The 144,179-nt window shown below is 30.1% G+C and overlaps 1 protein-coding gene across 2 annotated transcripts; it reads right to left on the reverse strand.

Annotated features, from left to right (window-relative positions):
* Positions 1-24,662: 24,662 nt before the first annotated feature.
* Positions 24,663-88,183, reverse strand: LOC129921209 (protein espinas). 2 transcript variants are annotated; one of them, XM_056002945.1, is made up of 6 exons: positions 88,130-88,183; positions 47,677-48,151; positions 35,630-35,743; positions 35,323-35,451; positions 26,449-26,652; positions 24,663-26,380 (listed from the first exon to the last, which is right to left on the reverse strand). In XM_056002945.1, exons 2-6 carry the CDS (start codon positions 48,121-48,123, stop codon positions 25,055-25,057), a joined length of 2,220 nt encoding a protein of 739 aa, XP_055858920.1. In that variant the 5' UTR covers positions 48,124-48,151; positions 88,130-88,183; the 3' UTR covers positions 24,663-25,054. The 2 variants fall into 2 exon arrangements, with proteins under 2 accessions (XP_055858920.1, XP_055858919.1); XM_056002944.1 differs by lacking the exon at positions 88,130-88,183 and adding an exon at positions 79,954-80,322.
* Positions 88,184-144,179: the final 55,996 nt, after the last annotated feature.

The following is a 144,179-nucleotide window of genomic DNA, read 5'->3' on the forward strand; positions in this document are numbered from 1 at the left end:
TGAAATGCTTATGATGCGTTAGATAACATAAACCTTCAATTTATTATTATAATTATTAAGTTTGACATTTAATAAATTGACTTAAATTGCAATTTAAAAAAAAAAAATGGATTCATTTTATTGACTGTAGAAACTCAAAAATCAAAAGTAGCGAAATTGTAACGAAATTGTCTATGAATTTGAAAAGTAAAGAAAAATGTTGCACATAATTCAATTTGAAAATTCACATAGATTAATTGGTTTTAAGTTTTGTTTAGAAAAAGAAAAAAATCTTAACCAACAAAATAAAAAAAATAGTTACGCATACACCACAGTGACCGCATACAAAAATTGAAAATTTTAAAGAAAATTTAGGATTTGTTAAGTGTTTTCTGCTCATTTATATGATAAATTTAGTCTAGATTTAAAGTAAACATACAAAATAAAAAAGGAGTGTGTGTACACAATAGGGTGGGTCAAAAAAATCGAAATTCTTTTATTTTGATTTTGAACTCCGAAAAATCTGTACATACATATACACACCAAATATGAGCTCTTTATATAAATATGAAGGTCCTCCGCTTCGCAATTTTCCATTTTTACGTCAAGTATTCGACCTGAGGATGGAGTAGCAGCTCCGAAACGCGTCGTCGTACAAAATAAAATTAAAAGTTGTAAAATTAAAAATTAAACTTGTAATTTAAAATAAATATAATAATAATAAAATCAAAATAATTGTGTAATTGTTTATTTTATTTTATTTTATTTTATTTTATTTTATTTTATTTTATTTTATTTTATTTTATTTTATTTTATTTTATTTTATTTTATTTTATTTTATTTTATTTTATTTTATTTTATTTTATTTTATTTTATTTTATTTTATTTTATTTTATTTTATTTTATTTTATTTTATTTTATTTTATTTTATTTTATTTTATTTTATTTTATTTTATTTTATTTTATTTTATTTTATTTTATTTTATTTTATTTTATTTTATTTTATTTTATTTTATTTTATTTTATTTTATTTTATTTTATTTTATTTTATTTTATTTTATTTTATTTTATTTTATTTTATTTTATTTTATTTTATTTTATTTTATTTTATTTTATTTTATTTTATTTTATTTTATTTTATTTTATTTTATTTTATTTTATTTTATTTTATTTTATTTTATTTTATTTTATTTTATTTTATTTTATTTTATTTTATTTTATTTTATTTTATTTTATTTTATTTTATTTTATTTTATTTTATTTTATTTTATTTTATTTTATTTTATTTTATTTTATTTTATTTTATTTTATTTTATTTTATTTTATTTTATTTTATTTTATTTTATTTTATTAAGGGCCAATTTTTCAATAGTCAGTTAAACAGTCAGTTAGTACTTATTCCTAAGAATACAGAAAAAATCAATTTTTCAACGGGCAGATATAGCTTATTCCTAAGAATAAAACTATCTGCTTCTTTCAGAGACGAATAAAAAATATTCTAAGGAATAATCTCAACAGAAATATTGTGTCAGTTGTCAAAGCTGTTTTGAAAGAATTTTGAAAAAAGTACAGTGGAACACAAGAAAACAAAAACAATCATGAATAAAAATGACGTTTAATTTTAAATATTTTTGAATTTGACAAATTTTTTTTTGTTATTCTGTAGAATAAATTATACTTGATTGAAAAATTCAATGTTTTTATCTGATTGTTTATGATCCTAATAACTTTATTCGTCGAACAGTTAACTAATTGTTTATTAGAAGATTGAAAAATTGGCTCTAAAACAAATAAAAATATATCTAATTCAACTTGGAGACAAAAACCAAAATCATGCATTTCCGTCAAGCTTCTAGTAAAAAAAAAATCATTTTTCTATTAATTGACTTTTTAGCAAATTTCTTTACATACTGCTGCAGGAAATTGAACACTTTACCAAAAAGGTCTTCTACACATTTTTCGTTTATCTAAACGTTTAATAGATATTTGAGGTCCAAAAATCGAGAAAATCTTTAAAAATTCGTAAAAATAGTACGTTCAACTTCCTTAAATTTTAAAATTTGTATACAAATGAAATGAAACTTTTTTCTTTTGTCAATTTTCATTTAACAAGTAGACATCTATGTCTGTTTAATTTCCATTTTAAATCAATTCTTTTTTTTAGTCACTCGATTTCATTTTTAAGTTGTCGGCCTTTTATCACTCAGATTGTTCAAATTTTGAATTTTATGTTTTTAATTGATAGATAAATTTGTTGATAAATAACATGTATTCATATAAGCTAGAGCTGTAGCAAATCGTATGTATTCGTTACTAAAATGCGGGTATTCACTTCAGTAACGAGTAACGAAACGTTACTTTCTAAACAGTATCGTTACTCGTATGTTTCGTTACTGGGTACTGAAGTAACGAAACAAACGAAACATACGAGATACGAAACATACGAGTAACGACGCGATTCCAGTTTCAATACTTAATCCGATGTAAGAGATACGAAATGAAGTGATACACTCAATTTGTCGCATTTCGGATCTCGTGTCGGTATCGTAACCATAGTCAGAATGCTAACTGCAGATAATTATCTTAAGTTTACTTTTGTCTCGATTAAAACAGTAGTGCCAAGGTTCAATAATCATTGTGTTATCGATAATTTATACAGAAATATCAAAAGAGACGTTTTTTTATTTTCTCTATTTGGCCGAAATATGTATATCCACTACGCAACCAATCTGTTTATGGCCTTGGTGTTAATGGTATTGATATTTAGCTTAAGAATGTGCAAACGTTTTTTGAATTTTCAAAAAATTAGTTTATTTTCGGTGCAAAATTTTAACACAAAAAAAAGCAGAGAAAACGAGGTTGAAAATCACTCTCAATAGAAAAAATAAATGAAAAATTTTTCGACATGGTTGTTTTGAATTGTTAATATTTCGAGATCTGCGCGTTGCAAACAAAGGTCTCTAAAGAATTGTGATAAAATTACTGAAGGAATATAAACAAAAAATTACCAAAGTTTTGTCGAAAAATTTGGAAAAAAATTCAAAAAAGTTTCCACGTTTGATTAAAAAAAAAAACGAAGAAAATTCAATATAGCTACCTTTAAACTCTTATTACATGAGAATGCCGCAACTAATTTTAATGTTTATGACCCTAAAATGTAGTTTAGATTATAGAAATTGTTTTTGGTTTAAAAAAAAAAAAAAATGTTTACACCCTTATACCAATGTACGAAACATACTTAAAATACCAAACATACGAAACGTATCAAGCATGCGAAAGTAACGAAAGTAACGAAACATGCGAAACACACGAAACATACGAAATATGCGAAAAATGCGAAACATACGAAAGTAACGAGTAACGATATTATTGATGCGGGTACTAGTATCAAAAGTAAGCCAATGATAAAGAAGTAAAACTTCTAACACTTGTATGTACTTGACTTTAAAATTGTTGAAGGGGCACTAAAATCAATTTCAAAATATGTACTACAATTAAAAAAAAAACATTTATGGTTGATAGTCACTTCAACAAAATCTGGTCGTATTCAAATAACTTTCAAGAATGCTTTCATTTTAAAAAAACTAAGGAATACTAAAAATAAAAATTACCAAAACACACAAATTTTTCCGAAAAATGAAATTCTTTTGATTTGCACACCAATTTCTCAAAATTTTTGGACAAAAATGCCTTCATCATTCTTGAAAGTAATTTATTATTCCTCCAATTGTGTCCTTACGAAAAACAATTGCTTGAAATTATTCGTAGTAAAACTTTTTTAATTAAAAAATATCGCCAGTCATTTTGGAGAGTTCCTAAATCCCTCGTCAATGTCTGGTAGGTATTTGAATTTCTTTGTCAGGCTTATCGCAATCAGTTAAGTACGCCAAACAGTCTTTCCTCTTCAACAGAACAACAGTGATTTTAAAAATCTCAACCAAGTCTACATAATAAAAAACGGAGAAGAACTTAAAAGTCAGCCACTTACCATAACTGCTGTTGTTCCACCCACATATGCTCCTATTCTCAACACTTCTCTCTACTTTTTTTTTGTTGAATTTTGAAAACTTCTTAAGGAATGATTTTTTTTTTTTGTAAACAACGGTTAAAATGTTTTTAAGTTTAACACTCCCAAGAACTCCATTAAACTTTTTAGAGAAACGCAATAGACGAGAAAAGGAAAGAAAAAAAATTGTTTGAGGTGGAGTTTTTAAAAACCCAAAGTGCTTCCGTTCTTTTGTTGAACTTTCTTCCAGCAACTAGACTAGCCCCCTCCCAAAGCTCTCTCAGTGGATTGAGGTAAGAAGAAGTGTGAAACCAATCGACACTTTTAGCTATCGAAAAATGTTCAAAATAGCAAAATTGATGTTTCATTTTAAGGACGAAGAATGGAAAAGAGTTCAATTCCTGTTACTGTAATGGATTTTCTTTTCCGTTTCTTTTTTTTTTGTATTCGTTCAAAAGGGGTCCTTTTGAAAAGGGGTTGTATTTTCGAGATGAAAATAATTTCCGCCTATTTGAGTCCCCTCTATTCCTACAGGATCCATTATGATTTTAAATACTTATATAAGAATATTAAGAGAGTATGTGTGGATTTTGAATTTCACCAAATAAATATACTCGCTTAATGCAAATGCTGATAGATAGTTATCATCGGTATCCTTTAAACGTTTACCCATTCTGATCAGCTTATAATGTGGTATATCGTTTTGGAATGGAATTGGCATGGTAATTTCGGTAATTAAATTCCATTGGAGTAATAAAATCGTTTACTCCTCCAAAGTGAGAGAGTTGTAGGCAAAAGTTTTGCTAGCAAGCATGAATGTTGGATTCAATTTTCTATGTTGTGTGGTTTTGTTTGTTGAAAAGGAGTTTGTTCGGAGTGCGAGAAGAATTCATTTCTATGGCGAGCCACAAAAAGTTCAAGCGAATTGTTTTATAGAAATTGCTAAAGTTTGAAATTTCAATTTGTGCATTTTTTTACCGATATATACGTGAAGTTTGGAGCTTTATACTTAAATGAGCTTAATATGTTTTTTTGGATGTTAGAAAGTGGGAGGACAATTTAAAAGTAGTCATTTTTTCAAACGATTTCATTATATTGGCAACTTTTTTTTTCATTAGAATTAATTATTATCCAGACAGATAAATGGTTAATAAAAAAAAAAAACTAATACACTGAAAAAAATTGGCTTTATGTCACAAACAAAATTGTCAAATAATGTTAAAATTCGGTCTTGTCTTACCTTTTGAAAGTTTCATTCTTATGAATTAGGGTTAAGGTACCGAAATTAAGCCTTATTCCATTTATTAAGAATCAAGTCAAGGCATTGGGGTATTTTGTCTCTATGTTGATACTAAAGTTCTGTTCAATGAGGAAATAGCTGAATAGCCATAATGCAAGAATTATGACAATTTTTTTTTTTTCAAAATAAAAATTTATTTTTTTCAGTGTAAAAATTATCCTTTTAACACTTTAACCATGGTAATTCCAACGAATTACATAACTGTTTTCCGTAAGATCACCCTTAATTCAATGAGGATAATGACAAAAAAATGTAAAAATTATAGTTTTTACACTGAAAAAAAAAAACAAATTTTGATTTTTAAGAGTTTTTTTTGTCATAATCTTTGAACTAAGGGTGGGATAACGAAAAAAGTGATGTTATTGAGAAAATATGTAAACAATTATTTTTATCAAAAAAAAAAAACAAAACCGACTTCAATGGATCTAAACTCGGTTTTATGGTTTTTCTCATATTTTCTATAGCCAGAACTGAACGAAATTGAAATGGGACCACACTGCAGAGGTTGCTTCTGATATGGTCGAAAAAATCTTTTTTTCGATTTTTTAATGGGACACCCCTACATTATGTTCCGATTTTAATATTAAATTTTAGGGGTCGCTAATATTCACTAAAGATTTAAGTAAAAAAAAAAGATCAATTTCAAAAATTTTTTTTTGCTACAATACAAAGTACCTACGCTTAAGAGCCGATTTTTCAATCTTCTAATTAACAGTCAGTTAACTGTTTGTCGAATAAAGATATTAGGCTCATAAACAATCAGATAAAATCATTGAATCTTTCAAATAAGAAAGATCACTCAGTTAGCTATTCTACAGAATAACACAAAAAAATGTCAAATTCAAAAATATTCAAAATTAAACTTCATTTTTATTCCCCTGTATTTTTATCAAAATTTCTTTCAAAATAGTTAGAGATTTAGGCCCAATTTATTGACTCTCCATTAAACTTAAATCTCCATTAAAAAAGGGAATTTTAAAATTAAAAACAAAATTCGTTTAATTCAGTCTCTGTTAAGAATTTTTTTGAAGTTTGACATCATTAACTAATTGAGCATTAAATTTAAAAGTCCTTTTAGGTCCAATTTATTCACACTCCATTAAATTTAAAGTCGCCATTAAAAAAAGGAAATTTTAAAATTTGTATGCGATTTGACAGTTTTATAATTTTTAATGGAGCCTTTAAAAATAATGGAGAGTGAATAAATTGGGCCTTAGTTAAAAAGCCAAATTCGAACTTTTAAGAGGGATTTTTAGAGCAAATGGAGGTTTAAAAAAGGATTTCTATTTATTCACTCTCCGTTAGCGTCAAATGTCATTTCAGTTATTATTTCATTATTTTTTTATTTGAAAAAAATTTGTTCATGAAATAAGCTAAAGTATCATTTAAACAAAAACAAAAATTATGCACATATGTATGTACATTAACAGTCCAGAATAGAATATTTTTGTAGGGTAGGTATTTATTCATAGGTATTTATTCCATAAATAAGTTACAATTTAAAATGACTACGGCTCGCCAGATATTTTTTTCTATGGCATGAGGGTTAAATAGACAACACTTAATTTATGATTTTTCTCATCTACTTCGCCGAGCGCAGAAGAGTAATAGATCTACCAGAAACTAGATCTTCTCCACTTCAAAAGAATCACGACGTAAAACTAATGAGATGCTATATACATAATGTAATCATCCCAAAACATTGCAATTGTAACTTTGTCTTTGGTTACCACTGATGGTACATATATCGTTACTCTCGTCTGTGTGCTTTCGCCGTTTTACGGCTGAAAAATACTTACGGGCCATAGCTTTTATGTTTTTTGTATTGATTTTCCTTCCTTCAAATCTTCAAATTTAAAAAAATTTGATTTGACAAATTTCTGCTTTTGACAGTTTTATTTTTCAAAAACTAAAAAATCCCTAGGATATTTTTAATGGAGTTTTAAATTTAAAGTTTCCATTAAAAGTAAAGACTTTAACTAAAGAAGAGTGAATTAAATGAATTTTTTAATGATGTATACTTAAAGGCGTCAATAGTTAACAACGCTGTTAACTAAAAAGATAAATTTCAAAATTTAATGGAGGCTCAATAAATTGGCCCTTAATATAAAGTATTTAATTCTGATCACAAATTTTAAAATTTTCTGAGAAAAAAAAACAAAATTTGGTGTATTTTTCAAAACTTGGATTGTGGTAGCGACACCCCTAGAAGGTGTTTAAACTGGACCAAATTTTACCCAATTTATATTCAAGGCAGGAAGAACAAAATGAAAGTTTGTCCCATTAAAATTTCGGAAATTGATTTTTAAGAAGCAGTGCAGACACCAGCTTTCCAATACAAAAAGAAGTATCAAAATTGGTTCCCTCACTCCCTCAGTCCAAAGTTATGAGGTGACAAAACATTTTTGGAAGTCGGTAAAAAAGGCAATTTTTACACTGAAAAAAAAAAACAAATTTTGATTTTTAAGAGGTTGTTAATTTGAAAAAAGTTTTTTTGTCATAATTTTTGAACTAAGGATGGGCTAACGAAAAAAAGTGATGTAATTTGCACTGTGGTGTATGCGTACTGTTTTTTTTTTTTTTTTTTGTGGTGAATAAAAACTAATTCTTCTATAATTTTTAAACTAAGTGTATGATAGCGAAAATATAAGTTGGGTTATCCTGTGCTTACTTTTAAATTAATTATTTTTTTCACAGGAAAAAAATCACAATTTTTAAGGATTCTGATATGAAAAAAAAATTTGTGTTGTATCTTTTGAAAAAATAGTGCAATAAAGAAAAAAAAAGTTGGGCTATCCTGGGCTAACTTTGGGAAATCGAACCAGGCAAGTTTGAAAAAAAAGGATAAATGGGTGCCAACTTCACATAGCCAAAATTAGGCCATTTTTCTTCTAAAAATGGTGGGTAAGACTTTGAAATTGTCCTGGCAATAATCTGAAGTCTTTTTCAATATCGTTTTTTTGGTGCGGGCGATTTTTTCTACTTTTTCGCCTGAAATGTTTTAGCATTGATTGTAAAACGGTGCCAAAAAACCATCTTCAAACTTAAAGTTCATTCCTGTATTCCCTAAAGCTGTATTATATTCCACATTGAACATCATTTACTTCTTTCCAAAAAATAATATCTACTGCCTCATAAAACATTATTTCACAATTTCAAGTAGGTACGGACTTTATGATGTTTAAAATAAAACAAAACAAAAAAAAAAGCTCCTTTCAACCCTCTTGTTACAATTTGAAAAATTACAAAGCTTACATCCACAGATTACAAGAGTGCTTGCACAGTGAATAAAAAAAAAGTATACTAGTCCTTCCGGATTTTTACCTTCATCCCCATGTTTGAATTTTATTGCACACTTATAATTTAACAAACGTGCTACTCCAACAGTCCTGCAGGTTATGAATAATTACACCTTTTAAATGTGAAAAGTAAGGCTATTTTTCATGGCGCAATTAATTATATTGCGTGGCAAAAATGACATCCGGACTGGGGAACTTGCCTATTCAACGCTTATTTAAAAAATAAAAAAAAAAGTTATATATCCTTAAGGCTCCACTCGTGCAAGGATAATTCTTTTTTTATCGTAAATTCTTTCGGGATAACATTGCCAGAGAACAATCATTAACTCAAAAAAAGAAAGTAAATTATTTACCACCCACTGCTCTGTTACACAAAGAAATAAAAAAGTAAAAAAATAAAACAAAACCTTTTGTTGAAGTGATGCACTTGAAACACACTCAGGGAATCAGGTACCAGTTGGGATAATTGCATTACCTTCACACAAAGTCATCATCGGCTTTTGTTATCCTTTTAAATAAGGAAAAAATGTATTCCTGTTGAATGGTGGTGTGAGATGTGTTGTTAAATTTGTATGTCAGAAATTATGCAACAGAAACATAAACCAAATACTTTGATAAAAATTACACTGCCTTTTAGAATGTTTTAAAGGAGGGAGACGGACGCAAAAATCTGAATCCAGAAATCAAAAAAATTCAGAATCCAGAAAATTCAAAATTCCGAAAACCCAAAAACCCAAAATCCCGAAAATAAATCAAAAAAAGTAAAAAAAAAAAAAAAACACTCTATTGAATCATGTAAGAGAAAACTGAACTAAACAGTAATATTGTTTTTTGCGCCTTTACTTTTTAAATCTACATTTAGGATTATTTTTCCTAAATCGAAATACCGAAAAATTATATAAATTGAAAAATTTGAGCAAATTTTTCAATTTAAATAGGACAGGTAAATAAGGCATTAAAAAAAAATTGTTACCCTCATGAAACAGAAAGGGTGTTTTTTTGACTGAAAGAAAAATTGATGGGCCACCCTAATGAATTTGATAAAAACGTTGCATTTGGGATGGAAAGTGAGAATACCTTAAGATTTTTATTAAAAAAAATTAAGGTGAAAGGGTGTTTTTTCAAAGAGACAGTTAAATCTGTAATTGGTCCCAAGAAGCCAATGATTCATTTTATTTTAGGTTTTGATGACAAATTGAACGATTATACTTAAGTTCTTTAGCGTTTTAAGCTAATCATTGACTTTTTAGGACCAATTACAGATTTAACTGTCTCTTCGAAAAAAAACACCCTTTTTTCATAGACTACTTAAATCTGGTTTCTGTTATAAATTAAACATTTTTACCAAATTTTAATGGGGTACCATTTTTGTTCCAGTTTTTGTGGTACTAATTCCGAATTACATCATTTCTAAATTTTTTAGACTCTTTAGATTCTTACTTCTTGAAACAACCGAAACTTTTTCACCAAGTTTGAAAAATTAACAAGATTTATGTCATCAAAAAAAAAAAACACCCTTTCGACAAAAATATTTTTTTTAGAACGTTATGAATCCTTTGTCCCTGCTTTATTTTAAATCTTCATCCCCACTTTCACTTGTGTGTCATGTTTCTACATAGGTTTCGATAATATTTTACCTGTTGAAGTAAAAAAAAACAAGCTCTTTAGTTTTTAATCGGCAATAACTTCTTTTAGAGCAATCGTATTCACTTTATTTGTATGTCATTAGATTCAGAATCAAAAAAATATCTTAAAAACATTTGTGTCATATCATTATATTCCACAAACAATTTTTTTTCATTGTATTTTTGATCTTCACTCCCTCTCTCTTGTCCACGAAAAAACACCCCTCCACACAATTTTCTCAAGAGCAAACTTTAAGCCAAGTTTCATGAGGGTACCAATTTTTTATAGGTATTGGTTGATTTTACGTACTTTTTTATATATAGGTATAATTTTTTGGGATTTCGGGATCCCATTTGGGATTTTGGGTTTTCAAGAATTTGTATCTTCTGCATTATAGACTTTCGGGATTTTGGATGGATTTCACGTTTTCTGGATTTTGAGTTATCTAGCTTTTGACCCCAACCCTTCAAAGGCTTGGTCTAGGTGTCTAATAAGCTAATAGAAAAGAAATGAAATCATTGTACGAGTAAGTCATAACTTTCTCTTATATTCGTTAAATATTTAAAAATTAAAGCCGTAAAAACAATTTTCTCTGTACACAAAAATATCATATAAGTTAAATCTTCTTTTCCAGCTGGTATTTTTGTATACTTCTAAGATTTCCTAGTCCCATTGTATATTATGAATCTTTTCTTCAAATAATCTGTGGTCAAAGTTTTCTTTCCGGCAGTGCACACATTCAACTTTTGTATTTATTATAAAAGATACATTTTTCTGGTTATCCTTAAGTCCGAAGAAAAGAAGTCCTTTAAGAGAAATATAATGTATCCTTAATTCCATTTGTCATGAAACAGAAATACTTTTGCAAAAGTTTTTTCCTTCTTTTCTAAAAACGAAAACATTCTCTCCTGTTGCTAATCCTAAGCTTGTGCAGGTGAAGGAATCCATCCATCATCCTGGAAAGTTTTTCCCCATTTCATGTATTTTTTTTTTTCTCTCTATTTTTGCCTTCATCATGGTGAAGATAGATCCCAATGCGACACAACTCAAACTGAAGGATGAGGGTGATGGTAGAAATATTTTTCGTTTTATTTATTTATTTATTAAAGCCAAATAAGCTTTGAAGAATTTATCCGATTACAAAGAGAATATTTCTAGCACGTTGAAGATTAGGTAGAGGTATTCTTTGTTTAAAGATCTTTTCATAATATTTGTTCTTAAGGTATTTTATCTCTAATGTGTATTTTTAGGGATTTATTTATTTGTACTTTATTTTTGTATTTTTCGGTATTTTTTAAAGCTTTTGCAGTTGTGTTTAATTAAGTTCGTGCCCTAAAAACTCACTTTAAGAGCTCCTACGTAAACCATTAACATTAAATGCCTACGTTGTCCTTTCAACACTTGGTGTGGCAATTAATTTCCTTATTTGTTTTAAAGGGATTCTATGTCAACACCATAAATCATATCGTCTGCTTTGGGGTCATTCCAACTCCAACAACTGGAACGAAGAAAAAAAAAGCACTAAAGTTTTGTGTTTTAATTAACATTCCACAAATGCAAATTTCATTAATAAATTTTTAGTATTTTTTTTTTTTGTTTATTTAAGAATTATAAAAAAAATCTGGGTGTAGATGGTAGCAGAAAAAAAAACTTTTCCCGTTCCTTAATGTGATTTGCACACGCTTTGAGTCTTCAACGTCAGTATTGAATTAATACTGAGATTGATATTTTTATTAGTAGGTAAGTATTTCACAGTGGAAATCCAATCAGTTATGGTTAAAGAAAAGTAATTTTTCATCAAAACTATGTCAAGACATGCAATGAAGAAATTATGTGTTTTATATTAACGAATATTTTGACCCTCATGTGCGTAAAAGGCGGTTAAAGGGGTGTAAGCGAGATAATTTGATTAGGGAAATATTTCGGGCAAAATGGAATGCGAACCTAATATTAGGAACGTTTCATAAAAAAGCTATTTAAGGTAGGTAATAAAGTTATAAATTAGTGAAAAACAATCAGAAATCTTGTACGTAATATTCCTTGGGTTTTTTGGGCTTTTTGTTGTAAGAAATTGGTAATACCTATTCAGCTAATATGTTACTTTAAAAACTATTTAAAATAATTTGCATAAAAATTTTCTTCATTTGGATTTAAGTTCAGCACATCAAAAACTTTCAGAAAAACTTAGTTTAGTTTCTAAAGCGCAATTAATTCACACATCATTAAATTTAAAGTCGCCAGGTAAAAAGGGGAATATTAAAATTTCTAAAGGTTACTTAAAAGTTTAAATATAGGTAATAGGGAATGAAAGGGCCTTAGAAGTTTTGAGATTATCAAATGTGTTTTAAGTGTGACAAATATTCTTTTAGCTGTTGCTGTTTACTGTTTGCTGTTACTGAAATCCTCAGAAATACCTAGAAAGCATAGGTACGGTGAGATCACTCAGAAAGCTAGAAACAAATTCTTAGAACTAGCCTCGCATTGACTGTGAACGTTCTTTTCTTGATAGAAAAATAAAATATAATTTTAATGTACTAAAATAAAAAAAAACTTAAATAATTTTAATTAATTGTATGCAAAAATCAACTACATAAGTAATATGTATTTTTGATATTTAACCAGTTTTCTTGCTCCTTTTTTATTATGTCGTTTAAAAATAACAACAGTTTACCTGATTTCGAACATACTACTCAGAATATAGAGGCTCCGAAATGAATGAATATTCACAATATCTGAGCATTTCTGTTAAATTATATTCAAAATAAACAATTTTGTTTTTTTATTTCGAATTTTTTTTTTATTTTTAGACAAAAATCCAAGGTTAACCCCTTCCTCCAAGTCCATCGAGTGATACATCAAAACAAAGGTCTCTTTAAGGTCTATTGATATTTGAAAACCAAAAATTCCTTAGATCTGTGGTTACTGAGTAATTTGAGCCCAAATATGAGTTTTTTTTTACAATTTTTTATAATTTTTCTATTTTTGATTTTCAGACAAAAATCTAAGGCTAACCCCTTATCGAAAAAAAAATGAATTTTGAAAAATTTCCTCCAAAACCATCAAAAGAGACATCGGAAGAAAGGTCTCCTTAAAGTCTATTGATATCTGAAAACCAAAAATTGCTTAGATCTGTGGTTACTAAGTTATTTGATCCCAAATATGCGTTTTTTCTTACAATTATTTTTTTTTATTTTTTTTATTTTCAGACAAAAATCCAAGGTTAACCAGTTGCCTTAAAAAAATGCATTTTAAAAAAACTGCTCCAAATTCATCGAGTGATACATCAAAAGAAAGGTGTCTTGAAGGTCTATTGATATCTGAAGACCAAGAATTGCTAGGATGTGTGGTTACTGAGTTATTTGATCCCAAATATGCGTTTTTTCTTACAATTTATTTTTTTTTTATTTTATTTGATTTTCAGACAAAAATCCAAGGTTAACCCCTTGCCAAAAAAAATGCATTTTAAAAAATTTCCTCCAAATCTATCGAGTGATACATCAAAAGAAAGGTCTCTTTAAGGTCTATTGATATCTGAAAACCAAAAATTGCTTAGATCTGTGGTTACTGAGTTATTTGATCCCAAATATGCGTTTTTTCTTACAATTTAATTTTTTTTATTTTTTTGATTTTCTTACCGAAAAAAATGCATTTTAAAAAATTTCCTCCAAATCTATCGAGTGATACATCAAAAGAAAGGTCTCTTTAAGGTCTATTGATATCTGAAAACCAAAAATTGCTTAGATCTGTGGTTACTGAGTTATTTGATCCCAAATATGCGTTTTTTCTTACAATTTAATTTTTTTTATTTTTTTGATTTTCTTACCGAAAAAAATGCATTTTAAAAAATTTCCTCCAAATCTATCGAGTGATACATCAAAAGAAAGGTCTCTTTAAGGTCTATTGATATCTGAAAACCAAAAATTGCTTAGATCTGTGGTTACTGAGTTATTTGATCCCAAATATGCGTTTTTTCTTACAATTTAATTTTTTTTATTTTTTTGATTTTCTTACCGAAAAAAATGCATTTTAAAAAATTTCCTCCAAATCCATCGAGTGATACATCAAAAGAAAGGTCTCTTCAAGGTCTATTGATATCTGAAGACAAAAATTGCTAGGATGTGTGGTTACTGAGTTATTTGAACCCAAATATGCGTTTTTTTTACATTATTTTGTAATTTTTCTCTTTTTTTATTTTCAGACAAAAATCCAAGGTTAACACCTAGCAAAAAAAAATGCATTTTAAAAAATTTCCTCCAAATCCACCTGATACATCAAAAGAAAGGTCTCTTGAAGGTCTATTGATATCTGAAGACCAAAAATTGCTAGGATGTGTGGTTACTGAGTTATTTGATCCCAAATATGCGTTTTTTCTTACAATTTAATTTTTTTATTTTTTTGATGTTCAGAAAAAAATCCAAGGTTAACCCCTTGCCGGAAAAAATGCATTTTAAAAAATTTCCTCCAAATCCACCAAGTGATACATCAAAAGAAAGGTCTCTTGAAGGTCTATTGATATCTGAAGACCAAAAATTGCTAGGATGTGTGGTTACTGAGTTATTTGATCCCAAATATGCGTTTTTTCTTACAAATTAATTTTTTTGATTTTCAGACAAAAATCCAAGGCTAAACCCTTACCGAAAAAAATGCATTTTAAAAAATTTCCTCCGAATCCACCAAGTGATTCATCAAAAGAAAGGTCTCTTGAAGGTCTATTGATATCTGAAGACCAAGAATTGCTAGGATGTGTGGTTACTGAGTTATTTGATACAAATTGTTCAGTTTTTCAAAGAAAACTGAAAATCGCGGAAGAACAGACTGATTATTAGCAATTAGATGATATAAGGTGCATTTATCTAAACGGCCAGGGTCTTTTCAATAACTTTGACGAATTGGAAAGCTTAGTGAAAACCGAAAGTATTGATATATTAATAATAACCGAAACACATATTACAGACCCAAGTGAATTAGATTATGTCCAATTGGAAGGCTACTATTCCCCCTTTAGTTGTGAGAGTGAATCTAGTCATACCGGAGGTGTTGTTGTCTATGTCAAAAACAACTTTAAATGTCGCCTTTTAAAAAAATATAAGCTTAGTATGCAATATTGGTGTTTAATGTTTAAAGTGCAATATGAAAACTATCCTGTGATATATCTGTGTGCGTTATATAGATCTCCTAGTCACTTGTCATCTAAAAATATTTTTTGTAATGAACTAGAAAAATGGATAGATTACCTTTCTCAATGCGGTAGTTTCATCGTAGTAGGTGACGTCAATATAGACTGGTTTGATGTGACGGACACTTACACGCGGCGCTTAACAAATATTGTGAATGACAATAATTTACATATGATTATTAACGAACCAACAAGGATAACGAGTAGATCGAAAACATTAATAGATTATGTGATTACCAATTGCACGGACACAGTTAATGCGCGAGTGAACAAAAACCTAAAAATAAGTGATCACGAAACTATAGATATCATTATTAGAAACCAACATAAGAACCCAAATAAAAACAAAATAAGATATTGTGTGTACGATCAAACCCTTTTTCTTTTGAGGTTGTCTGAAATCCCCTTTTTTGTTGATATAAATAACGAAGAAATACTCAATTTAAATGTTTTATGTGATCAATTTGTGTTGAATCTGAAAAATGTGATCAATCCTATGATCAAAGAGAAAATTGTTCCATATAACAATGCAGAATGGTTTAATAACGAACTTAACATAGAAAAATCAACAAAAATAAATCTTTATAGACAGGCGGTTCTGACAAATGACCTAAATGATTGGCGTATGTACCAGCAATTTAGAAATCAGTTTAAAAGAAACATTCGCAGTGCAAAATCGAATTTTATTAAAAATAAAATTGAGACTGCAAGCACCCAAAAAGACATGTGGCAGAAGTTAAAAAAATACGTGCTTAAGAAAAATAAAGATACAATATCTGATGTACAAATAGAAGATGGTTCTGTGATAAGCGAAAGTGCAATATTAAGTGTTAAATTTAACAATTTTTTTGTCCAGTCCATAAATGAAATTACCCAATCTATGATATACTGTGATTATGAAAATTTACTGGAGGAGTGCAATATAGATTTTAAGTTTAGTCTAGTCAACATAGAAACTATAATTTGTGCAATAGATATGATAAACAAGAAAAGTGACTATAATTTCATGAATGTTAGAATGTTTAAAGATTCTCTGTCTATAGTTGGCCCTGTGATTGAAAAAATAATAAATATATCCTTGTCTGCAGGTATTTTCCCACAATCTTGGAAAGAATCCCTTGTAGTCCCTATAAAAAAAATTACAAATCCAAAAACCTTGAGTGACTTTCGACCAATAAACATGATGCCATTATATGAAAAGATCTTAGAAAAATGTGTAGTGATTCAACTTCAACAACACTTGGAGGAACAACACCTCCTGGACAATTATCAATCCGGTTTTCGCGCAAACCACTCATGTGAAACTTGTTTGAATTTTGTTATTAATGATTGGAGGAAAGAAATAGATGACAAAAACGTTGTGATTGCTGTTTTCTTGGATTTAAAACGAGCTTTTGAAACAGTCAATCACGACATTTTACTAAAGAAATTAAAGTATTTCGGTATAAAATCAACGGAATTTAAATGGTTCAAATCTTTTTTGCAAGGAAGAACCCAACGTACTTCTGTAAATGGAAAAATATCATCACCAATTCATGTCAGTGTAGGAATACCACAAGGCACAATACTGGGAGTGTGGTTATTCCTAATGTTTATAAATGATATATCCAAAATAATAAATTCGTCAAAACTCATTTTATTTGCTGATGATGGTTTACTCTACATTACTGGTAAAAACATTGCGGAGTGTTTAGAGAAAATAAATCAAGATCTGGAGAGGATAAATACATGGCTGAAAATGAATAGACTAGTGTTAAATGTTAATAAAACTAAATGTATGATTTTCAAGTCCAATCCTGTAAGTTTGTCAATAAATGTTAATATATGTATAAACAATGAGCAAATTGAACAAGTCAACCAAATAAAATATCTTGGTGTTATTCTGGATGAAAAACTTAGCTTTAATGAACATATTAATTATATATGCAAAAAAGTGGCAAAAAAAACTGGTGTATTAAGAAAAATAAGAAAAAATATATCTATGAACACTGCTGTAAATTTATGTAATGTATTGATTAAACCTCACTTTGATTATTGTTCTAGTTTATTGTATATGTGTCCACAAAGTCACAAAAATAGATTGCAACTTCAGCAAAATAAAGTCATGAGAATAATATTGAAATGTAATAGATACACACCAGTACAAAATATGTTAGATACGTTGATGTGGTTAAATGTAAATCAAAGGCTTTTTATGTTAAGTATGATATTTGTATTTAAGATTAAAAACAATATGTATCCCGGTTATTTATGTGAAAATGTTCGTACTAATGAAGATATAGAATACAATTTAAGAAACAGTGGTGACCTTAGAATCGAAAGATCAAGAACATCCAGAGGTCAGAGAACAATATTTTATATGGGGTTCAATAGCTTTAATAATCTTCCTCAAGAAATAAAAAATATTAATAACATAAACGAATTTAAACGCAAAATAATAGAATATGCTCAAACTATAACTATATAAATATAAATTATTATCAAATGATATATACAAATTAATACGAAGCATAGTAACTGTGATATTAAATTAAGTTAAGGTAAAAAAAATGTAAACAATCTAAACTAAATGGCTTATTAAGCTAAATAAAGTTAAATTCAAATTCAAATATGCGTTTTTTCTTACAATTTATTTTTTTTATTTTTTTGATTTTTAGACAAAAATCCAAGGTAAACACCTTGCCAAAAAAAATGCATTTTAAAAAATTTCCTCAAAATCCACCAAGTGATACATCAAAAGAAAGGTCTCTTCAAGGTCTATTGATATTTGAAGACCAAGAATTGCTAGGATGTGTGGTTACTGAGTTATTTGAGCCCAAATATGCGTTTTTTTACAATTTTTTGTAATTTTTCTATTTTTGATTTTCAGACAAAAATCTAAGGCTAACTCTTTATCAAAAAAAAAAAATGAATTTTGAAAAATTTCCTCCAAAACCATCAAAAGAGACATCGGAAGAAAAGTCTCCTTAAGGTCTATTGATATCTGAAAATCAAAAATTGCTTAGATCTGTGGTTACTGAGTTATTTTAGTCCAAATATATGTTTTTTTTTTTACATTTTTTTCATGGAACGTCTTTTATCGATTAAAGATTAGTTGACTACTTTATTATAGTTAATACTTATCTGTTTTTTTAATTAAGTCCAAAATATTTCTATTTTACTACCTCCATAACATGGGTCAAGACCTAAAAAAAACATATCAAACAGACAATTATTCTAATGTTCTTTTAATATTTCCATTCCTACAGCTTTTTTGATAAGAAAATCATATAACACTAAAAACATCGGGATCCTAAAAATATCGTAAAACATCTCGAGAGTGACTTCCTCCAATACCATCTATACCTCTCCCTACAAATGTGTATCTAAACTGTCCACATTATCAAATCTTTTAGTAACTTTGTCTGCTTTTCATAGCTCCTAAAGTTTGTCGTAAAAAGAAGATTTATTCTGAATGACGACGACTCCAACATTCGAAGTCGAAGAACATCCACCCCTATATAGAATCATCAGCCATTACTTTGAAGTACGAAATCAATAATTCCTTGGCCAAAATGATGTTGCTATTGCAACCAGAGGAGTGTCAGAAAATTGGAAGGAGAATGAGGAGAGGTTGTTTCGGGCAAAGTTAAACCAACTCGAACCTCGAACTTGCGTGTCAGCATGAATTCCACAAGGTCGTAAATTACACCTTTTCACCAGGTATTGCGATGGTGTGTCTTCAAGAATCACCCAAGAGATACTTTATGTCAGTCAGGTGGTGTTGTTGTTTGGGTTAGATACCTGACTGCCTCCTTTATATAGCTTCGCATATAGTCGACAACGACTTTTTGAGGACAACTTTTAGCTACCACAAGTGTATGAGTGTGTATAAGAAAGGTGCTGATGAGCAACACTAAGGTTGAGGAGGATAAATTCTTTTATATACATTCCAAACTCCTTGCTCGTCCTCCCAAAAGTCGAAAGTAAATATTTTATGAGGCAATTTCCAAAGATGTCGTGATTTCATCTGCGGGCGGATGAAGATTGTGTCTCTTCATAACGCAATTGGTTAAACGTGATGTGACTTCGTCTTTACTTCGTTTCGTTTAGTTAGCTCTTCAGGAATGATGACAAATTTAATTAGCTTCCAAAATGAAATATCAAACGAATAAATATATATTCCTTTCCAATAGATTCTGACTTTATGGCAGAGATGGCACGCCCTACCTCGAGGGAACGGCTGATGGACTCTGGCTGACCCTCCTCGAGGTCAATCGAATTGTTTTGTGTTATTATTGAAAGGCCAATTCGCATACCGCATCATAAAGATATTCTCAGCACTTGAGTAAACTCGTCCCGTTCAATAATAATTTGTTGTTGTTGTTGTTGTTGTTCAAATGTTAGGTCCACTTGACTGACTTCCCTTCGGAAAAGACTTGACCATTATTACTCGTGTAGTGGAGAGGAAGTTGTATGTGCAACTCTCATTTTGGAGTCTCTTATGGCAACGAAAATTCTCGTTTGTAACTCGGTTGGTTAAGCTTTTGTTTGTGGAAGTCAGAAGAGAGGCCAAAGGATATCCCCGGCGACTGACAGACAACCCAGAGTTGGTGCATTCTCCTGGCAGACTCATGCGGTTGACGTATCAGCAACGAGAAATCTAATTTGTTACTATAGAGCTCTCTAGTCTGCTGCGCTACATGATGATGATGATGATGATGATGATGATGGTTGGTTTTGGTTATATAAAACAAGACCCTATACGTTTACATGTTTATATTCTTTGCATTTACCACCATCCACAGTATAAAGGACAGTGTGATCTATTATTCTGTCATAATGGAAATTTCCGATTGTAATTTTTCGATAAAACCTTTCCAAATTGAGTCGACAGAATTTCGGAATTCCGGAATTGGATTCGCCCGACTGAATTCTGGGCGTTTGTAATGGAGCAAATAATTTGATCAGTTGCAACATTTTATCGTTTGGTTCAACAGATTGCTTTTTATGTTTTGAGTTTGGTTATGTTCAAAAGAAAGATGGTGAGTAGAATTGAAAATATTGTGACATTTTGTTTTTTTTTTTAATTTCATAAAGAAGTTCAAGTATTAAAGCCAGAAACTCTTTATGGCAATGATTAAATGGTAATGTCAAATTAAAAGTGTTAGTTATAGTTATGTATTTTGGAAAGAACAAACTTTTCTTATCGAAATTTATCTTTGTGTATGTGTAAAATATACTTCAAATTAAAAGATTTTCTAAAGTTTCCGCAGAATTTTATTTAATTCATGTATATAAAACTGTATATTATTATGGTGCATTGCAGTTATAGGGTTTTTTTTTATCAATAAGGGATGGTTGCCATTGATATAAAAATTAATCAACTATTTTGATTACATTAAAGATTTTAAACGCGTAACTTGAGTTCGACTACTCTGATCTGTTAGTTAAAAGGAAACTGAGGAAAAAAACAACTAAAAACACTAGCAGACTTTGAAAATCCATATCTCAGCCATTTTAAGCCAAATTTCTCACCCATCAAAATAAAATTTAAGTACACTATCCCAAATTAAGGGAACAAAAAAATAGTGATTTTTTTCTCAGTAAAAAATAATGGTATCATGACAAAGCCAAAAACATGTGAAAGCTACATTCTTATTATTTTAGGATTTTATGATAAAATATTTTATTTCTAATGGTATAATAGTTAAATCGTTTGAACTGTTAACAAACCAAAATTTTCCAATTTTTTTTTTTTACTTTTCTCTTAAGAAAATGGGAAAATTTTTTCTGATGAAATTATTATTATTTCTAGAGAGCTATTTAATTAGCTTCAAGATTCTGTTTGTTTCAAGCTTCTCAAAAACTAAAGCCAAAGCCATATTTTTGAATTTGACTAATATCTCAACAAAGGATCATTTTACAGAAAATTCAAGGATACATTTTAAAACTTCATTCAATTCTCTACAAAAATTTAAGTTTACTTTACTTTTTGTTTTAGAAGCTATTACGTTTTTACGTTTTTTTAGAAAATGCACCACTATTTTATATCTATGGATGATAAGACTAAACTGAGGCTTAATTATTGAAGATTAAGATACCTGAAATTAATTTGCAAGGTTACAGATTTATTCATCTCACAGTTTTTCTGTTGTGAGGGTTTGAACTTTTGAGATGAAATAAAACACCATATCTCTGCAGCTCTAAATGTCTTACTTCTAATCACTTTTTCATAAGCAAAATCAAATTCTTTTGAATTTTTTTTGAACATTTTATTAATAAATATCGTTTAAATTTTAGATAAACCAAACAAAAATACAAAATTTTCAAAAATAGGAAAAATATCCAAAAGTTGTATGAAAGGTTTTTTTTTTCAAAATTTAACTTCTTTTTGAAAACTTTTAATTTTTCCTGGTTTTTTAAGCTTCAATACATTAAGTCTCAGTTGTAATAGGTCCTTGAAAACACTCATACACCACAGTGAATGCAATGAAAGCAGACTTTTTATTTTTTAATAAAATAAGTTTGATAAAAGTATTCGTGAACTTCTAATGTCAAAACTTTTTTTGCGTTAATATAGTTTAGAATGTTTGTTCATTTTATAATAAAGGAGAATAAGGGAATCAGTCCTATAGTAATAGTGACATAATATGACTGGAAAAGTCTCATTCAATTAAAAATAAGTCAGTTTCTCGTGCAGGAAAAATTCTTTGGCGGTTTTTATTATTATACATATAATTGGAAACAGTTATTTTTACAAGAAAACATCGATGATCAGTTTGTAGAGATCAAAATAATGTTACTTTTCATATATCAGGTTTTTTTTCTAAACTAAACTTTTCGTTGCCATATTTCGTCTATTGTTATAGGTTTAATGGTGTTAAACTATGTTTACAGCTTGTATGGTACAAAAAAAAACTGTGACTTTTTCGGAAATTATTTAGTTTTTCAAAAGCTGAATATTGTAAGTAATAAACTTACATTTCATTTGATACAAAATAATTTCACGTAAGAATTTTAAATCATTGGTCTTTGGTTCAAAAAAATGTTTGGCAAAGTAAAATATTTAATGTCTTAAAATTGGAATTTGGGTTCCCGAACTGCGCACAGTGGGGAAAAGGCGAAAAAAACCCAACTTTCGGAAGTACGATTTATTTTGATACTGCACGTGTTTCTAACAGTAAATTAGTTGAAGAATCAGAAAATGGAAACTGTTTTTCAAAAAAAAAAATGTGGGCCTGGAGATTATCGCTCAAAATTGAAAAATAGTGAAAACTGATAGAAATACAAGTAGTTTCAAAATGATCTATTTATCGTATAATTTCAAGGTTTGAACCAACTTTTTTTTTTAAATAGGCTTAAAAGAAATTGACAAACAATATGGTACATTAGTTTAGCGAAAAAGAATTGAATACGATTTTTTTGACAAAAAACATTCCATTTTAGTGACTTTTTATGTTCACATAAGGTTTTAACTACTTCCTCTGTTGGCGGATAGGTTTCGTTAGATAGTGTTAAATCTCAGCAATAGTTTTCAAAACTAATCTCACCCGAAGACGTCCGCATTCGGTTTTTATAGTAATTTCAATCTGAAAAAGTCATTCCAAAAAAGCAAAAAAAAAATAAGGCAAAAAAAAATAAGCAGCTATTTTCGATAGACAAATCTTTCTAATTGTATTTTGGTATGCTAAATCTGAATGTGAAGTCCGTTTTGCGAAACAACCCAAAATTTTTGATAAGATTGCAAAAAAAATTTTTAAACCCACAATTTTAAAGTTTTTCGCAATTTAATCGCTGTTGGGATCAGGAGTTTGTGTTAATGAAACCTGCATTGCACATTTACCTATTAAAACAAATGTTTTTTCATTAAGCCACTTTTTTTACTTTATTTATAACTATCGGAATACAGTAAAACTGGTTATTTGAAGCCTCTCTTATCTTTGGTTCCACTTGTCTCAAAAAAAAGATAGAATGATTTAATGGAATGTTCCGCTAATTGAAGGAAAAGTTTAGGCTTGGTAGCCGTTTAAATTTTAGAACTAACCAAGGAAAAAAGTTTCCAAAAAAATTAAATTTTGAAAAAAATGTTATACCTACCGTTTTTGGATATTTTTCCTTTTTTGAAAATTTTTAATTTTTTTTTTCGATTTATGTAAAATTTAAACGGTCAATAAAGTGTTTTCAAATGTTAATTTAATAAAAATTTATTGAATTTCAGAATGTGGAGCAAATCGATTTAATAAGAGAAGCACCCATATGATGTTTGAAAAATAAAATCATATATCTAAAATAGTACTCATACACCACAGTGTACTAATATGTAATAATAAGAAAAACACAGCTATTTTGATTAAAAGAATTTAGCAACTGTTTTTTTTTAGTAAATGGCGAATCGATGCAGAAGAAAGGAGAGCAAAGGGACATATCCCCCGAATTAAATTTTGGTAGGGGCTATAATATAGAGCCGTAATTTATTTTTAAATATTAGTTTTTGGAAAAAAAAAATTGCGCACACATCGAACATTTTTCTATTTTTATCGATTGAACTTTGGAGCAGGACTTATACAAATTTTAATCTGTGCTATACGCTGCTGCTGCTTCTCAGTGTTATGATGTCACGCTCTATTTCAAAGAATTATTTTTTTTTTTTCGGTTGTAAATTGTCCCACTGTTGGCAGCTGTCACTAGTTTTAACCTTTAATATAAATTGTAAAATGATAGGAATTTCTTTACATCGACGAAACTTCCAGATTTTCAACAAATAATACTTATCTCTTTTTGAATAATGCTCTTGTAGCGTTATCCATTTCTTTTTCTCTAAAAATCCATCTTCTTTTTCCTTTAATAAAACAAAACTTTTCCAATAAATTTAAACATTTATTTAATTTATCAATATTTTATTATCAAAAATGATGTTTTTTTCGTTTCTTAAATACTTGTACGCGCGTTGTGACAATTCCTATACAATAATTTTATTTAATATTTTTATTATAAATTACAATTCTATACAAAATACAATAACTGGTTTGCTAACTGATATGGATTCTTTCTATATTAAAATCAACATTACATTACAGGATTCTTTTCAAAATTCGATTAAAAAAAATCCTTTCACATTCATTTATATTTTACAAAACTACACAGTTATATAATGTATTAGGTTTTCCATTTTCTTTTTTTTTTTATAATGCTCGATTTTTTTGTGCGATATGAGGTTAACAATGATAAAAGTTTATTACTTATTGGAAGCATTTTTTATTTCGTTCGTTTTGGTTTTACTTCTTTTATTTTTTTTCTTCTGGAATAATAATTAAATTGGATCCTTCTTAAATCCTAAAAAAACATGAATATTAAATACAAGGACCTACAACGGTTACACATTACACATATATAGAATTTACTTTTATTTTTATTTGTACATTAAAATATAATTTTAAATTTAAATAACTTAAATGTTAAAAAAAACGAACTCAACTTCCTTCTTATAACAGGTTTTTTTTACTTAAAATTAAAAAATAAAATATTTACAAAAAAAAATTGATATGATGACTGTTTATCTCTTTCTCTCCCTAAACCGAATGTATTGGATCGCAGGGTTTTTGAAATAATTTCAAAATCCCCTTAAAACACCCCGTACGACACGAACAGGGTTGTTCAAGAGGTGTTTCAACCAACAAAACAGGTTGTCATGATATGATACAATTTTTATTATCCACGTCACTCGTCGAATTCTGTTTCCTCTTCCGTTCATATGCAATGGCGTCATTTGGAACATACGAGACTCGAACTCCGCCATAATGTTTTCTCGCTGGAATTCTATAAACATATTCGTCCAAACTTGACGAACTCGAGGAACAAGTTGAACAAACACTCGAAGCATCTGTTGCATTCTCATAGACCGGTCGTTCATGTTTCGGTTGGGAGTTATGATGCGTTAGGTTTTTTTGATTTATTTGCATTTCCGAAGCACTACGATTTTGATTCCTCCGTCGTCTACGTCGGCGAGAGCTGGAATTGTCGGTGTAACTTTTTGACCGTGACATTGTATCATGTCCGCTATGGAATCGCACCTCTTTTGCAAGGTTCTGTGAGTGCTGATGATGTTGATGGTGATGGTTGTGATGTGGATGGTAGTTATTTTCATCATCTCCTTCGTCATCATCGTCATCAGCTGGACTACCCCGGGAATCATGTTCCAATTCGTTGTTGGCATTTTCGTTGTGGTCAATTTCTTCGTTGTCATTCTGAGTAAGCTCCTGAGTGCTCTGCGTCATTTCAGAGGCACTCGGAGAGTTGATTACTATTTTATCTATACTTTGGTAGCTGTGAGAGTCTTCGGCCTTCGATAACAATAATTCCGGTAGAGAAGAGGTTAGGTTTTGATCAGGAAAGTCAGTCCGTTCACTTGATCGCAGGTTATCCAGACTCACACCTAATTCGGACAGATCAATTGGCTCCCTTCTATGATCTTTTAGGGGGGAATCGTGGTCCAGAACTGACTTTTCCATATTCCGTTCAAGTATCAGTCTATCGAGATTTCTGTTAACGGAGTCTTTTTGGTTTGTATTGGACCTTCTACCAGCTCGGGGTGACTTCGCGCCTTCGGTATTCGATGAAGACCGTTTTGTCAGTCTTGGTCCCGGGCCTGAACTATCCGAAGGTGTTGGTGGTTCACCTTTACTGCATGCAATCGAACAATATATCGTTCCTCGTCGAGGAAGAAACGGTCTTCCAAGAAGTGAACACCGACATGTACAGCAGGAGAAACATTGATCCGTTGCATGCCAGTGCTGCCCATCATGACTCATTTGACCCTGATCTACCCCAATAACTTCCCCACAATAGTCACAGTACTCAGCAAACATAGTATCGAAGCAGGTTAGACAAAAAGGCTTTCCATCGCGCATAATGTACCGCTGGCCCCCAAGTTGATGGTCACATTCGAAACAGGCGAAATGTTTCATGTGCCATGTATTTCCCTCAGCTTCGGTACATTCATCGGAAAAGATAATCTACAAGTAAACAATGAATGCGTGTATATAAAAGACTCTGAGGAGTTTAAAGGTTTTCAATGAATTACCTCATCACAAGCTGAACATCGTGGTTTCATGGTTTCTGCATGATGCCTTCCACAAAATAAACTGCCATCCTTGTAAAAATATATCAAATCCACAAGGATTTCCTTGCAAACTGAACATACGAAGCATCCTGGATGCCAGCAAACATTTGCTCCAAGCCTCTGGGCAAATACAACAATATCACCGGGTGAAAGTTGGTCTTCACACTGCAAATAAAAAGTATAAAAAAATCCACTTTAGAGAAGCATTCAAAAATACAATGAAACGGTTTAAAAAAAAAGCCCCTAAGGAATCACAGAGTCCCAAAGCTCGTTAACTGTGCCATATACCTTCAACCGTTCAAAAAAATAAAGGTCTTTCCTCGAGCTATGAACGTGTAATATATTCTTCTTCTTTCCCCAGAAGTGCAATTCTCCTTAACCTAAATGATAATATTTTATTTTCCGCTTTGTTTAAACTTTTGTTTAAAAAAATAAGTAAAATTATCATCAAAATCATCAGCGAGAAAGTGAATAATGTCTAATAGCTGCTAATTAACAAAACCTAAGGAAAGAGAGTTAACAAACAAAAAGTTAATTGAGTCCTCGGCCCAGGATACCTACTTTACTCAAAATCTCTCCCTCTTTTCACCAAACAAATGGACTGGGTGATTACCCTTAACCTGCGAATGGCTTAATTTGAATGACCTCTCTTACCTTTTTGCTTGCATGAAAGAGAGAGAAAGAAAGATATAGGTCTTCGTGTATAATATGAATAGCCTCAAAGATTTCCAGACTATTTAACCTAAGTCATTTAAGGCTGGGAGGCACAAAAGTTTATACCTACTCTATACTCGCTTTTCCATACCTATAACGAAAGTAATTTACTCCTTAAACTTTAATAGCGAAGAGGGTTTTTTGTGAATGGCAAACTACTTAGTGTTTTCTTTCTCATCCTTCCTTCCTTAATTTTTTTTTCTCTTGTATCTTTAAGTCCTTTTTGAATTGAAGCTCCTTTTGCTGCAGGGATGTGCATGTAAATAAAAAATGACTAAAGTACCAGCTACCAGGGATAGAAGATAGGAGAGAATTTGGGATGAAAAGGCGGAAACCGCTTTCGAGGCTTCCGTATCCGCTATTAAATTTTCTTGAAGACAGATTTTACTTTGTGATAAAGACAAAAGGATGAATTGTTTTTTTTTTTTTTTTTGTCTATGAGAAAGGTTTTATAAGAAAGAAAGGAAAAGAAGTTTAGAATTTTTCAAAGATTTCTTTTGTTTTGTGTAACATCAATTCTTCAACAAAATTGATGTAACTTTGAATACTTGTCTTTTATTTATGATTTTTAAATTTATTTGATAGAGTTAAAGCACTTAAGTTAACTTTCATTCTTCTCATTGTGAGATAGAATAAATGACACGTTTAGAAAATACAATTTTTTTTTTTTTTTGGAAATTTTGAATTTTATTAAATAAATTTTTTTCGATTTAATGTGGTTGATTTTTAAAATGGTTGTACATAAAAAGGGAAATTATAACTGCAATTGTCTAGAAGTGTTTGGATAATAGGTCAGTATTTTTTCTGAATTTATTTCACTGTAGAAAAATTGAAGAAAAAACGTTGATAAAAACACTTTTTTTTACTTTATCTTGATTAAAATTGTGAGCTTTTCAGTGCAACAAAAATCTTTCTCATTTATTTTTTTCGAATATTCAATAATAATATTGAATATTAATGGAAACAAAATTGACTTACTGGATAAAATTAAAACTCTATGGTTTTTTTGTGTATATACGCTTGTAATGATTTAATTTTGTTTTTAAATCGAAAATTTGTTTTTTGGAAACCATCTCAAATTTACTGTCCGATCATTGGTTGCCAAAATGTTTATAATTAAATTTCTTCAAAGCCCTATTATCTCAGCAAAAAGGTAGAGGTCTTTAAAAGAAATTGGAGCATCTGGGCGATAAAAAGGTGAAGTAAAAAAAAAAGAAAATTTTTTTGCCAGAAATTTTCGAACAGTTGGGTAGGTAGTAAAAATAAAATAGTAAAAAAAATTAAAGTTCAGATCCAAAAACAAGACACTTGAAGCAATAATTTGCTTCAACTAGCATTTTTCTTCATTGAAATTTTTCTCAGTTTGAAATTTCGACATGCACTGAACCAAATCCTTACGTAAATACAACGAAAAAATTCGTTGAGCCAACGAAAATTTAATTAATTTTCAGCCGATGAAAAATTTAATTGGCTTAACGAAATGGCTTTCATACGTTAATGAAGAGCTTCATCAATCAAGGAAAACTAGTATTTCAATGAAATTTTTCCTAAAATTTTTTTATCGAGAATTAATGAATTTTTACATCATTTTACGAAATTTTTTCATCGATTAACGTAAAATTTAATTAACAGCGGTGATATTTTTCGTTAGTCAATATATTTTTTGATTAATTTATGAAAGGAACTTTCGTTAGCTAACAATTTTTTTCGTAAATTTTATGAATATTTTAACTAAATTACGAAAAAATATTTCTTTTTTTTAGTAGATTATACTTGCATTCTTACGAATTTTTTCGTTAACCTACGAAATTTTTCATTCATTTCATATAAAAAAAAAACCTGAAATTCAGAAAATCAGCTGAAAATAAAAAAAAACATATTTTGAATTTTTTAATAAATTGGCGTTTCGTCCCGCTGGAGCTCACTTGGATTTATCAGTTGACTTATCGTGAGACACCTTGTCAATACGCAAATATTTTTTATATTCAGCTCAACTTACATAGATTTTTAAAGAAAAACCTAATGTGAACTATATCCAGCAAGATTCAATTTTTAATCATTAAAACAGAAATGGACCCATACCCAAGTCTAACGATTTTTTTTGCGTTAACTGATGTATTTTTTCATAAGCCGATGTAATTTTTCATTAGTATACCTATAAAGAATTTTTATAAGTTTATGAAGATTTTCGTTAGTTAATGTTGAATTTCATAAGTTACTGAATTTCTTCGTTACTTAATATTAAAACTTTAAAGTTAGGAAAAAATTCTTATTTTTATTCTTTAAAATGAGTATGAAATTTTTCGTTAATCGATGAATCTTTTCATTAAATTGGATTTTTTAGCACTAAAAAGGGATAAAAAGTGTATGAAACGTTTTCATTAATTGTTGAAGGTTTTCATATTACGAAAAAATAAATATTTTCGTTGAGCCAACGAAAGTTTTGTTGGGCCAACGAAAATGTAGTGTATGAAACGATTTTCGTAATTTTACGAAATTTTTATTTTCAGTGTGGTTGGCTTTAAAAAATTCTTACTTTTTTTGTAGGCATGGTAGAAATATGATTGAAGCGTCATATAAAAGGTGAAATAATAATGATATAAGATTTATTATAGGTTGTCTTTTAAAAAATGGATTTAATGGCGTTAGAAGAGAAAAGAGATTTTTTTATGAAAACTAATTGGGTTAAAAAAATTCCAGTTCTTTTTGTAGATGTTGTATAGACATGGTCGATATAAATATTTTGAGCCGAAACAATAAGCTTTCATATGGTATAATATTGTAGGTTGTCATATAAAAAAAGTGACGGAATAAAAAAAGTTATATTTTTTCGAAACAAAAATAGTAAAAAGTAAAATACCCAAAAAAAAAAACAAGAAAAATAATGAAAATTATTCGTTGTTTACGTTTTTCTTCTTCGGAATTTTCAAAGTAAAATTATTATTTTTTAAACCGGTATTAACAGTAAGTATCTGCCACAATCGTTTTCTAATTTCTGATTTTTTTCTGCTAAAGCTGATTTCAACAAAAAAAATTTGATACCGTATCGTTAAAGTAACTTTCATATACATTTTTCACAAAATTTTCAAAACATATTTTAAATTTGATTTTTGGAGGAAAAATTTTTGTAATGCTGTTTAATTTTTTTTTGTATGTTAGAAAATTTTTAACCTACCTAAATTTTTTTTTTTAACGAATCTAACAATTTTCAAATATTTTTTTCTATAGAAGAAATAAAATAACATACATGTTCAAAATTTTTTTTAAAGTAATTTTTAAAACAGATATCTTAAATTTTTAATTCTATGAAATTCATTAATAAAAATCAAATTCTTATTTCATCCTCTTTTTGCGTCGAAATTGTTTTTGTTGTTTGTTTTGGATATTGTTTTTTACGTTAAAATGCGTTAAAATATTATGAGAACACATTGCATTTATTTGAATTTTTACTGTCGCATAGATATTGCGTAAAGGCTCAAATTGTTCTTACAGGTCTGTATTACGACCAATTGCTAAGAAATTAATGAAAAATATGAAATTTCTGAATTTTTTTTAATCCTTCATTTTTATCCACTAGTGTAATTTTCAATATTAAACCTCTGTCGGCACATGGGTGCGAATTTGGCAGGACAAAAATTAAAAGTGGTCACAAAAAAGTGTCTTTATAAGCGTGAAAATAAATTTTTTTTAAATTGTGAATACAATATTCGAATTCCTCGGAATATTCTACATCAATTTCATACATGATTCTTTATAAAACAGTGAGACCGAAAAAAGTTCTAGCGACATGAAAAAGTATAAACCAAATTCGCAAAAAAGAGGTGTGCCTACAGAGGGTTAAAAAAATAACAAGGATTCCTCCTATCATCTAGTTTTCTGTGTTGGATTCTTTTTAAGTTTTGTTTTCTTAATTATGAAGTTAAAATTTATTGACTTTTATGCGTGAATATTACAAGATCAGATTTGATTAAAAAAGGCTAAAATTCTTCAACAAAAACAAAAAATTTTGGTTTTGTACAAAAGTTACTATAGGTATTAACTCAATTTCTATATTAAATTGCAAGTACAAATTGAATGTTTTTTTTTTCGACTTTCCAAAGAATTCAAATCAGTGAATGTTTGTATTTTCATTTTCCACATAATTCAATTTGAAAATACCCATCTAAAATCTGTGACCTAAACTGCTTTGGTTAAATTGTGTTTTTTTTAAAGAAAATGTTATCTTCTCAAGAATGAACAATAAAAATCTCTGTAAAAAAAAAAAAAACTCAAAGGAAAAAAGGGACCGACTAACCAACCGGTCGCCTCGTTAAATACATTTTTCTCTTATTCGGTTCAATTGCGCACTCATGTGTACTGAAGTGAAGACGCTGTCATTTGGAACAATGAAGATAAGAATGGTTTCCCCACGAATCCACTGATGGAAGAATCCATAAAGAAAATGAAGAGCACAATGTCGTTCGAAACTATAAGATGGAAAAAAAAAGAAAACAGTCCCATGGTGGTGGGATTAAGTAGCCCTTTAACAATGTCAACGGGCCAGGCGGTGTTTCAGCAGGTTGATGTTTTCTTCTTTTTTCTTCTTTTTTTTTGGGAACCGAATTTTATGTACCGAAAGGTACGATAACGAGTCTCATTAATAATTCCAACGAATTTGGGGAGATTGGAAATGGAATCGAAAAGAACAAAAAAAAAAAAACGTGCAGAAGCGCCTTTTTTAAGGGTGTGCGGAAGAACAAAGTGTCGATGCTGTTTTAACAGGTTAAAGAGATAAAATAGATATGCGCATCAGACCTATTATATTGATTGTTTATTGAAGTTTATAAAAGGAAGTGAGCCCTTCCAATTGTTTGTCGACTAACAAAAGACAATGAGATAAATGTTTTGTATTATTTAACATTTCAACATGTTGTGTCATTTGTGTCATTTTGTAATGCATTCTCATTTGTTAAAAAAAAAGTAAATTGAGACTTGAGTAACAGATAAGAGTAATTATTGTAAGAAAACCAAATAGTACTACAGTGCATTTATGTGTTCATATTATGGGTGACCCAGCACTTTGTACCATCCCAAATTTGTTTTTTAATTCGATAGAGAATAGGCTGAATATCATAACCCTGATTGTTCCCACTCGTGAAATGTACCTTTAACGGTTGCCACTTCAAAATAAAAAATTGTAACCAAGATTGTAAATAAAAATGACCAAAATAACTTGTTTCTAAAAAACTTTAAACTAAAAAAAAATCATGTGTGCAATTCACACGTGGTTGAAGTGAAACCTTAAAAATCATTTAAAAAAAATCGAAAAAATATTACTTTTTTTTATTCCATCACTTTTTTTATATGACAACCTACAATAAATTTTATACCATCTGAAAGCTTATTGTTTCAGCTCAAAATATTTATATTGACCATGTCTACGTCTATATAACATCTGCAAAAAGAGCTAGAATTTTTTTAACCCAATTAGTTTTCATTAAAAAAAAACCAAAACAATCAATCTCTTTTCTCTTCTAACGCCATTAAATCCATTTTTTAAAAGACAACCTATAATAAAATTTATATCATAATTATTTCACCTTTTATATGACGTTTCAATCATATTTCTATCATGCCTACAAAAAAAGTAAGAATTTTTTAAAGCCAACCATATCGAAATTTCAAACTGAGATTACGGTACTTCCTCTACTGCTGGCTGGTCATCGGCAACAAATCTTCACAGGTGTTTTGAGGTATTTTTCAAGTTTTTCAATTAAAGATTATATAACTTGTAGAACACGTACCGTTATGTGTGATTTATTAAATTAAAGGTAATATTATCAGCATGCGTATTAAAGTTAAATAAATTTGTTATGTGCTCTAGTGCAAAAGATATAACGTGTTTAAAAACAGAACATCTTTTCACCGTTATCTCAGAATTTTGAATATGAAATTAATTGAAATTTTGCACAATCATAATTTATTTTAATTACCTATCTACTGTATAAATTTCATTCACCTATCTATTAAAACAAAAAAGTTATGATCAATTGATTTTTCATGTCGCTTTTTTTTCATCTTGTTTTAAATCACTACGATACTAAAGAAGTTTTCACTTCAAAACAAAATTATATAAAGAATATTCGTAAGGGACAATAGAACAGTAACCATAAATGGAGGGTTCACAGCTATAACAGACCAAGTCAATAAAAAATAAATTTAAATCTAGTAGGTACCACAACTTGCGCAAGGTTTAAGATCTGTCATTCGTTTTGTCAAAAAGTGTTTTGTTTCAAATTGTCAGTAAGTCAGTAAATTGTCATTTTTTGAGGACATGAAAATTGAAAGTAGATTTATACCTTATACGTGGCTTTCACGTGAATAAGCTTACACCCAGAAAAATTATATATCACCTTTCCCTTAGGTACTCTGAGCTCGAAAAGTTGTTTCCGTTCGGAAAACTCCCAGTATTTCGAACTTTATTTCTGGCTATATGCTCACATAAATTTTGGTGACACCCAAAAGAAAACTAGTCGAACAAAAATATTTCGGGTAAAAATTTTCACTGGAAACTAAAGATAGCTGATACCTACTTTGTTCATTTCTTTAGAAAAAATGAACATATGGAATAAAAAGTGACCAAATGACCAAGTGAATATAAAATGACCAATTTTGGTCATAAATGACCATTGTAGAAATTGTGCTACCTTTTGGTCGCCATCTTGGATATTAGTTTTTATTGAATATCTCGATTTCTGTTCATCCTATGTAAAAGTTGGTGATACGAAAAACGTATACAATTGAATTTTGCATCTTTTATGTTAAAAAAGTAAAAAAAAAAACAAAAAAACGTTTAAGTTTTGTGCACTTTTTATCAAAAATTAAAAAAAAAAACCTTCCGAGAAAAGATTACTTTTTTGTTAAAAAAAAATACCAAAAATGGCTTCAAAATCTACTAAACTTCGATGGCCTACATCTTCAAAAAATTTTCACGAAAAATGCTATTCCGCAAATGTTTTTTTTTTTTTCAAATATTATTGACAAACTTTGCTTGATGAAATGAACAAAATATTTTAAAACATATTAAACTTTAAAGGTGCCTACTTAAAAAAAGATCAAATGTCATCTTTAAAAATTAAAATATTTGTTTGGTGAAAGGAATTTCACAAAAAACCATCAAACCTTCATAAAATAAAATATTTTTGTTTTTTTTAAATTTCAGCGTGGTGAAACGAAATTTGGCAAGTATAAATCAGGACTCGGGTTTTAATATTTTAAAATTCTCATTAACGATTGTTACTTGTATGTACATTATATAAAAGGAAAAAGAAATACATTAAGAAACATTTATTTAAAAACTTTTCAATAACTTAAAAAAAACTAATACCCGACTACTCTTATAAAGATTTTCATACAATATTCCTATTCATAAAAAAATATTTTTTTTCGAGATTTTTTCAAGTTGGATTTTATTTTTTGGAGATTTTCTATCAATGTGATATTTTTTTTTTTCTTTGGAATTTGGTACGAATCCCTTAATATTAGTATAGGTATGTAAAAACGAGTAAAGTTAAAAGCTCGAAAAAGCTCAGTAGCTAGGAACTTTTCAAAAGCCTTTATTTTATGAGTATTTCAATCTTCTGTACAAATTTTCAATAATTTAATTACCTCTTTAAACTGTCACAACTTCTTATTCAATCTTTAACACAATACCCAATCTACTTGAATAATTTTTCGCTGATTTTAAAGAAACTTCATATCTTTTCAAAATTTTTTTAACAAAAGATTTCTATTCAGCTCTTGTCTTATAAAAAAAAATACTATACAACAATGAAAAAAATTACCCAACTAAACTCCAACTATACTGCGAAAAAATGCCGCAGAACTTTCAAAGAGCAGCAGCTAGCTGCTGCTCTCAATATATTAAAGTTTTCCTTTTTAATCAAATTTGCATTGTTAAAAGTACCAGACGCAGTCTTTGGCAAGAAAAAAAGTTATTAAAAAGTTTTTCCTTCCTTTTTTACTGAATAACAACCAACAACAGCTACAACTAATACCTATATAAAAGGAAGCAAAATTTTATACAAGTTTGGAATTTAGTCCCGTTTTCCCGTTCCGTTCGTGTTCTTTTTACACTCTTACCCCTTTGCATGGTCTCTCATCCGAAAGTAATCGCACTGCTCCACGACCAAGAGCTTCGCGTTTCCTTTGTGCTGAAAATATTCGCAATTCCTTTCGCTCTTCATCGCTCAACGAATGGCAATATCGAACCTTTAGTGGAAAAATGAAAAGAAAAAGAAAAAATAAAAGTTACTTTAAAGGATTTTTCAAGGATTAACATTTTTGTATATATGCGAGACGCGTCGTTCTTATTCTTTTTTAGAAAAAAAAAGTGCTTATAAATACAATAGCACAAGCTTAGATTACAATTTTTCAAGACTCTACTCACTTCGTTATCTTGCGGCGGGAGTTGATGCAACAATTGCTTCACTCGATACTTTTCGCCAGCGCTATTAACGTAAGGAACTTTATCGTCCGGAAGTTGCGAGAAATACAATCGAACCTGCAAAGAAAAGAGGAAAAATTATATTGGAATGTGTCGTGTCTCTGTGTTTCGGTGGGCTATAAAAGAGGGAGGACAAAAAGTTAGAAATGGTCCAAATTAGTTAGTTGCCTCTATCGGGCGTTTAATGACGCGAAAACTTTCTCCGCACAGTCAGAAAAAATAAAACAACCCAGCGGGAGGATGAATTAAATGCTCAAGACAGAGGAGGACTTAAAGTAGAGCAATTAATTTTCCTTCATCACGAGGAATACTGTTTTTTTTTTCCACCAGGGCCCTATTTCACCAACTACAAGTTACAAGCACAAATTTGTAACTTGTAGATCACAAGTACAAATTTGTACAATGGAATTCTGTTTCACAAAGTACAAATAAGTAATTCACAAATTTGTGATTATTGAGAAAAAAAATTACAACTTACTTTTGAAAACCACAAGTTTGTAGAATTACCGTTTCACCAAATATATTTTTTTCTTGTAAGTAACAAGTTTCTCTCACAAACTTGTAAAGCTCTTTTAAGTCTAAGCGGTGACCGTTGAGTTACTTAACTCGTAAAGACAGAGGTTAAAATTGTTTTCAAATGAAAACTAAGTTGATATTGAATATGAAAAAATAGGATTGCCATTTTTAAAACTTAAGCAACCCTATTTTAAACGAAAAATTCTCAAATAACTAATACTGTCATATCTTAGTTGTTAAATCAAATAACAACATTTTTTAAAAGCCAAACTAAATTGTAAATATATATTAAGATTTTTTTATTGCTAGATTATTTTTATATATATTATTTTATCATGACATCCATGGATTTATATAAGTAAAACAAATAGGGTAAAATAATAAAATTGTAAAGAGTGAGGAAAATTAATAAAATAATTTAAGGAATGAAGAACTACAAATATGAGAAAAAAAACAAGCCTCTTTGATCAAAAGAGAACGAATTTTTACATACTTTAGAGGCAGGTTATAGCGATCAGGAAAATTTTTTAAACAGATATTTTGTGATGTTTTCATTCGATTTGAAACACAAATGCTATAGGTACCAATTTCTAAAGCATTTGTTTTCCATTACAAATTCAAAAAAAAAAAAAAATATTTATTACAAATAAAAAAACGCCTTAAGAAAATATTTATTGCAAACAAAAAAATTTGCTTTAAAAAAATGTAATTGCAACTGAAAAATATATTAAAAATTTTTTTTAAGGCAATTTTTTTTTTCACTATGAAATTTTTTTACTTGCAATAAATGATATATTTTTAAATTTCAAATGTATTTTTACAACCTTGAATAATAATAATATATAGCTTTTATTAAAATAATAATAATGGCCATCGGCGTAAAGCCATTTTAAACACTTTAATCACGCTCAGAGTTGGGTAATCGAATCGTTAATTACATTACATGTAATTACAGGGTAATTGCATTGTAATCGAATTACTTTCCCATTACAATGGAAATGTAATTCGAAATGCAATTACAATTAAATTACCGTGTAATTTTATTGTAATTACATTATGAAATTACAAAAGTAATTGCATTGTAATTAAATATTTTGGAATTTTTAAGTAATTATATTGTAATTGAAACTCTGAAATTAATTTCTAAATTAAATTAAACATTTTATTTTAGTCAAATGAAACAAAATCATTCAATAAATTAATTAATATTAGCTGTGTTTTATTATTCCCGTGATCTAGATCAGATCATTTTATTTGTTAGCTATACAATAACAAAGCAAGATCCTGCTTTTTTTTGTAAGAGAAATGAAAACAATATGATTTGATCTGGATCACGAGAATAATAAGACACAGCAATTATCATATTACGCGAAAAGTTACAGTAAAATTACTGGTAATTTATTATTGCTTTAAGCAAAACAAACTTTTCAAAGTTTGTGTCCGATAACTTATTTCACCGCAGCGCATTTATTATGCCCGCAAATGAAGAAAATCTTTCAATGGGAGCGACGACGGTTGAAGTATTGTGTTGTACATCAGGAACAATAGCTTTGCAACTTGCTACATGCAATTTCCCACATGCAACTTGGCACATGCAACACATGGAACTTGCCACATGCAACTTGCCACATGCAACTTGCCACATGCAACTTGCCACATGCAACTTGCCACATGCAACTTGCCACATGCAACTTGCCACATGCAACTTGCCACATGAAACTTGCCACATGCAACTTGCTACATGGAACTTGCAACTACATGGAACTTGCAACTTGCCACATACTATATCTCGGAATTTTGAAAAAAATGAAAAATTTTTTTTTGATGCCCAAAGGTAGCGGGGACTCCAACCTACATTTGGGTACAACTCCTATCCCTGTAGGTGCACGCGTTTTCAAACCGGGAGAACTTAAAGGTCAAACAAAAGTTAAGCCCGATTCTGAAAAAATAGGCATGATGCGGTGGTTTAAAATGGAAGATGATTTTTTAAAAATCTGACAATGTGCAAAGCGTAGGCCCATGACACAAGCTATCATTTGGCATCACTCCCAAAAATTGCTCTCAAGCGGTTAAGCTTCGCGGAGCGTTGAAAGGTTCGGGGATTTTTCGAAAAAAAATTTTACCCCAACTTTCAAACGCAATTATCTCGGAATTTTGAACAAAAACCAAAAACCGGATTATACCACTATTGGGTAGCTGAGAATATAACCTTTCATATGGCACCACCCCCATGTCTCTAGGTCAAAGCGTTCAGCTCCCAGAAGCTTTTTCGCGCCCCCAACTTCCAACTATATCGGAATTTTGAAGAAAAAAAATGAATACAAAATTTTTGATGCCCATAGGTAGCGGGGACTCTAACCTACATTTGGGTACAACTCCCATCCCTGTAGGTCCACCCTTTACATGTGGCATGTGGCATAGTTTTTCTTTGAAATGTTGAAGGTTTAGATTTTGGTTTTATTTTGTTTTTAAAATATAATTACTTTAAAATTACAATTTTAATTACAATGCAATTACTTTTGTAATTTCATCGTTTTAATTACAATAAAATTACACGGTAATTTAATTGTAATTGCATTTCGAATTACATTTCCATTGTAATGGGAAAGTAATTCGATTACAATGCAATTACTCCACTAGTAATTGCATTGTAATTAATTAGTAATTAATTACAAATGTAATGATTACTCCCCAACTCTGATCACGCTAAATACGGTTTTTACAAACTTGTAACAAAAATGACATACGTCTTGACTCTTGTAGAAAATTTTCACAAATAAACAGAAACTTGTAACTTTTTTTTTTTTGGTGAAACAGAAACCCACAAGAAACTTGAAAGCTCACAAATTTGTTACTTGTAAAATACAAGTTTCGGTGAAACAGAAAATGGATTTTTTCACAAATTTAAAATTGTAGATTACAAGTACAATTTTGTGATCACAAGAAACTGGTGAAACAGAATTTCGCGATTTTTTCACAAATATTGTGAAAATTACTTGTAATTACAAATTTGTAAGTTGGTGAAATAGGGCCCAGACGGCGCGGCAGTAGTAGCGGCTTGCTACCATCATAGGCCAACCGGTTAAGGGGGCATTGCTTTGGTCGCATGGTCATGAAGAAATCCGACTTTAATGTGAGGCGCTTAATCAAGTACTCAATGATGAAGTGATATGGGGTGGATATACACAGTTTGACTGAATACCAGCAATTGCTCGTATACTCGAGTGTGGTACCTTACCTTCTACAAGTTGACATGTTGATTGTACCAGAGTGCATGGGTCTTTCATGCTTCAGGCTTTTTTGTTTGGCCTCACGCCCAAAAGAAAGTTAATAGCATTGAGTGCAACCATATGGAGGATTTTGATTTCTCTGACCAAATATTATTAAATGCCCGATGGCAAAGTTAGCTTGAACACTATAAATGTTCATGCACAAGCTCATGCATGGTTATGTTGTCGGATGTTAAAAGCGAGTAACGAGTGTTTTTTTTTGCAAACAGTTTAATGGCCTCGACTGGGAATTTTTTTTAAATTTTTTTGTTGAACTTTCGATCGAAGCTAATCCGATGCACTTTGGTTACCCCTTTTTTTTTGGAGAGTGCATAACACCAGAAGAACAAGCTCACGATATTTTAAAGTTATGGATTATTGGGTTGTGGCTTGAATTTAATAATTGTTTCAGGAGTAACTCATATTAAGGGGTTATAAGATGGCATAGATATGGAAGTTAAATCGATAAAGAGCCAAGAAAAATTGAATTTTTTCATGACTTTTTAGGACTTAAATGATTCTACTGTCTTAACAGACCTATACAGAGGTTTTTCCCTCTTTTTTCAATATTTTTGAAAATTATTAAACTGTATTCATTTGATACAGAAATCGAAATTGCTTACTTACGACACTGGAATAATATGTGTGGGCCAATCTTATCAAGATATAGTTGTAGTACGTTGGAATTATTTATACCTACAGTCTTGTGGATTTTGGAACTGGAACCCCTTTTTAACAACTAAATGGAAGGGATCGCTTATAAAATATTTCTCGGCCTAGTTCAAAATGAATTGACTTATTGCTGTGATATTTCAACGGGAGTGGGTCATAATTCTGCTTGTCAAAATTCTGTACGACAAAATTCTGTTTGGTCCAAATAGGGTTGGGGTCAAAATTCTGACGGGGTCAAAATTCTTTTGTCAAAATTCTGCTTTCAAAATTCTGCTTTACAAAAATTCTGCTTTCAAAATTCTGCTTTTCAAAATTCTGTTTTTTAAAATTCTGCAAAAAATTAAAAAAGGGTTTGGAAAATGTTTAAAAGCGCGGCTTTTTAACATTTTCCAAACCCTTTTTTAATTTTTTGCAAAATTCTGTAAAATCATCTTCTTGAAAAATTATCTGTTTATTTGATTACTTACCTACATAATTTGCATTCTTTGAATGTATATTAATTTTTGTTTTATAAATGAATAAATTTGAAAATATTAAGAAAAGGTTTTGAATACTAAACATTTATGAAAATAATTAAAAAATTTTTAATTTGTCAAATAAAGATGAATATTCAAAAATTTAAATAAGAAAAGGAATATGTATCTTGTATCAAACAACATCGGTTCCAATAAGTTATAGATTTTATTTGAAAGAAAGTCAGTCTATGCATTTTAAAAAATATTTGCGACACTTAAACAAAAAAATTTAGGAAAGTGCCAATGTTGAATTACATTAATGAGGTGTATTTTTCTTTAGTCAGCACATATGCTACAAAAAAAAAAAAAAAAACAGAATTGGCAGAATTTTTTTGTTCAAGTATAATTCTAGCAGAATTTTGAAAAGCAGAATAGAAAAAAAGCAGAATTTTGAAAAACAGAATTTTCGTTAAAAAGGCAGAATTTTGAAAAGCAGAATTTTGAAGCCAGAATTTTTCACAAAAAATCCACAAAAAGAAGGTTTTTTCGTAGGTACTTACAACTAGATATAACCCCTTAAATGAAAATAGAAAATAAATCTACCATTTCCAAAATTTTTCAAATACAAAAAACTATTGCGATCAGACTAGAATCTGCCCATTCAATAGTAAAAATGAGTAAACTGTAGCTTCAACGTTAAGTTCCTCCATTTACTTGAATAAAAAAAAAACAACGCCAAACAGCACTCTGGTGCTTTTATATTTGCCTGAGAATCTTTCTCCCATATAAGAGAATCAAATCCCCAAAGTTATGATTAAGTTAATTTTTTCCGACATATACGCAACTCAGCAGAATGTCTTTGTTAAACTAAGATTAATAAATGGAATTGCGCAAACTTTCCCATAGGGAGCGCATTAAATTAAAAAGCAGAATTTTGAAAAGCAGAATAGAAAAAAAGCAGAATTTTGAAAAACAGAATTTTCTTTAAAAAAGCAGAATTTTGAAAAGCAGAATTTTGAAGCCAGAATTTTGACCCGATCCCGTCCAAATACTGTAAGACCATAATTGTGTATGTCATTATTCTGTAAATACAAAATTCTGTTTGTCAAAATACTGTATGAACAAAATACTGACTTGCAAAATTCTGTTTTGTAAAATTCTGTACGGCAAAATACTGTATTTCCAATACAAAACACAATAACTACTAGCTTTAAATTCAATTATTGACAATTAAGTTGTAATTTTATACAAACTAATTATGAAAGTAAAAGTAAATCAATTCTAGGAACACAAATCAAACTTTTCTTAAACATACAAAATACAACAAAAAACTGTCAAAATCCATATAAATTTAATTTTTTTGCAATCCGTTTTAGGTATGCAACGTGGTTTAATTCAGATTGTTTTTTAAATAGGTGTAGAGTTTTGTTTTCTCTCTCCTTTTTCCGTAGCTCCTAATAAGGTACCTGGATCTGGATTAATCAGTATTAGAAGCTTGTCTCTTTATTAAGTTGATCTTTAAGAAATTCATAATAAAACCTCTTTTAAAAAAATCTGTATTTCAAAATTATGTAAAAATGATCTAAAAAATATTGTTATCAAAAGGATATTTTTTACAGTATTTTTACAGAATTTTGATGCACAGAACTTTGATGTACAGAATTTTGACATACAGTATTTTGGCATACCTACACTATTTGAATACAGAATTTTGCAAAACACAGCATTTCGACCACAACCCTATTTCAACACGAAAATTTAAAAAAAATACACACATCTTTAAAAACAGATAAAAACTCTGAAATTTTTGAAACAAAATTAATCATTTTGTGCTAGTCTGGTACTGATTAGCGACAAGAAAAGCGCAGATGTGCCTTTTTTTTGCTATAATTACAAAGCAAACATTTTTTGCAATTGAAATTATGTTATCATTCATCATATTATTTCTAAAAGTTTTTAACTCTTCAGTTTTTTTTTTTTTTTTTCTGTGTAGGGGAGAGTGGGGCCAAATGTAACACTTTTTTCTAAAATCGATGGTTCTCCTACAAATTTGAAAGTGGGTCAACCAGACCTTTTTTAAATTAAAGACCCATGTTTTAGCTCCAAGATCCATCATAAAAATTTAGCAAAACATAACGGTAATGTTGAAAAATAAAGCTTCCAAAAAAAAAATCGTGTTGTTTCAACTTACCCCTCATACGGGGCAAAGTGTAACACATACCGGGGTAGGTTGTACCAAGAACTAAAAATAAGAGAAAAATACCTTTATTTGTTTATATTTATTTATTTTTAATTAATAACAATAAAAACAAACCTCAGTCATGAAATTTTGGTGCAAATTTGTAAAAAGTGGAGCAAATCCAAGATTTCCAGAGAAAATTTGACAGTAGTCTTAAATAAAAGTTATTCGAATTCATAAATTGTTTTATAAGCTTTATGAATTCAAGTGGTGGTTCAAAAATGTGTTTCCAATTTCAAAATAAATACAAATTCAATTACAAGCATTCATATTCAGGGTTGTTAATTATATTAGGTAAACAATTTTTCAGTATAGGTAGGTTTTTACATGGTACAACTTGCCCCGGAAAAATGTTACAACTAGCCCCAGCATGAAATTTGGCACATAAAATCAATTTAAAAAAAAAGCGAAACTGATATAGACATAACATATACACGCAATTTGAGCCAAAACACAGTTGCATATAACAAAAAAACACTTAGCACTCTATCTTTTTCGGGTAAAGAGGTAGACAAAAAATAAAATTTAAAAAAAAAGTTACAAACATGCATTTTTTGGGCACCACTAGTGTAACTTCTCACCCTGTCGTCTAATCTTCATCTGAAGAAAATGTGCCGGTAGATATGCAAAAATTGAGCATTTTTCTCCTTTACGCGTTTCTTAATATTGAAAGGAACATCGCTTTTTTTAGCTGTTAATTCTTACCCCTGTTACATTTAGCCCCACTCTCCCCTACATATTTCATTTTTTTTTTTAATCAGCAATTTTTTTGAAATTTTGTTTTTTAAATAGCACACGAAATTATATTGAGTTTTTAATTTAAAAAAAATTATTTTTTGAAAAAAAAAAAATAAAATAATAGGTAGATACCTAATAACTGGTCAACAAGGTTCTTGTTACAGACACCAAGATAGGTATACTTTTCTATCCAAAGTCATACAAATTCTATCCCGTTGGAAATCGAAAATGCCGCTTTTTACCAGTTTTCGAGGTTATTTATTATAGCATTTGGTTATTTGTTTTAAATAAATTTGTAACATTTTCTAAAAGAACTACATTTTGTCTATCTTAATCCGTTTAAATCTTTTAAATATCTCTTTTCTTCTTCGAGAAATGTTAAGTTGAAATCAACGTGTTTTGTATATCTCATGTTTATTTGTTTTTAATAACAAAAATCTCAAAAAGTTCTGAACCAATCGCTTTCAAATTTTGACATTTTCAACTCTATTCTTATTTAAATTTTTAGAAACATTATTGTTATTATTTATAAAAACTGTTTTACTTTAAACAATTGCTTAAATTTGGAAAACATGTTCAAAAACCATGTTTGTATTTGTCTTATAGCTGTCAAATTTGTGTCTAAATATAGATGGTCTTATAGTAGAGTAACCAAAGCATATTATTAGGGAACCCGGCCGAACAGCTCTGATTTTGACGATTTTTTTTTCAAACGTAGGTAATTAAAAATACTTTGAAGTCTATAGATTAAAAATTGCCGGTGTTGCCGTATTGTTTTTTAAAATTAAAATTAAATTTTTTTTTAACAAAACCATTTTTTTGCTTAAATTTCATAAAACAAATGATAGCAAAAGATTCTCTAGGTAATTTAAGGAAAATATATAAAAGGCAGTAAGGGACAATCTTCCATCGTTTAAGCGATAAATGCAATTTTCTAACATTCTGACCTCAAACACAAAAAAAATATTTTGAAAACAACGGCAACAACTAAAATATTTTAAATTACATTTTTAAAAAGACAAAAGCTCATTCTTATCTCTTAAATTTAAATCCACTAAATTTAATCAAGACTTTTTGAAAAAATGGTCCTCAAACTCAGAATTAAAAAAAAAAATGTTATTAGAAAAATTTAAAATGACTTTTTTCCAAACTTTTTCTAATAAAATATGAATTTATTTTAAAAAAATTTTTGGCCATAAATATTATCAGTTGAATTTCGAAGCAAAAAAGGTAAAATATATCACACTTTTGAAAAAAATAACTGAAAAATTACTTCAATTTCAATGTTTTTTTTTTTATTAAAACTGAATTTTTGCATTGAAATAATTAATTTTCTCAAAGACTGTGGTAAATAGGAACTTTAAATTTTTGCTATTTAACTTTCAACAGTAAGGGTTATTAAATGAATAAAAAAATAATTTTATGTTTAGATGTTGAACTTTAAAAAAAAAATAAGTTATATTTTTTTCAAAACTTTTATTAAAAAAAGTTCTTCGAAAATGAAATACTTTTTAATTTTTTTCATAAACCGTAATACATATTGACATTTCCTTTTATAATTTGAAATCATAATAAATGCGGCCAAAAAAATTTGAAAATAAATGCATTTTATATTACGAAAAAGTTTAAAAAACGACATGTTAAAATTTTTTCAATAATTTTTTTTTTTCAAAAATCTGAGTTCAATTACCATTCTTTCAAAAGCCGTTCATTCAATTAACTTAATTTTAATTTTAATAATTAATCTATAGACTTTAAAGTATTTTTAATTACCGACGTTTGAAAAAAAAGATCATCAAAATCTAAGCTGTTCGGCCGGGTTCCCTAATATTGCCAATTTTTGATCTTTAGTTACTCCACTATTAACTTCAAATAGTTTGATATTTATTTTTATTAAATAAAGCATATTTCTCAAAATTTGAAAAGTTAAGCAGTGTTTAAGTACACAAAATTCTAATAAATATGCCTGTAAATCTTTCAGCAGGAAAAGAAATTAAACTTATTTGTCTTACAAATAAAAACCTTATTTTATTTTATAAAATGTTCCCATAAAAATAATAAAATTGACAGTTAATTTTACAAGCGATTAAGCGAAATTCAATCAGAAAACATACTGTATTAAAGTGGCTTACACTTTATTTGAATTGGAAATTCACGATAAATTGAAATGTCGTCGCATAAAAAAATTCTTAAATTAAATGAATTCTTTAAAATTGAAACATTCAAGAAAGAAGTAAAAGATTTATTTACTTTAAAACTGATGTCATCTTGGCTGGCAAACAAAACCATGCAGAAATCTATTAAATTTAATACAGATTCTATTTGTTTTTAGCATGTCTTTTTTTCTCTGTGTACGAAAGTGACATTATTACCAGAAAATATTTTCTTCCTTCGATTATCCGTTGTCAAAATAATGATTTTTTGCTGTTTTCTCATAAAAATGAATAAACTGATTGCTCTTAGGGTAAAAGCGGGTGAGATGGCATACCTTTTTTGTTTTTGTCATATTTTTCAAAGTAAACCACATTTCATATTTCTAACAATGCAAAAATGTTCTATATTCAATATCCAACGTATTGTTTGTTTTACAGAATTTTATATTTAAAATTTGTATTTTTAAATTTATGTAGAAAAAAAGTTAAGAAAAAACCATCTCCCCCTATAGGGTGGGTGAGATGGCGCATGGGTTTAATTTAGGTTTCTATAGCCAAATTCATTGCACAAATGGTTGAACGATGTGAAGGAGTCAAGCACCAATGCATGCTGTATAATAGATTGCAAATAGTCGTATTTTTTATAAAATTTGAACTTGGCTGAATTACTTAAAAAAAAAAATTTTCTATTAGTGAATGCGCCATTTCCCCCGCAAAAAACTGCGCCATCTCACCTTTTTGCGCATAACTCATATTCGTAAGCACCCATAAAAAGCAGATAGAACTAGAGCTCAGATTTCACACGCAATGCATAACTTATACTCTCTTGTATGTATTGGTGTATCAAGGGCATCTAAGATCCCAACGACTCACAAAATATGGGAACAAAAAAAAAGGGCGAAAAAAAAATTCGAAAAAAATCATCACATGATTTGCTTTGAAATTTTTTTTTATTTTTTGTATCACAGATAAAGAAACGATTACTGGCTACTTCGATTTAAAATATTTAAAGAAAGCTAAAAATATTTTTCGTACATTTTTAGAGCAATAAATGTAAAAGATATTTAAAGTGCGCCATCTCACCCGCCGCGCCATATCACCCGCTTTTACCCTATCGAAATAGAGGATGTGAAATTTCTTGTAAAAAAACTTTTATCTATTAAGTGAGCGAAAACTTTGCTATTAAAGAGTAAACGGCAAAACTAAATGTTCGACTCGTAGAGCCAATTTTTCACTAGCTAATTTAGTCTAGACAAATTAGACATTCAACTTAAGAATAATTCGCATAGAGCTGAAAATTGGTACAGAGCATTTAAATGTCGAATAAAGTAAGATGTCAAAAGTCCCCAAAAGTCCCATGGGTGCATAAAAAGTTATTCAAGTTTAAATGTTGAAAATGCACACACGGGACTTTTGGTGATCGACATTTAAATGCTCTGTACCAATTTCAAGCCCTAATTTTAAATTAAATTAAAATTAAAGAGAACTGACTTTCATTGATGATAAATAAAATCAATGATAAAATATAAATAGTTTAAATTTGCTTGAATCAAAAGAAAAAATCAATCAACCTCAGATTTGCACTAAAGTATTCAAGTTTATTTGCGTCTTTTCGAATTAATTTCTTAAATTTTATGCAAAAAATTAAGAAACCCAAAATAGGTATGATTTGAATAAATTATTGGAAATAAGACAATTAAAAATAGAAAAAAATAATCATTTTTAAATTTTAAAGCCTACCAAGGTGTTCAATAAATTAGCAATCAAATACCAGTAGCTAAAGTCTAAAACGCAAAACTTGATTTTATGTGCGCAAAATCATAATAATTAAGGAAAAAAGATTTGGTTAGGTCACCTTAAGGCAAGGTCATTTAATCAGAATACAAAATGGGAAAGAATGATCAAAGAATGTTGTATTTTTTTTACGTCAAAGTTTCTTTTTTCTCACCTGATCTGGTCTCAATCCTGGCGGCACCCATGTATATTCCTCCAATGCACATCCACTATCATCATCCGACTGTGAATTCCTTTGAAAGTCTATCTGATGATTGTGGTGATAACTTTTGTAATTGCCTCTAAGTGGCGACGATGTTGCACTTAAGGGCAAATTTGGTGGCGGCGGCAAGCATCTTCTTTGCAGTGGTGGCAAAAAATGTCCCGACACTGATGTGGTCGTGCTGTTATTTGCGCCACTACTAAAACTACTACTGTCCAATGATCGCAAAAGTAGTTCAGGGTTATTGTCAGAGGCGGCAGCGATGACGGCCGCTGAACATTGTTGAGATTCTGGCTGAAGAAGTTGATCGTCGCAAAGTTGGAGTAGTGATGAAGGGGTATCTTCGTTTAGCCGATGAAGGTCTTGTTCGCTTTGTGTGTAAAAGACTGTTGATTCCATGGCATTTACTTTGGTTGTTGGGATAGAACTGGAAATTAAAAAAAAAAAAAAGGAGACACAGGAATTTTATAATTACTGTCTTGAAAAAGTAAAAAATAATTTGCATAATATGTAAATAAGTTAAATTAATGAGAGTGAATGTTTCTTGAGAAAAAAAAAATGATTTATTAAAGGAGGCAAATTTTTTTGTTTTGGTACAAAATTTATTCAAAAGATGGCAACAATCTTGAAATCTTTAACTGTCTCACTGTGGGCTAGAACGCTATTTTAGCAGGAATTAATTAAAAAGTCAACTTCTTCAAATATTGCTCATTTTAGTCTTATTCGATAGATAAATGGACTAGCTATAATTGTTCATTCAAAATTGAGGTCAAAGCATTCATTGGATACATAAAAACACAATCGAAAAGCAAGTTTTCGAAAAAAAAGCAAAAAAGTCCACTTTTTCCTCTATCCAGATATTCGTTTACTGAGTTTGTTTTAACGGATCGATTGTGAAAATTTTGCTAGTTTATCAATTAGTGATATATCCTAATATAGTATTTGCTATTAAATTGTAATTTTATTGAACTTTTGTTTATAAATTTTAAGGTAAAGTATGTTACTAGCACCGATTTCATATAAAACGAATGTTCCTAAGCTTTAAAAAAAAGGCACGCGTAGGCACACTCTAGAAATAATTTTAAAAAGTAGCTAGCCTATATGGCATTATGTTTTTATAAAACTACGTCCTACAAGCACAAACTTTTTTCGCTGTAACTCTGAAAGTATTGTGAGAAAAATGTTCAAAAAAACCACTTAAACGTGTTGAATGTTTTCAAATAACGGTTTTTTTTATTTGCATTAACATTTTACCTTCCCTATTTAGTAAAAACAACTTTTGTAAGCGTTCAATGACACCATTTTCGAGTTTGATGCGTTCAAACTTCAAAAAACTAATTTTTTTGTTTTTTATACCAATAATATCTGTTTTAAATTGGAAAACCTTATTTAACATAATATTTCGTTTATTTTTGTTGTTGGTCTTATCTTTAGTGTCTGTTGTATCATTATTATATCATTCGACATCATCTTAATGGCTTTAACTGCAACTTTAGATTATTTCGAGAATTTCTAATTAATTAATTAATTAATTCCAGCTAAAAAAGCGTTCTAGCCCACAGTGTGTCTCTTCAAAAAAGAACCACCCTTTCACCTAATTTTTTTTTTATCTAAACTTTTTATACTTGCTTTTTATCCCAAAATCAACGTTTTTACCAAATTTCATAAGGGTGGCCCATCATTTTAGTTTTCACTTAAAAAAAACACCCTTTTAACCATGATATTTTTATAGAGACTTTAGATTCTTGTTTCTAATATCAAATGTAAAATAAAAGCTTAATTTCAATAGGCTACCACTTTTTTTACTTACTATTTCCAACACAGCCACATTTTCTCTACACTTAAAAAAAATGTATAAACTTATTTTATTCGTGATTCCAATTTTATCCCAGTTTTTGTGACACTAATTCCGAATTTTATCATTTCTTAAAAAAAAAAACACCCTTTCACTCAAGATAATTTTGTAGACTCTGTTGATTTCTAGTTTTTATATCAGACATAACTTTTTCACCAAGTTTAAAAAATTAACAAAATGTCAGCTGTTATGACACCTTTTTCACACACAACTTAACCCATCAAAAAAAACACCCTTTCAACAAAAATATTTTTAAGAACTTTCTGAATCCTTTGTCCCTGCTTTATCCAATCGATTATAACCTGCTTTATCTAATCGGCTATAACTTTTCTTAGAGCAATCGTATTGACTTTATGTTTATGTCATTAGATTCAGCATCAAAAAATACCTTTAAAACGGGTGCCATATGCTGATGTTCCATGAACAATTTTGTTCACTATATTTTTTTTTACCTTCACTACGCAACACGCTTCTTATCCCAAAAGCAAACTTTTTGCCAAGTTTCATGAGTGTAACATTTTTTTAAAATTATAAATGCCTATTTTCCTTGTACTATCAGTTAACTTTTGGCGTTTTTCTTTAGAAGGTGTCATATTAAAGGGCGTTACATAGTATAAGCAAGGGACAGGCAAGCTGCTTCTAACGATACTTAATTTGTTAAATTTTGATCAGTGGTTTAGAAGTTAGAAGGGAACATACATGAACACAAACATTAAAACCAGTTAAATATGTATCTTTAACATAATTATTTTAACTTGATTATCTTTTCATAACTAGAGAAGAAGTAGCAAAATATAAACAAAATCCTCTTTAATATTTACAATAATAACTTCCAAAAATAATAAATTTTCTGCCAACATTCAATAAATAACACATTCCAACAGCCACTTAAAAACAGTATAGAGTATTGTATGGGCTTCAGATATCAAATTAATTGTCTTAAATCATCAGATTTTCATAGGTATAACCTACCGAATATCGTTTGTATGGTAATTTAATGTCATGTGAAGCTCAACTAAATTTACGTAATTAACATAACCTGAAGCAAAAGAAACAAAGCCTAATAAACCAAAAATCTATGCAAATCTTTTTTTAAACAAAAGCTCGTTATGTTATGACCCAAAGCATTTACCTTGATTTTGTTTCCTAAACAATATTTTTTGTTCAGTATCAGTCTCAAAGCATCTCAAAGCACTAAATCATAATTTTTTGAAGACCAAAAAATAAACCTAAGAAATCTTATACTTTCAATTTTGTTTGGTTTTCACTTTCATTCAGACCTTAACATTTCTATAGAGATCCAAACGAAAAAATAAAAGAAAATAAATGACCATTATTCCCATGCGACTTTTGATAGATTTGCATATATGACATTCCCCGAAATACAAAAAAAAAATATAAAAGAATTTCACTTTTCATTCAAACAAACACACATTTCAATTGGCCCCGGGAAGAAGTTGTGTGATATAAATTTCAAAAGTCTCAACTTCGGAAGGTCCGATTTGTATCGAGAGATGAATAATTCAGTAGCCATTGGGGAACTCTACTCGCAGATTCATCCAACGATGCGCTTGAGAGAAACAAACAGACAAAATGGAAAGTTAGAAAAAAAATGTATTTCATTTGGATGGTGGTGAATCTATGGAATTTATTTTATTTGGGGAGAATGCTGACTATCCTAAGGAAAATTCACGAAAGTATATATCTCGCCATGGTCCATAGATACTTTCACAAGTTTTTTTTTTTTATAGCACACTCATCTGCACATGTAGAACAAACACTAGCAAAAAAAATGGTGTGTTTACCGCAGAAGCATTTGCAAAACTTTTCCACATCTAAAATTAAGTTTTCCATGTGGTTATGGCCCAATTACGATGTTGTGGCTTATACGAATTGATGCGCCTTGCTTCTCTCCAATTTTATCCTTTCAGATACAAAGTTGCAATAAATCGATTTGATGGGTGGTGGTTTAGTGAGACTCAATCGAAACGATAGCTGTAATGAGTTTTTTTTCCACAGAAATTGGTCGCAAATCAAAAAATATAGATATACAATTTTTGCACAGTCCGCGCCAAATGGACTCCCATTCAAATTGTTTTGCTTTTCGTATAGTTTATTCGACAGAGAGATGATCGAGAATAACTGGTTGCATAAGGAAGCAAACTCACGGTATGATGCTATTGCAGCTACTTGTGCAGAAAATTCATCTTGTGTTGGCACGAGAATCTCAACTGGCCGCACTGAAGACAGAGGCGGATTAAATAAAACTAAGGTCCAAAACATATTTTTGAAATGAAGATTTTGGTGGCTCAAGTTTATTCAAAGATGAAAAATCTAAATTTCTGTAAGTTAAATATGAAAAAAAAAGTAAAAATTCATAAGTTAATAGGATATTATGACCTCTAAGTTGAAATTTATTTTAGGACAAAAATGAGGTCCTAAAGTTAATATGTTCAAATGTTCATTCTTATTCCAGGATTATAAAGCTTTTGGATTATGTTTCTTGTTTCTTGACACATTTTTTACTCCTATATTGAGTAATTACTTAGTGAAAATATTTTAATTATTAGTTCTTATTTCGGAGTTTTTTTTTTTAAGAACTTATTTTATAGTTTTGGACCTTACAAAATAATAGAATAGTATCAACAAATTTTCAGAGGTATTAAGCTCAACAGACACTTAAACAAAAATGGACCAGATTTTTCACATTACAAAAAACAATCTACAAATATTTAAGTAGGTACTTCAACACTTGGGACCCAATGTGATCTTTTTACTTCGACATTTCAACTGAGACCTCAAACATATTCAGGGCTAAACAATTCATTTTTAATCGAGGATTTTTTGAGCTAATTTATTTTTGTAATCTGATGACCCACTGAGAGTAAATCCATTCGTTTCTAAGGTATACAAAATTAGAATTAACAAGGTTTCAAAGATTTGATAAAATCTTGTGATGAACTGTTTTTATTCGAAAATATAATGAACACTTAAATTGAATTAAAATTAAAGTCTTTCACTTAGACACACGTTAAGATAAGGCAAAACAAAATATTTTATACCACTATTAATGTCCTACAAAGTTTCAAGAGGTTCTAACACCAAAGGCTCACTACTGCCCTTATGGCTAAAAACTTCATTTTCAGTGTCTAAGGATAAATATGTTAGTGATTGTACAAAATTTTTATTGGAACATTTTTGAGACCCTATTTGTTTAGGGTCTTGAAACCTTAGAACTAGGAAAAGTCAGTAAAATTTAACATAATATTAAAAAAGATGCCAAATCAATAGTTTCCCAGGTTCAAGAAAAATGTTTCTTAGAGGTCTTAAGTTCTATTGATTTGAATTTAAAATCTATAGACGTCTTTGGATTTCAAAATTAAGGTTATGGGCCCTAAAAACAAATGTTTTTCAAAATGTTTAATCTTTTTTCTCTCAAATTTTTGAGACCTTACAGAAACTAGATACCTTGTATATTAAATCCAACCCTGATAGACATTCTTCGTTTGCCTTACGCATCTTTATGGTGACTATGAGAGATCGTGTATCCGCATTGACGATGATGGCTTCATAGATACATTTTCGTGCTATAAGCGTCTAAGCAAAGCTATATTCCAAACGGACCTGTTCTTTATTTTCTATTGAGAGCAAAGAAGCAGAACGAAGAAATATTTTCCACTTCTATTTATGTATGCGAATCTAGAGAGAGGTTGCCCCACGATACTTAACTTAAGAACAAGATTCATTTGTGGATGGAGGATTATATATTTTCTCGCACTAAATCGAGTACACGAAATTTGTGTTCGTCGTCGCCATCGCCAACTCCATCTCTCGTTTACTGCTGTCGTCATCGTTGTTGTTGTGAAGACTTGAACCACCTGCTCCAATCTATACATACTAGCTTGACTACACTAAGTACCTAGTACCTTCTATAGCCATCAGACAAAGTTAATAGATGATGAAGAATAAGATTCATGATCTTTGAAGATGATTTAAAAGGGGGGTAATGTATTTCCTGTGCTCTGCATTGCGCCATGATGATTGGGGGGCATATGATTTCAATTGGTTTGGGCGCGCCTTCTTATTTTTTCGTTCCCAAAATGCATTAAGCATCAAGACCTCATTCCATAGTTTAGTTGGCTTAACTAGTTTCATTAAATATCGTGAGCTCACGAAATCATAGGCTCTCGCTTGGCCGTTTTTTTTTTTTTTTTTTTTTTTCAAAGCGACCAAACCCCATGTGAAACGAAAAATTTAATTAACTTTGATTAAAGTTCAATTGATAGTGGTGCTGTTGCGTTCAGTTTAATGGTTTTCACACTTTCACCGATGTTCGTGATAGATAAGCATCAATTTGAACGCGTTACGCGTACCTACTCGTATGTAAGTAGAAGTTTAGATAGAGTTTTGCGGACTTGAACATGATAAATGGTCTTTGGTTTGGCAGCTATAAGGTGGGCTTTGGAATAGTTTTGCCTTTTTAATTTATTTTAATGTGGGATTATGCGTACCTGTATTAACAGTTAACTATATAATAATCTTACGCATTGATGCTCGTACCTGCTCTTATGGCAACTGGTCTAAAAGTATGGTGAAACATCTCTTTAAGGAGATAATCTATAATGCAGAATAATAGAATGCAGAATTTTAAGGAATCAGGAGCTGGATTCTAGAAAAACTTTTATAAATTATAGTAGTTTAATAATATGTTGGGATCTAAAATGAGATATTGCGACTTAACAACAAAAATATAACTTCTTCACGGGCAGTTATTTTGGTACTTATTGTAATAATGGTCAAAGAAGTTAAAAAGGCATGTAAAAAATGCAAAACCGAATCAGGTCTAGAATAACAAAGCCGCTAGACAAGGGAGGCAAAATTAATTTTCTTCAATCTATTATTTTCTGATCTACACAGGTAATATCTTGGACCTTTTGAAGAAGTTGCTCCCGTCTTAGTACAAGTAAAATAGTCCATAAAATCAACATATACAAACAAAATTGTTACACTCATGAAAAAGTTTGCTTTTGGGATGAGAACCAAGTACATAAAAGGTCTTTAGAAAAATGTTAGGTGAAAGGGTGTTTTTTTTTTCGAAAATACAGTAAAATCTGTAATTGCTCCCAAAAAGCCAATGATTCATTTTATTTTTGGTTTTGATGACAAATAGAACGTTTATACTTGAGTTCTTAGACTTTTTAGACCATTTACAGATTTTACTGTCTTTTTTTAGAAAAAACACCCTTTCACCAAAATTGTTTTTATAAAAACTATTTATTCTTGCTTTCTATCCCTTCTCATTTTTATTTTCACTTCAAAAAAATACCCTTTAACCATAACATTCTTAAAGACTCTTTAGATTCTTGTTTCCTATCTCAAAAGTAACACACAAAATTTTAGAATTTCAATTGGGTACCACTAGTATTGCTCTAGTAATACATACTTTTTTCAAATATACCCATATTTTCTCTACATCTAAAAAACACATCACATGAAAAAAATGTATAGATTTATTTTATTCGTAATTCATATTAGAAAGACAACATTTTTAATAAATTTCCTAAGGGTAACTTTTATACCATTGATTTTATCGGACTTATCGCGGATTTTCCTTATTTCCAACAAAAAAACACCCTTTCACCTAAAATATTTGTACAGACTGCTTAGATTCTTGGTTTCTGTTTCAAATGAAACATATGTACAGATTTTCGTTGGTGCAACATTTTTGTCCCACTTTTTGTGGTATTAATTCCGAATTTCATCATTTAAAAAAAAAAAAAAACACCCTTTCACTCAAGATAATTTTGTAGACTTTTTAGATTCTTAACTCTTATAAGAATCGAAACTTTTTCACTAACTTTAAAATATTAATAAAATTTATGTCAGCTGTTACAATATCTTTCTCACACATAACTCCACCCATCGAAAAAACACCCTTTCAATAAAAACATTTTTAGAAATTTTATGAATCCTTTGTCACTGCTTTAGGTATCTAAAACCTTCATCCCGAATTTCATCAGTGCAGCATGTTTTTCACATGGATTTTGGTTATATTTTACATGTTGAGGTAAAAAAACAAGCACCCTTGTTTTTAATCGGCTATAACTTTTCTCAGAGCAATTTTATTGACTTTATTTCTTTGTTATTAGATTTAGCATCAAAACGTACCTTAAAAACATGTGTCATATAATTATATTCCATAAACAATGTTTTTACTATATTTTAGACCTTCACCCCCTCTCTCCTGTCCTCGAAAAAAAATAGACTTTTTTGATACTTGGTTCTTATCCCAAGAGCAAACTTTTTGCCAAGTTTCATGAGTGTAACAATTTTTTTTTTGTAGGTATTTGTTGATTTTGTGTTCTATTTTACCTGTACTATTGAGTTGCCAAGTGTGAAAATTAAACAAGTTAAGAAATGATAGCTTAATCCTCTCTTGTCTTGAATTAACATGCTGATTAGCGGCTTTAAATTCTATTTTATTGACAAAAATCAAGTTAAAAAAAAAAAAAACTTATACATTTTTTTCAAACTTCTCACATTTCAATCTACAGAGGAAGTTCAGTTCCGGTATCAGCCAACAATTAAACAATTGTAATTGCTTACTTTCTCACCATTTCAAACTTCCTAAATCAACTAAATGTGAAAAAGGTGTAAAACCATAATGCGAAAAAGTGCGTACCTCATAGCTATGCAAAATGATTTTTTATTTCTTGATTCAAGAAATCTACCTTAATGGTCATTTCATTAAAAGACGTCTCATTAAGACATACCTCGGCCTGACAAAATAATGAATTCAACTAGCAATTATGAGTTCCACTGAGGGTAATTAAACTTATCTCCCTTTAGAACTTTTACTTCTGGTTTTACTGCCGGCCGCTTAAAATGATGACTCTTATGATTAAACCAAGTTCTTAAGCATCTTTTCAAATGATAGTATAGGAGTTAGTGTTGCTTATTTAATATCTTGTGATAATCGCTTATATATCGTCGAGGTATTCGAAACTTAAATTAATGATTTAGGATAAGCTTAAAACTGGTTAAATTTGTCATATACTTTAGACATTTTGAACCTTTTTTTATTGCAACGTTTTCTCTCTACCTAAGTCGTGTTTATTTAAATTTTAACCTGGTTAACATGTTCTTTTACATGCGACAAATATCTTTTCAAGGCAAACTGATGAAGGCAAGTTTATTTGAAAAAAAAATTCTAACCAGAAATATGTGATAACAAGTCCCAGCGCCATCTGCAATAATGCAAAAGCATATCATAACCTAACCTAAACGATGCAGAAGAGTGGTTGGAAAGGCGCCCTGGAATGCAAAAGGGGGCGGCTTCAAATCAAACACATAGGAGTGTTTGAGAATCTTCAGCGGTGTGTCTTGTTCATGCCTCCAACCGTCACCACCTTGAAAGCAATGTCTCCATGCCACATTGAAACGCTTCCAATTCATTAGAACGAACAAAAACATTACATTGCGCACCATTCTAAAAAACTAAAAAAAAAAAAAATACTAAACTTCATGCATAGATGGCAGCACCATCATTGCGTGGCTGAATATTTTAAGCCCGACTTGAATGCATTTCACCATTAATTACGTATAGCCTGGCATCAAAAACGGAAGATGTGTGTGCTGCGCAGACGCATTGATGAGGTTTCTAAAAGGTGCCCCTTTGGAAAATTGAAAAATCTGGATAAGAAATTCAAAACACAAAAAATAAAACAACGTTAGGAAGTTTGTTCAACTAACTGTCCATTAGACATCCACCACCTGGAATATGAGAAGCCACGAAGCCTTTTTTTTATATTCGTAAGGCTTTCGTTTAAACTCATGCATGGTCTTGGTTATGGTCTGTTGGCTGCTGATGTTGAATCAGTTGTTGTTGTTGGGTGATCGCCTTGAAGCACTTTTCTTTTGGTGTGGTAGAAATTATATCACGTGGACGCCATCGCCATCGCTTCATCTCACGGTGGATGAGCGCGGTGAACAATTTGCAATCTGCACAGATCATTGATCATGTTTAATTTCAGGTAAGTAATGCCAGGAGAGTGCAGAGCAGAGGATAACGATCGGTTTATAAATTGCTCCATGTCGTGATTAAAAATAGAAGCACTAGTTTTGGTGGTTATGTAGCTATCTAGCTGATGGGCAGCACAGGGCTTATACATTCCTAGAGGCAGCATCAGGCAGCTCTACTCTAGGTTGAATATGATGGAAGTCTTTAATTTAAACGGGAATGTGTGTAATTTGGTTTGATGATTAGGATGTTCCTTTAAACTATAGGTTAGATGGTGTTGGTAGTTGTATAGTTCATATAATATTCTAGACCAATCTTATTAAGTTTAGTCTTTATTATTTTTGTTTTTTCTTCTTTTTTTGTTGAAAATTTTAATTTGAAAGATAAATGTTTTTAAAAAATGTTAAAGAAACGTGGAAGGGCGTGTTCAAATGTTATCACATTTTTGAAAAAGATATTTTCAAACCTTTTAACCACCCAATATTATCCGTGTTGGTAAGAGAACGAAGAGTAATTATATGACTTTAGAAATAGCTATTGATTTTTTAATTGAAATAATTGTTGTTATTATTTTCAAATTGATTTTTTGAGGTTCACTGGTCATTATTGAGACCATTTTACTTTATAAAGTGCAATTAAAAAAAATCAATCAGGATCAATACCTTTAAAGAAATATATAAGGGTTTTTTTAGAACAAAAATTAAAGTCACTAGGCACATGGATAAATAACGCTTAAAGACTAGAAAGAAGTTGAAAATAAAAACTTGTAAAAAACTCAAAGCTAAACTAAATATATTAAAAATAAAAGTATGAATTTTTAAAAAAATTCTCCTATTGTTAGAAGATAAATTCTTGGGCAGTAAATTGCTTGGAAAAAAAAATAACAGAGCCGTTTATAAAGATAAATTATTGTTCCCAGATGTCATTAAACTAGAAAAGTTAAAAAATCCGTTTAAAAGCCGGTTTACGGACGATGATTTTACGTGATAACGTCGTCAGAAAACAGGTTGTGTGCTTTTGTTTAAAATGAGTCAATTGAAGCGTTTACTTTTTTCAAACAATCATATTTTACAAGAAAAAGTTAAAAAAAAATTACCTTTTTTATTTTCTCATTACCTATATTATTTTTTTTATTTTAAAAGCTTACAAAAAAATTATGGAATTTAAAAGCCAAGTATTTCTTCTCAAGAATAAAACCATTTTTAAATTTCTACATTGCACAAAAAGTATAAAAATAATTTATTGAAAACAATCCTTTTTTTTAAAAAAAGCAAAAAAAAACATGAATTTTTATCTTCTCACATCATTAATTCTATTTTTTTTCCCTAACAACCTATAAAAAATTTTATACCATCTCAAAGTTTATTGTCTTAGCTCAAAATATATAATATATCGATCAGGTCTATGAGACATCATCAAAAAATTTTTTTGAACTCGATCAAATTTCATTAAAAAAGCAAATGGAATCAATCACGCTATGGAATCAATTTTTTTGTTTGACAACCTATAAAAAATTGTATATCATGTGAAAGCTTATTATTTCACCTTTCATATGACGTATCAATCTCATTTCAAAGATGCCTACAAGAGAAGTTAGAATTTTTTAAAGTCAACCATGTCGAATATCCAGACTGAGATTACAGTACTTCCCACACTGGTGGCTGTTCGGGGGGCAAAAGATCACCACTGGTGTTTTGAGGTTTTTCGCAAGTTTCTTGATTTAACATTGTGTAGCTTGAAGTTAGTCTACCGTTATGTTATATGTGTGATATATCAAATGAAAGGTAATTGTATCAGGATGCTTAATAAAATTTCTATCTGCTCTTGGTCAAAAGTTATAACCTGTTGAATTCTAAAATTTTATTTTACCGTTACCTCAAAATTGTGTTTACGAAAATGATTGAAACTTCATATAGTCGTAGTCATGGTCTATCATTACTCCATATACTTTATTCCTGTATCTATTAAAGAAAAAAAGATAAAAATAAAAAACGATGAAAAACGGTAAAAAAACGTGTTTTTTTTAAACTTGTTTCTTCCGTTATTCAGTCAAAACTAAACGATTCCAAGTTTTTGCACATGTATGCATAAGGCCAAAACCTACATGTCCTATAAGTTTGAGATTTTTTGAACTCTCAAAAAAAAAGCTAAAAATCAAAAATTACCCAAAAATACCCCTAAAAAACAAGGTGTTTTTCAAAAATTCATATTTCGAAAAGCAGAGTTTTGGAAAAAAATCCGTATCAGACGCCTAATTTTTTTTCCCTCATATTTCACCTGGCATCTTTAGAATTGTCACAAAAAAAATTCCCTTTATCCAAAATCATCATTTTGTCATAGCCCCAACACGTGTATAACGTTCAAACAAAACGTTATAGCTTAGTTTCAAAATTTTTTAGAATTTTTTCTTAAATGCAGTTATTCTTAAATTAATCTCATCTATCTATAGCAAAAAAATCAATTCTTTACGACTTCGCGTTTAGATTTTAGCCCAAATTTCATCTTTCCGTTCTACCCCTGTTTACCCTATTAAATGAAGGAATTTTTAAAAATCCTTCATTTGGATTAAGCTTTAGGTTATTATCTTTCAAATAAGCTATAGAAGATTTTTGTATTTCTAATAGTTTATTTTTAATTTTTAATTGAAATTTTTTGCCGCACTGCGAAAGTGCGAGAGTGTAACGTTAGAAAATGGCGTCACTTTTTTGTAGTGGCTGCCATGGTTCATCGATTTATAAGACGTTATCACGTCAAAAAGCTTTTAATCCTTTTATTTGACCGGATAAAAGGAGGTTCAATTGTTATTTTTGAATTTTTTTTTTGGTATAATAAGAGAATTACTTCTGCTTTTCTATCATTAAAAAAAATGTCCACCATTTTGAAAAATAGTGTTGTGTCTGTTGGTATGACTACAAACTCCTTTTAAATAAAACTTAAATGAAAATAATATATCTTTAAAATTATAATTTCATTTTCTCTTAACTGCGGAATATAATTATAATTTAAAAAAAATAAAGTTTGCTGCTCAGCTCTTTTGTTTAAATCGGGCTCGATTGAAAGCAACAATATTTTCAAGTTTAAATCATTGACATGAATATAACAACAGAGCAGGATTAAAATAATAATGATTTCATGTATATAAACCCGAGGTAGCAAATTCCATTTTCGTCGCACTCATTCAAATGTTCCAAATGCAACGAATTGTCGAATTTGGAAAATTCATCACATTTATTTTATAAAAGTGATTTCTTTTGATTTAAAAAAAAATTATTGGAGAATCATTTGCTTTCAGTTTTTAAAATAATATTGGTTTCTGTTTATTGAATTCAAGTTCCTCAAAGATAATGCAGTGCGTGCCACAACTTTAAATGCAAAATCACACTTTTTTTTACGGATCGAATGACATTAAAAACAAGTAAATATTTTCTTAAACTCCCGTTTTCTCATATACCGTAATTATATACATATTTTCATTTCTTCAATCTTCGCATACCTCTACTAAATAATTTTTCATCGTTCATCAAGTTTTCTATCTAAATCTCTGTAATTGAATAATAATTGATATCCAAGCTGGCAATTATTTAATGCAGATAAATAATTAAATTTAAGTCAACCGTAAAGTTGCTTGTCTTATAAAATAAATTTTACGTTGATTGATTTCATTGGAAATTATATGAAAAATTGCCGCAGTTATAAATCGATATATTATCGTGTCAAAATTCCATCTCATCAAATTGTCAGTAAAATGTTTGTTTATTATACAAAAATGTTTTGCTTTCCCCTGGATCATTTATCAATTTGTAATTGACTTTCAATATAAAATAGTTTTCGATGTTTAAATGTAGAAAAGTTAGCGACCTTTCTTTCTCCTATTTTTTCTTTTGTCTGTATTAGTGAAGATGTAAATTCTTTAAAAATCTAATTTGTAGAAAAAAGATTAATTTTAAATCCATTCACTGGCACATATTATTGAAAATTTTAATTTATTCATTATGTAAAACTAGTTTCACACTGGGAGACCTCTGGGACACAAAATGATGGAATCAATGAAGTAGTTCCACAATCGGAACGATGCATATACGAAGTATTATTCTAACATCGATGAAACACAATATATGACGTAATTTGATAGTTTTCTTCAGTTTTATTGTGATGAGTTTAGATGATGTTCTATGTTCATATGTCACAAAAATAGTGTAAATTAAGGAAAATACATTTTTTATTGTTATTCGATCTTAAAGAATTATAGTTTTACGATCATGGTTTCTCTGGTGGTGACCATTAAGATTATAAAGAAAATTTGATTTTTCTTAATTTTTATTTTATAGTTTTATAAAAGATGGCTACTTTTAACATATTAAGGTTTTTGTAAACTTAAATAAGGGAAGGGCTTAAGAAATGCTTGGGAAAAGTTAACCTTTTGAAAAATCTCTTTTCAAAAAGAGAATATATCCAACTAATTATGTAAAACACCTAGTTTACACCATTTTATTACCGAATTCCTTTCAACAAAAAAAAATCTATAATTAACAAAAACATCGATATCTGCTTCTAAACCAGAATTTTTTTAGTCAGCAAGATTAACTTCAAGAAGAGTTTATGTGATTGTGTTGGAGTTAAGTGTATAAGTAATAGGTACTATATTATCTAACCTTTACGGCCATATTATTCACTAGTTTAAAAAATACATCTGGATGTAAAATTGTCAAATGTCAAAAATAAATCCAAATCGAAAAAAGTTATCCCGATTTTAACTATAAAAATAGGTAAAAATGATTATTTTTTTCTCTGTGTGATAGTGAACATTATGGATTTGGATTTATTTTTGACATTTCAATTTCTTTATATCCAGATGTATTTTTTAAACTAGTGAATAATATGGCCGTTAATTATCCTAATCTTAAACAAAACACGAGTAAAATGTCTAAAATAAAAAATTGGTTTTCTTTGAAGATTTCTTGAAAATTGAAAGATCAAGGCAACTTGACCACGGTGTGAAAATGTCAACTATAATTGGAAGTCTCTTAAAACTGAAAATGCTTTTAAATGAATTTAGATAGTGGTAAAAGATGCATTTTGAAAAAAATTTTTTGTTTGAAAATCATTATTAACGGTACCTACTTACCATAGAGCTCTTTTTTCAAACCTGATTTTCGGGCAAACTGGTGTTTGTATTTCAAAGAAATTTTGTATACAAAAGGACTAATATAATTTTAATATATGTAGATCAGAAATAAAATTTAAAAAAAAATTATTTTTGGATTTTTTTTTTTTTTTTTGAAAAATAAAATTTTCGAAAACGGGAAATTGAATTTTTTTGAAATTTTGGTTTTAGATGATGATTAGTGATTTCAACAAAATGCCATACCAATTTTATTTTAAAACTTTATTTGCAAAAAAATGATTTATAAAAAATTAGTTTTTTTAAAAAACGGCTCTAACGATTTTGAATTTTTTTCTAAAAATGCATCCAAATGTATCAAATAAAACAACACACTTGTTTTAGATTGAAATTTAACTTCAGGTCTTGTTTTATTGCTTTGAAAAACGAATTTTATGTTTTCTTTTTTTTTAATTTTTTTATTTGTTTTTATATCCCTACATTTTCCAAATTTCTATATAAAAAGTCTTAAAAATTTAAGCAACTTGAACTCTAAGAGCAAGTTCGTGCGATACAGTCTTTCATTTAATTTTTTATAATATTTTAGTTTTGTAGCCCAATTTTAGAGAATTTTAGTCAAAACTAATTTTACAAATTTTATAACCAGCCAATTTTTATAAACAATTTAATTTTCTATAAAATTATTTAGCTAGTCTTTTTTGTCGTTTGGAGTAGTGTTTTTTAACGATTTACATTTTGGCTAGGTGTGTTGGGATGATCTCGTAATCTTTGCACGATTTAGGAAGTTAAGAAAATTGTCTTTGAACTATTTAAATACTTGGACTTGGCTTTGGAGTTAAATTCAAAAAACTGAAGAGCGCCGTTTTTAATTAAGTAAAATGTCAAAAGTCCCCAAAAATCTCATGTATATATAAAAAAAGTTATTCAAGGTTAAATTTCAAAAATGATGGTTATTAATATTAATCTTAATGCAGATTGAGGAGTGATTCTTTAAAAACGGATATTTGTAACAGTTTTTGTCATTTTTCAGACAATCAAAAATCCAAAATTGCAATTTTTCATACGATTTACAGTTGTCACCGTTTTTTTCGAAGCCCGATTTGTGAGAATAATTTTCTGTTTTCATTGAACTTGGACTTGGTGAAAAGTGTTTATATCCCCTTTCAAAAAATTCACTCCTCAATTATTTTTGGATTTGCACTTTTGTACGTCAATTTTATCTGGAATATTAGGATAAACTAAATATACTAGTTTGAAAAATGTCCACATTTCCTTTTAAAAAAACCAACAAATAGGTTTAACTTTATCTGCTTGAATAGAAAAAAAAAAAAAAACTAAAAATTCCACTAAAATGATATAAAACAGAAATATTTCCCATGCAAAACAATTCACGCTTCAGAGATTGGAGTTCTTAAGGATTCCCCAACGTCAATTTCTATCAATAAACCAAAAAAACATTTAAAAAAGCGCTCTGCTTTGGTAAATACTTTATGGCTGCATAATTTTTAATTTTATTCACAAAATCAACATTAACTCAAATGTACATCTATACTATGCACATACCTACCAAGTTGCATTTACATAATAATTCCTGCATACAAACATACCTCCATTAAGGAATTTTATTAAATTTATACCCACCAAGAGCAGAGGTATGAGATGGTAACCATTGCGCACCGCGAACATTATGCATTCTTAAAGCCGTCAGTTTTGCCTTACCTCCTAATAGCCATTGGTCGAATCGATTATAAAACATTGAAGAGCCAAGGATGACTTTAATGATGACCTCAGCCCAGAAATCTCTCGAGAGAGGCTTGATGTAATTAATTATTTGCCGACATCTTAAGAAGCTTAGCATAAAACCTGTTAATAACCGTGGAGGCTGGAGATCTTAACGTAATATTTGAATTTAATTGAGCATCTTAGCCACTGGATGGCACTAATTTGTTTCTCACACACAGAGAGGCACAGAGAAAGAGAGATACCGCGCCAAAGGAGGTTTTAAGTTGAGAAAATTGTTTTCTCGACATAATCTTATAACGATGCTTATCGTCGTGTTATGTTTTTCTTACGTCTTTTTAGTTTTTTTTTTTCTTTTTCATTTTTTTTTGTTGGTCTTTGCATCAACCTACAAGATGAAAATTGTTTGAGATGAATAAAAAAGATATGTATGTCTTTTAGATATAAGGAACGTTATTTCACCTTTTCACCAGAAACTTTTTTTTTTTTGCTTTCTTTTATTTTTTTTTTTTTTTCTGAAGATGGTCTGTCTACCTACAAACAATAATTATTGTGTTGGGTATTTTAGTGAGAAAATACTTAAATTTTAAATATGCACAAACAGTCGCTAAAGATTTTTTAATAGGCTAGTTAAAATAGTTTTGGAGAAAAATCGTTTAAGCTTAGCTAAATTCTTTTAGCGAAGTTGAAACAAATATAAATTTTATAAAGAAGTTTACAGCCACAAATAGACCAAGAGCGGAATTCATAGTAGTTGAATAAATTGAGATTTTTCTCAACGAAAGCATTCGCTCAAGTGAATTCTTTATTTATAGCAAAAATTGGGCGGCCACTTGATTAGAGTAGAATCTTGACTTAAGGAAATTAAGATCACAATGAAATTTTACTGATTTGAGTAAACTGTCATCTAAAAATATAAATATTTTTTAATATTTTTTATAAATTAGCCGACTCACATTAATTGGAAAACTCGCGATTATTTGCCTCCCGAAAACCATCTAAGGCTGCGATTTAAACCTGCCATACTTTTAAATTCGTTAAAAGAACGAAGAACGGCTATAGAACTATAGAAAAAAAAAAGAACTGGTCTCGGTCTATAAGAAACCTCAGTCAAAATGCAATATCGAAAAGATTCGAAAAGAATGCGAACTTTAAGATCGATAGACCTTTAACACTTTACTGCATACAAAGCCAAATATGGTTCTGTCTGTTTGTATACTCTTTTCTCTTCTCTGTCACAAAAAATGGTCAAGATTCAATGCGAACCTCTTCTTTGTATTTCTGAGAATCCATAGAGATAGTTTTTTCGTGTGTCCGACAGCAAATAATGGCGGAATTTATGATCACATTGAAATCAAAAGTGTAGAATATATTCATACTTGAAGTGTTAAAAATATATTTTTTAACAATTGTCTAATTGTGTATGCTATGAACAAACTTTTATTGAAAAAAATTATTGGCTTAGTATTGGGAGGACAAAAAGTACGAAAGCTATATTTGGCTTCGAAGCCTTAGAAAGTGTTGGTGAAAAAAAAAGTAGATTTCGTAATTTTCAGTTTCCTCAAAAACTAAAAAATATTTTTACTTCTAGTTTTCTGTGTTTGACTAAAAATATATAAGAAAATTAAGAATTGGAAAAAAAATTAGTACTTAAATTTTTTGGAATAAAAACTGTTTGAACTTTTTTAAAATTTTTTTTTTTTCAAAATTTTGTGTTTGAAATTTTTTGTTTCAAAAACTATTCATCAAAAAACATTTATTTAAAAACCAGAAAATAGTATAACTTTTTACCTTTAAAAAAAGCTATCGTTTAGTTTTGTAAGTGTTGTCGTTGTGTTTAAATAATTTTTTTTTTTGATTTAAGGTCGATTTCTTAGTTTTAAATTTTTTTCACATTCAAGTGCTTGGCAGACCGTTTTTGCCTCGGCTGACTAGATTTTTTTTCTGCAGTAACATACCTGGGGATGTCCTTAAACATATTCCATATGACTGAATACTAAGCAATGTTTGTAATTTTTTACACCTTTTTATGACAAATTTTACACATGTTCGCCACACTTACGGACAGACAGACCAGCGGTTTGTTATATAACTCGTCGAAGACTATAATGTGGTATGACTCTGAATACTAAGCAATTACCTACAAACTTTAGGTCGCTGGCTCTCGGTCTAATTGTTGTTTTGCTTGGAAGCTATGTTTTACTTCAGAAATGGAGCCCCTTCGCTTTTAGAGACATTTTTCTCATGTTAACCCGATTTAAAGCGGCGTAACCACAAACATTTTAGGGGGAGGGGGGCTCACCTGTAATATTTTTCAATCACTTTATTACTTATTAGTTTTTGTAAGATCTGAAAGTGGGTGCAAATGTTGTAGTAAGACTTAAATCGACTTTGGAAAAACTGTGAACCAGAAAATATAATATATAAGGGTAATTCCATGAAAAAGTGGACACGAATTTTGAACAAATTATGCAGTTTTTTTTACTTTTTGTAATAGCAAATTACTATTTACAAACGGTAACACTTTATGCAAGTTGCAAGAAAAGATTCTTTGTTGTATTCCCTTATGGATAGAAATTAAATTCAAGGAGAATAAATAATCTTAAAGCATTTTTAAAGCATAAGCTGCCAACTACAGAAGAATTTCACATGAAAATTACGGAAAAACAAGCCCACAGAAAATTGGATGAATCTAATAGTGACCATGAAAATATGCCCTCGTGATTGTTAAAATAAATTAACATTTAAGCAAGCTTCGTTACACAATATTCGATTTAAAAAAAACTTGAGTGGAAATGCATCTTTTCTTTACATTTGGAACCACAAATCGTAGGTAACATGAGTTACCAAAATAATGTAGCGTGAGTTACCTAAACATATTAAAATTTTTCCTCGAAATATCGAATAAATGTTTGGTTTTGTCACTAATATTAAAAGTTTGTAATTTTTTATGTATGGAATCTTCATTTAAAACAAATTAAGATTCTTAATTTCGCAGAAAAACTTCATACTGTGGGACTCTTAAATCTCGTGTCCGATTTTTGTAACGTGAGTTACCATCATACTTTTATTTATCCCAAGCAAATACTAAAATTAAAGAAAAATTTTTTTGTTAATTATGAAAGTAATAGTTATGCTCCGTTCATGGATAGTTAATTCGTATCAATTTATATTAAAATTAATAAAAAATAAAATTATTTATTTATCTGAAATTTTTGTGAATGTAACGTGAGTTACCATGGAATTGCCCATAAGGGAAATAAATAAACTGCTTTTCTCGGTTCCATGGTTTAAAATGAGACATATTTGAATTAATTCTTAACGTTTTGTAATACAATGTACCTATTTATTTTACTTTATTTTGTTTTTAAATGATAAATATTAATCTTTGAATATTTTTTCGTGTATTCTTTACATAAAGTGAATAAATAAAATTGGTAAAATTTCTTACCCCTTAATCCATACGAAAACAAATTTGACTTATAAACTAATTTTTTAAACAAATAAATTTTTAAAAATTTTTTTTCAATGAAAAGCGTTTTGAAACAACCCAAAGAACCCATGTAAAGCATTTTTTAATTTTTTTTCCGCTAATATTAATGCATGCGGTAGAGGGTTAATTCCCTAGATTTAAGGAACTATAGCATTGAAATTTAGCCGTGACCAAATATCTTGCCAACAAGACAATAAATGTTTTTATTCCAGGTCAAAAAGCGGTTGAAGATCATAAAGTTAAAAATTTGCTATTGAAAATGGAAGTACATTAACATAGTCTGAAAATAAAAAGGGTCCAAGAACGGATCTCTTAGGCACAGCAGTAATGTTTGGCAAAAATTAGATAGGCTGTCCCCAAATGACATACTGCTTACCTTCTATTAGTCTGATAGGATTCGGTTGTACCTACTTATTTCAGCTTATTGGCTTATCAGACAAAAAAAATTGTAATCCTCATGTCATAGAAAAAAAAAAGGTATCACTAAAATCCAAACTCTAGTTTCTATATGAACCTTCTTTAGCTAATACCTGAGCATCAAAATCAAAACCATTTCATTATCATATTTGTATTTTTTTTTTTCTTCAAAAATCCAAACAAACTCTATGAATATCAATAGGTACCAGAAAAAAATCCAGAAAAATAAAAATGTTCAATAGACCTCACAAAAAAAAATGCGTGTTCCATTATGATTGAATTGGATGTGGAAACATGCCAATTAAAAACACCAAAAAAGACAACAACAATTTCTACTTAACGCCTCATGTCTTTAACTACCATTTCCATTGTTTTTTTTTTGACAGATTTTTCGATACCTTTCAAATTATCTCTCGATCAATCCGTGGTACAACTTTCGAATTATATTTCGTTGTTTTTGTTGTTTTCTTTTTGTTTCTTCTTGATCGTTGGTAGAATAATGAATTGAAAAGGCCAAAATTCAACCTGAGGTGATGAATATAAATGTCTTGGCGATTCGACTTGCATCACTATTAAATGAGGTGCTGTAGAGTGGTACCTCCGCTCCGTGGTGCGTGTTTGATAGAAAAACGACAGAGTATTGATATATTGAATCAAAACATTTCGACCTTCGTGAGCATAAAGTGTTTTTTATATTTTAATTTTTCGGTTCTTTCTGAGTGGGAAGCATTTGAAATTGAATTTTTTGTTTGAAAAGAAAAACTCTGTCAGACATGTCTGCCAGTTGGCAATGTTTCTGTGTTAGCATTCAAATAAGCTGTCAAACTACATTACTTGAATGTCAAATGTGCGAAAACTTACTTATTCGTAAATATTGGTAATTTATTTCTTTTCGGTTGGATAAGTAATTGATTAAGCTTCTGAGCAATTATTTCCAACCAACCCACCAATAATAAAGCTTAACCGCGCTCACAATAATTACACTGGACCACAGGAACAACTAAACTGGCTTCGTTGATTCCATGTGCCAAGTCATATAAATTAGTTAACCCAGCTGGGGCGACCATATCTAGCGTCACTTTTCATCCCAATAACACTATTTATCAAGTAATTTCCCTAAATGGAAAACAGGGAGCTCGCTCTTAAGCTCTCCGGCTGGTCGGGTTTTATATATTTATTCGTGCGGTAATGTGTGCTCAATGGAGTCCCAAGTTATTTCAACTTATCGATATACTCTTTAATTACTTGCCAGTCTTTAGAGGAAAAGAAAAATCCGGTTAGCATATATACAATTGTATGTCGTATCATCCTGGTCGGTTTTCAATTGAATTTATAGAATCTAAATCTAGTGCACCAATTAGTCTAAAAAGATTGAAAAGCGATAACCATATTCCTGTTTTTTTTTTTTCTCCTAGTGATATGTGTAAAGGTAGGTTAGAGGTACCTATATAAACTCTATTCAAAGTATAAGAAAAGAACACGATACATTATGTCGATTTATGTCAAGTTAACTACTAGGTATAGACTCTTATAGGAGAGTAGGAGGTTATAGATAGAGGAGGTACCTACTTACCTACTATTTCGTATCTATTGGTTTTTTGCCTTTTTTATGTTTTGTTTTTGTTTGAGATACAAAACATTAATTGGCATATGGATTGAAGAGATGGAGCAGTTTTGATCTAAATGATAACCTAAGTAGGTTTGAGAATGGAAACTTGAATTCTGGTAATTATATAAACAGGGCAATTCGAGATAAACTTTTTCTGAAGAAAAAAAAAATTTAATGGGATTAAGGTACTTAAATTGACGGTTAGTCCCATTTCTTCAAAGACTTGAGGTTAAATCGAATTTCAAAGTATGTAAGTTACAAAAGTTTTAGAGGTTTATTAAGAATTGGGATAAATAGAAAATAATCGATTTATACTTTTTTAGTTTTTTTTCGACAATCAAGATCAAGCACTGAACTATTTGGTCTTAGATGTGTTCAGTAATCAAAATCATTCTTTTGGTATAAGATAACCTTCTATTCTTTTTTTAAATTTTTTCTTATGATCTTACGATTTTTGGTATCACATAACGCTTGGAAATCTTTTTCTAAAGAAAAATATTTTTTTTTGTAGGTTGCGCTGCAAAACTTTCCAATTAATAAGAATTTGATTAAGTGGTATAAAAGTGTGCCAAATCGTTTAAAATGGTATTGTTTTGTTTTTTGATTGCTTCCTACACAGCAAATATAATTCGTTTTTGTTTATGGAAACTTAATCTCAGACACCTTTCACTAATCTGACCTTTTAAAGGAAGCCAAAAAAGATCATTTCAATATGCAACTAATCTAATTAAAAGCTAAAAACTTCAGTGTTGTTGAAAAATTGTCAACTTTTCTAATGCGTAATAATATGAAGCAAGAAAAAAAAATCTTTACTTTTACTCATTTAATTGATTTCCTATTTTTAATGTAGATCCAGTTTCTTTGGATTTGAGATTCTGGTTGTTTTTCCATGCGTTTTGCTCATACATAACTCCTTGTAAGCGAAGGGAATTTTTTTTTTTTATTAAAACAAAAAAAAGAAACAAAAGTTCGAACGTCAGCTCTTTCGTTTATTTTACTTTTTCTCACATTCTGTTAATATTTTTCCCTTTGCTGCTCACTAAATCGTATTATATGGAATAATTTGAACATATAATTCTCTTCCGATCGATAAAACAACATTATTAAGTTCAAAACAAACTGTATTGACCAAATAAAGGTAACAATACAGTTAACTTACATACTCTAAACTCGTGTATACACACAAATAATTGTAATATATCTTCAAACGGTAACGCAGAAAGAAGATAGAATAATTCACCGAGGAAGGAAGTGTTAATAGTCTTAAAACGTGACTTTTAGACCAACAAGAGATTCATAAATTTTATGTTTGTTAGTATTTTGTAGTTGTTTGTTGTTTTTTTTTATCTGTCAGAAGAAAACATATAAATCATTCCCCTTCCAAACAAGCAAGCAAACATATCGCACATGAAACTAATAAAGAAGAGTCACTGATGAACATGGATCACCTCGTTTTTTCCCGGAACGAATGCGATTCTTTCTGAGTCAAAGCGTTCAACAAGTGCATCATGACCAGATCTCTGTCTCTCTTTTGGTCTTCAAGACATCAACTATCTTAAAGCGTTTGGTACACATATCATGAGTGTTTTATAGTCCAAGACAGATATTACATTTTTGTATATAAGGAAGTCTAAGAAGCCTTAATTTTTAACTCCAAGTTTTATGGAAAAAGTTTACGATATAAGATCCAACCCTACTTCCCAAACTATTTGAGATGTTAAAAACAGTTTGCGTCTTCTAAATCGTCTTATAAAACTTGGCAAGTTGTTCTCTCTCTATGTCACGTCTGACTTATTTTCACCTCTTCACTGGCATCTAACGTTTCAAAATGCGCACCTGATGCCTCCAAGAGTTGTTGTGTTATCACAATAATACTCGCGTACTTCATTCAATCTCGTCTTCGGTCACCGTTTCGGTTTTATGTTCTGCATAACAAACATTGAATGAGCATGAACACACTGCTGCTTGAACAAAACACAACACAACAAAATAAAATCCATTATGATGTGAGTTGTATAGCTGTGGTATCTTCTGGCTGACCACGCTTCTCTGACTTGAAACAATCTCCAGACTTGATCAGAGATATAAAAGAAGAAGTAACAGCAGCCCAACGATCTGGATGAACACCAAACTAAAGCAATGGAAAAATGTGTTTTCTTTTAACAAAAGTCGCACATCTTAATCCGATTACCAGAAGTGACAACGGATATGTTGTGTCAAGGTAGTTCCTCTTAGCCCATGTTCTGGTATAAGGTACATCTTATACAAAAAAGGTCTTCAGAGATGGATGGTGTTATGTTGTGTCATCATCATTTTATACACCTGCAGCAGCAGAATCAGTTATTAATAATTCAGATTGGGTTTCTTTTTATCCCTTCATCTTTTAGGAGAGTCTTAAGTTACATTTTTTTTAAATGGAACAATGGAGAAAGATTGATTGGTTTAGTCGATAAATGAATGGAAATTGAAGAAGAAGCTAATTGCTATTCTATTGGTTTCCCTAAAAGAACGCGGAGGAAGATGATCACGATCAATGATCGTAGAAATTGGATGATAATTCTTTCTGACCAAACCTACAATTCTTTTGTATTCATTTTGTTTTGTAGCCCATTGAACTTGTTGCTACTTTATATAGAACTTCGTCAAGCATGTCGAATTTCCTCTAATTACCCTTGTGAAGAATTGATCATCTTTCGATGTTTCTTTTTTTTATCGTATTTGTTTGTATATTTCTTTAGAAAGGAAGGGTCGTCCTTTTTTATGGGAATCAAACAAATTTGAAGAAAAAAAAAATTCATTGAGACACTTCTTAAGAAATTCACTTCCTTCTTTCGGGTTTTTAATGGCCACCTGTTGATGTCGATGCGGTTAGTGAATAAGGGCGAAAATCTTTTTTGATATTTTATGTGGAGTTTTCTTCTTCACTGGACATTTAAATTTGATATTCACACGGTTTGAAAGGCAAGTTTCGTGTGTTACAGTTCGATGATTTCTTGGTCATCTTCATGAAAAAAGAGTAGGAAGTATTAATTATAAAGAAAAACTACCAAATTCTGAGAATATTCTAGTCTATTTTATTACATAAATGTTTTTTTTTTTTTAATACAAAGCAAGGTTGCTATAGTTTCGCACAAGTTTTGTATCAGATAAAGCTACTTAACATCGGTGAAGTTTTTGAAGAAATACTTTATAAATTATGAGAAATAGTAAAAAAAAATTAAAGAAAAAGACGTAATCAGGCTTACAATTTGGCATATTTGATTGGAAAGTTTGCACAAAATAGAACGGTTTTCTACAAGGAAAATAATTGTTTTTCTTTTGTATTGCAAATAATGGTTTTACTTCTATTCATCATTTCTCAACATGATTTGAAAAAGAAACTTAATTGCTGAGAATAAAGAGAAAAATGTAATTATTGCATACAGGTAAATTTAACCTACAAATTGTTAACATTTGTTAGTAGGGTGAAAACGTGATTCTATTTTAAAAGAATCTATTTTAAAAGAAGAAGAAACTATTTAAATTAAACTGCATCTTCATAGGAACAAAATGATTTGTATTTTTTATTTTTTTTTAAATATTTCAAAGCTTATTTTTGTTATTATTTTCTCTTTCATCGTGGATTAGTTCGTTCTTTTGTGGTTTTTTTCATTTGACTTTAATTCACTTAGGTACTTTTCTGTTAAAATAATTTAGTGTGAAAAACTTCCTTCTAATAAGAGTCTGTTTCATAGCGAGAGATGTTTTTATGAGTGTGTGCACTAGTAATTTTATACCTGATTAAAATACATTATTTCAACGAATAGTTTGCTTTACGCAAATTTATATCAATGGTACCTCCATTTAAACCGTTTTTTCTGCCCCCAAATAACTAGTCTTATTTCAACGGATTTTTTTTTACAAAAGCTTTTTTATGACTAACATATATTAAATAAAAATCAAGAGTAAAATTTTCGAAAAAATTAATTTTTGGAATTTTACAAAAATAAAATTTTCGAAACTGAGGATATTGATTTTTGTTCTGAAAATTTGATTTTAGGTAGGTGTAAAACTTTATTTTAAAACTTAAAATATTATGTTCGAAAAACTATGCTTTATTTAGTTCAAAATTTGTTTGCCTTCGACGAACGAATTTTTAAATAGTTTTGACACTCAATTTTTTTATAGAGTATTTTTTTTTATATAATATATAAAAAATCTCGAACTTTCTTCAAAACAAAATTTGGCATGCCAATAAAAAGGAAATATTTAACAATATAAAAAATTAAAGTTTCCAGAAAATCCGTTTTCAAAAAAATTTATATTAAAAAAAAATCTAAAAAATCTTGTTTTGAAAAATGTTCTTAATCTTGGCATTAAAGTTACTAAAACGTTTTTGTACAAAAAAATTCTTTGAAATCGGTTTATTAACAAATGAGCAAACTTTAAGACTTAAGACTTTAATGGTTCTTAATAACGTCCAAAAAATATTTTTTAAATTAAAGGTAGAACCTTATTTTCCATAATACTTAGAATTTTTTTTAATAAAAACACCGGCACACAAAATAAAAAAAGTGTCATGTACCAGGAACCATACCTATCTTTCTATATGTTTTTGGACCCACTGAATTCGAATTTCAAGTCCGTTTTGCCTGAACACCCTTCAGTTTTGAGAAAAATGCAAAAAAAAAACCAAAAAAGTCATAAAAATCCAAACAAAATGCAGTCACAAAACTGGAGGGTGACCGGGCCAAACGGACTTGAAATTCGGATTCAGCGTGCCTAAAAACATATAGAAAGATAGGTCTGGTTCCTGGTACATGACACTTTTTTTATTTTGTGTGCCGGTGAAATCGTTGGAGCTGTTTTTGAGTTAAGTCAGATTTTAAAAAATTGCAAGTAAAATTGTGCCTACTTAAGCAAAAATTTAGAAAGATTTATTTGACTTTCAATTATTCCCAACATAATAATATTCATTGTTCCGAAATTAAATTTAAGAAATAAAATCTAACTTTTATTTCTCTCGAAAAAAAAACACCCTTTTCTTGGACACCTTCACCCAAAAAAATTTGGTTGTAGAAATTGACCCGACAACCAAATGTTGTCTGTTTGACAACAAAATGTTGTCATTTTGACAAGTTGTAAATTTGATCACCAAATCGTTAAATTTACTACATGGTTGTTAATTCGATCGCAAAATTGTAATTGTTACAATTTGGTGATCAAATTGGCAAGATTTAGTTGTCAAATTGACAACATTTGGTTGTCGGGTCAATTTCTACAGCCAAATTTTTTGGTTGTTCAGTGTTTGGTAATTATACCAACTGTAACACTTTCATCAAATTTTACGGGAATTGGATTTTATTGAAAGGGTGTTTCGGTGCTAGTTCCAAACCCTCAGATTTCCCAAAAAAAAATATTACCTCAGGTGAAAAATTCAAATATGTAGTATTTCTTGATTCTTTCTTCTGTGTTCCATTTTTCAGTTTTGTACTGCAAAAATTTTAATTTAGAAGTGAATTTCCATAAATCTCTTTAGATTTTTTATTATTTCGGTAAAACTAACCAATTCAAAATATAATTTCTTTAAACACAATTTTAAAATTCTTTCAACTTCTTGCGGTTTTTTCTTTTGATTGTTCAGAACTTGTTTAATTTCATCGGAACATATCGCAACCCAAAAAAAAAAAAAAAAAAACAATATCATATAACAATCATCTCCGCCGACGCGTTTCAAAGAATTCCATTTTCGTTCTTGAGTCCCCTTCACTTCAATCAACAATCCTTTTCAATTTGTACGAACGAACAGACAGAGATGACCACATTTCCTAATTTCCTGCACTGCGGCGGAATTCGCATTCTTCCTCCAGCCAAATTATACGCCATATTCAATTATTGAATATTTTTCGTTGGAAGAATCTCAAGAAAAAAAAAAACTCGCCAGAGCATAAGAAACCGCACAGAGTTGGTACGTGACGTTCGATGAGATGGTCAAACTATCTCCTCTCGTGCACATCCAAGAAGCTCCACTACGAAGCATACGAAATCATAAAGCCAATAAAGGTCAGCCATAAGATACAACATTGACCATGACCATCAACCAGCAAAAGGATTTTAATGTGTTTTTTTCTGAAATATTTTCTCTAAAAGTGTGAAAATCGAATATTAAATTTAGGATACACCAGCAATTATGGTTGATGTGGAATGGGAAGGTCTGAAAGTGGAGGAAGGGGTTGTCTGTGAACATGCGTCCTCGCAGGTGCTAATAAACCATCAACGCTTTTCGAGCTCACCATCAGAGAGAAAAGTAACTTGATTCCAAAATGAAAACATAAAAGTTGCACTAAAAGCATGATCGTAAATTGCAAGTGTCGCCGTAATAGCATCGGGGCCCACTTATAGAGTATCTCTAGGTGTATAGTCAGGACATGTCGTGTCGATATCTCCATGAAAGCCTAAGGGCGCATTTTGTGCGGATGCGAGCTCCACCTTCCGATGCCTATTCAAGAGGGTTAATTTGTGGCATCTCATCTATATGTAGCGGATGATAATAATTTAGACCCAGCTTCGGCATATCGGTAGCCGACACTCTGCCGTGATGATGAGGCTTTGTTTTTGCGCCTTACACTCTCTCATTATGATTTATGGTTTTGCGGTTGGGAAATCTCTGTGCTGCGCCTACAGAAGCTGCTTTTTGCGGTGTTCCAAATGAAGGGGGCCATTGCACATAGATGATGCGTTCTTATGCACTTGGAGCCTCAACTATAGGTTTACCTGGTAAATGCCCCCGGATACCAAGTTGAGGTGGTGTCGGATGTTGAATATCATCTGCATATATATAGCGACCGTCGACGGAGGCGACGAGTGGAAAAAGTGCGGTTGGTTGGGGTCTTGGTAATGTTGCCGTGATGCAAAACCGCGGAATTTCTTGTCGGCTTTCTTTAGCGTGCAGAATATTATTGTACTCTTCGTCATGAATGTAATGATGGTATAAATGTTCAATCTCTGAGCCATTAAATGGATATGTCAGGTCGAAACAAAAACGAACGGTTCAAAAAGGGGGGATAGATACAAGCATATAAGGGACTTTTTTTTCATCCTGATGGGTGGGCTTGGTATAGAGATTCTCTCATCTTTATGTCATGTCTGAGACAATTTGCAAATAAAAATATACACAACAATTATAACTTGTCAGAGTTTGTTACCATGGGAATGGTTTTTATATCTTCTTTATGAAATCAAACCCCCAAAGGCTCTGCAAAAAAAAAATAAAGCAAAAAACAAACTTATATCGATGCAAAAGATAAAAAGTTTGAGATATTTTATTGTTCTTAAACACTTTGTATAAGAATTTATATTTTTTTTTTTGTTGATTTTAAAAAAGATAACAATGATGAAAAAATTTAAGTTATGTGGGCATAATTATTATTTATGTGGCCTCCCGGAAATGCCTAAACAACGAATAAACAAATAGATAGTTTTTTGTGTGTTTTTAAACTTAACAAATAATATTCAAATTTAATGCGTAAAGATTTTTTTTTAGTTTTCAAAGATTTTATAAATCTAATGGGGTAATTTAGCGGAAAAATGAATAAGTAGAAAAATTATGTTCAAGGCTTTTTCATTTAGCAAGATTTTATATACTTTAAATTATATGGGAATCTAAGCTTTAATTAAGTTTATTATCCATGTATTATATATATTTATATTATTTTATCATTGTTTAAAGTTATGTGTTCGCTACAAGAACTTTTTAAGTTGACCTAAGCGATTTTTGTGAATTTTTTTCCAACATTTTTAACGTTATATACTTATTTTGACCCAAAGTGATTAAATTTTTACGTTTAACATACATATCAATAATTTCAACAAAATGGTTATGTGAATTTGCGATGGAAGCCAAAGTCATTTAGAGGCTCGATAGTAAAAAAAAATCATGTATGCAATTCACACGTGGTAGAAGTGAAACCTTAAAAAATCATTTTTCTTCCAAAAAAAAATCGAAAAAGTCTACCTTTTTTTATTCTATCACCTTTAAATCCACCCACCTATAATAAATTTTATATCACCCGAAAGCTTATTATTTTAGCTCAAAATATTTATATCGACCATGTCCATACAACATCTACAAAAAGAGCTAAAATTTTTTGAACCCAATCAATTTTTTCATCAAAAAAGTATACAAAAATCAATCTTTTTTCTCTCATTATATCTATTTTTTTAAATGACAACCTATGATAAATTTTATATCATCTGAAAGCTTATTTCACTTTTTATATGACGTATCAATCATATTTCTACCATGCCTACAAAAAAAGTAAGAATTTTTTAAAGGCAACAGATCTCCAAAGGTGTTTTAAGGTATTTTTCAATTTTTTCAATTTAAGATTGTGTAACTTGTAAAGCACGTACCGTTATGTGTGATATATCAAATAAAAGGTTATGTTATCAGCATGCGTATTAAAGTTAAATCAAATTTGTATGTGCACTAGATCAAAAGATATAACGTGTGTTATCTCAGAATTTTGAATATGAAATTTATTGAAATTTTGTTCATTAATATTTTATTTAATAACCTATCTACAGTATAAATTTCATTCATCTATCTATTAAAACAAAAAAGTTATAACAAGTTGAATGTTCGTGTCGCGTTTTCGTTTCATCTTGTTTCAAATCACTACGATACTCAACTATGTTTTATGAAAAAAATTTCATGCTAAATGTTCTAAAAAGCTATTTTATTTATAGGTTCATAAGCAAACAGAGCACCACCGCAATTGTCAAAGCAATAATGATAATATATGACCGATTTCTTGAGTAAGTTAAAAAATCATTTTAAAACTCTGTCAATTAATCTCTAAGGCCAAAGCTCAGTATTTCAGTGTATTTCACTGTAACAGCGCCGATTTTTAAGTTCCCGTCTTATTGCCTAAATTTAATGAATATCCTATATTTATTCGAAACATCTAAAGAAAAACGTAGGGAATATCTCAACATCATGGTTTTCTTTCTCTCAGATGAGAGAAGAGTGATTTTAAATTCAAGGAATGGAAAGAAATGTTTGTGGAAAAGGTTTTGGGAATGATTTGCTAAAGCCTGTTTGCCAAACAGCAAGATGAAAGGTGAGTCATAAATTTGTCCTCAGTTATTTGCCAAGGGATACGTTACTGATATCCTCAAATGCGTTCATAACATAAATCCACTCCCAAGCGATCTTGATCAGTTGAAAATGGTATTAAAAGAAGAGACGGAGAATATTTTACAACAATATCTTCAAAAATAAATTCGTGGAATGAACAGATGACTCCAAGTTGTCATATATGCACTTGAGGATTCTATTCCTATTATAATTATTAGGAAGAACTGCCAATTTTTTTTTTTTTTTCTTTTTTTAAGAACTATTTTCGTTCTTTCAAGACCCGTTTAAATCTTTAAAATACACAATAAAATTTTCAAACTTTTTAAAAATAAGACAAAGGGGTCAAACTACAAAAGTAAAGAGGTATTTTGAACATAAACTGATAAAAATTGAAAAAATACATTCATGGTCAACAACGCTTAGTTTTTTAAAAAATTAAGGAGCTCCAAAAAATTTCATTTACTAGTTCAAATTTTAGAAGAATTTTACTGATTACAATTGTTACAATTTGTTTTAATATCCAGTTTTTTGGTCGACCAATTACTTAACTAATAAAATACCACAATAACTTTAAAAGAAAAAACCGCTGTCATATGCTCTAACATTAACAAAACCAACAGACACCAAACGTTAGACTCTATAAAGATTAACCCGATTAAAAGTTCAATATGTCAATTTTGTAAACCATTTGCTGCGTTATCAATAATTCACAATATCGTTTGAAATACAAATCATTAAAAAAAAAAAAACAACAAATGCATTTTAAGCACCCAAGTTCTATAGAAACAAACAAACAAAAATTGCAACAGTAACCAAGTACATAAAAAAAAAAATAAAGGCTTTGTCATAACATACCACAAGTCTTTGTCATTCAAGCCTGCAACTAATCCACACTGTTGCAGACTATTAACCGTTGCCAATTGTTCTTCAATATCGCTCAACTGCAATTCGGCCTCATTCACGTTCAAATTCAAATTATTATGTTGCACCCACAGAGCACTCCGATTGCGCCGCACAAACAAGTTTCGCAGGTCATGTTCTTCGAATCGTTGTTGTTGTATGTTTCGGTCACAAGCGAAAACATTTTTATTCTTCCCTTCTTCTACTTCATCTCTTTTTCGACTGCTATCAGCGGAATTTCGACTTTTAATTCGACTAACAGCCATTTTGATTTTTTGGTCACTTATCTTCTTCTTCGTCTTTCCCAAATTAACATCATTATCATCAACATCATTATCATCAGCAACCATTAATTTTTGATCCTTTTTGTGATTATCATGATGATGGTTACTGGTGATGATGACATCACTCGATTGCTCCCAAGGCCCATCTTCATTGCACACACTTTGATCCGAATGCGTCTCACCGGAACACGAAACTCCCGACGACAGGAATATATCGTCTAGAATCGCAACTTTGGCATTTGCAACAATCGGTTCCGAACAGCTGCCCCGACTGCTAGGACGACTATTCGACTGACTATTCGACCGACTATTAGCCCGACTGCTATTCGGTTGGCTACTTGGACTTGTAGCGCTATGGGATCGTCGATGGCGATTACGGGACTTGACCGATCTGGGAGAAGTTCGCGAGGAATGGGAACTTGCACCATTGCCTTGTTGAGGATTTTCACTTTTGGCGCTAGCCTTACCCTTTCTTCGAATACTTGGCATGTTTTTGGGAAAGAGCGAAGGAGTTGGAGTCAGACTGCCTGGTTGGTAAGAAGGCGTTTCACTTTTAGGACTGTTTGTGTCACATATCGAAAGGGTTAAAGGTCTACCGTACACTTTTTGGAGGAATTTCATTTGGTCATTGTGCAGGAAACACACATTCCACCAATGTTTACATGCAACTAAAGTTGCCCTTCGTGGTAATGGCTTATTTTGATTAAACATCGCATTCGACATTATTCGATGATTATAAAATATAGAACATTTATCTGAGAAAAAACTATCTTAAATAAGACGAACGTAACTGAGAGTAAAAAAAGATCATAAAAATCGTAAACACCGCACGCGGCCACGTCTAAATATCGACTGAGAGACCCGAGGAATTCCAAGAGACTTTGCTGCGCCCAGTCAAACGAGAAGTGCATGTGGCTGGCGTTCAACCTGAGAGACAGATACAAGATACTTTTGACAATAAGAAAGAAAATACAAAAAAAAAACTACAGGTGGAAGGAACGTGGAAAGGAAGAGATAGTCAAAACAAAAACGAAGATAATCGTGTGCTAACTGCCGACATTTGTTGTTCGTTCCGAAACGGATCGGCGGAGATGAGGGAATTCGTTCGAGTTGTCTGTTAGCTGAGAGACGGGAACGGGACGGAAAATACGGAACTGATGGTTTTTAGTTCCCCATTCCCCACATCCTCATCATGATCGAAAAAATGAAGAAAACATGGATATCTCTTCTCGGGCTGGTTTAATGGCGCGATCGGTGTGGCTGTTTGCTGCTGATGGTAAAGCTGGAGCCCCGAGAAAGCGCACGGGATCAAGTGTACATCATTGACTTGGGTTAACAGGTTGTGGGTCCATATAGTTAATACGACAACAGCGACACGAAAGAGAGACGAAAAAGAGAATGAATGCAATATCTGGATGATTGCGTGTGATCGTGGTGCTGTTTTGGTAACAAATAATGCAAATATGTCAGGGAATTTGTCGAGTATTTTTTTTTTATTATTTGTCGTGTTGTTTTGTTGTTTTGATAACTTAATGTCGTGTGAAAGTTGTAATTTTTGTGCGGTGGTGCTCGATGATCGATGGAGGTGAAGAAGGTGCAAAAATAAAAGCTGATTTGGCAAGAATTCTTGGGAAGAATTGGAACAGTCATACTTTTAGAAATGTAGGAAAATGATTTTGCTGAATAGCTGAATTAAAGAATAGAGCTTGTTTGTTTACTATTTCTTTTTGGAATACCCTTTTAGTTAGAGATCTTCGATTTGGATGTTCATTTAAGCAAGAGTTTAAAAATTCAGCTTGTTAGTAGATTGAAATAGGCTTAAAGGCTTTTAGCAAGAAACACTTTCCAACTGCCAATTAGTTATTATTGAAGACATCAATCAAGTTGTTGTTTTTAATCAACTTAATATAGTAGGAACCTTTAAATTCAAGAATTTAAGAATTCTTTGGAAGAATTGGAACAGTCATAATTTTAGGAATGCAAGAAAATGATTTTGCTGAATAGCTGAATTAAAGGATAGAGCTTGTTTGTTTACTATTTCTTTTTGGAATACCCTTTTAGTTATATTAGAGATCTTCGATTTGGATGTTCATTTAAGCAAGAGTTTAAAAATTCAGCTTGTTAGTAGATTGAAATAGGCTTAAAGGCTTTTAGCAAGAAACACTTTCCAACTGCCAATTAGTTATTATTGAAGACATCAATCAAGTTGTTGTTTTTAATCAACTTAATATAGTAGGAACCTTTAAATTCAAGAATTTAAGAATTCTTTGGAAGAATTGGAACAGTCATAATTTTAGGAATGCAAGAAAATGATTTTGCTGAATAGCTGAATTAAAGGATAGAGCTTGTTTGTTTACTATTTCTTTTTGGAATACCCTTTTAGTTAGAGATCTTCGATTTGGATGTTCATTTAAGCAAGAGTTTAAAAATTCAGCTTGTGAGTAGATTGAAATAGGCTTAAAGGCTTTTAGCAAGAAACACTTTCCAACTGCCAATTAGTTATTATTGAAGACATCAATGAAGTTGTTGTTTTTAATCAACTTAATATAGTAGGAACCTTTAAATTCAAGAATTTAAGAATTCTTTGGAAGAATTGGAACAGTCATAATTTTAGGAATGCAAGAAAATGATTTTGCTGAATAGCTGAATTAAAGGATAGAGCTTGTTTGTTTACTATTTCTTTTTGGAATACCCTTTTAGTTATATTAGAGATCTTCGATTTGGATGTTCATTTAAGCAAGAGTTTAAAAATTCAGCTTGTTAGTAGATTGAAATAGGCTTAAAGGCTTTTAGCAAGAAACACTTTCCAACTGCCAATTAGTTATTATTGAAGACATAAATAAAGTAGTTGTTTTTAATCAACTTAATATAGTAGGAACCTTTAAATTCAAGAATTCAAGAATTCTTTGGAAGAATTAAAACAGTCATAATTTTAGGAATGCAAAAAAATGATTTTGCTGAATAGCTGAATTAAAGGCTACAACTTGTTGGTTTGTTTACTATTTTTATTTTTTTTTTGAATACCCTTTAAGTTACAGATCTTCGATTGGGATGTTCTCTTAACAAGATTTTAATAATTCAGCTTGTATGTAGATTGAACATTGAAATATGCTTAAAGGCTTTTTGCAAGAAACACTTTCCAACTGCCAATTAGTTATTGTTGAAGACATCAATCAAGTTGTTGTTTTTAATCAACTTAAATTAGTAGGAACCTTTAAATTCAAGTATTTAAGAATTCATTGGAAGAATTGGAACAGTCATAATTTTAGGAATGCAAGAAAATTATTTTGCTGAATAGCTGAATTAAAGGCTACAACTTGTTGGTTTGTTTACTATTTTTATTTTTTTTTTTGAATACCCTTTAAGTTATAGATCTTCGATTTGGATGTTCATTTTAGCAAGAGTTTAAAAATTCAGCTTGTGAGTAGATTGAAATAGGCTTAAAGGCTTTTAGCAAGAAACACTTTCCAACTGCCAATTAGTTATTATTGAAGACATCAATGAAGTTGTTGTTTTTAATCAACTTAAATTAGTAGGAACCTTTAAATTCAAGAATTTAAGAATTCTTTGGAAGAATTGGAACAGCCATAGTTTTAGGAATGCAAGAAAATGATTTTGCTGAATAGCTGAATTAAAAGCTACAACTTGTTGGTTTGTTTACTATTTTTTTTTTTTTTTTTTTTTGAATACCCTTTTAGTTATAGATCTTCGATTTGGATGTTCTTTTAAGAAGAGTTTAATAATTCAGCTTGTGTGTAGATTGAACATTGAAATATGCTTAAAGGCTTTTTGCAAGAAACACTTTCCAACTTCCAATTAGTTATTATTTAAGACATCAATCAAGTCATCAATTTAAATTAGTAGGTATCTCTAATTTTAAAATAATAAATTGATGTCCATTCATTGGCTTTTAGAAACTTTCACAGACTTAACTATCTTAAAAGACCGCACACATAAAAAATATATTTTATTACATAATTTAAGAAGATAGACTTTGACTTGAATACATTCTTTGAAACAAAAAAAAAGGCAAATCTTTTATTGAACTTAATTAATGAAGTCTATAAATGCCAAAATTAATTGCATTTCTGATATTCAAATTGTTACTTAATCTTTAGCTTAATGAGAATTTTTTGTTTTTTTTTGCTAAAAAAAGGAAGAAGAGTATTTTATCAATAGAGCGACTAGTACCTACTGGCTTTGGGTATAATAAAAATAAAATTTATGTTGAAGGTTTTATCGTTTTATGATGTCGCAGAACAGAACAGGTAGATTGAAACAATCTGGAAAAATATTTTAAGTAGCAATTATTGTCGATCAGTGAACTCTATTAAGATGATTATAAATGAAGACTTGTAGAAGATGCGTTTTAAAGGAATTTGTGCAATGGGAATTATTTGATAGCAGTTTTTAAATTAAAAGGAAATTTACTATAGGGCAATAGCAAACATTTTAGTTGATTGTTGGTAATATATGGTCAAAATCCATGGGAAAAAATATGTTAAATCCACAAAAAAAAATTAAAAACAAAAACAATTAAGACACAGGATATTTTTGCACTCTGGGCATAATTTACAGAGTATTTATTTGTATTGGTTAAGCTTGAACAACCGACGTTACCGTATTTTTTCTGTTAGAACTACTTGGAAATAATAGAAATTTGTTGGTCTTATTAAAACAAATACAGCAAACAAGCTGTGATTTTATAAAATAATTTTGCTAAATCTCTGACCAAAAAACTTACAACTTATTTCATAAAATCTTCGAGAAATTTCGCATCACATAAAAAAAAGAAAGGGCAAAAGTTGGAAAATTCGTTAGCAGGAAATAAGTAATGACGAAATTTAGGACCAATGGTAAGCTAACACTAAATTTTTTGTTTCAAAATTAGGCCATATTTTCAACAAAAAACTCGTTATAAATCCAAAAACTAAAATGTTGCTCCAAACAAAATTGAAACTTTTATGAAACGTGAAAACATGTACCTTTTTACAAAATTTGACTAAAGTCTTAAGCAAATAATCTACAAAGTTACAGATTTATTCATCAAACTGTTTTTCTGTTCTGAGGGTTTGAACTTTTGAAATGAAATAAAACACAACTTTTTTATGAGCAAGATCAAATTATTTTTAGTTTATTTGAACATTTTATTAATAACTATCGTTTAACTTCTACACTTAGAAGCAAAAAAACGGAATCAAATAAATTATATTATATTAAAAACAAAAATTGCCATGGATAAAATATTTGTATTCAAAGTCTCATGGTCTCATTTTAAAGCTTGTATTTTTTACTTTGAATCGTTGGTAAAAACATAAAAATGCATACGATAGTGTTACGGCTATCTGTCAATAAATTGCACTTCATTTTTGTTTTAATGTTAAATTTCCCAGATACTCTCTGTTTCAATTTCAGTCTTTTTTTTCCAACGATAGTTTTAGCGTTGGCTGTCAATGAATTGCACTTAATTTTTTTTAAATGTTAAATTTTCCAGATAATTTGTGTTTTAATTTCAGTTTTTTTTTTTCCTTACATACTTCATTTATGTTGGATGGATAGAACCAACGAACGGATTTTTGAGTTCTTAGCATTGACTTAAAGCTTTTGTTTCAAGCTTTTCAATGCTACCATTAACATTTATGTATGTCGATTACTTCACGACCAATTATCGTTTTTACAGAACGCAAATATTGATTCCATTTTTTTGCTCCTAAGTGTAGATTGACCAAAGAAAAATCAAAAATTTTCAACAAAAAAATAACAAGTATACCTATCCCAAAATGGTATGAAAAATTCTTTTTTTTTTTCAAAATTTAACTTTTTTTTGAATTTTTTAATTTTTATTTGACTTATCTAGTTCTTACACGATATTTAAAAATACAATTTTCAAATAAACTAAAAAAATGTATTTTGCCCATAAAGAAGTGATTAGAAGTATATTATTTACAGCTGCAAAAATGTGGTGTTTTAATTTATATCAAACGAAAAACTGTTTGATGAATAAATCTGTAACTTTGTAAACTTATTTCGGGTATCTTTATAGCATAGTTATAAAATATCGGTTAATTTTCTAAAAAAAAAACGTTAAAATGCCTTTGTTGATAGATTTTCTTAATTGATCTCAAATGTAAGAAAACATTATTATTTAATAATAATATTATAATTCAGCAAAACAAAATATAAAATATAAGTAAGAAAACATATTTTTTAACAAAGTTAACTTACTTTCTTTGTAGATAATTAAATGAATTTTCTGTAAAGTCATTCTGATCCGTTGTTGAGGTATTGATAGTCAAAGTCAAGAGTTTGGTTTTTGGTTTGATGACTGATATTGCAGTCTAAAAAAGTTTGAAACAAAAATAATCTCAAAGCTTAATATCATCGGCTTAGAGTGTAAACCTGCTAAATCCACTTTTACACTCGTGGCAAAATTGTTAAAAAATAAAATATTTCTAAATGTTTCAATAAATTCAAGACAGCATAAAGTTATTCCTTAGATTTCATACTATTAAATGTAAAAGAATTGATAAGACTTGAAAGCATTTTGTATTTTTAATCATTTTTATATGGAGTTTGCAGGTTGGAGTTAGCAGGTTTACACTCTAAGCCGACGATATATCCTTTCTAAAAAGAATCATTTTACCAAAAAAAATTTTCTCACGAGAAAAATTAAAACAAAAAAACTGTAAAAACCTTTGTTACCATTTGATATAAAGTATTTGGTACTAAAATCATTAGTATTTTGTTTTCTCATAATACGATAAATTTTTACTGAGATACAGCCTATTGAAAATCACTAAAAAAATCACGAATTTTTTTTTGTTTCTTTAATTTTTTGGGCTATTGTATATTTTTGTAAAACTAGAGTGTTTAAAAATACTCTTTTAAATGATAGATTCAAACTCAAACGATTTTTTTTTAATCTTGAGATGAAACAATATTTGAATCACAATGGCTTATAGCTTACACACTTCTATACAATCTGCTTACAATTTTCTAATGAAAAGTATACTCGTTTTTCATTTAAATTTACCAATTTTAAATTAATTGAAAAAAATCGGTTCGAAATTTGGAACAAGCTAACAATTGGAAAAATTTGTTCAAAACCGTTTGCTCGCGACATAAGCAGTAAAACTGGCTTATTTAATTGTAAAGAACTGCATCCAAACACAAAAGCAAAAAACGTAATCTAAAAAAAAAATTAAATGAAAATTAAACATCACCCCTTTCGAATTGCTAACAGATAAAATCGGTGCAGTCATTTTTACAGTTAGAAATACAAAAGTAAGAAATTAAAGAGTCTTCGAATTATCGAAAATAATTCTTGCTAATTCCCAATATCGCATGTTTAGATTGCATTTTTTTGAAACTGATTTTTTTAGTATAAAACTGTGTGATCCTAACGATGATAATAATGCCGCACAATAATTACCTACATTGTCTAAGTACGATTACATATTCCCCATTTTCAGTGTTTTTTGCATAAAGTTTTTCATTGTTTTTTTTTTTTTTTTATTGTTCCTTTTTGTTTCCGAAGACAACTCTAACAAAATTTCTGAACGGTATTGAAAAACCGTCCATAAAAATATTTTACAAGAGTTCACACGAAGTCTTTTAGAATCGATATTTTGTTCAAAAATCCAAAGTTTTCCCAATTTTTAAATATTGCAATTCCCATTTTTTTGACAAAAAATGAAATTCTTTAAAAATATAAATTTTTAATCTGCACCTTACCCATAATAAGTTATTTCTGTGAGTTCATTTAGATAACTCCTATGTCTTGTGCCAATATTGATACAGCCTTATGTTAAGATTCATTTATTACTGTCGTATATTATATTACTAACCTGTGAATGGTAACATTTGTCTCTTCCAGTAGCAGGCCAATCCAAAATCAGCAACCTGCAAAAAAATAGAAAGAAAAAGTTTTCAAGTTAGCATAAAATATTAATTAAACAAATGTTTCATATTTGAAATCTAAGCTGCATAGCTAATTGAGCTCATATATTCTACTGCCAACACTTAGGTTCGTTCTAATTAATAACACAACTTATCCTGCTGGTTTTTGGTCTGCATGTTTTTAATTCGCACATTTAATTACGACATTCGAGTCGAAAATATGCCCCAGCATGATGCCGACAAAGATTAAGACATTTAAGATGAGGAAATTCGCATTATTCTATATGGTCCATATGCATATATAAACTCTCGATATAAATCGAAAGCAATCTACCAAACACATACAATTTCGCAATGGTCGTTGATCTGAATTAAAAACGAGTAGCCGTATAGCATACTTGAGCGCACACGTTGTTATGCTCATTTCAATATTTATATTTGTGGTATTAAATTTCCACAGCAAGCTATAGGTCATTTCATGCAAAGTTGTTTCACTTTTTCCCTCGTTTTTTCAAATGGTAGCTAAGTTAAAGTTTGGATAGGAGAGGTACATGAATCTCGTGCCTATAGCCTACTTGTAGAGTTTTTCCCAACCAAAAGAAACAAGCCTTGACTATACTAAATGGTGCTGTTGCTGCTTTTGTGGCTAACTTGCTAAACACGCAAGACGCAAGTAGGAAGACACTTTGCCTGTTTATTTGAAGAATACGACAACGTCTTGTGCCGACATGTGAATAAAAATACTTACGTACTTTACTTCTTGTTTAAAAAGTTTGAAATGAGTCCGCCTTAAAATTTAGAAAGTGACTTAAAGCTTCGTCGACCATTTGGCCAGAAAAGTGAATGGAAATGTTTTAGGTTCCTATTCCTACGTTTGGTTCGTTGGTTTGATCTCTTTTGCAGTTGCATTTATCCATCAGCATTCACACTCACAATTTATGAACATTCAATTCGGATAACAAACTGCAAAGAGATAAAATCTTATTAAGCCTTTTTTTGGCGCGTTTATTGACAGAAATTCCCTGGGACCAAACACCTTTTGGTCACAAATAACTTCAAATCTCGAGGGAAATTAATTATTTATCTCAGTGATTTTTCATGGGCGGAATGAATTCAAGCGCCTTCTGTTTACACATGAGTAAGAGTATGGCAGTTATTTATAAGAAATGATAAGCTGGTTGTCTCCAAATTTAGGTGAGCCTTTTTTGGTTGATTGAGTTTATTTGGTATTTTTTATTTAATTACCAGTTGATTTTCAATAATTGAGTCGATGTGGATTTTTTAATGAAAATTGTTAGTTTGACAATCAATGGGTCATTTAACGTTAATTGTTTAAATTAGAAAATTTTATTTTATTATATATAGTTTTAGAGAAAAGAATTTTAAATGTTAAGTAAAATATCAGTCCTTAAGCAAAGTCTAATTTTATGTATTAAATATTTTATACCTACTCAACGAAAATTTTGTATACAAAAGCTTCAAGCATATTAAGGGAATTCATGTAACAATAGAATTGTCCCCTTTGTAGAAAAAATAAATTTTCGCAAATGGTTTATGTGAATAGCCCACAAGAAATATTTCCTTAAACGTGAAAAACAAACAGCTGTTTGTTAAACGTCAAATTGAACTTATAAAATTTGTTCGATTAAAAAAATAAAGTCAAGCTAATTTTGCAAATACTACGCAACAATAAAAAAAAATGTAATTTGCTCAAATAAAATAATATTCTCCTTTTAATATTCATATATTTTATTTGTGGCTATCTGAATAATAAGTGCTAAATCGCGTTCAAAAAGATATTCCAGATTCGGGTATCCCAGACAGCATATCCGATAGGTGATTGAATTCACCCAAAGTTTATCAGATTTTATTTTCTACGGTTTCTGATTCAAATTTGTGCGATAAAATTCTATGATTTTTTTTGGAATTTTTTTTGGTTAAATCAATATTTTTTTTAAATTTATTATATAGGATTATTGTTTTAATATGTCAAATAATAATGCCTTAAAAACGGCATACCAAGTTTTTTTTTTTTGAAATACTGTATGAAAATTGGTCACTGTGGCGTATGTGGAACATTTTTTTTTAATAAATTGGTTAGTCTTTTTATTTATTTTCATTTAGTAATTAAATTGCGGAACAAGTTGATTTATTGGGTTATTAACATTATACTGGTAACATAACAAATGCTGGGTTCTTGTTCATAACATAATGAGTAAACGACGATGTATTTTGGTTAACCCTTTCGAACCCAAGCTATGAAAATCAATATTAAAAAATGTTTTTTCGGTATTATCGGGTCAAAAACATCACAACTAAGAGATATGAATAGAAAAAAGTTATTTTCCAAAATAATAAATAGCAAAACTAATGTGTTATTCTCATGTTACATGTAAGTAATATGCACTGCCTATGACCACCAAAAAACGTCGGAGAACTGAGAAAATAACTTTTTATGAATCTATAATGTATGCTTCTTCTTCTAAGCAAAAAAACAAAACACTTTCTGCATTAACATTTTTTATATCTTTTTTCAAAATTATGACCATATGTATATAAAAAAAATGTTTGCAAAAAAAAAAAATGTGAATTTCAGTCCCTTTCTCGATAAAAAAAAATTAAAGTTATGATATTTGACTAACTTTTTGTAATAATCCAGTAACTAGGCATTATTATCTTTCAATTAAGCCATCGTAACCTAAAAAATTGTTTAATTTAATATTTTTTACGAATTTTTAAAATAATGTTACATGAGAGTAACGCTGGGTCCGAAAGGGTTAAATCTAACGGTTTGATGTACAAATTTTCTCAAATAATATTCTTCATAATATTTTAAATTCTGAATGACTGAAAGCGAAGAATTTGTTTTTGTTATTTGACTTTTTTGAAAAAAAAAAAAACTAAAAATGCAATTTTATTGCAATTCGTACAAAGTTTAATCAAAATCTTTAGAGCCGTTTTTGAGATATTTGGTATAACTTGAAAAATTTGTATTGGAGGTACAGGGTACACTTTCTATAAATAAATATAAAATAATATATATATAAAATATATATATATTATAAATAAACAAAAAAACAAACTTTTAGAATTCTAATTTTAAAATTTTATCTTTATAAGATCCAAAAATTTAAAGGTTAAACATTTTTGTACTTAAATTTTAGTTGAAATCGGTTTATTCTTTATTGATTTATGAATAAATAAGAACCGTTACCAACGGTTAAAATATTAAATTTATATTTTAAATTATTACCTTATTTGCAACAGTACACTGCAAACAAATTTAAATTGAAAAGGAAGAAGAAAAGTGGGACTTAAAGTAACATGGGTAAGGAGTACCAGCTAAAAACAAGAGTGTTCATCTCTAAAAATTAAGAATTTAAAAAATCTAAATTTTGGGGCCAAAAAAAAGTTTTTGGACTTTCTAGTTTCTTCAATTTTTTCTTTCTTTCAATGATAAAAAAAATATATAGATTGATTAAAAATTCGTGCAATCTATCAGGAACCAATTTGGGATAATGTGGACAATTTATCTAGCCAATGATTTAATTTTCTCTAAAAAAAATAGGATTCCATTTTGGATTGTTTTGCCAAAGCTCTGAGCATATTCGGAGTCGAAACATCTTTTTCGGTGATGGATTTTCAACAAATAATTTTTGTGGTGATCTATTAGGTAATTCTTTTAGTTAGGTATACAATTTCCATGTTATTTGATAACATGCACTTTTCTGCATTTTTGGATTTAAAATCTCGATGTCACAAAATAGCAGTTTTTATAAGAGTTAATATAAAACAACATGTACAAAACTTGGAACGAAGTCTCTTCTTGAAGGGAAAAACTTAACACTGACCGGGCTTTTTGCACTTAAAATAGTACCTATTTGAAAAACAAAAAACTGATCGATAAATCGAAACTTACAAAATTTTAAAGTCAATATTTTGAAAACAAGTAAGCAAATTGTTTGATATATTACTTTTTTTTGCCAACAATAACTTTCTTGGTATATTCGGGTATATTTCCAAATTATTAACAATATGTTGGATAAACTTGTACCAAAATTTAGGATGTTCATTAGGCAATTATTTAAAAATAACTGTGAGACAAATCAGAACTACCAGAATTGCAGCAAGTTATTCCTCTTGCAGAATCTTCAAGATTATTGGGCTAATAGAGCAACAACAATTTTACATTGTTCGTTTTAGACTGAAGTTATATTATTTTTAATGTTAGCAACGCCTTTTCTTCCTCCATTATGTCCATTTTAATTAAAAAGCCTTTTGTACGGATGTTATTATAAATAATAAAACTTTGTAATAATGATTTGAAAATGAAGAATCTTTCAGATTCTCCCTGAAATCAGCACAAAAAAAAACACTGTAAATTACTTGCGAACAAAATGTCATGAAAATTAACAGGCAAATTAATAACCCTACCTGCAGACGACGACGACGACGAATCATCATCAAAAAAAACTTTCTCAAAAAATCAACCCTTGATTGAATACAATTTCGCTACGGATTAAACTTTTCCATTTCAACAAGCTTAAAAAAAAAATAACAAGTCAAAATAAGAAGACGAAGGAGGATTTATACAAAAAAGGGAAGAAATTTAACGAAGAGATTTTCAAAAATAACTCAGCGGAAGGGCTTTTCATTACCACCCTTCATTTTATGCCGTGTTTCATATAAAGGTAACAGTTGTTGTTGCTGTTACCAGTTTGCTGCTGTAGTCATAACGTTACCAATAAAGAACTCCATAAATAACAAGCGTGTGACATATTTTTCCATTCTGGAGTTGAAAGGTACAAAAAAAAAAAACACTGAAGAACATGAACAAAACCCAAGAAAATGAAAGAAATCGTAATCAGGACATCCCACTGAGAATATATTTGAACATATAAACCATTCATTGCAAAGTTTTTCTTTCTGTTTTTTCCTATTTTTTCTGTTGTACTTACACCAGAGAGAGATATTATTTCAAAGACAAAAGGTATAAACGAAAATATCAAATCCTGTGTGTGATTCTGTGTGTTTGTTGGGAATCTGTTTTTTATCTAACCCTAAACCCACTTCATTTACCTTCATCCAGATTTCAGTTGGGAACAAAAAAAAAAAAAAAACAGAAAATATGAAAACCAGGAGAGAAAATATGCTTTACATTATTCATCCCAAGGATCTCACATCCCAGAGCAAGACTGAGTGTGCCGTCATTGGAATTATGACAGAATAATGAAAACTGTTGTATCCTACTCCTTATAGTCCTTTGTATATGTGTGTAATGCAGAATGAAAGTGCTTTTTGTGTATGACATGGCCATGGCTCCATTGAGTCTTTTCTACATATTAAAGTGGAAAGCTCAACTCAACTCCAGTTCTTGTCATAATGTGGATTTTGAGAAGAAAGAAAAAAAAAGTGTGAATTGTTTTTATACGTCATCGTTTTATGGTAAAAATGTCGGTTGAATAGACGTTTTACTTAACGATGCGGAATTTGAACTTTTTTTAAAGTTTTTGACAGGACATAAAGTGATTATTTAAGTAGAAATATTGTTGGTTTTTTTTTGTAATATGGATAGAAAGGGATAAATAGATTTGTAGGATCAACAAGTTGTGATAGGTTGGTAAAAAAAATTGTTTTTAATTAAAATAATAGAGGAAATACATAAATGCGTTGAATAGCAATTTTCTAATGTTGAAAAGTGGTAATTTAATAGGTACTTTTTTCTTAAAGAATTACATTTCTGTCCACCCGCCCAAATTTTATAATATATCCTCCCAAAATATTCCCAACAACACCAAAGTCGTAAAAATACAAATAAATGTAATCTAATCCTACATTACTTAAATGAACACTGTAAACCTATTTTAGGATATCAAGGGGCACGGTAGTGCTCAGCCAAGTTCTCTAGCAACTTTGGCACTACACCCTTATTTACAGGAAACAACTCAGGCCATTTTCGACCCCCCTCTTACTTCCACACCAAAGATGCCAGAAATTTCAAACTCGCTACATTTGTTGAGCTCGCCAAACCCAAATTCCTCACAAAATTTCAGCTTCTTACGATGAGTAGTTTCTGAGATAAAGGACTTCAAAAATCGCGAAAACCGTAACTGACTCACTGACAGATCATCAAAATTATGGAGACCTTCCCGCTATCGTAGAAACTTGAAATTTCACATGGTGATAGGACTTGTGGTGTATACAAAGGAAAAAATCGAAAATTTGAGATTTTCAATTCAGGGGGCGTGGTAACCGCCCATTTTCGCCGAATTTTCATCAATTATTATAGAGCACTTCTGATTATCGTAGAATCTTGAAATTTAGTAGAATGGTAGAGCTGGTAGTTTATACAAAGGAAAAAATTTAAAATCTGAGAATTTTAGCCAGGGGGCGTGGCAACCGCCCATTTTCACTGAATTTTCATCAAATATTATAGAGCACTTCTGATTATCGTAGAATCTTGAAATTTGGTAGAATGGTGGAGCTGGTAGCTTACACAAAGGAAAAAATTTAAAGTTTGAGAATTTCAGACAGGGGGCGTGGCAACCACCCATTTTCACTTAATTTTCATCAAATATAGATATTTTATATTCTACAGCCATACCTTGCAAAAAGTAGTGAAATCACAACAAAAACATTACTGTTAAAAAAAGAGCCAAGTTCTCCTATGTTGAAATTATCCTGGCACAAAAAGTACTGAGATGTAAAAGTGTACCAAGTTCTAAAGTTTGGGTTCAAATTCGTATCAATAAAATTTTGATTGTTTACTTGGCAATTTTTGAAATAACTTTAAAAATCGATAATTAAGTAAAATTGTCAAGAGAACAATCAAAATTTTAATGATACGAATTTGAACCCAAACTTTAGAACTTGGTACACTTTTACATCTCAGTACTTTTTGTGCCAGGATAATTTCAACATAGGAGAACTTGGCTCTTTTTTTAACAGTAATGTTTTTGTTGTGATTATTTTTACATTAATTGATTAAGGACTCCCATCCTAAAAAAAAATTGTTATTAAAAGCGATATTTGAAAACTAAGCAAAACATCATTAATAGTTTGAGACTGTTTTTTATGAAGCAAAAGTAAAATCTTAAGAGCCTTTTTTCAAATAATTTTGTTTATACAGGGTGTTTCCCAGATCACAGTCACCACCAAAGACGAAAACCATCCTAAGGTTCTACGTCGAAGAACTTATAAGGTATCTCGTTTTCACTTCATCTTAAAGGATTAGGTGTTGTTTACTGTAAAAGGTCCCATTTTAGCCAAATTTCTAGCGGTTTTAAACAATCTTGTTTTATTCAAACAAAAATTAATAACTTTTTTCCAAAAATATTTTTTAAGTAGGTACATTTGCTTTATTCTACTTTGAGCCAATTTTTCAATAACCAGATAAACACCAGTTAAGGCTTATTCCTACGAATAATAGTTTTTTTTTTATTGACATTTATTCTTCTGATAGCCTAGTTGACGATTGAAAAATCAGGGATTAATAAAAAAGGACATTTTAATTTAAAAAAAAAAAAAATCAAAATCAAAAAATTAAGTACCTATTAAGAAAAAAAAAGAAAAATAATTAATTTTTAACGGTTTTTTTTTTTTTAATTTTAAAAATTTATTGCATAGGTATGCATTGTAGTTCAAAAAATTAAACTTTTTGGGAGTCTGTCTATATGTATATGTGAACCTCGAGTTGGAACCTAAAACAATAAAGCTTTTTTTCTTCAAACGTGGTACTTAACAGTTTTGAGTTTAAATTTGGTTTTAGACAAAAACTAATGCGGTACTAATGACCAAAACTAACGGCCATATAACGGAAATAGAAAACTTACTTTTTTTCAAAAATGGCTCTAACGATTTTGATTAAAATTTTTGTGTGTAGTATTACAAGTAATAGCCAATTTTTGAAATAAAACAAATATTTTTTGTACCGTTATTAACGGTACCTGTCATGGAACGGTTTTTTTGGTTTCTGAATATCTCGTACAAAATTAAACCGATTTCAACGAAAAAATTTATGCAAAAGCGTTTACATAAAGGTAATATTAAAATTTCAAGAAACGCATTTTTGGATTTTTAAAAAATATTTCAAATTTTTTTTTTTTTGAAAAATCAATTTTTTGAAAACGGGCTGATGAAAAATTTTGAAATTTCTTTTTTAGGTGTAAATTAATTATTTCTTTAAAATGGCATACCAATTTTTTTTTTGAAATGTTAGAAATTTTTTATATATAAAAAATTATTTAAAAAAAAACGGCTCTAACGATTTTGGAAATTTTTTTTTTCTAAAAATACCTTTTTATATAAGTAATAAAATGGCATACTTGGTTTTTTTGTAAAACATCATTTAGAACGGTGTTTAATTAATTATAAAAACAGATTTTATTTTTTACACTAATTATGAAATTTCTTGAAAATATCAAATTTTAAATTATTCCTAATTTTCTTGAATAAAAAGCTTTAAAATTAGAGTTACATGCGACCCCAGTCGTGCATTTTATTGGGTATAATTTGGTGGTTCCATTTTTGAAATAAAAAAACATTTTTTGAATCGTTATTTATTTTACTTGCGGTACAAAACTGTATATTTTATTTCTGAATTTTTCGTAATCAACTAAATCAATTTCAACGAAAACGGCTGGGATGTTGATGGAGGTCCCACCTTGTACTTATATATGGTAGGTACATTTGAACAAAACAAAAATTTCAGGTTATTATTAAGAAGTGTGACTTCAATGCAGAGCTTTCGTTTTTTTTTTTACAGAAAAAATATGGTGAACCGAAATTGTTTTAACCGAAATATTCGAAGGAAAAAAATTATTAAAAAAAAAAAAAAAACTAAACAAATTATCATCCGAGAACTCGAAGGAACCAGCTTAAAAAAATGTAGTTTTGAGACAATTTCCAGCTACTATTTTAAAACAGCACTCTAAAAATTATTCGTAAAGTTTGACACTGGTTTTTATTATTTTTAAAACTTGCCCTGTTTTTGAAGTTTCCTTATTTTTGGTATGAAATTGAAGTCGAAGTTGAGATAAATCATATTTTCGAAATATTGCAATAGGCCTAAAACCATTTCCACTAATAAAAAAATATAAATCAACAAATACGAATCTTTTGACCTTTTCTTTAATAATTTTCCAGTGCATAAATTTCCACTCCTCCTTAAATTAAGCTTAATCAAAATGACAAAACTTTTAGGTCCATTTTCTTCACTCGGAGTTGAACAAAACTTGAGAATTTTTATATTAAAAATTCTCAAGTTATGTTCAACTCCGAGTGAAGAAAATGGACCTTAAATTGCTCTCCAAGCTCCAAAACTTACAAAGGTTCAAAAATAGGTTATAAATTGTATTTATTATTTTAAATAAATTAATGGACAAAACCATCGGAGCTTAAAGTATTCAATATATACGACTTATAAAGTCACTAAAGTACTTAACACAAATAATTCTCAAGCATTTATCATTTCAAAACCCAGGTAAACAGTTCGCCTCTCCCTTCCCCATACCGACCGTATCCAAAGCGAAAAATGAGCAAAAAATTTCCACCCCATATAATAATATTATAGCATGGCACTAACGACATCTCTATACAAACTCAAAGTTCTGGGTCATAAAAGTAATGAATTATTGCCTCAAATTGAAAAGAATAATTGCGTCAGTACCATTTTTATTTTATTTTTTTTGGGGGAAGGACACAAGTCATAAATCTATCTTGAACTTTGCGCGCCCCCTTGGCCCAGCCTACTGCCACAAGTTGCCTTCGTCTTTTTTGCCTTCTTCGTCGAAAAATTAAAAGCAAACTCGTAATCTTAATTCTTGATCTTAGAAACCAAATAAATAAAGTAGGAAAGCAAAAAATAATACCCACTAAACTTGGAAATATTGTATGAAGGCTCAACCAGAAAAAAATAAATATACGAAGTAAGGGGTGGTCTCGAGAGTAAAGCCCACCAAAGACCATATAGCTCATCAGTCACATCCCATCCATAAAAATAGAAATTTTTAATTAAAGTCAACCCCAGGACATTGTATTTTTATTTTACAGCATTCGTAATGGAAAGAAGAAGAAAAGAATGAAAATTTCCAAGTATCCACCCCCACATAGAGACAGAAAAAAAGGACTTTCGATGGGGCATTAAGAAAATGTAAGTACTTGCTTACTTTTTTTTCATCAGTGAAGCAATTTCAATTATTCATTCTTCGATGTGTGCTTTACTTTTGTGACATTCTCATTTACAAAAGGGTGGATCCTCTCAAAAGATTAACGTCAGTTTTTCTTTTCTTATTTTTTTTTTCTGCTGAAGATGAAAATTATTAATCTTTACGATTAGAAATGCAAAGTTGGATGGACATGGACAGGAAATTATAAAACACCATTTTTTGTGAAATAATTTCTACTACTTCATACGGACTTAAATATTTTTGTCCACAAAAGGGCAAGGTATAAGGATTGTTGATTACTTCCAAGAAATATTTCAGTTAAGGTAGGTTAAATCAAATATTAAAAAAAAAAAATCTTTTATTATTACATTTTAAAAATATAAAATATTCACTTATTTATAAAAAAAAATTGATTTTTTCTTCAAAAATTACAGTTTTTGTGTGTTCGAAAACTTCCTTCTTCGGATTTCAATATAAAATTTCATTTGTGAGAAAGTCAAAAAATAAACAAATGGTTATATAAGAATAACTTTAGTTTTGTGAAATAAATGTTATTCACATGATATTATTTCAACAAAATGTAAGGTAGCAATAAGAAAAATTTATTTTTATTTTAAGTGGAACTTTAAATTGTAAGTAGGAGTTTTCTAGAATATTTAACTTTTCCAAAATGTGTACATACGTATTTGGCAATTATCCTTATTTTTGGCCTTTAATTAAATCTAAATTATTTTATCCAAAAGTTAAAAATTTCAGTTATTCGTTACTATCTCTAATTTAAAAAATATATTTTTTTTTTATTAATATTTATAAAATATTTGTTAAATACTTTCACTTGTTTTTATAGACCATTATTTTTTTGAACATCTTAAAAATATATTTCTTCGTGCGGAATATTTTATTAAGTCTGTGCCTTTCTTTAGGTACAGTATAAAATACAGAAGCGATTTTCTTCCAAAATGGAATTTTTGATTTTTAGAGAAAATTTTTCAATAGTGAGATAAACCTCAGATAGAGCTTTATTCCTAGGAATATCTACTTTTTTATATTGGCATTATTCGATTGATAGTCTAACTTAGCAGATAAAAATTCCTAAACAAAAGGTCAGACTAATTTTGGTTTTTGTGTTGATTAATAACTTCTTAAAAATTCCATACAAATTTTTTTAATCCCAAATAATTGTTCAAAAATTTGTGTGCCAAAAGATAAAACGGGTAGGTTGGTCGAGGAAATATGAATCGTAAGGGAGGGGTCTATTCCCTACGTTTAGCCAACGAGGGAAATAAAAAAAAAAAATTGACTTAATTTAGGAACAAAATATTAATAAACAACGCAACGGTTTCAAACACTTCGGAAGTGTAACACCTCTTTGTAAGGATATAGAAACTTCTTTTTTTTAATCATTATTTTTTGAAAAATTATTTTCAATTCAAAATTTTCAAAAGCAACAAATAATGAAAACAAAAATTTCGAACTACACATTTTTTAAATTTTATTTTATTAATTTGCATTCAAAATCAGAAAACTAGATACAAAATTTTTTTGTCGATCGCGGTAAATTTTAAGACACAAATTTGGTGTGTGCAAAGAATGTCGTGCTTTTTAAGTGAAAAAAAAAATATTTTTTGAACTTATACTAACGGTAACTGTCATATAACTATTTTGATTTTCTTTATTTCTGATTTACTCGTTAACAATTCAACCAATTTTAATGAATATTTTAACACAAATGCATTTTAGTTAGCTTAAAATTAAAAATTAGTGACATTTTTAAAAAACACATTTACCTACATATTAAAAAAAATTTTTTGTTGAAAAATCAATTTTTTTAAAAATACATAATTCCATAACTTTTTTTGAAACCTTGTTTTTATTTTCCTTTAGATTTTTTTTTAAATGGTATAGATACCAATTTTTATAAACAAAACATTTTTTTTTTAAAGGACTCTAAGGATTTTGAAATATTTTTTTCTGAATTATAATACCCACACCCATAGAAAAATAAAAGGAATGACATTTATATTAAATACCTATTTTTTTTAATTAGTATGAGTTAGTAATTTCTATCCTATTTGGATACAAATGATAAATTCAAAAAATTTTCTAAACGTTATTTTCCTACAGAAGGTCAATGTCGATTCGAATTCAAAATTTACTAGACTTTTAGTCAAAGTAAATTGCTCAGTATCAGTCTCAGAAACTGGGTTTAAAATTTTTCGAAACGAAATAGTCAAAATAAAATTCCTAATATGAATCATTTTTCGAGTTTCTGCCTTTTCTTGAAGATTTTGCAGATTGTTGTATTTTCAAAGCCCCAATTGTTGAAAGAAAGAAATTTTTTGAAAAAAAAATTAATAAAAAGTAAAAATGTAAAAATATAAAATTTTTATTTATAATAACAAATTAATTATTTTTTGAAACCAAGTATGTCAATAACAAAATACAATGTTTGTTTAACAAGAATTTTTAGAAAAATCGTAAAATCCGTTTACAAAAAAAAAAAGTTTTTTATAAATACAATAAATGGACTCTTTTTGCGAAACACCATATCGACTAAGCCCTAAAATCAATTCGTTGTTCCGTTTTCAGAAAATTGATTTTCAAAAGAATTTGAAATACATGCATATGTACATACCTATTTTTAAAAAATACAAATAATAAAAATTAATTGACATCGGTTTAGTCTTTAAAGAGAAGGTTCGAAAACAAGATGACCCTAGGTATCGTTAAAAACGGATTGAAAGTAAAAGCTTAATAATAATTAGGTAATATATAATTTTGTTAGATAAAAATTACCGTTAATTTTGTATTCTTAACAAAATTTCAATTTCCCCTCTAGGGAATCACCCAAAACTCTTTGCAACAGCGTTTAAATCAAATTGCTAACGAAATTTGCTAGAACTACTATTAACACCTCTTTTTTGCGAATTTGGTTTATACTTTTTCATGTCGCTAGAACTTTTTTCGGTCTCACTATTGTATAGAGAATTATATATGAAATTGATGTAGAATATTCCGAGGAATTCAAATATTGTATTCACAATTCAAAAAAATGTATTTTTACCCTTATAAAGACACTTTTTTGTGACCACTTTTAATTTTTGTCCTGCCAAATTCGCACCCGTGTGCCGACAGAGGGTTAATATAACAAATTCTAAAGATTTACAATTCCACACAATCCATTCAGCTCCTCATATAGATAATTTGGAAATTAAAACCAAAATTTTAATAACCTCTAAGCTTTTTTGTTTTCCCTTCTGAATAATACCATCAAAAAAACCTTCATACAAAAATAAAGAATACATAAACTACTACACCTCCCGTATTAATTTCAAAAAAAAAAAAATATTTCACATTTACATAAACCGTTATATTAGATAAAACCCGCATTCAAATTCTTTGACAGTGTCCCATACTTTTTTCTTTTCATTTCTTTTTTTTTAATCCAAAAACCCTTTTAAACATTTTTAAAATAATACCCTTTCATATAAATTCTTTCCGACATTAAACAAAAAAAAATCTACGAAATTCCAACCATATTCTCTCTCAAAATTGTTTCTAAAAAAGTCCAAAAAATTTCCATATCAAACAAAACCAACCAAAAAAAAACAAACTTCTAACAACTCCTGGGCAAAGTGAAAAATCCTTTTCAAACATAGAATGTTTTGCAGAAAATACGCCCGCGGAAAAACCCCAAGTTCATATCCTCTTTTCATCTTTCTATGTCGCACGTTGAAATTTTCCCAGAACGCTAAAAATTCCATTCAAAAAATTCCCACACACAAGTTGAACAAAAACGAAAGGAGCATACAAAGTTTTAGAGGAGAGTGATGGAGGTCCTTGTCAGGATGGTCTACCATAACAGCCAAAAATCGTAATAGGATTCTATCTCTCAGAATGAAAACAAAAAAAAAAACTAATCGAAGGACAACCGCACGTTTGATGCCATACCGCCAAATATTTATCTCTCTGCGATACGAGCGATGGCATCGCACGACAAATGCGGTGAACTTGCCAAATCGAATCACCCAAAACGAATTAGGTTTGCTTAAGCTCCTCTGTGCTTTCTGTTCTTATAATAGGTATAGTCGTCGTCGGTGGGCTTTATTGTGCAGTGAACCTTTCGTGGAGCCTAGAATATGCAAATTTCCAGGACTCCGACTACTACTCATCCCTTAGCCAAACTCAACACCAGACACACCATCACCGAAAATGCAAACATTGAGCCAGACGAAAATAGCGTCATAATCAGCCTTGGGAATTGCGTCCAAAAGAGTAGTTGGAATTGTCTCAGAAATTCCATATATCCACATGCCTCTCTGGATCCTACAACACACAGATTCCGCAAAAAAGGATAGCGGTGATGCCAATGTCGATGCCGCACCGCGTCGCTCAGTCTGCGTGGGTCCTATGGTTGCGTCGTGATTCGCACACTTTTCTCTCCCAAAAGTACCACAAAGTTGTTCACTTTCTATGAATATGCAAAATTCCTTTTTATTAAAGTGGCTGCCGTCTTTCATATCCCCACATCGCCATACCCTCAACTCGGTGGGGGTGGCATCCCTTCGCACCACTCCTTCATCAGTAGCTGTGCTATGCATTTAATTATAAAGCTTCTAAAAGTGTTTTGTTGAGTCGTGACACCTTACTTTTAACGGAGGCCTTGAAGGCACAAAAGGGAAGAAGTGCTAAAACCCAAAACGGGCCAACAAAAAAATGGGGGTTAAACACGTTTGGGATTGTTTGGGGGCTGGTTATGGGGAGACTAATGAAACATTGAAGGTCGTTTAGAATGATTTGCATACATTTTGGCTCACAAACCCACTAAATTTCTTGCTCTAACTTTTCATTTCGAGATGTATTTCGTTAAAAAATTCAAAAGCTATTTTCACATACTTACTGTGAGGTAATCCGGAGGACGATATAGCAGGTAGGTATTCCAGGACAACAACAAGAACAACTAAAAAGGACTTGTAATGAGATGGGTATAAAGTTTAGGGGTTGATGGGGGGTAGAGTAGGTATTTTGAGAATATTCAAAATGAGTCGTTTTTGAGATGATGGGGTAATGAATATTAATCTAAAACTGTCATAAGAGGTAACACGAGTTGTATTTATGTATTTTACAATGGTATCAATTATTCACGACGACATGAGGTAAATTGGGCTCACTTTAATTATATTATATTTTTGTGTGATTATATCCTAAAATGTAGGCAGTGAAAAGAGGATATATTGTATTCACACAAAATCCATTTGAAAAACACTTTCACTACCGACTTGTCTGATGGCCAAAATGTGTTTTCACTTTCGATAGAGTGAGCAACACTTTTCTTTGGCCTCTTGTCGTCGGATATAGGAAGAAGATTTGAATCTTAAGGATATAGTAAAATTTTAAACGAAATTTTAAAAGGAAAGCGAGCAGTGAAACGACAAGCACATCCTTCGAGCGAACAGAGCAAACCGCAACTGAATTGAGAAATTGAATTAATTCGACCAGCCTAGGAGTATGCTGTAATTTGAGAAGCTAACAATTCTTGTATGGTGATGTTAGAGTGATGAAAGAGAATTCTTTGTGTTATATAGTGACAGGCGCAGTATGGTGATGTGAGATTCATATAATACTCTTTGGTAAAATTGTAGTAGATTAGAGAAAAAGAGATTTGGTTGGCAAGAAAAAGTCTACACTAGAAAAGTGTTTAACGAGGTTTGATTTGAATGAAAGTTTGAATAATATTATGTTTTTTTTTTTTTCGTTTGGGTATCAAGTTGCATTAAAATTCTTATAATTTTAGTTAGGAATTTATTAATTTTTAATAAATTTTGTTTTTCATTTGTTTGTTTGCTTAAAATAGGAAGCATTTGAAAAGAAATTCATAACATTGATGAGATGTATACATTTTTGTTTTTGGTGAAGTTAAAGTTAAGATTTAACAATTGATCATTTCAAAAATTGAATCGTTAAAAAATTGAATCTATAAAACTTTTCAGAAGAATCAAAAAAAAACTGGATGTTGTGATTTGTAAAGAATATTAGCTAACCAGATTTTTTTTAAATAATGAAAGTGACCTATAAAGAACAAAATATATCCAAATTTCAGCCAAATTTATTAGCAGTAACTTAGAATATTTAATAATTTTGTGAGGTAAAAATTCTTACAAACAAAATTTAATATTTCAGGATGGTTATAATAGAATAAAAAGTATAGGGCCCAAATTGCTGCCTTGTGGTATTCCAAAAATTACACAAAAGTAGTAGTTGAAAGAGACTAAAAACAATCTCTCTTATGTTTTTTCACTTCAGAAATGTCGGATGTAGATTTTAACAAAATATTTTTTTATTTTTTTAATTAAAATTATTAAAATAATTTTATCAGTGATCTTATTAAAAAAAAGAGAGGAGTCAAGATAAATGGAAAATATAACACCGGCCCACAAACCAACAATTGCTTAATAGGTACTTTTGACTGGACATAAAGATAAAAAAAAAAAATTATACATAAAGATAGTATGTATGTATTTCGACGCGCTGAATCCAAATCTGAAGTCAATTTTGCCCATATAGCTAACTTCAAAATTTTAAGTGAATTGCAAAAAAAAAAAAATAAAAATCACATTAAAATTCGGGGTATTTTGAGGGTGTTACGGCTTCAGTTTCGGATTCGGCGTGTCGAAATTCTGTATGTGCCAAAATTCGGATTTAAAAACTGTGTATTCCAAAATTCTGTATTTTAAAATTCTGTAAATTCAAAATTCTGTAAATATTAAATTCTTGATTTCAAAATTTTGTAAATGATAAAAAGAAAATAGTTTTGATAGTGAAAAAAAAGTGCGCACTTTCTTTCATTTTTAAAACAATTTTTATTTATCATTAACAGAATTATGGAACACAGATTTTTGGTATTTTCTTTGCAAAAAATACTTTGAAGTAGAGTATTTCCCCAGCAATTAATTTGCTTATGGCTTACAGCTATTGGGTTGAATTTGAATTATATACCTTGAATACAAAAATACGAGTAATATTTAGCCAAGCTATGAAGATGCTTTGTAAATATTTCATCATTTTGTTTTTTGTTATTTTTTATTTGTCTTTCTCTTTTTTTGTAAGGTCTTTTAATGCCATTTGCTGAAACGAAACCTACATATTTATGTATTTATTTTCCTAATTTCTCTGCGTAAACTGTCACATAAGGTTTTATGTTCTTAAATATACATTGTTAACTGTTATATCTAATTTGGTAATTGAATTTTGTTCAACAGGCTTGATAAAAATGAGAATTCCAAAAAGCAGAATAATAGACTTGCAGAATTTTGAAATCAGAATTTTTGATTTACAGAATTTTGAAATACAGAATAAAAGAAAAGCAAAATAATGTAGGTAATACAAAACTATGCTCATACAGAATTTTTAATTCAGATACAGAATTTTTAATTCAGATACAGAATTTTGGAATACACAATACGATCCGTTCCCTGTCGAAATACACAAGGTAGGTCGGGTCAAATCGTTAAATTGTCGTAGCCCGAGTAAAGTTATATCATTAATTATTTTTTAATCATCCGATTTCTGATTTTCAGCTGGTAACAAAAAATTGCTTGACGACATCGCAGCCAAGTAACGTTGCTTCGACTATATATATATCAAACCCCAGCTTGGTCTTGGCTCAAGTTTTGGTCAGTACAAAATTTCTTTGGAATTCGAAGAAACTTTTGATCAAATTAAAGAAAAGCGGCCTCTGGAATGGTTTCTTATTTCTATTTATAATAAAATTAAAAGTCGAATTTGAGATTTCAAAAAGTCTAAATTTTTGGAAGTGGAATACTAAACATTTCAAAATAAATAAAAAAAAAATTTACCATTTCTTTTACCTAATCGATAAATTAGTTTGTTTTTGATATAGTAGGTATAGTAACCTTAGGCCTACCGTAAAACTTTTTATTTTATTTTTTCTATGATATTTTTTTATAAGCACATTCGTGAATTCAAAATATTTTTAAAACAGCGAAATTTTGTTGTTTGTCGCCTTTCGATTGTTAATAGATGGAAGCGCCTTCAAACAATTAAAATACATCAATTTTATGAATTGTTATAATATTAGTTCAGATTTTTTTTTTGTTTTTCCATCTTCATTTTAATACCCCGTTTTGAAGTAAATTTTAATTTTCTTATTGCTTAGTTCTCCTTCTTGTGTTTATCTTAGACCAACTACACCCCCTTATATCACTTAAAATGAATCGATACTCATGTAGCAATATCGATAAAAATTACTTAATATCCCATTCCTTCATCCCTTCGTTATAACCTCTACCAGTTGGGTTCTTCCCACTCCACTCCAACCACCAATACAATGTCTGCTTCATTAATATGAATCTATAAATGGTTGCCAATTCGACGAACATCTCCTTCACCAAACCTCATAAATTTTCATGAACGACATATAAGTAATGAATCTACAACCATGGCACTCTCCTTAAAGTACTCGTATAGTTGTTACATCCTTCTTCTTCTTATTTTCGTCATCAATGCACTTCAGCATCTTTGTAAGCACTTTGTCAAATCAAATTGAAATTTTTGGCAAAAGGATTTTTTTTTTATTGTCTAAATACACAAGACCCAAACTAAACTTATATTTCACAAAAGCCACCCGTTTCTAACCCCTCAAAAATTTACTATAAGGGATGGCACAGAACTTTTTTTTCTTGAAAAAAAATCCCCATTTAAGTCAAAGAAACGGTTTAATACCACATTTTCGTCGGCCATAAACGATCATTGCCGACACTTTACGACGTCCTTTATGGGCGATGAAAACTTTTACGATCCAAGGATGAGAATACATGTATACGAAGCTGGAGAGTTAAAGATATACGTTATGTATGGAGAAAGGATATTGGTCATACTTTACTGCACACTGATTGAGGGAAATGAGGGTATTTAAAGGAAAAGAGAAAAAAAAAATCCAAGGTAAATCCTTCCTTTTTGGTGACCAAGCCAACATCCTTTTTTGCTACCACATGTAAAATGGGGAGAGGACGAATCAATAAGGTGGGTGGTAAGTGTGTGTATAAAAAAAGGGGACATATACTTTGTGTGCGATGATTGAAAGTTTGATTTGTAGTTTTACGCGGAAAGGGACATCAATTGAAACAGAGCAAGAAACCTTATTGCCATCGCTGATGTTGGATTTGCACTTGTGTCCGTTTCTTTAACTTTATTCCAAGAAGAATTTAATGACATCCGAAGTTTTGTCGTATATGGCTCGTTGGTACCACAAAAGTTACAGAGTATAAGAAGCTGAAAGTTTGCTTTTTTATTGCAATTGTCGTCGTTGTCGTAAAATAAATGAAACTTTGTTGTTTATATGCTCCCAACTGAAAAGGACGTTAACTCGACTATATTGTTTATTGTTCTTTAATGTAAGGACACACATGCTACATGATTCACTGACAAGTCGGTATTATATTATTGTGGGGAAACAAAGAACAATGTTATATTAAGTTTATGAGACTTTGGAAAAGATTTATTGTTCTATTGATTCAATATAAAAAAAATATTAACTTTATGAAGTCGGGTAAAAAGTTTCATTTCAAAACCCTCCTCGAGAACAATGAATATACACTTTTTCAAATTGAAATATTTTCAAATTAACAAGATTTCAATTGTTTACCTTGTTGCTTTCAATTCAATTTGCTTGAAATTTCTACTTCAGTAAGTAGAGAGGACATTAAAAATTCATGAAACCATCAGCCCAATTTAGGCCAACACGATGACAAAAGTCCCATAAAGTTAAGCAGGAGGACTATATCCATCATCAGCAACAGCAACACCCTTCATTTTGTCAATAAATTAAATTTCGAACCAATTTCGGTTGCCATAATAGCAAAAACCACCATTAACCGCAATCAGTCAATTATCAATTTCTCTTTGTGTTCAAAATCGCAGAGGCAGGCTAAAATCGATGGGATGCGTCTCCATTGGTTTATATAACGGCACTACTATACTCTTTTCTATCAGACTGACACGAAGTTAGGTGTGGAAGTGTTAACCACAAATTGGTTCATCATCGTCGTCGTCGTACAGTAGTCGATAGAGTCTATAGTCGTATAATGAAATTTTCTTTGTGGCACAATTGCAAAAAAAAAAAAGGGGGAGAAACAATGTCAAGAGGTGGTTTCGTTCTAGATTGAAAATCATTATAATCCGTTACATCCCTAAATAGGGAAAGGAAGGATGTTATCGGTAGATTTTGCTGCTTCATTTGATTTTACATTGTGTTCTTGAATTGAACCTTGTAGTTCGCTTACCTTTTATGTGACTCTATAAAATAACAGATGACATTTAAAAAAAAAAAAAAAAAAAAAAAAAAACAAAATAAGATAAGATAAAACACAAACAAAAATTAAAAATACATATATATCATAAAATAAAATGAGAAATATATTTGTTAATCTGGCAATAAAAATAAAATGCCCGACAATGTCGCACAAAATTGCTCTAATGTTATAGCATTTTAGTTTTTTTTTAAGAATTTCAAAAAAAAATGTAAAGAAATAATATTTTTTCAATTAATATTTACGAGCAAATTGGAAATAAAGAAAACAGTTTTAAGACATGTACCTACAGTTAAAAACGGTTCAACAAATACTTTTTTTATATTTCGAAAATTGGCCTCTAACCCACAGGTATATTTTAATCAAATTTCTTAAAACTATTCTGAGAAAATTGAGACTTTTAACTTTGATCCGTAGAAAATTTCAATTTCCCTTCTATGAAATCTCCAAAAAAAATTCATAACTACCAAGATTTAACTAAATTGCTTCAGTGTTTTGGTTGGTATCTCGAGACCAGCAGGTAGTACCCTTTTTTTACTCTATACTAACCTCTTTTTACCATGAAATCGTAGGAGCAGATAATTTATTCATAATAATAGCCTTTGTACAGTCTTGCTGTGCTGTTTATTTCTTTATTGGATATTTTCGGATTATCACTGAAAAACAAAACTCAATCCATCGGGGGTTGAATGTAGATATAAAGCTTTTATTTGTTGAAATACTCATAATTCGATTTTCCAAAAAAAAAATTCGTAACCCCCAAATACGGCTATAAAATGTATATTTACTTTTGAGACAAAAAAAAGGCAAAAAAATATCTTAAATGAGCTTCGAGAAAATTTCTTATGTAATTTAATTTATTTTATTAAGATGCATTCTTAGAAAAAAAATCTCATAACACAGCCACACAAAAAAATATAAAAGTTCTGACCTGGGGTTGCGACTAGGTTTTTCATATAGTTTTTGGGTTGCTTAGAAAGAATCCGAAGTCCGTTTTGCCCCATCACGTCAGGTTTTTGAGATAAATTCAAAAAATGTCACGAAAACAAAAATTTTTTTTCTCTGATCTGGATGTGCGAATATGTTAATCATATAGTTTTTGGATCTCTGAATCCAGATTCGGAGTCAATTTTGCCCTATCACGTCAGGTTTCTGAGATATTCTCAAAAAAATGTCAAAGCCAAAAAAACAAAAGTTCTTATCTGGAGTTGCGACTAGGTTTTTCATATAATTTTTGGGTCGCTAAAACCGAATCCGAAGTTTATTTTGCCTTATCACATCAGGTTTTTGAAATATCCTTAAAAAATGTCTAAACTAAAAAAAAAAGTTCTTATCTGACATTTTTTGAGGATATCTCAAAAACCTGACGTGATACGGCAAAATTGACTTCGGATTCGGTCTAAGCAACCCAAAAACTATATGAAAAACCTAGTCGCAACTCCAGATAAGGACTTTTGTTTTTTTGGCTTTGACATTATGATTACCTAACATATTCGCACATCCAGATCAGAAAAAAAAATTTTTTTTTCGTCACATTTTTTGAGGTTATCTCGAAAACCTGACGTGATGGGGAAAAACGGACTTCGGATTCAGTTTCAGCGACTCAAAAACTTTATGAAAAACATAGTCGCAACCCCAGGTCAGGACTTTTATTTTTTTTGTGTGGCTGTGTAATCTTTAAAGCCGTTCTTTAAAAAGGTTTTTTTTTAAACTGTTTTATTTAGAAATAATTTTATGAAAAACTATTTTTTAAATATATTTTGTATGCCACTTTGTAGAAAAAAAATTCAAACAAAAATCAATGTCAGATTTTCGCGAATTGATTTTTCAAAAAAAAATTACCTTTTTTCATCCAAAATGGTATTTTTTCAAAATTTTGATTCAAAATGACAGGTAATTTCATTATAATTCGTATAGTGATGCTAAAAAAAAGTATAAATGATTGGAAACAGTAAAATAATGAAATAATATAATTTTATTTACCTATTTTTTATTTTTTTTATTTATTATTTTTTATTTATTTATTTGTTTAAATGCTACATATACAGGGTAAACCCAAAAGTTAACATCGAAACGAAAACGGTAGATAGGGAGGTGGTGACAATTATCAGAAAAATAATAAAAAAAATCGCAGCAATTTTGTGAGTTATGGGCATTTGAATAAAAGTCGAAAAAAATAATAAATAAATAAAAGTTTTTGTATTCTGAAAGGTCTAAAAGGGTACAAAACTTAAATAATATGGAAAAAATACCTAATAAAAAAGTCAGATTTCTTAAGAAAATAAATTTTATCTCGGTTATTTATGGAATATTCTCAACAATGTTATACCATTTTGAAAAGAGAATTGAACACACCAACTTTTTTTTTTTTACACTACGGTTCATTGAATTAGAGTCATGTAAAATTTTTTAGTACTTAGATGGGCAAAAAAGTAATATTTGCTTTAAAACTGATGCAGCTGAGTTAAAATTTTTGAATGCATTTGGTAGCAGGGTTATTTAAGGTTCCGTAACAAAAGAAATAAAATGCACGACTGGGGTCGCACGTACTTGCTCTTATGCTAAAAGTAACTCTAATGTTAAAGCTTTTTATTCAAAAAACACCGTTTTAAATTATGTTTTACAAAAAACCAAGTATGCCATTTTATTACTTGCATATAAAGGTATTTTTAGAAAAAAAATTTCCAAAATCGTTAGAGCCTTTTTTTAAAAAAATAATTTTTTATATATAAAAATTTCTAACATTTTTCAAAAAAAAAGTTGGTATCACCAACCCGTTTTCAAAAAATTGATTTTTCAAAAAAAATTTTGAAATATTTTTTAAAAACCCAAAAATGCACTTTTTGAAAATTTTCTAAAATTTTAATATTATTATTATTTAATTGCTTTTGCATAAAAATTTTCGTTGAAATCGGGTTAATTTTGTACGAGATATTCAGAAACCAAAAAAACCGTTCTATGACAGGTACCGTTAATAACGGTACAAACAATATTTTTTTTATTTCAAAAGTTGGCTCTTATGTGTAATACTACACACAAAAATTTTAATCAAAATCGTTAGAGCCGTTTTTGAAAAAAATTAACTTTTCTATTTCCGTTATATGGCAGGTACCGTTAGTTTTGGTCATAAAAAAAAAATTTCAATTTCCCCTCTAGGGAATCACCAAAAACTGCTAATTACCAAGTTTGAACAAAATCGCTTCAGTAGTTTAGGCTGTAGCTCGAGGTTCTTACAGACAGACAGACAGAATTGCCGGACCCACTTTTTTGGCATTCTCCATCATCGTAATGTCATGTAAAATTGTTATCTCGAGTTCGATTTTTTTTACGAATCCTAAACTTGCCCTATAGTACCTATATCGCAAGTAAAAAATGAGAAAAATTAAGATTTGTAGTCACGACACATGAAAAACCGTCACAGGGTGACCATTTTTTCGACTTTTTTTCAAATGTCCATAACTCACAAAATATACATATGGCTGCAATTTTTTTATTATTTTTCTGATAACTGTCACCACCTACCCTATCTACAGTTTTCGTTTCGACGTTAACTTTTGGGACACCCTGTATAATTATAGTACCTAAGTAAATCGGAAAAAATTAGGTGGAAATAGGCAAGAACCGCTAGGATATGAATCATGAATTTGGACCTACATATGTATGTCTATTATGCCCTGTTATTAATTTTTTGTGAAATAATTTTGGTTAAATGAAAAATTGCCAGCAATAGTTCTGTAAATAACTTTTCTCCATTTTTTGTACATTTTGATATTTTTTTAACCCAAAGTAAAAAAAAGTATCGTGTTCGAACTTCCTTTGATTGATAATGAATATAGAAGTGCATCTCAAAAACTTGATGTTCTCGAACAATTTAAAGTTAGATTTTCAAGACGTTTCACAAATATTTTTTTTTCAAACGACTTAATAAAATAACATCAAAACACATACCAAAATACAATAAAGAAATCAATAAGTTAAATTTTCATAATTTTCTTGCAATGCCATTATAATCCAATTATTTAACTATCTGATGTCAATATTGACCAAACCCAACTACACAAAAAAAAAACCACCCAACTAACATGAAATCTCATTAATTAGATAAAATTCAAATGCACGTTTGCCTTGTCAGCAAAAATTATAATCAAATTCAATCAACGAAGCTTTCTTTCTCGTCTTATTTCTATACCCAACTCCACGACCCTACCCATATTTCGTCCTCATCGTTTCGTCCAAACCGAATTCAAAGAGTGCTACTCTAATAATAATTGCTTTTTGCATTGACATACCGCCGCTGCTGCCTTTCAAGTTAAGTTCACTCGAGATTTCACCTGTAGATAACGTCCATGTTTAGATTTTCGCTTTTTCTCTAAAGTTTGCCGCTTTTCAAGTTTTTGAATACAACGACGACGTGTATATAGACCTTTCGAGAGTATAGTTTGTTGCCAAAAGGATAATTCCGCAGACGTCAATTTAAATACAAAACCCAAATATGACTCGGCACAGATTCATTGGACCACTCATAGATGAGTCAAGATCTGGCAATGTTAACCATTACTTCTGTGCATTTTCTCCTTTTCTCTGATGTTTGAACTTAAAAGGGTCGGGGGTAACGGGTGTAATGGAATTGGACTGTTTTTCTAACGCTCATTGAAGGAACTCCCGAAATGAATGGACTTGACTGGCATTGGCATTTCAGACTACTTTCAAGGCAGCTATATCTAAAACCTTGGTTCGCTTCCAAATGGGATTTCGGATTATATATAAGTCATACAAAAGCATCCTTGCACAAGGCGAAAAAAGATTTGTGTACCAAACATAGCTATAACACAGATACGCATTAAGTCTTAGCCCCATCTTCAGCAGCAGCAGCGTATACCTCTACGGTCTCTGTCATAGATTTACAGAGATAAGTCCCTGTTTTGTGTTTGGCATTCTTTTGGCCTCCCTTTTAGCCCGTTTCCGTACTTATTTTTATTGGTAAGCAGACACACAGAGCTCTTCTGGTTTCTATGGCAAAAAGAGGAATAAGGATTACCACAAAACTAATGCACGCTACAGTGACTGCGTGTACACTTACACTTTTGTATCGCTACTGTACTTGTATATACTTATATTGTATAGATAGAAAAATGAACGGTTCGATAGAGATAATGGAGATGAAGATGCAGCTGGGGGGTATGGGGAGCCTTATATAACCCCACATATATAAGTTCTATCTATGAACACTGTCATGCCTTTAAGGAATTAGGCTGGGTTTTAACTAAATGATATGTTTATGGATGTGGAGTTATTATACCACAAACTGATTATACGGTTTTTGTGGTACTTAGCTCCTCGTAGTTCTTCTTCTCTTATTACTCTGAGTTACTATTCTATACGATGTGCGAAATGAGTATGTTTGGAAGTCATGTGTTTACATGATGGTCGTCCGGAGGCGAAAACTTTTGCTTTGCTATTAGCTTCCTATAAAGGATTGTTTTAAATGAAAACACCTTATATATGCTTACACTCAGTTGGATGCCTAATGAAAAAAGGTGTAACCCCTTTGTATCTCTATAATAGTGTGACAGCGAGAGTAGGTAGAGGAATGTGGGTTTTTTGATAAATCATAAAGACTACCTTTGAGTATCTCGAATATGCTATTTAATTCCATAGATCAAGTGGCTTTAAGGAAAAAGTTTAATAAATTTGATAATTCAAAAATTCGATAAAAGATTTTTATATTTTTAGAACAAGAATTGGGAGCATTTAAATTCTTTGTGTGTTATTATTTTGTATTAAAAAAATGATAGAACCGCTGTGCATTAAAACAAAATTAAGTCAAAGTGTTTACTTCTAGAATGAGCCTACAATTAGAGAGAAATGAAATGAAAAATACATTTAGATTTAAGTCAAGAATCTAAGGAGATCATTTAACTTATTCAAACGAAAGGGATTTTTTTATTGAAAAAAGTAAATATGGATCTAGACTATCAATTAAATTGGGAGGATGAAGGATATATTTATTGTTTATTGCAACATGCATGAAAACAAATTTTTTTTTTTTAAATCTGAAAGTCACGAAAACCAGTATGGTGCAACGCTCATAACTCAGTCCTCTGTTACACAGACACTTGTGCTGTTTTTACTCTAGACCCTTCAATTGTTTAAGGTCCTTATGTGTGACAAATTTCATTTCATTTCGTTGAAAAATGGCACTGCGAATTATTTTAGACAAATTCATGAAAAAAACAACACTGAGTGTCTTAGCCTCGCAGTAATAAAAACAAAATTCACGACTAAGTCGGAAGTCCTTGTTAAAAATTGATTAAAATACTAAAGCTTTTTAAAAATTTTTAAAGAAAAAAAAACTATAAAACTTCTTTTTAAAATAACAAATAAATGCTTGTATAAAAAGACTTTTAATAATTTAATTTTTTGTTTTGAAAATTGGCAAGACTCTTTCTAATAGTTTTTTTTTTTATAAAAAAAATTTCAAAAACAAGGAAAATATTAATCGACACATAAAAACAAAATAAAAAAAACATTAATCCGTTTTTTTTTTGAAAACAAAAATGGAATAAATGCAAAAATTATTTTTTTCAATATTTTGCGTGAAAGTTTACAAGAAAATTAGACATCACTTAATTTTTTAGTCTTTCCGTTCATTTAATAAAATAGTACAAAATATTTGTTAAAATCAATAATAATTAATTTGTTTTATTAGATAATTGCAAAAAGAAATAATACCTATAGATCAAAAAATCCCAATTAACATACCTACTTGAAAAAAAATTGTACTTTAGATTGAAACATTCAACTATCTGAAAATATTTATCAATCAAATAAGATGTAAACATAAACTTAATGTGAAAAGCTAGTCCTACACTTATCTCCATTAGGATATGTGAGTTATTATAAACTTATATTTTACATCAGTATTCTAAAATTTACTCTACCTTGTTCACTACACTTTTCACACTTAAACCTACCCACTATTAAAAATCTACTCCATTAAACTAATAAAATTAGAAAAAACGTAGTAGTTTCAATTCTGACAATAGCCATTAGTCTTGAAAAGTGTGGATATTTCATTTTTTTGTTTGTTGTTTTGTATTAATTACTCTAATTTATGTTCCATTAGGGAATGCGTCCCATGTTATTAGAGCAACCCATTAATTTATTTCATAACAAGCTTCCTTATGCTGATCTCTTGCAACAGATTCAAATTCCTGAACCATCTAAGCATCCTATCCTAACTCTGATGCAGTTTTTTTTTTGTTTTCTATTACTTGAACAATTTATCTCTCCAGTCAGCTTGTTTATGCAAATGAATATTTCTTGTTTTGTGGTAAAAGTACCTTCCTACTCCTTGAATTTAGAGAGACAATTTGATTAGGAAGCATCATCATCATCCACTGGGATATGAAAATGCTTTTGCTCTCTTTTTTTTAACATTTGTAAATGTTCTTTTAATTATTTTATTACAAACGTTAAAAGTCAAAAGACCAGAATTTTCATCTCAAATCAAACATTTGTGTGGATCTCGTCTCGTGTGTATTTGGAATTTTATAAAGTCTCATTCCCAATGAGGTGGTCTTCAACTGATGGCTAAAATCGATAAATTTAAAAGCAATCACGCTAAACGGAAGAAATGATTTTTCTTCTTTTCCATTTTTTTTTGTTCCCAATGTTGGTTGGTTGGCATTCTCGCAAAAATTCAAGTTTTACTTCGGACTCTTAATCCCGATATGGGGATCATCATAAAAACGAACAGCAGTGGTGCCTTCCCGATGCACTCAGGCTATAGCCCAGCTCAAGTCAGGATCGGAAGAAAAACCTGATGAAAAAAATTCATTGCACAGAGATTGCAGGTGATGAACATATTTGAAAGAAAGAAGTATATTGCTTAAGGCCACGCCAGTAACCCTGCAAGACATAATAAAACGAAACTAGCAACGAAACGAACTTTGCGGTTATAGATCTTTGGTAGGAGAGTATAGTTGATTAGCCAAACAAGAAAGCCAACAGCCGTTTTGGCCATTAATTTTCATAGTTGTTTCCGATATAAGTTATCTAATTTAATTTAATCTTTGCGTTGGAAGTTGGTAGGTTATATACCAAAACCTACCATATGCTTATGAATGCCATTTGGAAGTTTTGAGATTTAACTGGTTTTGATATTTGGCTAGCAGAGACTATGTCCACCTAAGAATTATTATTATTTATTTCAAGTTTCCTTATAGGATGTTCTTTTTATATAGTTAAACAGGATAATATAGAGGCTGGTTAACAGTAACAGAAGATGTTCACACATCACGCTTGTGATTTTTAACAGGTTTTTTGTGATGGAATTATGTGTGTTTCTATGAGTTTGATGGTGTGAAACAGAGGTGTTTCTCTATATTTTGGTAAACACGGAGTCTTCATTGAAAGTTAACATGTAATAAGATCATAAAATCAAATAAATGCATTTAATTACACACACTCAATTTATTAGGAAATCATTTTATTACTGTATCTTTTATTTTAATGAGTTCAAGTATCATAGCCAGTGTTGATTCCAACATCTTTAAAACGTGTATTTAATAGGCAACTTATAATCCTAGAAAATGTCATTTCGTTCATACTTGATGGCATAAATCGGCTAAAAATGACATTTGCCACTGTAAGTGAGAAGGATAAGCTTGCGAAATTCAGAAGCATAACGAGTTCCAAAGCATGTTTAATTAAAAATAGTTTTAATATGCGATAATAATCAAAATCAACGCTAGATTCTAGTTTAAGGAGAGGGAAAGAAAGTACAAAGAATTTTGATGGTTAGAAGTCAAAAGGTAACGCGGCAGGGTCGAAAGTCTACATGCCATAATGGACTATTGGCTCGCACTAGTGTGGGTCATTGCTCCATAAATCAATTTATGGACTTACAACCCACCCAAGTGGGTCAAAAGTTCACACAAAATTCCTGTGGACTTTTGACCCATCGATTAAAAATTTACAACCAAAAGCTAGAATTATAAACTTAATATTAATTTTAAAATGAAGTTATATTTTAATTAATTCTTTTTGAAATACCCGATTTCAAAGTCAAAACTTGTAAAAAAAAAATGTTTAAAAAGCACATTGAGTACAATTTTCACAAAGACTGTGGACTTCAATACGACAAAGTAAACTGCCTTAATTGATTTCTTATCAAATCATGAAAATCATAAAGTTCCTATGCCTTCTACTTTTTGAGAAAATTGAAAAATAGACAAAATACTTTCTTTATCGGAATCACTCGTTTATTTCAAAAAGAATTGATTAAAATAACTTCATTTTAAAATTAATATTAAGTTTATAATTCTAGCTTTTGAAAAAAGTATCAATCAAAACTGTAAGTGTTGCCGTTGTTTTTTAATAATTTTTTTTAATTTTAAGTATTTTTTTTTTAGAAAATTGCCCCTCCCTCCAAAACGGGGGGACATTGACCCTCCCTCCCATAGTAAACAATGATTGTATTTAACCTATCTACAAAATCTCATGATCAGTTCTTAAGTAATCGTACTTTCCCCTCAAATGTTTCTGTTTTACTTAAGTAAAACTAAAAATGCGAAAAAAAGATAGATTAAAATGGCCATACTTCGGTCAATTTTCAATGAAAAAATTTAGCGAGTACAGCATTTTAAAGGAAATATAATCTTCTTTTTTTCTTTGGAGCAATGTTTATGTCTATCTCAACCCAAAAAAAATGTACAACTAAAAAAGCAAAAAAACTCAAAAAATCGATTTTTTTGATATTTTTTTATGGTTGTTTCGACTATTTTGGTATGGAAATTTTTTTTTTTCAATTTTTAAAAAACATTATTCCAATTGGAAATTTAATTCTCTACAAAAAGTTGTGTGTACAATATATCAAAATTTTGCTTGGTTTACGAGGTATATTGAAAAAACCAAAAAGGGGGCTTTTGCATCTCATTTAATAGCACTCCGCGGTTTTATCTTCTTTTATAACCCATCGAACGATTCCTGCAATAAAAGCCCTGTGTCAAAATGTCAAAATTATTGAAATCTGGCATGTGCACCTTATATACCCAGACAAACAATGTAATAGCAGTTTTTGAAATATCTCACACGTTTATTTTATTTCACAATGCATTTCTACGAGAAATATATGATATCTTTCTGCACTTTATTGCCCAGCTGTCATAACCCACTACTAAATTAATTTTCATTCCTTCCTTTTAATTACAAAATTTAATAGGTATAACATTTCTTTCCACCGAACTATCCACAAATACCATGTTTGGAAATGCAATTCCATACTCCAATAACGAAAGTTTCCATCAAGAAATGTATCTTTATATTTTACTTGAAAAATAACTGAACTTGTTTCCTTCATATTTTCATTGCCCTTTACCTCCCATTCTACATCCACATCATTCATCTTTTTATTTCGAACACGATGATATTGCTCAGAAGAAGAAGATGAAAATTCTGCAATATCTCAATTTTCTTTGCTTCCATTATAAAATAGAAATTGTTTCTGTTGCACCGGATAGCACTTAATCAATTCGTTGAGTTTTTATTTCTTTATTTTTGTTTGTCTGTGTTGTTTTCTTTTTTTTTTCAATTTAAACACACCAGCAATTTTGAAATTGAAAATGCTCTTTGCGGTATCGGTGAACTCTACTTCGAATTATTGTGTTCTGGCCAAGTGTACGTATCGTAATACGAGTAAATCATAACAGCTAACAACATCAGCTTTAGCTTCAGTCTGTCCAAGAGATATGTCCGAGAGAGCGGGTCAGTTTGGTTCAGTTGGTTATAATGTTGGTGTTGTAACATTAAACCATTAAACTCTTGCATAGTGCACAAGCAATGGCCAACACGATTATACAGCACTCAAGGAAGTAAAAAACTATATGTCTGGACATCGTTTAGCAACGATTCGGAGCAACTTTGAAAAGAATGTAGGATTTAACAGGGCTGCATTGGGTTCAAGTTAGTGAAAAGGGCGCTCGTCTAAAATCAATAACTACAATTTAATTTTTAAGCTATAAATTTGAAATTACTAAATATACGGGCTCCAGCTGTGTACTGCTTCACTCAAACAAAAGAGTTGATGCACGAACTTTATTTTATTTTTTTTTTTTTTCATTTTGTATTCTTATTTAGGCTCTTTCCAATATTCAAACCCATTTTTACAATAACTCCACATATAGAAGTAATAAATCAAATGGAGTTAATAATTCAATTTCTGTTCAATTTGAGAAAAACCATTATGTTTGCATGTCATACATCAAAAAACTGGTTTAAGGATCCTTTAAATTGTTATTTTCAACCATCAAGTAAAGTAGAATAACAAGGACTTCATCTGTGGCATTAATTTATGACTTTTGTATTCATTGATAACGTGCAACAATTTTGTTTTTCTCTTCAGCTTGCTTAATCCACATTTATACGAATGTGCCGCAAATTGCGACGTCGCGTCCTTAGGCGAGAGATATGCTAACAAGTAAATGAAAACATCAGAGTCCATCAGCGCCCTAATGTTGCACATTTCGTGCAAAAATATACAAGTACCCTCTTCTATCCCCCTTCGACTCCATTATAATGAGATATAAATAACCTTCCCACAAACTTTGTTCATTCAATCACACGCTGATTGAAATGCTGCACGCAACAGCCAGCAGCAGCCAGCAACAACATGCTTGCCGTTGGCTCATCAGCAGCAACAACATCAGCACATCCTTATCCGCTAAAGCGATTTTTCTTATTTGTCATGCCACTAAGTGCCACACACCGGTCTGAATCTTGAATCGCCCGATTTGTGGTCGCGATTCGCATCTTTGACTTGGTTTTTTTTTTGTCTGAAAACTCTCCTCTAATGATGGGGATTTGAGCAGTGAGAGCGTGCTCCTATTTTGCCATCATTGCCATCATCACAATCTCGAGCAACACATCTTTCTTATGGATTTCAATCTCATTACGACCAAAAGTTGAACGACACTTTCTCGCAAAACGCACGCGCACTAAAGCACTCTAGCACTTGATCTTGCAATCCAGCTTATAAGTCTTATAGAAGCGTAATACCACCAAGCCAAGTCAAGGGTAATTATGTTGCTGCCAATATGGATGAGAGATGTGTCTAGAATCTGGATGAACCTGATGAAGATGATGGGCAGAGAACACAATCTTCAAGACTTTCACATTCCCGTCATGTAGTCGTTGTTGTTGTTGAGTCCGTTGATGGCAACGGTGACGTGTGAATACCAAGAACAGTTCTTCTGTCAATCAATGATACTAGTTGACGATGTGAATTCTTCTTCGATTCGAGCCAGTTTTTGGTTGGAAAAATGCAAGTGCCATCGAAGAAGACATTTATCTACTTATCCAAATAGTTCCATAATTATTGAAGACGACTTCAGCCAGACGGTATCTGGTAATTGGTCTAACGAATTAGACGAGAGAGGAGAGTGAATTGCTTCCTAAAATGTCACAATTGACATTTGATATTGTTTTAGACATTTGACAGTTGGAGAATCGGAACACATCTTTGCGACTTCGATGGATGAAATTGGTTCAAAATTAATTCGGATTAAAAAGCAATCAAATAATTTCTTGAAACCGCAGGTCTGCTAGATTCCCATTAAAACATCATATAACCCACACATTCCCTACTTTATTAGTTGACAGAAGAAACTACCAGTGACATTTCCTTTAAACGTCTCTTTGCCAATGTCAGGGAGTGGTGGTGTTGGCAACAGAATACCGATTTTCCGAGTAATTAGTGTCAAGTGCAAATACTTCAGTTTTATCCGCTTATTGTTGTTGTTTATGCGGTAACTGAGTTGATTATGCTCGCTTGGCACTTCATTGCAAACCAACAACGCAACGGTTCGTTAAGATTTTCCACTCCTGGCTGCTGTTTTGAGTTCTAAGGTTGGGTCTACAACAACTTGTTGTTGTTACAACAACAGAACTCAACTCTGAAGCTTATAGCATCTTATAGACCGTTGGCGTTGGCAGCAGCAGCAACATCCTAGTTGCTCATCCTGTATATTCTATTCAGTGTGCACGAAAAGATGAAGAAAAAAAAAAGCCTGTGGGCACTATTTACAAGACCCTAGAGGATAAACTGGTTGGTAATTTTCAAAGAAGAGTGTTCACATCTAATGCGACTCCTTTCAATACCCTTCATCCTTCCTCCAATCAACTGGCTGAATGTTATAGTCAAGTGTTTTGGAGAATATATAAAAGAAAGAGACAGCTTGCAAATGTTTTCCTTGTGCGGAGCGAACTAGTTGTTGTGTGATGTTTTATCTTTGTGAGTGTATTTTAATTGCAATTAAATGGAATCAAAATGAAAATTACGAGTACCTACACCTGCGGAACAAGAACATAGCCAACTGCAAGAAAAAGAAGCTAAAGATAAAATGTTTTGTATGGGGAATATGGAGTTTGATTAAGGTTCATATGGGAGTTTTGTGAGAGTCTAGTTGGAGAATGGTTTAGCGTGGGTGTGATTTCCGCAAATGGATTTGAGGCTCATTAAATATGAGCAGAAGCAATTTTATTTTATATATATATATATTGTTTTATTGTAGCAAAATTTACATTATTTTTTCTTAAAACTATATTGCACAATTTACAGAGATTGGTATATAAGCTACCTAACTGCTGCCAAGTTAAATTTATTTGAACAAGTTAGTGATTTATTTAATTATGTTTGAAGGAAAAGCTACTTGTAAAAACCTTCATTAAAGAGAAAAAAAAAAAAAATAATAATAAATACAAAAGAAGTTATAATTAAAATAGTAATACAAAAAAAAATGGATACTAAAGATAGGAAAATTTGTTAAAGATGGAGAAGGGGTGGCTTAAATTTCAAGACCAACAATGAGTTTTCAAAATTAACTTTTACATGTATATAAACTAAGATTATCAGTCTTAAAGGAGTTATAACTAAACGTAGATGAATAAATAAACAAACGCATGAATAAATAAATAAATAAATAAATAATAGATAACAAACGAATAAATAGAAAAACAAAAAAAAAAAAAAACAATGAATAAATCAATAAATAAATTAAAGAACAAACAAAAAACAAAAATATGAATATGTAAATAAATATATAAATAAATAAATTAATAAATGAATAAATAAATAAATAAATAAATAAATAAATAAATAAATAAATAAATAAATAAATAAATAAATAAATAAATAAATGAATAAATAAATAAATAAATAAATAAATAAATAAATAAATAATAAATAAATAAATAATTAAATAAATGATTAAATAAATAGATTAAAAAATAAATAAAGAAATCAGTCAGTAGATAAATAGTAATTAATAAGAATATGATAAGTAAATAAATAAATATTTAAAGAATTAATTTGCAATTTAAAAAAAGAAAATGCATATTGTAAACAAAAAACAAAAAGTATCATTTTAGTAAGTTAAATTTGAAATCAGAACATTGTCAGACATAACGCATGACAAATTATAGCGTTCTTTAAGATTTAAGATTCTGTTGGAGACATATTCAACATTTACTAACGCGTGCAGTTCAGAAGTTGAAAAACACCAAGGAAGGTTTAGCATCATTTTTAAAAGTTTATTTTGCATGATTTGGAGCCTTTTAATATGGCTTGTAGCACAACTTCCCCAAGCAGGTGATCCGTAAAACATGATCGCTTGAAATATAACTTTGAAAATTATAAGTTTGTTTTCTTTACTTAACTTTGATTTCCTGTTAATAAATGGATAGAGTATTTTGATTGTTATATTAAGTTTTCTTATAATTTCTTGAACATGAAGACCAAACGTTAGTTTTTTATCTAAATGAACCCCAAGATACTTTACATTTGATTTCCAATCAGTCGGTACGCTGTTGATAATGAGCGAATTACTAGGTAAGAAACAGGGTTTTCTTTTTCGAGTAAAAAAGATTGCCTGAGTCTTAGAAGCATTTATTTTAACTTTCCAACTGTTGAAATATTCTTCCAGGATATTTAAAGCAGATTGCAAATTGGTTCCAATAGTAGAACCAATTGAATCCGAAGAAAAGATACACGTATCATCAGCAAATATAGCTTTTTCGCAATTTTGCAATTGGGGAAAATCTGACGTAAAAACTGAATACAATATTGGGCCAAGAACAGATCCCTGGGGAACACCCGCAGAACTTACAAAATCATCGGAACAACAACCATTGACAAACACGACAAAACTTCTCACAGCCAAAAAAGACTTCACCATTTTAATCAAGTACATAGGAAAATTAAACATTAGAAGTTTGTGTAAAAGCCCTTCATGCCAGACAGTATCGAATGCCTTTTCAACGTCTAGCAACACCATACCTGTACTTTTTCCTTCTACAAAATTGTTTTTAATGTGTTGAGTAATGCGATGAATTTGTTGCACAGTACTGTGATATGAACGAAAGCCAAATTGTTCCAAGGGCAAAATATTATTTGAGCTTATATGCTCCGTGAGTTTATATTTGATTATTTTTTCGAAGCATTTACTTATGGAACTTAGCAAACTAATTGGCCTATAACTAGTAGGTAGAATAGCAGATTTTCCTGGTTTTAGAATCGGAATAACTTTTGCCTTTTTCCATTCATCGGGAAAGTAACCTAACTTAAAACAAGAATTGAATAAGTTTTGTAGGAACTTCTTTCCTGACCTCGGAAGGTTTTTCAAATAAAGATTTTTGATGTTGTCAAATCCAGCAGACTTTTGAGTCTTTAAACAAAAGAATGCATTTTCCACATCTTCGATGGTAACATAAACTCGATCGTCATTTTCATAGTCTAAACTTGAATTAATTGTATTTATAGAACAAGATACTTGAGTTTCCACGCTACTATTGGGCCTTAAACTTCTACAATTAATATGATTATCGGTGAAAGTTTTTGCCAAGATATTTGCCTTTTCCACAGTTGAAATTGTTACTAAACCATTTTCAAGTTTTAGCGAAGGCAAATGAAACTTAGGTTTTTTTATGACCTTGACAATGTTCCAAAAAGGCTTGCTACCTTTTTCAAGCCCTTTTAATTTATTGTTCCATTCATTGTTCCTAAAACTCGCAATTCTATCTTTAATTACGTTTGTCAAAATTTTCATTTCAGCTAAATAGAAATTGTTTCTTGTTCTAATCCACCTTGTTCTATAACTATTTCTTATTTTAATAAGCTGAACTAAGTTTGATGGTAGAGCATTCGTACTGTTAATTTTGATTTCTTTCAAAGGAACGGATTGTTCTACACTTTCGGTAATAGCTTCAGTAAAAGAAGAAACATTAGAATCGATGTCTGACTTGTTTATTGTATTTGTGTTTAATGGAGGAATATTTCTTAATCTTGCTCGGATTTGATTCCTAAATGTAGCCCAATTTGCTTTTTTGAAATCCAACACTTCATTTCTGTTTTCATTAGGGCGGGAAAAAGTACTTATACACACAGGAATGTGATCGGAACTTAATTCGTTCAAAACCATAGGTTGATTAAAAAGACCAGGCATGTTAGTCAAAAAGATGTCTAATGTAGAGGGGGTTGCACGATTATTTGCAGGGTGATACGTTGGATGTGGAGGAAATAGTATGTCAAAACGGTGGGTGGTATTAAGATTTGCAAGTATATTACCCCATGAATTTGCTCTTAAACATCCCCAATTTCTGTGTCTGCAATTTAGATCACCTCCGACCAAAAAAATATCATTTATATTTACTAATTTTTGCAGATCGTTATTAAATTCATATTTAGATTGTGGAGATGATGCGCCACCCGGAAAGTATGCAGCAAAAACTTTTAATGAAGACCCATTTGAAAATGGAATTTCAATACCTATACTTTGTATTATTTTAGTATTAATAAGTGGTATTAATTTATGTTGAATATTTCTCTTAACTACTACAGCTACACCACCACCCCTTCTCCCTTCTCTATCTAATCTATAGCACAAATATTCTCTATTAGATAATCTATCATTACTACAAAGCCATGTTTCAGAAATTAAACCTATATCTACTTTATGTTTACTCAGCAGAGCAAAAAATTCAATGATTTTACATCGAATGCTTCTAGCATTCCAACAAATTATTTTCATAGATGTATTACTCATTATTTAGACTTATATAAATACTTAATAGCTAATTGTGCAATAGTGTTAAATTGATCTGCTTTGCTATTACATTTACCAAGAAGAGTAATCATTTCAGCAGTAAGAGCATTTATCTCTTCCATAGAGAAAAGATCATCGGCTCTCTGCGGAATATCATTGTTGATGCTGTTTGTCCAAGCGTTGTTATCAGCTGTGATTGTAGATGGTATTGGTGCCGGTAAAATTTGAGTGCGGCCCTTATGGCGTGATCGTAGTATGGGAAAATCAGTGTTATTTTGAACAATCACCTGATGAGATGTTCCTGGAGTTGTTGATGCATTCATTTGTATCAAATGTCTCTTATTTTTAGAAGAGAGTTTTGCTCTTAACTCGAAGAAATTTTTTCGGCTTGGGCAAATTGGGTCAGTTGAGGCGTGCGTTTCATTGCAGTTGGCACACTTAATGTTTTTAGAGTCACATTTGTGGGTTTCGTGATTTTCGGAGCAAATTGCACAATGAGTTTTGATGTGGCAATTTTTTTCTCCGTGGCCGAACATTTGACAATTATAACATTGTGTGAATTTTTGTGTTGTTCGTCTTGCAAAATCCCATTTTACTTGAGTTTTAAAGATAGACTTAATGTTTTTCTTAAGATCGGCTAACCTCACTGTTCCACTTTCAAGAAATACAATATAAAAAATGTCAATGAATTGGTTGTTTTGTTTTTTAATGGGTTTTATATTTTGGCACTTAAGACCTAAGGAGATTAGTTCATTTTTAAGAGTATCTGTGGGATATTCATCGAGCCCGTATAGTACAACTTTGAAAGATCTAACTGCAGGAAGGTCGTGTGTAAAAAATTGAAAGTTTTTTGATCTTAGAGCACTGCACACTTTTGCATGATCATCACTATTTACAAGGTTTATTTTAATGCCAATAGACATTTTTTTAATGCTGTATTCAGTAATTTTCACTTCACTAAGGAAAGAGTGAACATTTTCACAAGTTTTTTGGAGAACACAAATGGATGGAATTTTAATCTTTTTTTCAGTTTGATGGGTTATTACATCTTCACTATCGATATCAATGTCAGTATCGGGTAAACATTGAAGAGGAGTAAAATAACCGTATTTATTAGAGTTCCTATCTTCGGATCCCATTTTTCGACTTTTTGTATTAGAAGACAAAATGTCTTCAATACAAGAAGGTGATCGATGCCTTTTATGAATCTTTACTTTTACTTTTGAACCGCACAGAATAGAACGTCTGATCAGATCAGATAGTCGATTTGTACTGAATTTTATTTTATCTTTTATGTCACAATCGAAAAACTGAATGGCTTCTGCCAAGACTAAACCATCGGAACATGGGTTTTGTCTAAAGAAATACGCCTTTCATCATAAATTAGCTTGAAGTGTTTTTCCATGTCGAGAAAAGTATCTGAAACTAGACCTCAAAGACGACATTTTTGGTTTTTACCAATTAATTGAGCTCTAAGAAATCGTTTTTTATGTCTCACTCTCTTGTATTTTTTTCGAAAACCTAAAAAAAAAAATAATTCGTTCCCCAATGTCTGTTTTGAGCCATATGGGTCCGAAGATATTTTCTTCCAAACTTAGGAAAAACAAATTATTTAAATCAGAAATAACTCTGCAACCAAACCTTAAAACAATTAAAGCTTAAATAGGCCTTTCTTTTCAAATCTCATTCGATGGATTTAGGAGAATTTTTTTAAATGCATTTTTTTTCAGCATGGGACCCCTTGCATTTTTTTTCCAAAATCTGTCAAAAATAGATTTTTAATTTTTGTACCAAAATGGATGTTCACTGCAAACTCATATCATTAAACCAATTCTCTATTTGAGACTTGGTTCCGAAGATATCTCCTTCCAAACTTAAGGCCCACCAGACCTTTAAGAAACTTTTGAATTTAATCCATTCATTGGGGTTAAATACGCCTTCATTTTGATGTCGCACTCCATGGTTTTTGAAGAAATTTTTTTAGATGCATTTTTTGTTTTGGCAAGGGGTACCCCTTGAATTTTTCGAAAAATTTTTGATTTTGGTACCCAAATGCATAGGTCTGTTCACTAAAATCTCATTTCTTTAAAGCAAAACTTGTTTTGAGCCTTCCAATCTTAAGGAACAACAAATTTGAATCGGAAATAATCTGCAACCAGATCTCAAAAAAAACTTTTGGTTTTCATTAGTTATGGAATTTTAAGAGGTCTTACTTTTGGTGTCTAACTTGATTGATTTGGAAGAAATTTTAAAAAACTCATTTTTTTTCGACAAGGGGAACCCTTTGTGTTTTTTTTTTTTCGAAGATCTAAAAAAAGGTCAGCTCAGCACAAACTTATATCTCCATACCAAAACTTGTCTTGAGCATTGGGTCGGAAGAGAACTCTTTCCAAACTTAGGAAAAACAAATTTGAATCACAAATGACTCTGCAACAGGACCTCAAAGAAACTCTTAGTTTTCACCCACTAATGAAGTTTTAAGAGACCTTTATTTTGATGTCTCACTCGAAGAATTTGGAATACATTTTAAATAAAATGCACGACTGGGTCGCACGTACTTGCTCTTGTAGTTCAAAGTATCTTTATCCTAAATATCTATGTAAAATTTAAGATTTTGTTTAGTTTCGAGAAACAAATTAAAAAAAAAAAATTGAAAGTTAAAAAATTTTTTTTTTTCAAAAACTTTTTTTTTTTTACATTTGACACTTTAAAATGATTTCTGTAAATTTTGAATAAAATTGACTTATGCTTTGATGAAATATATGAACTTAAAAAATATGTCAATTTTTGAATTTTCTCCGAATTTTTTGGGAAAAACTAAAAACGCATTTTTGTTAGAATCAATAAGATTATTACGTACACCAAATTTAATCGAAATCGTTAGAGCCGTTTTCGAGAAAGTTGCAATGCCTCGAAAAACGTTATATGGGAGATATGCGTTAAAAAAGTGATATTAAAAAAATAAAAAAAAACTGGTCTAGGGAATTACGTAAAAATCATCTGTACCAAGTTTCAAGCAAATCCATCCATCCGTTTAGGCCCTAGCTCGATGAACAGATGGACGCACAGACGCACATACCGACGGACGGCATGACGAAAACTACTTTTTTGGTCTTCTCCATCATCGTAATGTTGGTTTTGATTAAAACCTCGATTTTTTTTTCTACACGAAACCAATACTTGCCCTATAGAGCAAGTAAAAATACCTTTTTTCGGTAAGGGATTTTTTTCGAAAATCTTAAAATAAAAAAAATTTAACTTTTGTACCCAAATGGATAGTTTAGTTTACTACAATCTCATATCTTCAAAGATATGTACATTAGGACCCCTGGTCCTAAAAAAATGATTTATACCTTTTTGAAAACGTTGTTTAATGTAGACAAGAACCTCATCAAAAAATTTTGACTTAAAAAAAATGGCCTCATGAGTCAACACATACCTATTTTAAATGTGACAAAACTTTAACCCTCTTGGTTCGCCATCTAGTGTCAAAATAAAAATCTGAAAATTTAGAGGATTTTTTTTTTATTATTTACAAACAGTTTTTCCGCTTAGGAATTTGGTTCTCGAAAAAAATTTGCAATTTTTTCGAAAATCTAAAAAAATATACATGTATTTGGAATTTTTGAACCCAAATGAATAGCCTTTGGCATAAGCATAGTAAGCTTAACTTACCAAAGTAGAGTGTCTTGTTCCAAAAGATAAAAATCGGATACCACTGGTATGACTCTTGTGCGAAAAGCGTGAAACTTCATAACCATTTTTGTACTTCGCCGATTCTATCTCATCATGCATGTAATCTTTGTGAGTTCTGTTCCCACAATCTTCAGCCATAAAAGAGCCTTTTAGAAACAAAAAAAAAACCAAAGTCACATTCATATAAAATCTTATTGCTAAGTACACCCAAGATCCAAACGATACCTCTCTCTCTTTCTCTCTGTCATCAAACCCATTTGATTGTGTATATAAAGTGGAATTAGGGTAAATTGCACCCGAAATACCATCAAGAAAATTATAGCTGCAAATCAAGCTGCAAAACGATTAAACATTGCGTTGTCGTTGGTCGTCTTCGGTCGTCACAAGAGATTCTCTTCTGGGTAAAAAAAAATAACTAACGTTTCACAGGGTTCGTCTTCATCACAATTCAACAGCAGCAGCAGCAAAAAACGGCAGCAAGATCAAATAGATTTTGATGGACCTCGCAAACATTGCCACAGAAGAGTCACCTTCTCCTAGACGAGACGACTCGACTATACTCTGGAGTGGCATAACGTCATCAGCTGCATCCAGAGTAGTTGGAATCAATTTATTACCATGGAAACAGCGGCAATAAATTTCGCTTAATATTTATTTTATTCGCAGATTCAAGTTGAATCGTCGTTGAATAGTCGAAGTAAAATACGCGGGGAATGCTTCCCAACAATGTGAGGTTTTGCTAACATTTATTCTGGAGTTTGTGAGACCGAAAAAAAAACATATCGGAAGGAGAGAGAGAACCTTCGACAAACGGATGTGCTACTGAGTTTTTGTTTGATGACGCTCACAACGACACGACAATGACGGATTTAATGTTTCAGATTGTCATTGCGGAAAAAGACACTCTGTTCCTATTGCCATGCCCCGGTGTAGCCATAGCAACATCATCCAGAAGCGCAGAGGGACTTGTGTCCTATCTCTCCTAGAACTAAACCTTTTTGCTTCTTTCTTTTGCGAGGACTCGCTGCGAGATGACATTCTATGGCGCGGTGATTTGAATTCTCTTGTGTTTGTTGGGAGATTTTCTGTGTCCATCTGCGAGATGAGATGAAGCCGCTCATAAAATGACTTTTATTTTTTTTTGTTTTGTTTTTTATATTATTTTTTGTTAACAAAAAAAAATGTGAACATTTTTTAGTAATTAAATTTAATGACCTAAGAGTTTTGATGTTGCAGTTCGTTAAGCAAAAGCAAATGCACGTGCATGAATGCGAGAATAAAAAAAAAAGTTGAAGGCCTTCAGAAGCATCAATTGTTATAAAAATAGTTGAGGCGCAGGTAAATAAAGTTCTTCGGTATATAAATGATGATGAACATATAAGATTCTATAAATCGAAGAAATGTAAGAAATTCTCTCAGGACATTGCAAGCAATTTTAATTACAAGTTCATAAAGAACTAACTTCTTAAAAAAAAAAAACTGATTGCTTAGCTTACTTCAATTAAAAGTTGGTATTATAGATAAATCGCTAAAAGGCTTTTGGCTTCAAAATTTATTTGCATTCTGTTTTGTAATAGGTTGTTGAATGTGTGGGAATTTAATAAATAGAAAATCAGAGTTTTTTTTTTATTATCTGATGATGAGCTGAGGCAGTATTACCATAGATTCAGTTTAACTCAAGATATGAATACTATAGGTGCGGTGACCATCCGTCCCGGTTTACCCGGGACTGTGCCGTATTTCTATAGCTTGTCCCGGGACGTATAAGTGTCCCGTATTTTGTAATTTGTCCCGTGATTGTCCCGTATTTAAACGTTCTCTGGTTTTTGTATTCAAAATTTTAAATAGGTTCTTTGTACGAAAAACAAGAAAACAGTGGTTGGAAAATAAATTTTGTTCTAATTTTTCGAATAAAAACATTAGTTTTTAAAAAAATTTCTTCAATTTTTTAGTTCCAGCGGCTCTATGCAGTTTTTGTATGGTTGATTTGGTTTAAAAACAAAAGACATAATTATAAAAAAAAACATTTATTTTTACTGCATTTTGAAACAGCATTAATTTGCGGACGTTAATTTGCTGTCTCAAAATGCAGTAAAAATAAATGTTTTTTATAATTTTGTCTTTTTTATTACCGACTTCAAAAAAAGGAGGAGGTATTCAATTCGTCTGAATTTTTTTTTTCACTGAGTGAACCAATTTTGATAATTCTTTTTGTATTGGATAGCTGGTGGCTGCGATGTGGTAACATTTCAATTTCAAATAAGAAAAACCATAAAACCCTGTTTTGATCCATGGAAGTCGGTTTTGTTTTTTGATAAAAAAGATTATAAACCAATGAAATCGCACCTCGCGACGACGCGACGTACTTGTCAGTTTGAAATGCAAAACCAGGAAAAGTTTTTTTCGAATAATGAACAACATATGAAAGAGAAAAGCACCCAGCAAAATTTCAAAACTTTTAAGGACATATTGTTGAATTAAATATTACAAAATTTCAAAATCATTTAAAATAAAATTGAAATTAAAAAAAAAATCAGTTTTCACAATTTTGATTAAAAAAATATTTTTTTTTAAATGATTTGAACGAAAATGTTCAAAATTAGGAAAAATTTTTTTTTTGCTTAGGTATTATAATTTTTTTTGTCTTGAAAAACCAATGTTTTTTATATGTCCCGGGTTTCGCTCGAATTTGATTTTTATACAATACCAAAACTAACTGCACCAAAATAGAAAAAAAAATTTTTTGAAAACGTTAAAGCCATTTGATTATTTTTTTGCTTTTGATTAAAATGTGTTAAATGTAGAAAAGTTTTTTCCATTTCTGACATTCTTCTTGGAATGGGTTATTTTTTTATTTATTTAATTATTTTCGTTTTACTTAATTTTTTGAGTGTTGCTGAGGTTATCCAGGCAGAGTTATTTTTTTTTTTCGAATTTATTCACGAATTCAGAAAAACTTTACGTAGGTACAAATACATAGTAGTAGGAACTTTAAAGTAAAATTCACAATCCACATCAGTGGATTTACTTTTTCTAAATTATAAATTAAAAAAGGCCACTGTGGTGTATGCGTACTAATTTTATTTTTGTGAGGTGAATTAAAAATAAACAAGAAAAAAATCATAATTTTTTCGGTTTCTGATATGAAAAAAAAGTTTTTTGTTGTATCTTGAAAAAAAGGTGTAATAAAGAAAAAAAAAGTTAGGCTTTCCTGGGCTAACCTTGGGCAATCAAACCATAAGCAGGTTAAAAAAAAAAATAGCTTTTGGGGGTGCCCACTTCTAAATTTTAGAGATGGTTGTCAATAAATTAGTTACCTACCATTAAAAAATAGTAATTCAGTGAAACAATTAACGAAAACAAAAACCCTTTAAAAAATCACATAAAGCATTTTGTTTAAATTAGTTTATATATTGGTAGTTTTACAAAAAAAATTTGGTAACATGAGCTCAAAATTAATGATAAATGTTGGAAAAAAAAAATTTAGAAAAAGCCAACAAATCGTTAAAGATTGATTGAGTCAACTTCAAATTAATTTCGTCACGGTAGATACCACAATATTTGTTCGAATTTAATTTTAAAATTAATTTTGACCTCTTTAGAACCGATTAAGATAGTTGCTCGATTCAAAAATCTTGTAAAAAACACAGTCTAGACCTGAGCTTTATTTTGATCTCTTTCCCTTTTTGCTTAGTTTATAAACTTATGGTTTCCACCAACTTAATTGATTTAAATATTGTAATGAAAACTCTTAATCGGAAGTTTTAAATCGATGACAAACCACGCACAATATTCCCACGAACTAAACGAGAGCTAATCAACCATGACCAATCAGATTTCATCTTCAACTATGGGGGTCTACTAGTTTATGTGGCCTAATATCCACTTCCTAAAATTAATAATCTATATAGGAAAAACAGAAAAAAAAACTAGGAAAAAGTTTCATCCATATGCATGAGAAAGAAAGAACTTGTAACATAAAACTTGTATTTTCAGGGTCTTGAGTAACATAACATACCAAAAAACTAATCTGTCTGCATATCTGTCTAATTAATTACTAATTCATTATGAAATTAAAACAAATTAATCAAATATAAGTTCCCACCTCTTTTGAATTCTTCTTTATAAAAGATAAGTTAGAAAAAGCTTCCAATAGGCCCATCAACTATTCTGTCTTGAAAGCCTATCGAAGCCACATAACCGTAATTGTGATTAATTGATATATTCATAAAAACAACCAAAAACAATAGATTTTCATAAAAAAACATTTATACATGCATGTTTCTAATCGAAACTAGTAATCGAATAGATTCATGATTGATGGCAATCAATTAATTTAAAAAAAGTGGTTACATCTTGGTGTGTTTTTAGTTTGTATCCCGTCGTTCTTTGTACATTGACCACACATCCCAGCTTCCATTACTACTGACTCCTTCCTTCTATTATTTTCTTATTTATGTTAAAAAATATGTCAACAAAACAACAATTGCCTCTTCGTTATACTCGGACGATACGAAAAAAAAATGTCAGCTTAAACACAGAATTCCTGTTCCTGTGACTTTGTTAAAGGATGATGATGTTCACCTGTTTTACCTGAAATCTATACTGGACACAGCAGTCACAAAATTATATTGAAAAACCTGATTCTTGTGGTCAACTCTTGGATATGATGATGGTAGCAGCCCACGGCGGCTTCATTTAATCATCGATTATTGGTCTTAAATGTTTTCTCCGTTTGGTTCTTTATGTTCTTCATTTGGGAAGATACTTAATCATTTTAGGAATATAAATATTTTTTTTCTACTTTTTGTTGTTTCTGTCTGATTTGGTTGGTTCAATATATTATTCAATGACCTTGTTGAAAGATATGTACCTCCAATTTGGAGAATATAAAAAAGGTAAAAATAAAAAAAAAATCATCGTTTGTTTAAGAAAGCAAAAGAAGTTTTAAAGATAAATTTGGAATAAAAAGAATACTTTGTGGTCAGATTGATTTAATTTGAAATTCTTAGAATCAATTTGATAAAGGAAATGGCGTCAAATATTTCATTCATTTATTAAAATAAATCAAATCGTATAAAATTCTTTTGAGTGTTGAACCAAGAAGAGTGCGATGAAAAATTTTTTTGTAATGAGCAAAGTATGGCAGAATGGAAAACATATTACTAGGTCTACAGCTCCTATTCAGGGTTGCCGTGTGTAAAGAATTAAATTTTGTTTACTTATCGAGTTTGAATACAAATAAAAGAATAAAAATGTTGGTAATGTTATAGAATAAACATTAACATAGGGTTAACTTAACAAAATGAAAAATTTCTTAGGCTTGTCATGGTTTTAAAGCAATTTTTATTGCATTTTGATTAGCAAAAAATGCGAACGAGAACTATAAATAGTATTACATAAGATGTATGTTTGCCTCGAGAAAAGGCGAGAAGAGATGTATTGTAGAAATTGTATTAAAATACAATAAAGAATTTAACGCCAATACAGTAGGTGGCCACATGATTATGACCGATGAAAATATTTAAAAATTTGTCACTAATTCTTTAACTAGGTCGCTAAAAAACTAATTTTATTTTATTTTTTCTGTACAGTTCAGTATTATTACGGTTGTATAAAACATTATGCCACTACAATTTTTTTTTTTAAGAGGCAAAGTCAAAAAAATTAATGAAGATAGAGGAGACCACAATTTTTTCAATATTTCGTGTGTTTTTTTTTTTGCAAAAATGCCTTTATTCTTTCGGGAACTCTGTTTTTACCTAAATGAGTTGTTGTTTTTTGCTTGTAATTATTCAGTCATTCACCGCTAAGCTTTTCCACCAGTCGGTATAAGGTGTTTTCTGCGCTAAGAATCCTCAAAGAGCGTTATTTGTGGAATTCATTACCGGTCATAATCATGTGGCCACCTACTGTACTTATAAAATCACATTTAAAAGCCAGCCACTTATTATGTTATTTTATTTTCAAATTAAATTCTTTAAATACCTAGATTATGTCTACATATAGATGGATAATTTGTCATATTGTCGGTTCGTTTGTGCGCCCATCTGTAAAATGAACCCCAGTCTAAACGGGATTTGCTTTGAATTTGATAAAAAATAACATTTTTTATCGTTTAAAAATCCCATAGAGCTCTTTTTTAATTTTTGACTTCGATTTGTTCCATTTCAACAAAAATTTTCAGACAAAAGCTGTATTCAAACCTTGTACAAATAATAAAAAAGTATAAGCTGAAAATAATTTTTTGGATTTAAAAAAAAAAATAAATCTATTTTTTTAAATTGAATTGATTTTTTTGAAATTTTGGTTGATTAATAAATTGCTTAAAATGACATAGGTACCTTCTTTATTATAACAGTATTTTTTTGTAAACTCACTCAGGCTCAGTAAAATTTTGAACGGGAAAAAAATAACAAATGATTGCTAAGGATAAACAAAAGTTTTTAATTTGTTGCTTTGCAGAGGAAATTCGTTTTTGACGATTCAACAATAAATGATTATTAATAAAAATAAAAGCATAAAATGATTACTCAGTAAAAAATTTCGAAAATTGTTAGAACCGTTTTTTTTTATAATTTTTATAAATATAAAAATTTTCCAACATTTTTCAAAAAAAAATTTGGTAAACCATTTTAATAAAAATATTATTCAACACATACCTACATAAAACGAAAATTCATCAATCTGTTTTCAAAAAATTGATTTTTCAAAAAAAAAAAATGTTTAAATTTTTTTTTTTTTTAATCCAAAAATGTTTTTTTGAAAATTTTATAAAATTTTTATATACCGTTTATTTGGTTGAAATCTGCTTTGTTGTTTACGAGAAATTCATAATTTTTTTTATTTCAAAAGAAGGCTCTTATGTGTAACACTAAACAGACAAAATTTAATCAAAATTGTTAGAGTCGTTTTTGAAATTAATTAACTTTTCTATTTCCGATATATGACTGGTACAGTTAGTTTTCGTCCTTAAAAAAAATTAAATTTGTCCTCTAGGAAATGAAGTTTGAACGTAGTGAAAACCAAGTTTTCACTACTTTTGAAATTTACAAAATTTTTCCCATAAGAACTAAAATATACTTCTAAAAAGGTTTTCGGTGTGCTGAACTTATATCAGAGGTCAGAAATATTAATCAGATCCCCTTTATGGTATTACTGTTAGAAAATTAAACTACTCTACTTCGGACGTTATTCTTTAATGTATGTAAGGAAAATTGTTTAAACATAAATCGTAACGGTTTCTATAAGAACAGTTTCCCTGTATTTCGAAGCATGTTTAAATCTTTTTGATATCTTTATTATTCCCCAAGACCCATTGCGTTTTAAAAAATGTCTAAACAATGAACATTTTGAATTTCTCATCTGCTAAATTTTTTTTAACTACAAACTACCAAAATTTAGATCGGAACTCAATGGAGAAGGTAAAGAGAGGGATCAGGAATTAAAAGATTATTAAAATAAAATAAAGTTCGCAACTCAGCTCTTTTGTTTCAGCGAGGTCGAAAAGTAATCTCATCGATTGGCCGCGTACATCATGCAGTTTAATACCCTTAATCTTTTTTCATCGGACTACCTTAAATCATTAATTTATGACGGCAAGCAATCGTCTTGTAAGAGTAGTTCATACACAATATTCAACGAGATTAAAAAAAAAAAGTAGGTACAAAAATACAATTATTTTTTTTTATGAACAACTATCTTCATTTTGCAGTTAAAACGCGTTTCTACCATATATGTATATATATTTATTTCTTAAAGGAATCGAAAATACAAGCACATGAGTAAAGTAATATTTAACTGTGTTGCATGTTTAAATTACGCTTTTGAAACTTACCTCACAGTACACGAAAAATTTTATCCACTTTTAAAATAGTTTAAAGTCTCTGCAGTTTATTATTCAATATTGACACTAAATCAATATTATTTATAAATTTTAATAGTTTGACCCTTATGAAAGACATTCACACATACTTCACTTCAAATACTATTTAACCACTGAAAATCACATAAATCATTTTAAAAAAAAAGCAATTTCAAAATGTGTGATGAATGAATAAGGAAACATGGTTTCATTTACAAATACAATATATCAATATTATGGTTTTATTTTGTTTTTTGTTTTATTCTGTTGCCAACAATATCACAAATCTACACAACCTCAAATAGGTAGCCAGAACCTCCGTACAACTATTATACCACTGTGTGTAAAGAGTGCGCCTCCAAACATGCATATCCAATTAAAATGTTAATCCATAAATCAGTCCAGCTGGCGGGATACCTACAGCTCGCCAATATCTCTTAATCCGATGCGCGGCTCACCAATGGGATTCGATATAGTCCTTTTTTGTGGGTAAGCTGCGGTAACCAAACTGGCAATTCGAATTGCTCCGGGATGCATTAAAAAAAAAAAACAAAAAAACACTGACTATAACGGGATGCCATCCGATTCTATAGATTTATGTAAATTTGTACCCATTTTATTTTTTCGTTCGCACTGTTATTGCACACACCAATGCTCGACTTAATTGTACCCACAATCTGACTAAACCAAAAAAGAGCAACACAATCCCAAATCTGCCCCCGAAAAAAAAACAACACTGAAAATACAAAAAAAAGGGGCGCGTAAGAAGATTCCTTTGTTTCCGCCAAACAAAAACCACCACTGGAATTAATTTACCCTCAAGTAAGTCAAACAAAAAGTGTACCAACTACGTTCAAGTGAGCGCCCCACCGATTGATTAATCGCCAGGTAGCTAGCGGACAGAAAAACAACAAGAATAAAAAAAATCACTGTAATTGCGAAAAATCGTATCGATTTATTGGCATCTTTGCCGGTGATAACTCAAGGCGTTTTAACGCATTTATATTTTTCGTGTTTCTTCCGAAATCTCTACTAAACCGAGGAGGACGGAGCACCACCGAGATAAACATCACGAAGAAGGGCGATGCTTAACCACTAGCGACACTGAGAAGGTGGGACAAGACAACCAACCGAGCCCCAATTCAAGATCAAAACATCGAAAAAACAATCTCTTTTTTAGGGGCCTTGAAAAATTATATTCCGGAGAAAACTGCGTGTTTTTTTGACACAAACGGCTTGACAGAGTCCAGGGACAGCTCAATTCAGGTCGAAGAATCTCGTCGAACTGAAGGTGCTGGTGCGGCTGTTGCTGCTCTGGAGTCTCTGGCTCTGGGAGTTGAGGCAGGTTAAAATGCTGTCGCACCAAGTCCAAGATTGGATTTTTTTATGTGGAAACAGAAAATCAACCCGGTTTTATTGTAGTATGAGCACAGAGCAGATAGATAAGCTGCTGGCAGCCTAGGCCGACTGCATAACAGCAGCCGCACAGTTCTTGGCCGCTGGAGAAAGACCTGTCTGTTTGTGGCTGAGCGGCAGTAGTACCGCGGTGGTGTGGTGGTGGTGTTTTCCGATGATGTAGCTCCCGAAGCGTATCTCTGAACTCAGTCTATTTTGCAAGGAAGTGAAGAGTGTAAGGATTTGAAATGAATGTTAACCAAGAACAGAAAGATACAACACAAAACGGGAAGAAGAAAAAGATATGTGCGTGTACTCATTACTTAGCTTACTGAGAATGGCTTCGAATCGGAAAGAGTGGCGGTGTGAGCCAGGAGCTCAGATCAGAACAGAACGTGTGGAGTATAAAAACAAAAGAAAAAATGAAATTAAAGCACTCACCTGGAAGATAATGTTGTGGTAAAAGTTAAATGGACAATTACGTGTGATGGCGATGGTAGAGTATGAGCGGACAATCGGACAAAAGGGAAACAAGCAACAACAACAACAAGAAAAAAAGGTAGGTATACAAAAAGCAGAAGAATGCAATGTAGCAACAGGTCGCTCTTTTTTGTGTGCGCACAGAATGAGTGGCAGGGCAGCTTTTAGCTGGAAATTTATGTTGGTCGGTATCTTGCTGCAGTTCTGCACGTTTTTTTTTTTTTGTTAAAATTGTGTTGTTTTTTTTTTTTGCGTGAAGAAAGAAAAATTGCTTTCCGATGAACCAAGTTTGTTTTATGTGTTGCGTTCTTGGCTGAAAGTATAAGGAAAAGGAACCATTTTATTCATGGAAAGTCATGTAATAATGTCTGATGTAGAAGAAGGTTTTTTTTGTCAATTTATGTGATTTCATTTTTTTATAAATTTGATTTTTTTTTTTTTTGAAAAGAGAGTATGTATTTTTTTGCGGTACTAAAAAGTTTTGTGTTTTTTGACAGAAACATTTTTGAAATTGGTTCAAACCATTTAAGGTTGTGAAATTGCTCAATTTTAATAAATAATTGAATTTTTATGCTGGTCATTGTTGACCTTAAAAAATGTGTTGGAACAAATTAAAGGTTGTTTTGGATTCCGCATAGGACTTCCAAAAGCTAGTTGCTATTTTCTAGGTCAAGATTTTAAATTTGTATGTTCGTTTCGAAATAAAATATTTCTTTAATACTTACTTTTTTATCAAGGGGCACGGTAGTGCCCAGCCAAGTTCTCTAGCAACTTTGGCACTACACCCTTATTTACAGGAAACAACTCAGGCCATTTTCGACCCCCCTCTAATTTCCACACCAAAGATGCTTGAAATTTCAAACTCGCTACATTTGTTGAGCTGGTCAAAATCAAACTCCTCACAAAATTTCAGGTTCTTACGATGAGTAGTTTCTGAGATATAGGGCTTCAAAAATCGCAAAAAACCGTAACTGACTGACTGACTCACTCACTCACTCACTCATTCACTCACTCACTGACAGATCATCAAAATTATGGAGAACTTCCCGCTATCGTAGAAACTTGAAATTTTACACGGTGATAGGACTTGTGGTGTATACAAAGGAAAAAATCGAAAATTTGAGATTTTCAGTTCAGGGGGCGTGGGGCCCATTTCCGCTGAATTTTCATCAAATATTATAGAACACTTCTGATTATCGTAGAATCTTGAAATTTGGTAGAATGATAGAGCTGGTAGTTTACACAAAGAAAAAAATTTAAAATTTGAGAATTTTAGCTAGGGGGCGTGGCATCCGATCATTTCCGCTGAATTTTCATTAAATGTTATAAAGCACTTCTGATTACACTGGTTTACAAAATTAAACTTTTTTTTTGTTGCCGGAACAAAAATATACTTTTCTGAAGGTTTTCGGTGTGCTGAACTTGAATCCGAAGTCAAAAAAATTCTAGCAGCTCCCGTTTTTGAGATATTACCGTTAGAAAGTGCAGCACTTCGGACCTTATTCTTTTATATAAGGAAAATTGTTTGAGCATATTTAGTAACGGTTTTTATAAGAACTATTTACCACCTTTTTAAATCTGTTTAAATCTCTCCGATATCTTTTTTACTTCCCGAGATATCCTTAGTTGTTTGATATTTTTAAAAATTTTATAATGTCATTATCTTCTTTATGATATATGAAGCCAAACCCACTGACTTCAGTTTAAGATATCTCGGGCAATACATAAGATATTGAAAAGATTTAAACAGGTATCGAAAGATGGGAAATAGTTCTTATAGAAACCGTTACTAAGTATGCTCAAACAATTTTCCTTATACAATAGAATAAGGTCCGAAAAACTCAAAAAAACGATTTTTTGCATTTTCTAACGGTAATATCTCAAAAACGGGAGCTGCTAGAATTTTTTTGACTTCGGATTCGAGTTCAACACACCAAAAACCTTCAGAAAAGTATATTTTTGTTCCGGCAACAGAACCCTTGTTAACCAGTGTTATCATAGAATCTTGAAATTTGGTAGAATGGTAGTTTATACAAAGGAAAAAATTTAAAATCTGAGAATTTAAATCAGGGGGCGTGGCAACCGCCCATTTTCACTGAATTCTCATCAAATGCAGATATTTTCAATTCTACAGCCATACCTTGCAAAAAGTAGTGAAATCACAACAAAAACATTACTGTTAAAAAGAGAGCCAAGTTCTCCTATGTTGAAATTATGCTGGCACAAAAAGTACTGAGATGTAAAAGTGTACCAAGTTCTAAAGTTTGGGTTCAAATTCGTATCAATAAGATGTTGATTGTTTACTTGGCAATTTTTGAAATAACTTTAAAAACCGGTAATTAAAAGAAAAATTGTCAAGAGAACAATCAACATCTTATTGATACGAATTTGAACCCAAACTTTAGAACTTGGTACACTTTTATATCTCAGTACTTTTTGTGCCAGCATAATTTCAACATAGGAGAACTTGGCTCTCTTTTTAACAGTAATGTTTTTGTTGTGATTTTATATTTCTTAAACTAAGTTTCTTTCAATTTTTAAGAACTTTTTTGTTTCTTCTTTAAAATGTATTATATTTCTCATTTCAGAAATTAAAAAATTCAAATTGCTGAGCTATCATTTAAAATATAGCTATCATTTAAAATATAAATGATGCAGGCATCATTTAAACAAAAGAGCTGAGCAAAAAACTTTTTAGATACTTTAAATACATTTTATTTTTTGTTTAAAAATTAATGTAGTGTGTTTTGAAGAAGATTAAATTTTTTTTAATAGCAACACTAATGGTATCTGCCATAAAGCCAATATAAAAGAAAATATTTTTTTCATAAATTGCTCCAACGATTTTAATTAAAATTAACTTCGTATTTTGAAATAAATATAAAAATTACAGTTATTAACTTTCATACAATCGCTTTCTTGATTTCTGACTATGCTTGGTAGATACTCGCCAAAATGAATTTCAATGAAAATTTGTATGCAAAAGCGTCTTATGTAGCGTTAAAATAAAACTAAGTAAAATTTTTGGAGAAAACACATCTTTCGAAAAAACATAGCAGCCAAATTTTTACAGAGATTTAATTTAAATTTTTAAAATGCATCTTAAATTGTTTGTACATCATTTGCTGCTGATCATTTTCATTGGTTGATCATTCTCTTAAAAAGAGCTCTAATCAAGGTTTTTAAAATAAGGAATAGCAGTTGCATACCTACACTGGTTATTCGGTTCATATGGGAACTACATCAGAACTTTTTTTCCTCATCATTAGAAAAAAAAATTTTAAAATCGTTAGAGCCGATTTTTAAAAAACTTATTTTTTTTAAATAATTTTTTGAAAAAAAAAAAAATAAAAAAAAAGTAATTTTGTAGAAATCATTAATCAACATCTAAAACTTGAATTTCAAAAAAATTCAATGTCCCGTTTTCGAAAATTTAATTTTTTTTATTTCAAAAATTATTTTTTTCAAAATTTTATTTCTGAATTATATTAAAAGTATTTAAATGCTTTTGTTTAACAAATCGTTGAAATTGAATTGCTAGATTGGCAGAAAATTAGATTTGGAAAAAATCGTTCTAATGCAGGTACTGCAGGTACCGTTAATAATGATTTTCAAAAAACATGTTCCATGAAAAGATAGACCTTGCCTTAAAACTAACATTTGATTTTTTTAAACAAAATCGTCGAAGGTGATACTCACCTCACTTTGTTGAATAAAGACCATGATTTGCTATTAAAAGTGTTATCACTATATTTGAAAATTTATTTATAGCAGTTTTGTTTTATTTATTACCCTAAACTTGAGAACCTAAAGCAAACCAAGGGCCTCTCAACAGATTTGGGTACAGGCCCCGCAACTACTTAATCCGGCACTGGCGATCCACATTACTTTGAAAAATGTTTTGTCTTGCCGAACAATATTTTACCCACAAAAAGTAGTCCGCACATGCTCCTGCCAGTTGCCTGATAGTTTTGTAACGTATTTGAACATAACTTGAACCTTGATTAGTGTAATATTTTATTGTGTAAGCATTTTATAAGAGAAACATTCTCTGCAAAAAGGTTTAAATGTTATTATGCTTTTTACAAAAATTGCAAACATTTTATCCACGAAACCTCGCGAGGTCCGGTTTTAGCAGCCATTTTTAATTAAATTGTAAAGATTTGTCTGTCGCCATTAGCTATTGGTCACTTCCTGTTTCTACCTTAAGCCATTGAATCTTTTTTATTCACCACCTTCACTTACAAAAAAAAAAAAACTTACTTGCTAAGCATGCAAAAACAGCAAGTCACGTTTCTTGACAGAAACAAATTTGTTCAAAATTCCTTGGACCACCCCAGACTCCCTCTATAAGAAATTCCTATATCACACCATCTTTCCAAATTTTCTGTGTGACTTATTATAAATATTGCTTCAAGGAGCACATAAAGCAGGAAAATCCATTATTATCTTTCCCACCATCACAATAATTTATTGAATTGTCAAACACATTCTAAGGAAAACCTATCTCAAATCAAGCATCACACCAAGCTCTACGACCAGTCGCCAGAGTCTACAGTCGACCTACAACGGGATGCCTTATCTTAAGACACTTGACAAATAGATCCACTGCAGCTGTTGTGTCCGACAAAGATTTTTTATTGATTCGAGCGTTTCTTTCTGAAGAAGTTGTGTCCCATTAATTACCCCTCCTAACGACGACAATGTATTCGCAATCATCACATAACTGTTTTTGCTTAATTAGCACAACGACGTTGTTCATCAACAACACCGCAAACCAATAAACGTACTCGCACCTAGGACTCGCTTGTATATGTATGAGAGGTCTCGATTTTTATCAGCTGATGGTGGTTGAAGGAACGGTTTGAGTTCGAAACCAGATATGTAGGTACTAGGTACCATTAAGATGGACAAACGAGGTGGACCAGGGACGAACTTGAATTTTTTTTTTTCTTTAAACCTGAACAACA

Source organism: Episyrphus balteatus, chromosome 1, assembly GCF_945859705.1.
Source record: "Episyrphus balteatus chromosome 1, idEpiBalt1.1, whole genome shotgun sequence".
Classification (NCBI taxonomy): Eukaryota; Metazoa; Arthropoda; class Insecta; order Diptera; family Syrphidae; genus Episyrphus; species Episyrphus balteatus.

Coding starts and splice junctions, on each gene's coding strand:
- LOC129921209 (XM_056002944.1), bottom strand. CDS start 80,264: ATGGCTGTTAGTCGAATTAAAAGTCGAAATTCCGCTGATAGCAGTCGA. Junction 48,152..79,953: donor TTGAATGACAAAGACTTGTG/GTATGTTATGAC, acceptor TTTAATTTCCAG/TTCTATCCCAACAACCAAAG. Junction 35,452..35,629: donor TCCCGCCGCAAGATAACGAA/GTGAGTAGAGTC, acceptor TTTCCACTAAAG/GTTCGATATTGCCATTCGTT.